The sequence below is a fragment of the Sturnira hondurensis genome, unplaced genomic scaffold (genome assembly GCF_014824575.4).
Source record: "Sturnira hondurensis isolate 20B ecotype Veracruz unplaced genomic scaffold, ASM1482457v3 Scaffold0008480, whole genome shotgun sequence".
Lineage (NCBI taxonomy): Eukaryota > Metazoa > Chordata > Mammalia > Chiroptera > Phyllostomidae > Sturnira > Sturnira hondurensis.
Genome location: NW_028081111.1, coordinates 1,864,573 through 1,986,468, shown reverse-complemented (window position 1 = coordinate 1,986,468; position 121,896 = coordinate 1,864,573). Strand labels below are relative to the sequence as shown.

Sequence of the window (121,896 nt, the reverse complement as noted above, 5' to 3'; positions counted from 1 at the left end):
TTAACTGCTGATGGTGTTTGCCATCCCGAGGACATCTGCATTTAATTCTAGTCCAGGGATGTTGTGTGAGAGTGTGTATGTGTGCAGGGGTGGGTGATGAATCAAATCCCCCGGGGCCACAGAGCCCAGTGAGACTGCCGTCAGGGCCGTCATATGCAGACCCCATGCCTGCCACACCAGGTGAGTCTAGAGCTGCCACAGGCTCCAATTTTCAAAGAGAATTGGAAGTTTGGATGTTTATATCAAACCTCCCAAATTTAAAATGTTTGTACATAAATAATTTTAAGAAAGTAATATGAAGGCCAAAGACATGGTGTTGGGTAGTATTTGGCCCATTTATAACTCTACATGTGCCTCAACAACCTTCCCAGTCCCTCTGCAATGGCCTGGTCCTACCAAGCCCAGCCTCCTGTGAGTTCCTTTTCATGACCACCCCAATTCTCTCATCAGGAAATCTTTCGTCTTCTGGAACACTCTTAGGTCCCGCATGGTAATTACCATTGAAGTCTATTTGTGTTCTCTCCTGGTATCGTTATTATCCTGTTTCAACAACACTCTGGATAAATGTTTCTTTTCTTGCTTTCTTTTTTAAAAGATTGTATTTATTTTTTTGGAGTGAGGGGGAAGGGTAAAAGAGGAGAGAAAAATCTGTCTGTTGCCTCTCATTTGTGCCTCCACCAGGCTGAACTAGTATCCCCAGGCATGTGCCCTGACCAGGAATCAAACCGGTGATCTTTTGATTTGTGGGACGGTGCCCAACCAACTGAGCCAAACCAGTTAGGGCCCTTTATTTTTAATAGGCTATTTGTTAGAGCAGTTTCAGGGTCACAAGAACTTTTTCGATTTTTATTGTGGTTGTTTCTTAGAGGTAAAATTCCCGACTAGCCCATTCAGGGTTGTAGCAGAGGTGGAGGGCGAAGGAACAACGAACGGGGTGCAGACAGCAAGACTGGCGCTGCAGGAGCCGGCCTCCTCCTTGGCCCTCGAACTCCGATGAAAATGCAGGAGGGGGATCCTGGACTCCGCGCTCACCTGCCACCACGATCCGCGCATTTCCGACTCTGCTTCCCGCCTCAGGGGCGCAGGATAATCCACTCCTGGTTTTATCGCTTCCCACACCTCCCTTCCCAGGGTGTTGACCGCTTCCGCATTTTGTTTGAAGCCCTGAGAGAAGGACACGTTGGGCGTTAACGCGCACGCGCCCTGGGAGTCCGTCCCGGCGGAGCGCGCGGCCAGTGCATNTCACCTGCCACCACGATCCGCGCATTTCCGACTCTCGGCTTCCCGCCTCAGGGGCGCAGGATAATCCACTCCTGGTTTTATCGCTTCCCACACCTCCCTTCCCAGGGTGTTGACCGCTTCCGCATTTTGTTTGAAGCCCTGAGAGAAGGACACGTTGGGCGTTAACGCGCACGCGCCCTGGGAGTCCGTCCCGGCGGAGCGCGCGGCCAGTGCATTGTGGGTAAGGGAGGGTAGGCCCACTGGGGTGGCGGGCCGTGGGGGTCGCGGCCTGGGGTCGGGACGGGTTGGGGCGTGCTGGGCCACAGCCTCTGGGCTCACCGGCATTCAGGGACTAGGGGCTGTAGCTCTGGCCGCCCCGGACGTGTTGGGTCGCGGACACCGGGCCAGGCGTGAAGGCGGACCCGCGGGCGGCGGGTGTGAGGCGGCGCCTCTTGGTTGCGAACTCTCGGAGACCTTAGCCAAGTCGCTTCATCCCTTCCCCCTCCTCGAACTGGCGCCTTCCGTAAAGTGCGAACGATAAGCCCCGCCTACTGGATGGGGCCGATTGGAGGTCCGGCGGCGAGACCCCCAGGGGTGGTGGGACTCCCGGGCGGTTTGTGGGGACCGCCCACCCCGGGTAAGGAAGAGGTCTTCCTGGGGTGGTATTTGTTACCGGTTCGAGAAGGAGCCCTCGTTTGTATGTTTGAAAACTGCAGACTTATGAAGTCGGTGCAAAACTTTCAATTAACATCAAACTAGAGACTTAAAGGGCCTCCTAGAGGCCTATGTTGCCCCGCCGCTACTGCGAGCCCTGAAGCTTCAGGGTCGGTAGAGATCCTTACTTAGCTTGAGAAGAATTAAAACTTGTTGTGATAACTGTTGCTCGCCAAAAGCCTTCTGGCCCATGTAGGAAATCGAGGCGCCGGCTAAGCAAATTAGTATTCTGAGGGAGGCCTCAGCGACCAGGGGAGTCATTCAACTCTCCGATGAACGAATTTTTGTAGAGATTGAGTATGAAGGAACTGATGATGCCAGAACCTTTTTGGAGGGTGGTGAGATTTCAGGAACCCTCCCTGCGGTGGGTGAGGGTGTGCAGTGTAATGGAGTTTCAATTGTGGATACTAGAAAGGTCACGAAAGTAAATAAGATGGAAAAAATTTAGAATATTTGAATTGCAAACTTTCCACTGCAGGTGACTAGCATGCAGATACCTGTTCTCTGACTTGCTGCCCCACCAGTGACATGGCCCACCGGAGTGTGGAGAGGGACTTCCAGACTTCAGCACGGCGCATGGGCACCTCACTACTCTTCCAGCTTTCAGTGCATGAACGGGAACTGGATCTGGTTTTTCTGGATCATAGCTATGCCAAGCCATGGAGTGCCCACCCAGATGCCAGTACTGCCCGGCCCACCCGAATGCTCTTTGTTACTCCCCGAAGGCAGCATGAAAGTACCATGTGAGTTTGGGCTCCCCTCCTAAGGGTTTCGGGTTGCCCTAACTGGGCAGTGATTAGATAGTGGGGATTCCAGACCACTTGACTATGGAGGATTGTGTGGGGGTGGGAGGGGAGTGGGTGGCTTGGATGTTTACTTCAGGCATCTCTGGTGAGCAGTGTGAGGATATCAATCAGGTCTATGTTGTGGACATCAACATTTAAGACATCTAACAAGTTAGGAAAGGAAGAATGCTCAAAAGAAACCAAACTATTCCATGTAGGTAATAGGACTTGTATGGAAAGGGGAAGTGGAAGAGGATTATTTAATTGGTGAAGAAAAAAGACTGAAGAGTTGACTTAAAAACTGCCACAAAGGTTTAGACTCATTCCTTTAGTCTAGTGTTCTGGCTTGCCCAAACACTGGCGACAATAACCTTTTACTGGCTTTACCTGCAAAGTTCAGGAGCATATCCACAAGACTTTTCTTTCCTTCTGCTTTAGCTTGTTTCAGAACTCACCCATGGGTGATCTAAACCCTTCTTAGGTCTGATTATATTTTCAGACAGCCTACATTATAGGGTAAGGATTTTTTTCTCATAAATTTAGTATGTAATAGGTAATATAATTACATTGGACTTAAAACTGTTTAGCAATTCTTTCAAGCTTTAAGGTGTTATAATTACTTATATTTCAAGATTTGTTGATATATTCTATTTTGATGACCAAATCAAACCCTGATGTAGTTTTATAAGCTGCTTTGGGGAGGAGGCTTTTTGTATGTTTGTTTTAATATGACCTAATGTTTAATCTTTCCTCTAGCATGGGTTATAGGTTTGTTGGGTAATTGAAATCTTATATTTTGTTCCTTAGATCCCCCCTTAAGCCACAGAACTAGAGGTACTGTGCGTGATACGCATTATTTTAAACACATACAGAATAGTGGTTTTTATTTCATTTCCTAAGGAGGGCAGCATTTTGTTGTCTTTTTTTGGTTGTACAGGGCACAGGATCTCTGACTATAGGGAATTATTCAGCATAATCCTGATGCCTCTGAACCTAGGGCATAACTGATGAGCTCCTTAAATATAGAATTTGAGATCTTTTTCTCTAGTTATGTAGTAGCTTCTTGCTAATATTGAAACTCCTGTGTTTGTATCTCACATTTTTAAAATGTGAGATTCTGTAGACAGTCCTTAGGAAATTATTTTCTCTTATAAACCGTCTCCATTTGTAGGCCTCGAAAGTGGGAGTTTGGCATTTTCTATTAACTTATTGTGTCTGAGCTTATTATGAGTCTGAACTTATTATGAGTCTGTTGTGTCTGGAGTATGGTTGTGTTAGGGATGTGAGAGCTAGGAGAGAAATGGGTGAGGCTACATATAGAAATTGATTCTGAGAGTTATGAGAAATCACTGAAAGATCTTAACCTAGAGATTGGATTTATATTTTTAAAAGATCACTTTGAATTTTTGTTGAATAGATTATAGTACAGGAATGGAATAGAGGAGACCTGCCAGGGGGCCATGTTGTTGTGTGGGCCAGAGATCATGATAACTTGCATAGGGATAGGAATGGCACAAATGGAGAAAAATGCATGGCCTTGAGATATATTTTGTAGGTAGAGTCAACAGGACCTGCTGTAGTGAGTTAGAAAGCCTGGGAGTAAGGGATAGGTGAAACTAAGATGACTCTTAGATTTCTGGCTTGAGCAGCTGGTTGGTGCTGTGAGTTGGGGAAGACTTGGGGAGGATATGTTAGAATGATGAAATCAAGAGTTCTCTTTTAGGTACACAGGTCTAAGTGCCTCACCCAGTGTCTGGTCCAGAGAAGATAATCAGCTCTTTCACCCACCACCCAATCTAGTTACATATGATTTCATTTCATTTCAGAATGATGTCATTATTCTAGACATTGGGAATGGTTGCAATAAAATCACTGAGGTCAGAAAGTTGAAGTGATGTTTGGTAGACAACCAGTAGACCAGTTTGATTAGCATAGTATTTGGGGTGACAGTTGGTGCAGTATCCTTATGGCACTAGGATTTTCTTAACACTTTAGAATATGAAAGATTCTTCAGATGTCCATTTCTGTTTGTTTCTGTTCTAGGCTCTTTTCATAGTGAGTTCAATAGCTAAGGTGTCTACATTCCATGCAATCTGTCTTAGATAATCAGAAGCTTTATAATGAACTACTAGCTGACTTGCTAGTGACAGGGAAAGTTTGTATGAGTAGTTAAAACCCAGGATCAGTACTATCCACAGAACTCTCTGTGCATCTAGTATGGTAGCCACCAGTCATGTATGTCTGTTGTGCACTTGAAATGTGGCTAGTGTAACTGAGGAACTGAATTTTTAATTCTAATTTTTCTTAATTTAAATAATTTCATGTGGCCTATAGCTGTTGTATTGGAAATTACAGATAGGCAGTCAACCATTTGCTTATGGAATATATTTGTCTTTTTAAAAAATAGCCATTTTTCATTTTTTGCATATAGTCATTCCGAAATGACTTTGTGTCCCCTGCATATAAGAGTGTGTCAGAGGGCAAAGGTTGCAATAAATGTTGGAAAGATGACTTTAGATCATGATTTTCTTGTGGATTTAATGTGCTTTTGAATTCTTTAAAGCTGGTTATATTATAAAGGCATTTTTGGCAACTAGTTGATTGTTTAACACCTGTATTGTGTAAAATACATGTGTCCTGGTCGTATCTTCTCACCTTTTTACAGTGAATCAGATGTCCCAATAGATGTGGAGACTGTCACATCAACCCCTGTGCCACTCTACGACAATCAGAAGGCACGCAGTGTGATGAACGAGTGTGAAAGACATGTCATCTTTGCCAGGACTGATGCAGATGCCCCTCCCCCACCAGAAGACTGGGAGGAGCATGTCAACAGGTAGGCCACTCCTCAGGAGGACTGGTCACTACAGCATTAATGTTCACTGCACTGTAAATATTTTGTATCATCTGCATTGAAACACATTTGTTAGGTGCTTATTCATTAGCATCCACACACCTGTTCTAATTCTGCATTATAAGTCTTAGCTTATTCTGCAGTGAGCTCCTTGAGACAAGGGCTTGCATCTTAGTCCCCTTGCATCCCTGACACCCAGGAAACTGCCTGGCATATAATAGGCATATGATAAACATTTACCAAATAGATAAATAAATTAAATTTAATAGGTATGACTAACTCTGTAGTTTATATAGTACAAGATCTGATATAGCAGTTACCCAGACTACAAAAAAAAACCCCAAACTCAAAATCATTAGATATAAATTTGTAAGATAACTGTTTTATATGGTCTATAACTAGGGTCATGAAAATATTTTGGAGTCACATGAAATGCTAGTAGATGTTTGATTTGAGTGGCTTTTGAATATAGATTTGCAGTCCATGGTTTTGAGGGACTACTTCAGCCCATTTTCACGAGTTGGCTGACTTGCTACTGTGCTTCTTACTGACCCAGGGACTCCACTCTTCTCTCCAGGTCATTAGTTTGGAGAACATTTATCTTTTACTTATTGCATAGCAACCTTATGAAGATGAAATTTACATACCATACAACTCACCTATTTCATGTGTACATTTTAATATATTCATCATCATAGTCAGTTTGATGAACATTTTTATCACCCCCAAAAGAAACTTCATGTTCATTAATAGTTGCTTCTCATTACCTCCGAACCCCTCCAACCCCTGGCAACCATCAGTCTCCTTTCCGTCTCTTTAAATTTGCCTATTCTGATTATAGAAATGGAATCATACAGTATGTGGCTTTTGTGTCTGTCTTCTCTCACTTAGTGAATGTTTTCAAGGCTCATGCATATTATAGCATGAATCAGTACTTCATTCCATTTTATTGCCAAAACATGTTGCATTGTATGGATGTACCACATTTTGTTTATCCATTGTGTGTTGATGGATATTGTGGTTGCCACTACTTGCTGGCTGTTAGGAATATGCTGTGAATAGTCATGTTGTTATTATGTGAACATATGATTTCAATTTTCTTGCATATTTATCTAGGATGGCTGGGTCGTATGGTAACTCCCATGTTTAATTTTTAAGGATTTTCTAGGCTGATTTCCAAAGGTACTATACCATTTTATCTTCCTACCAGCAGTGTAAGAGAGTTCCAACTCTACAACTCTACATCTTTGCCAACATTTATTATCTATCTTTTTTTAAAAAGATTTTATTTATTTATCTTTAGAGGGGAAGGGAAGGAGAGAGGGAGAGAAATATCAATGTATTATTGCCTCTCATGTGTCCCCTACTGGGAACTGGCCCGCAACCCAGGCATGTGCCCTGACTGGGAATCTAACCTGGTTAGATCCTCTGGTTCGCAGGCCGGCACTCAATCCACTGAGCTACACCAGCTAGGGCTTATTATTTGTCTTTTTCTTTATTGTCAACATTCTAGAAGTTGAGAAGTGACATCTCAATGTGGTTTTAATTTGTCTTTTCCTGATGGCTCTCTTGTTTATTTACTTGCCATTTGTAAGTGGATGTTAAAATCTTACATAGGAGTTGGTAGCTGGTACACTTGCCATAATGTTAGATCTTATTTTATAATAATGGAAGAGAAAGAAGACATTTGGTATTAAGAAGGGTAGGAAAGTTTGAGGCAATTGTCATGATTTATGAGCCTGGTCAGAAGTTGGAAATGATATTGAGCAGATGTGCTTGTGTGATCAAAGTGGTGGTTGTTAAAAGTGGAACAGCTCTGCACTTTGATTGAATAGCTTGTGAAGAAATTGCTTGGGATCTTGAATTGGAACTAACATTGTGCCCTAAAAAAGGGAAATGCTTTCCAGAGCTTTGGATAAAGAGGAAAAACTGCTGTTAGTGAATATCAACTACTGGTATATTACCAGAGTCAGTGGATTCAGCAAAATGGTGTTACAGTTAATTAAAAATAGTAATCAGTGGTAGTAACAAAAAAGAGCCACCATTTGTCAGATGCCAAGCATTGTGCCAGACTCTTCATGTGCGTGATCTCTTAATCGTCCAAGCAACTCTTTAAGGTGTACCTCTTCATCCCTATTTTACAGGGTGGAGAAACTGAGCTCAGAATGGTTAAGAAGTCTTAGTTAGAAAATGATGGAACAGGGATTTGTCCAAAGCAGGCACTACACCTCCAGAGCCCAGTGTTCTCAACTCCTCTACTCACTTCTTTATTTTTTAAATCTACTTTATTGATTATGCTATCACAGTTGTCCCATTTCCCCCCCTTAACTCCCCTCCACCCTGCATACCCTCTCCCACCCACATTCCTCCCCTTTAGTTCATGTTTGTGGTTTATACATATAAGTTCTTTGGCTTCTGCATTTTCTATACTATTCTTACCCTCCCCCTGTCTATTTTCTACCTACCATCTATGCTACTTATTCTCTGTACCTTTTCCCCCCCTCTCCCCCTCCCACTCCTCTGTTGCTAACCCTCCATGTGATCTCCATTTCTGTGATTCTGTTCCTGTTCCAGTTTTTTGCTTAGTTTGTTTTTATTTTTTTAGGTTCAGTTGTTCATAGTTGTGAGTTAGTTGTCATTTTACCGTTCATAGATTTTTATCTTCTTTTCCTTAGATAAGGCCCTTTAACATTTCACGTAATAAGGGCTTGGTGATGATGAACTCCTTTAATCTGACCTCCTCTGGGAAGCACTTTATCTGCCCTTCCATTCTAAGTGAAAGCTTTGCTGGATAGAGCAATCTTGGATGTAGGTCTTTGGATTTCATGTCTTGGAATGCTTCTTTCCAGCCCCTTCTTGCCTGTTAGGAATATGCTGTAAGGTCTCTTTTGAGAAATCAGCTGATAGTCTGATGGGAACTCCTTTGTAGGTAACTGTCTTCTTTTCTTTTTCTTCTTATTTTTAACCTTGGGTAATATAATTATGATGTGCCTTGGGGGGTGCCTCGTTGGGTCCAACTTCTTTGGGACTCTCTGAGCTTCCTGGACTTCCTGGAAACCTGTTTTCTTTACCAGACTGGGGAAGTTCTCCTTTATTATTTGTTCAACTAAGTTTTCCACTTGTTGCTCTTCCTCTTCTCCTTCTGGTACCCCTATAATTTGGATATTAGAATATTTAAAGATGTCCTGGAGGTTCCTAAGCCTCTCCTCAATTTTTTTGAATTCTTGTTTCTTCCTTCTTTTCTGTTTGGTTGTTTCTTTCTTCCTTCTGGCCCACTCCATTGATTTGAGTCCTAGTTTCCTTCCCATCACTATTGGTTCTCTGTTCATTTTCCTTTATTTCACTTAGTGTAGCCTTCATTTTTTCATCTAATTTGTGACCAAATTCAACCAATTCTGTGTTTTGAACTGTGCATCTGATAGGTTGGTTACCTCTGCATTGCCTAGTTGTATTTTTTCTGGAACTTTGATCTGTTCTTTCATTTGGGCCATTTTTTTTTGTCTTGACATGCCTGTTACATAGTGAGGGTCGGAGCCCTGTGTGTTCACCAGGGTGGGGCAACCCCTGTGGCTGGGTTGTGACACTGTGTGTAGGGGTGGGGTCCCAGAGGGAACAATGGTGCTTGCTCTGCTTTCAGCCGGATTTCCGTCGCTTCCAGTCACTTTCAATCACTTTCTTCAGTCACAAGCAAATTGGGCCCTTCTGGTGCTGATTCTTCTGTGAGTGGGTTTGTGTACGTTGTAAAACCCTGTGGGTTTCTCCAACGAACTTTCCTGTGAGGCTGGGAGCTCCTGCTCCCACTTGGTTTTGCCTGGTTTATCTGTGTGTGGATGTGGGAGTGGAGTGCCTGGCGGTCTGCCAGCTGCAGCCTTGTGTGCCCCACTCCACAATCTGCCACCTCACTGAGTCCACCAGCCACCCCTCCTACCAGTCTGGATGAATGTGTCTTCTTTAACTCCTTGGTTGTCGGACTTCCGTACAGTTTGGTTTTCTGTCATTTCTGGTTGTTTTTTGTTTTTAAATTGTTGTTGTCCTTCTTTTGGTTGTGCGAAGAGGCACAGTGTGTGTCTACCTACGCCTCCATCTTGGCTGGAAGTCCCTCAACTCCTCTACTCACTTCTTAAGGGAAGTAAGAAGGGCCATTGGTGTCTGAACAAGGTGAGCTTTTGTGGCATCCTCAGTGCAGTTGCAGAAACTGCATGGGAGGGCTGCACGAAGTTTTTAAATTAGTTCTCCAATGCTCATAATCAAGAGGTTTTTGGGGATCCTTATACGTAACAAAGTCACCAGAAACTTAATAATACATATGAATACCAGTTTCTTAGGACAGGTATAACTGTAAAGCAGATGAGACACTGGGATGGCCTGGCCAGAGCATGGATTCTCAGTAGGAGGCTGAGAAGCCATTCTATTCCAGAAGTGCAGAGTCTGCCCTAGAGGCTTCCTCCTTCTACTAGGTAGCTAGATGCACCCATCTTTCCTCACAGCAAAAGGGCTCACAGAGTAGGCCTCACCAGGTGCAGTTTCGCCTGCCCAGTCCTGCAGGGAAACACTGACAGAGGCTTATCTTTCTCCATGGGGACCTCCGTCCTTCTGTTATGACGTTGCCATAGATTGATATGATTAATTAGCACTCAGTTTATCTCAGATTATTTGTTTTTTAGTGTCTGATGAGATTTTGGAGGTGTCCTTATTAGCAACAGGCTTACAAACCATCTTTTCAGGTAGGTCACTTTTGTACACAGCTCATTTTATTTGATGATACTTACTGGCTTCACTTTCAGAGGTCACCATATTATGACCTTATCCCCAAACTCTAAATCCATAGTCTGTTTGGATATTGCAGTTAATTCTCTCTGCTGATTGTAATCATCTTGTTGCCATTCTTACCCTTGAGTTGATTTTTAAATTGCTGCTGTTTTTCTTCCTGTATAAAATCATGTAAAATTAGTTTCCCACATCAAAAACTCATGGACTATAGGACTAGAAATTTGTTTTTCCTCAGACATCTTTCAGTGGAATCAGAAACTTAAACTTAATTTTCTTTGTTACTGTTTTGGTTTTCCCTCTTGAATTATTTGAGTAGTAACTGCCTTCAGATAACTTTCTATGTAATAGAAAATGAAGCCCCCTCCTCCCTCAACTGACTCTGACTTTCTGTAGTAATGCCTGATAATTTGTGAAATAGTTTAAATCTTCTTCTCTGATTGATTGAATTGCCTGGATCAGGGATTAGCAATCTGGGGCCCATGCACCAAATTGGGCCCATTGCTTATTTTTGTAAGCCCGGGAACTGGGAATGGCTTTCACATTTTAAAGTGGTTGGAAAAAATATCTGAAGAAGACACATGAAACTCAGATTTCAGTGTCTATGAATGCAGTTTTATTGGACCAAAGTTACACCCACCCTTTTAGGTATTGTCCATGGCTACTTTTGCATTGTGACTGCAGAGTTAAATAGTTGTGACAGAGACCATATGGCCCATAGACTCAAATATTTACTACCCAGTCCACTGTGGGAAACATTTGCTGACCTCCAGTCTAGATCATTTTCCTGTGTTTGCTTGCTGGAGTTGTACGACTTGAAGAACCTTTGAAAATGATTCACACATTGGCCAAGTGGTTCACTTGGTTAGAGTGTCATACTGTTATGCCAAGGTTGCGGGTTTGATCCCTGGTTAGGCCACATAAAAGAGGTAATCAGTGGATGGATAAATAAGTGGAACATCAAATTTATGTTCCTCTCTCCAAGATTAATTTTAAAAAAGAGAAAAACTTTATTTAGAAAAAGAAAATGATTTACATTTTGCTGGAGTAGTAATGTTGTCCTAAAGAAGTTGGATCAGCTTTTTCCCCCTCAGATGTTTCTCAGTTATCAAGTTTAATTAGATGCACAGCTTTTGAAAGACATTCAGTAAAATACTCCTGATACATGATATGTCTCAGCATTGCTCAAGTGGATTTTAGGACATTTCCAATATTTCAGTAAAAGAGTCTAGTGTCCTAAAGCAGGTTGTCTTATCTTAGAAATCAGAACTTCTCTGAATTCAGCCAAAAGAAAGCCAGTCTCCTTTTCTAAATATGCTCTAATGATCTCTCTCAATATTGTATGTGTCTGTGTATTATTAATCTTAGATTGAATGCCTGAAATTTTGAGTCTACAATCTTTGTGTTGTTTATTTTCCCTCTCTCCTAGTCTTGCCCTCCTCCTTCTCTCTCTTCTCTTCATTCTTTCTTTCCTTTCTCTGGTATTTAAGCAAAAAAAAATTATAACCTGAAAAAGTAAGTGTGACCTATTTTATTTCTCTGGATGTACTTTGTCCCTTCTTTTTTGATTTCTGGTTAAAAAAAATTCCCTTAGACATTTTAACATTGAATTAGTCTCTCTTGAAAAACTTGTCTCTATCAGAGAAAGAACAATTACGTTTGAAAACATTAGGCTTTTCTGGGGCCAATGTGACTTTTGGCTGCTTTGGATAAGATGAACCAGAGGTCAGAACATCATTCAGGTTCAGTTAGAGCATGGAAGACATTAGATTATCTGATCTCATCTACAAAATGAAGAAGAGGCGTTTCATGCTCTTGAAAATTGAATATATTTAGGTGGGGGACTGTGCTGACTCACCGCAGTTCCCATCAGCTATTTAACTGTTTAGACTTGTATTTAAAATTCTGTCTCCTGTTTTTAAAATTTTCCTTAATTATATATTTTGCGTGCTCTTAATCTTAGGTTAGATCATTTTTTCCCTGCCCACTTAATTTTCCAGCCTTCTGTGAAGCTGACAAAATACAGAGAATGTATTTCAGTTCTTGGAGTCACTTTGTTGTATATTGAGCAACAATACTAAGAACTTTTTCTGGGACTTTAGCCTTCCACCATTGTGATTTTTGAATTTAATTTTAGCTGTCAGTGATGTATAGGAGTAATTTCTAAGTAGCTTTTTAACCCCCTTCCCATTTTGTTCATTTCATTTTCCTTGCCGCCATCATTTTCACTTTCAGAATAGAGTAAGAAAAACAGATGGATAAAATATCCTGTTATGTAATAAAAACAATAATTTTGGAAATGCTATTGGTGCCTCATACATAAATTATGCCTTATTCACTGTCCTTGGAATTAAAGTTTGAAACACCATCAATATGCTTTGAGAAAGCTTAAGAGATTGTTGAACATGAAGAAATTGTATTTGTTGCCTAACCTATAAATGAGCTTTATTGCTGGAGGTAAGTCTGCAATGTAATACCACTTTCAAGATGTCACAGGTTTCTTATACATTTTTTCACAGAAATGGAAATTCAAAAATTTTAACACAGAATAGCCTTTGATCTTTCATTTCCACCATAAGAAATTTATCCTTTAGAGATACTCGCATAGCTCTATAAAGTCAGAGATAGATGTGTGCATGTGCGTGTTATAGGGAAAGGAGAGATGGTCACTGTTCATAAGAGCAGTAAAAGGGGCATAAGCTAAATGCCTACCTATAGGGCAGAACCAGCCAGGAAAAACAGAGATGTATTCACATGGAAATATATATCTCTTTATCTCCAGAGCGCTTTTCTTTTTTTTATTCATAACTAGATCTCTGTTTTTATTGATTTAGTGATGTTTGCAAACAGAAGTATATACTACTATATCTTTTCAAAATTGCTTATTTGAAGGTAGATTTTTTCTGTCTCTATTTTTTATTGTTGTTCAAGTACAGTTGTCTCCATTTTCCCCCCACCAGTCCCCCCGCCTCAACCACCCTCCACCCTTGATCCTACCCTCCCATTGGCTTTGTTCATGGGCTCTTTATACATGTTCTTGACAACCCTTTCTTCTTTTCCCCCGTTATACCCTCCCACCTCCCCTCTGGTTACTGTCAAATTGTTCTTAATTTCAATGTCTCTGGTTATATTTTGCTTGTTTGTTTTGTTGATTAGGTTTCACTCATAGGTGAGATCATATGGTATTTGTCTTTCACTGCCTGGCTTATTTCACTTAGCACAATGCTCTCCTGTTCCATCCATGCTGTCACAGAGGTTAGGAGCTTCTTTCTTTCTGTTGCATAGTATTCCATTGTGTAAATGTATCACAGTTTTTTGATCCACATTTACTGAAGGGTCCTTAGGCTGTTTTCAGCACTTGGCTATTGTAAGTTGTGCTGCTATGAACATTGGGGTGCATAGGTTCTTTTTGACTTGGTGTTTTGGGATTCTTTGGGTGTAATCCCAGCAGTGGAGCAACTGGGTCAAAAGGCAGTTCCATTTTTAGTTTCCTGAGGAAATTTCATACTGTTTACCACAGTGACTGCACCAGTCTGCATTCCCACCAACAGTGCACTAGGGTTCCTTTTTCTCCACAACCTCTCCAGCACTTGTTGTTTGTTGATTTGTTTTCAATGGCCATTCTGACGGGTGTGAAGTGGTATCTCATTGTGGTTTTAATTTGCATCTCTCTGATGGCTAGTGATGCTAAGCATCCCTTCATATGTCCTCCTTAGAGAAGTGTCTCTTCAGGTCCTTTGCCCATTTTACAATTGGGTTGTTTGTCTTCCTGGAGTGGAGTCCTGTGAGTTCTTTATATATTTTGGAGATCAAACCTTTGTCCGGGTATCACTGGCAGATATATTTTTCCATATTGTTTTTCCTTTTCATTTTACTGCTGTTTTCTTTAGCCATGCAGAAGCTTTTTATTTTGATGAAGTCCCATTTGTTTATTCTTTTCTTTATGTTCCTTGCTCTAAGGGACATATCGGTGAAAATATTGCTGTGTGGAATATCTGAGATTTTCCTGTCTATGTTCTCCTTTAGGACTTTTGTGGTGTGGCAACTTATATTTCAGTCTTTTATCCATCTTGAGTTTATTTTTTTGTATGGTGTAAGTTGGTGGTAGAATGTCATTTTTTGCATGTAGCTGTTTAGATCTCCCAACATGATTTATTGAAGAGGCCGTTTTTACTCCATTTTATGCTTACGTCCCCTTTGTTGAATATTAATTGACCATAGAGACTTGGGTTTATTTCTGGGCTCTCTATTCTGTTCCATTGATCTGTGTATCTGTTTCATGCCAATACCAAACTGTTTCTTTTGAAAAATTTTTAAAAGATTTTATTTATTTATTTTTAGAGAGAGAGGAAGGGAAGGAGAAAGAGAGGGAGAGAAACAGCAACATGTGGTTACCTCTTGCATGCCGCCCCCTCCGCCCAACTGGGGACCCAGCCCGCAACCCAGGCATGTGGCCTGACTTGGAATGGAACCAGCAACCCTTTGGTGTGCAGGCTGGCACTCAATCCACCAAGCCATACCAGCCAGGGCCAGTACCAGACTGTTGATTACTGTAGCCTTGTAATATAGTTTGATGTCAGATATTGTGATCCTTCCTATTTTGTTCTTCTTTCTCAAAATTGCTGCAGCTATTCAGGGTCGTTTATGGTTCCATATAAATTTTTGAAATGTTTGTTCTATATCCAGAGAGCTTTTTAAACTATTTGTGAACATCCTACCTCCTGCCACCACCATCAAATCCCTGAGCTCACTTGGGACTCACTGTACATGAGAGACGCTACTCATGTGAGTGTTTTGTGCATTCAAATAATGTGAACCAGCTGGCTCCCACAAGCCTTCTGATCACACGGTGTCCTGTGTCCCATCACTTGAATTGAAGCTCCCACTGCTCACCTTCTAAGTCCAAAATTTCTGAAACTGAAACTACAACAAAACCTGACAAGATCCAGTGAAGTAGCAGGAATAAGTCCAGAGAACTAGGGGAAAATAAGTAAAAGGACATTTCTCAGAAACCTGAGACTGCTTCTGGTACTCAACAAGAGTGTTAAAAAGGAGGTGTGGAGGTTGAGAAGGGGATTAGTATAGCAAGGAGAGCTTCTGAACAATTCTGTGATTGTGGACTTCTGTTGTTCTCTTACAGCTGTTGCTTCCATCAGTAATTATAGCTAACCTGAGTTTTTATTGGTAGAGTAACCTGAGACCCATGTTTGTTTTAGTCAAAGAGAGTGAAGCCACACATCTGGCTCTTCACTGCAGAGCTGGTTAGAGTGATGGCTCCGAGTTAGTGTTCTCCTGGGTTGTATGACTGGTCGGTTGTAAACATGCCTGTGAGATTTATTTTACAGAAGGAAAAGAAGTTGGACCTCATTTTTCTCCTTTCTAGAGGGTGTTTACTCCTTCCAAGGGCAGTGGGACAGAGGTACCAAGGGAATTACAAAGCATAATTTATTCTCCCTCTTCATAGTGCCTGGGCCATGTTACTGGAATTTTTAGAAAGATAAGCTGTAGAAAATAGGGTACCTTCTTGGTGGGGTGTGATCGGAAGGATGCTGGTGTGCAGTCAGGTAAGAGGTTTTGAAATTGTTTGACCACCCTGGTGTGGTGAAAGGCTCAAATTACTTGCACCTATGTTAGGCTTCCGTGTCTTCTGCTGCTCAGTCTCCAAGTGCTTAGTGTGGTGAGGAGCGTGAAGGTTTGAGTTTGCGCTCAGCTGTTTACAGGACTCAGAATGTTGTATACACACAATTTATCCATTTGCTTCTTCAGCAGATGTCAAGTTCCTACTATGTATCAGATTCTATTTTATGTGCTGGGGATGCAGCACTTAAACAAAACCAACAAAAGTCCCTGCCATCTTGCCCTTTACATTCTAGCAGAGGGAGACAGACTAAAGAAATAAAATGGGTAGAATGTGAGAATGCGATATGGCTGGAAGGGGTATAGGGAAACCAAGGTGGGAGCATGGTGCTGGCAGTTTCATAAATAGGGGTGAGTCAGGGAAGCCTCAGTAGAGGTTCCATCTGAGCAGTGACCTGAAGGAGGTAGAAACAGAGTCATTGTTCGAGGGGGAGGGCCTGGATGACCAGGGCCCTGGCTGTGAAATGGGAGCACGCAGAATGGGGGATGGAGGAGCATTGTCGTGAAGCACAGAAGTCCGGCAGCTGTGGACAGTGATATGCCTTATTCCTGCTACTTCATCAGGGTCTAGTGAGGTTTTCTTTTAGTTTGATATTCAGAGATTTGGGACTTGGGAGGCAGGGAGTGGGGTCCAGATAGCCTAAAGCAATAACTTGGGCTTTTAACAGATGAAATGGGGCCATTGAAGGGCTTTGAGCAGAGTGACATGATCTGACTTACGTTTTCTGGTTGATTTCTGTCCAAAAATGATTTTCCAAATGTTGTGCTAATTTATATTTCCATCATAAAGTAAGGCAGTAGCTATCTTCTTACATCCTCACAGCACAGAGTACTATTAAACTTTTAAATTTTTACTCATTTGATAGGCAGTACATGATATTTTTATTTTAATTTGTGTATCTGATTTTGAACAGCGTTGCCTATACTTTTTGTGTGTGAACTGCCTTTCATGTTCTTTGCCCATTGTTTTTGTTTTGAGTATTTTGTCTTTTTCTTAGTTTTCTAGTGGTCTTTTCTATTTTAATGAAATCACAGGTGTTTTCACTTTATGATACTTCACCTTTTTTATTTATAGAAGTTTGAAATACTAATGTAGTACATTTCTCTTTTTTCCTTTTAAGGTTTCTAGGTTTTAGGTTGCACTTAAAGGCTTTACTTATTCTACAGTAGATAGATAGATAGTTGTCACTGTTTCTTCTAGTGCTTTGCAGATTTTATTAGCAAAGGGAAGCTAGTAAACCAAACCCTGAACCAAAGGGAAGGGAGGGAGAGACACATCAATGTTTAATTGCCTCTCATGTGCCCCTTTCTGAGGACCTGGCCCACAACCCAGGCATGTGCCCTGACTGGGAAATGAACCAGCAACCCTTTGGTTCACAGGCCAGCACTCAGTCCACTGACCACACCAGCCAGGGCATGTTTTTGGTATTTAACATTTTATTCCACTTGAAATTTATTTTGTATGTAGGGTTCCAGGGTTTCTTTTTCCATTTGACTACTAGTTGTCTCAGCCCCACTTCCTTTATCCCTATTGGTTTGAACTACTACCTTGGTCTTATTCCAGGTTCTTTCTTGGTTCTGGCACATGCTTTAAAAAATCTTTTAAGGTAATACTATTATTGGTTTATTTTTATGGCTAGGGGATTTGGTAAACAAATATTAATTGGGCATCTTCTGTTAACATTTCTCTCAGTGTCTTTAGGAAGAATACTGCCCAGAGTTGGGGTATCAGAGTAATTAAGATCGACTGGAGTGGAGGAGGACTTTAAAAAGTGCCACTTCACTGTGCAGGGTATGACTGGTGGGGACAGGGTAGTGGGACAGGTTTTCTAATTACAGGGGTTCACAGCTGAGTTGGAGGAAGACACATCCCACCATCCACAAACAGGGTAGAAGTATATATGCCTGTGTCCTGTGCTGATGACACTGTTAACTCACATGGAACAGACATTCAAAAGTAAATTTGTTAATTATGTGATATACAGAAAAAACAATATGTGGTGGAAAGGAAGAGAGGTTATGTAGGGTAGAAGATCAGGGAGTGGGAGAACAGCCTCTTCATTTGTTATATTTCTGTTCTATTTTTGTTCCTAAAGCTAATTTAAATACACCTCTTATCTTAGTCTGAGGTTCTAATACGCTAAAAGGCTTGCTCATCTTGTTTGCCTTTTTTCGTGAAATATTAATCTTGTGGAATTCAAATATGTCTGTGCGGTGCAGCCATTCTTTTATGTACCAATGGATTATTTTAGCCACTACTAGGTAAATAATTAGCTTGGCTAGCACTAAAAAGACTTTATTTTGACTGATTTTGACTACTAGTGTATATATTAATACGACTATATGCTGAGGTGGCTCACTGGCAGAACTGGGACCAGATCTTAGTCTTGTACTTTAGTTCGGTGGTCTTAGAATAAGTGACTTTGAGTCATGCCATTTTACGGTGGGAACAAAAGACATGACATAATTTTTATATAGCGTTCATGCGTGAGGAGTATTCCTAGGGTTTGACTTTAATTCCTCGGAGTTTCCTTTTCAGAACAGGCTGGACAATGGCCCAGAACAAACTATTCAACAAGATCCTCAAAGCACTGCAGTCTGACCGGCTTGCCCGCTTGGCCAATGAAGGGGTGAGACTCCCAAAGCTGCCCGCAGTGCACATATGTGTGCCCCCCCCACCCACCCAATTGCTGACAAGATGGACCTCGTGTTTTATCGTTCCGTGTATGGCTTTCAGGCTTGCAATGAGCCAGTGCTACGTCGTGTTGCTGTGGACAAGTGTGCGAGGAGAGTGCGGCAGGCCCTGGCAAGTGTGAGCTGGGACACCAAGCTGATCCAGTGGCTGCACACCACCCTGGTGGAGACCTTGAGTCTGCCCATGCTGGCGGCCTACCTGGATGCTTTGCAGACACTGAAAGGGAAGGTAAGGTAAAGCTATGGTTGGCGTCTGCCTCGTGCTGGGGTAGCCAGCCTCTGCTGTGGGTTCAGGAAGTGGAACTTGGCAAGGTCATTGCTTGGTCAGACAGGAGGGCATGACTAAATCTGCCAATTTTGCTATTAAAATAGGAGACATAGTATCATTTCACATTTTCGTCTGATGTAAATGTCTTCAGCCTCTGGCTCCAGGATGGGGTGTGGGCTTGAAAACTAGAGTATACATGTAGCCTCTCCAGCCCTGTAGCTTGTGGTTTGAGTCATTTCTGAGGTGAGCTGAGGAAAGAATTGAATTATCAGGGAGAAGATGAAAGGTTTACCAGGCCACAGTGTTGAGAAGTGGCTAGAAGCAAATCTGTGAGCTCAGAGTTCAGGGGTGGGGGATGAGGAGGTATGCATTTGTGCTTCAGCCTCTCGTCATCATGCAGTGAGCCTTCAATAGCAACACTTTGGCTTTAATAATTTTCTAAAAAAACGTATCTACATTTTTCAGCTTCATCACTGAGACAGTTTTGTACAAAGTTCATCTGCTTTGGGTTTTTTTTTTACATTATATATTACTGTTTTATAGTTGTCCCAGTTTTTCTCTCTTTGTCCCCTTCTACCCAGGACCAGACCAGTCCCTTAGGCAATCCCCACACTGTTGTCCAAGTTCTTGGGTCATGCATATAAGTTCTTTGGCTACTCTATTCCCTATGTTGTACTTTAATCACCATGACTATTCTGTAACTACCAATTTGTGCTTCTTAATCCCTTCACCTTTTTGCACATCTCCCTGACCCCCGTCCAGTCTGGAAACCATCAATATGATTCTGTTTCTGTTCTGCTTGTTTGTTTGTTTTGTTTTTTAGATACAATTTTTGATATATAGGTATTTATTGCCATTTTAGTGTTCATTGTTTTGATCTTCTTCTTAAAGAAGACCCTTTAACATTTCATGTAATACCAGGTTGGTGATGATGAACTCCTTTAGCTTTTTCTTGTCTGAGAAGCTCTTTATCTTCCCTTTAGTTCTAAATGACAGCTTTGCTGAGCAGAGCAATCTTGGCTGTAGGTCCCTGCTTTTTATCACTTTGAATATTTCTTGTCAGTCACTTGTGGCCTGCAAAGTTTCTTTTGAGAAATCACTTCAGGTTCTTATGGGAGCTTCCTTGTAGGTAACTAACTGCTTTTCTTTTGCTGTTTTTAAGATTCTCTCTTTGTCTTTAACCTTTGGCATTTTAATGATAATTTGTCTTGGTGTGGGCCTCTTTAGGTTCATCTTGTTTGGGACTACTTGCTTCCCAGACTTGTATGTCTGTTTCCTTCACTAAGTTAGGGAAGTTTTCTATCATTTTTTCAAACAAGTTTCCACTTTCTTGCTCCATCTCTTCTCCTTCCAGCATGCCCATGATGTGAATGTTGATACTTTAGAAGTTGTCCCAGAGGCTCCTTACATTATCCTTATTTTTTGGGATTCTCTATTCTTTTTGCTATGCTATTCGGATTAGTTATTTTTTTGCTTCCTTATATTCCAAATCACTAATTTGATTCTCAGCTTCATCCACTCTGTTGTTGTTTCCCTATAAATTGTTCTTTATTTCAGTTAGTGTATCTTTCATTATTTATGGGATTTTTAAAAAGATTTTATTTATTTATCTTTAGAGGGGAAGGGAAGGAGAGAGGGAGAGAAACATCAATGTATGGTTGCCTCTGGTGTGTCCCCTGCTGAGAACTGGCCTGCAACCCAGGCATGCGCCCTGACTGGGAATCAGACTGGGAATCGAACCGTGATTGTGTGGCTCTCAGGCCCGCACTCAATCCACTGAGCCACACCAGTCAGGGCTATTTATGGGATTTTTTAAATGCTGTTGAGGTCCTCACTAGGTTCCTTGAGCAACCTTATAACCAGTGTTTTGAATTCTGCATTTAGTAGATTGTTTGTCTCTATTTTGTTTAGTTCTTCTGAAGTTTTGTTCTGGTCTTTCATATGGACCATGTTTTATTGTCTCCTCATTTTGGCAGCCTCCCTGTGTTTGTTTCTAAGTATTAGGTAGAACTGCCACATCTCCTAGGCTTGGTAGCATGGCCTAATGTAGTAGGTGTCCTATGGAGCCTAGTGGCACAGCCTCCCCTATTACCCAAGCTGGATACTCAAATTGTACCTACCATGTGGTTGGTGTATACCCTCCTGTTGTAGTTGAGCCTTGATTGCTATTGGCACAGCCAGGGTCAGCCACCGCCTATGCTCTGGTGTTACAGAGCATAAACTGCAAACCTATCTGCGGATGACTCTTACTTATGCTGGATTTGGAGGTGCCCAGACTAAGCCAACCTGTGAACCAAGGCTGGCTGCTGCTAGTGCTGGGCCTGGGGCAGCTTATCGAGAGGTACAGGGCTCACTGAAGCCAGATGCTGCTTGTTTGAGAGAATTTAGGAAAATCTGAAGGGTGGATCAAGACAGGCCATTCAAATGAAAAAGCTACTGGAAACAGCTTGGGTTAGCCTTGAAGCTGGGTGGCAGGGCCTCAGGGAATCACAGGGGTGGAGCAAACAGTGTGAGCCAAATTGATGTAATCTTAGATATGGCACCTGCCTGCCAGCTCTTTGGTTCTGGTGGGGAGGGCTCAGAAAAGGAACAGTGGCCTCTGTCACCACTTCCACCTGGGGGAAAGCTGTCTCTCACCTCTTGCCCTGATGCTGCACAATTCATTTCCTCCCGGTATGCCTCTGATGCCTTTCAATATGCTGCCCCCACGCTGGACCTCAGAGGGAGTGAGTCTAAGTAAATCTGTGCGTGGGCCCTCCAAGAGGAACTGCTTGAGAGTCCAGCAGTTTCTGTCTTCTCCAGCCTCAATCCCTACTAGTTTTTTAAAGCCAGAAGTTATGGGGACTTTTCTTCCTGGCATTGGAACCCTATGCTGGGGAGCCTAGTGTGCAGCTGGGATCCCTTACTCCTGAGGTCTCCCCCCTGATTTTTATTTGCCATACATGGGTGAGACCAGCCCCTACCATGTCTCCAGTCTCAGTGTGGTTTCTTTTTTAATTTTGTAGTGGTGGGACTTCTGCTCAGCTCGATTTCTGATGTTTTTGAATGATGGTTGTTCTATAGTTTAGTTGTAATTTTGATGTGGTTGTGTGAGGAAGTGAGCTGTGTTTACCTACACCACCATCTTGATCGGAAATCTCTCCCTAAACTGTTTTTCCCCCTATGGTTCCAGTTTGTTTTAATTTATTTGAATTCAGTTACTGCCCTGGGCTGTGTTCAGTGTAGTACAGTAGAGTCCTGAGGGCAGCATTAATGAGCTTTGTCATCTCAGATTAGTATGTCAGTCTCCTCATCTGTAATACATAGCTAGTAATAATACCTATGTAGGATTTTTGTGAAAATTAAATTAGTTAATTCAGATAGACTGCTTGGCACAAAATTTGGCCAAGTGAACCCACAGTGACAATTAACAATTATATAAGTTCATAGGTTCTTGAAATTTTTAGAGTGTTTTGCTCTAATACAAACACCCTTAGACAATTGGGATTAATTCAATTCCTGACTTTATTTTTTCCTTAAGTTTTTCTTTCTTCTTTGTGGGAAGGTAGCCTATTTTTTTGCTGTAATTAGCCAGCCTGGCCAACAGCTTCCCCCAGCCATACCCCCAAATTTTCAGACTCATTGTTTCCTGCTTTTCAGTTGAAGGATGCTGAGTTTGTTTGAAAGCAAAAACAGATTGGTTTAATGCAGAAATAAAATTCAGGACTAGATGCAGTAATGATATTCATGGTAGGAAATTTGATATTAATTTATTTACTCAACAAATAATTTATTTTGTGCCTATAATGTACCAGGCACTGGGGTGAACAAAACAGAATGCCCCCACTACTCAGATAGAACCTATTTTCTAGCGGAGAAAGACACCAATAAAAAGATAGCCCTAGACCACCCCTTTGTTGCTGCTCTGCACCAGAATCCTGAGCCCAGGAGGCGCATGGGGCGAAGATAGACCCAGCAAAGAGTGGCAGCCTGAAAGTATTTTGAATGTTGTCTGCAGCACTCTATCCATAGTAAAAGTATAACTGCTGGTACATCTGTGTGCTGGCAGTACCCAGAGGCCCACTTCCCTAATGACTCTGCCTTATTCTACGTGGCTAGCATGACTGCAGGGTAATTTCTTGAAAGGAAGTTTGCATTGCTTCCTTATTTACCAAGTTACTGTCTAGAAATTCCCAAGTGAATGGAGTGGTGTCCAGGTTTTGTGAGTGTGAGAGACTTTTGGGGCAGACTCCACAGATGTGCACAGTTGCTGCTGCCAGGTCATAGCGCAGGTTAGTGGGAATGGCTGAGGACATGTGAGCGCATCAGCCCTCAAGGGCTCCGTATGAGCTGCTGTCCAATCCAGGTTGTGCTCTCAGCAGTGGTTTCACCAGACTCTTATAATATTTTCCCATAACTGTCAGAATCACAAGAAATACTTTGGCTGTTTCCCAGACTTTCATGTTACCTGCTGAATGAAAATGTAGGTGGTTGATATGCTCTTGGCCCAACTACTTTCACCATTAGATCCCTTATGAAGGCAGCAGAGAAGGTATAGACCCAGCCTCTGAATTGTCTGTTGAGAGTGATGCAATGCTGGAATGACTGGGCAGCTTGGTCATCCTAGCTCCCAGCAGAGAAGTTGGTCATGAATTTCTAAGCATTCTGTTTTGACAGAAAATGAGTTTCAAGGCTTCATTGTTTCAAGGGTGTATTTTACTGCCAAGTTAAAGCTTTTGAAGTCTAATCAGAATAGATCCTCTGCCTCAAGGTGTTAAGTGGCTTAGAGTTCTAAGTTACAAAGAAATGGCCAGTTTGGAGTGAAGATCCTTTTCAGTTTAGCCCTAGCCTTTGTTACTAGCCCTGCATCCTCCTCCTTCCTTACTAGAATCCTCAACTTCAGAACATCTGTGCCTAGAGTAAGCCCTTCACATTCTTTTTTGTTGTTCCTATTAACTGCTTTTTTATTATTTTTAAAAATTACAGTTGACTTACAATATCATATTAATTCCAGGTGTACAATATAGTAATATGTACACCTAATGTAAATATCTAATTACTATACTTAATATAGTAATTAGACATTTATATACTTTTTGAAGTGATCACCCCGAGAAGTCTAGTACTACACATCTTATACCATACATAGTCTTTATGATATTATTGACTGTATTTCCTATGCTGTACTTTACATCCTATTACTATTTTTATAACTGTCAGTGTGTACTTTTTAATCTCTTCCCCTTTTTCACCTATCCCAAATTCTCCCATTGAGAATCATCAGTTTGTTCTCTGTATCTATGAGTTTGTTTCTGGTTTGTTTGTTCATTCTTTGTGTTTTTTAGATTCCACATATAAGTGAAATAATATGGTATTTGTCTTTCTCTGACTGACTTCTTTTACTTACCACAATACCTTCTAGGTCCATTCATATTTTGCAAATGGCAAGATTTCATTCTTTCTATGGCTGAGTAATATTCCATCGTATATACGTACCATGTCTTATTTATCCATTTGTTTATCAGTGTACACTTAGGTTGCTTCCATATTTTTTAAGTAATGCTGCAGTGAACATAGGGTAGGATGCATATATCTTTTTGAGTTTGTGTTTTGGATTTTTTTGGATAAATTCCCAGCAATTCCCAATGTGGAATTGCTGGATCATATGGTAGTTGTGTTTAATTTTTTGAGGAACTTTAAAAAAATATATTTTATTGATTATGCCATTACAGTTGGCCCATTCCCCCCTTCACTCCCCTCCACCCTGCACACCCCTCCCCCACCATTGTCCCTCCCTTAGTTTATAACCACTTGTCTCAAGTTCTTTAGATTCTATATTTCCCCTACTATTCTTGCCCTCCCCCTGTCTATTTTCTACCTACTGTCTATGCCACTTATTCTCTACCTTCTCCCCCCTCTCCTCCTCCCACTCCCCTGTTGCTAACCCTCCATGTGATCTCCATTTCTATGGTTCCACTCCTGATCTAGCTGTCCTCTTAGTTTGCTTTTGTTCTAGGTGTGGTTGTTAATAACTGTGAGTTTGCTATCCTTTCACTGTTCATATTTTTTATCTTCTTTTTCTTAGATAAGTCCCTTTAACATTTAATATAATAGGGGCTTGGTGATGATGAACTCCTTGAACTTGACCTTATCTGAGAAGCACTTTATCTGCCCTTCCATTCTAAATGAAAGCTTTGCTGGATAAAGCAATCTTGGCTTGTAGGTCTTTGGATTTCATGACTTGGAATACTTCTCTCCAGCCCCTTCTTGCCTGGAAGGTCTCTTTTGAGAAATCACCTGACAGTCTGATGGGTACTCCTTTGTAGGTGACTGTCCCCTTATCTCTTGCTGCTTCTAGGATTCTCTCCTTCATTTTAGTCTTGGCTAATGTAATGATGATGTGCCTTGGTGTGTTCCTTCTTGGGTCCAACTTCTTTGGGAGTCTCTGAGCTTCCTGGATTTCCTGGAAGTCTATTTCCTTTGCCAGACCGGGGAAGTTCTCCTTTATTATTTGTTCAAATAAGGTTTCCACTCATGGCTGTTCCTCTTCCCCTTCTGGTACCCCTATAATTTGGATGTTGGAATGTTTAAAGATGTCCTGGAGGTTCCTAAGCCTCTCCTCATTTTTTTGAATTCTTGTTTCTTCCTTCTTTTCTGTTTGGTTGTTTCTTTCTTCCTTCTGGTCCACTCCCCTGATATGAGACCCACTTTCCTTTCTATCACTATTGGTTTCCTGTGCATTTCCCTTCATTTCAATCAGTTTAGCCTTCATATGTTCCTCTAATTTGTGACTAAAATCAACCAATTCTGTGAGCATCCTGATCACCAGTGTTTTGAACTGTGCATCTGAAAGGCTGGCTATTTCTTGGTCACTTAGAATTATAGGCTCTGGGGCTTTGAGCTGTTCTTGAGTCATAATGTTTGGTCTATTCCCACCTGTTATGTTTGAGGGGCAGAGCCTTAGGTGTCCGTCAGGGTGGGGCGAACCATTTGCTGGGTTGTGACACTGTATGTGGGGGCGGGGTCAGAGAGGGGGAAAAATGGTGCTTTGCTCTGCTTCGCTCTCTCAGATTTCTGTCCCATCTGCGGCTTCCCACAAGCAAATTTCTGTCCCCTCTGCTGGTTCCCGGGTATGTGGGCTCGTGTACTCTCCAGGACCCTGTGAGTCTCTCCAACAAACTCTCTGTGAGCCTGGGAGCCTCTCCCGGCCCCTCAACCCTGAGAAAGTCTTTCCAGTTGGTGCTTTCAGGCTCTAATTCCAGTCGCTAGGGCCCTAGCCTGAGCGGTCTGTCTCACTGTTTGTTCCTTTGCTTGGTTTATCTATGTGTGAATGTGTGACCGTAGTCAGCCAGCCACCGTGCACCCTCACTGGGTCCGCCTGTCGCCACCACATGCCTGGGATCCACCAACTGCCTCCACCTCTGCTCCTGGGTCAGTCTGGACCCAACGATCTTTCCAGCCCAACCCCGCTCCATCGCTGACTCTGCCCCTCTTACCGGTCTGGCTGAGTGGTTCGTTGTTGTCAGACTTCCATACAGTTCAGTTTTCACTGTTTTGGCTGCATTTTTGTTTCTAAAACTTTGCTGTCTTTAAATTTAGTTGTGGGAGGGGGCACAGTGTTTCCACCTATGCCTCCATCTTGGCCAGAAGTCCTAATTTTTTGAGGAACTTACATATTCTTTTCCACAGTTGCTGCGCCAGTTTGCAATTCCATCAACAGTGTCCAAGGGTTCCTCTTTTTCCACATCCTCAAGATCACTATTAACATTTTGATATATTAACCTTTTTTCTTGAGTAGAGATAATTTTTACATTTTCTGTTTTATCTTTAACATTTTTAGAAAATTATTTATGTTATTATAAATTTTTAAAAACATTTAAAATTAACCCTTAATATTGAATTATATAGATAATTTGCTTAACTATTGTCTTATATATGTGTCTAAGTTGTTTCTGCTTTTTGATTGTTGTTGAGAGTGAATTGTCATTTGTTTAACCCCAATTCTGTGTGCATATGTAAGTGTGCATGCATGAATGCTGCACACGCATGCGTAACTCTGATGAAATTTTTAGGAAAGGTTCTTAAGTGATAGGAATAAATTTAAGTGTTTTGATACACATTACCAGGTGTCTTTCCAAAGGATTGTACCCATTTACCTTTAATGGTGGGGGGCATACTTTTTAGCCATCTACTTTGTATTTTTGTTCCTGAGTGAAGTTCAAGAGGCATAGTTGAAGTCTGTCTGGCTCATAGTGAGGCTCTGTGGCCCACCTGATTGCTGCTTGTGGGCAGGTCTCCTGCCTCACACTGGAACCACCTTCGTTCTTCCTTCTAGATCCCTACCTTGATAGACCGGATGCTTGTGTCATCCAATACGAAGACTGGGGCTGCAGGAGCTGAGGCCTTGTCCCTCCTGCTGAAGAGGCCGTGGGACCCTGCTGTGGGAGTGCTTTCTCATAACAAACCAGTAAGTTGGGTGGCTCAGGACTTAGCTGTGGCCCATGGAATTTTTAGAATCTGGTCTTAGAACTTTGGGAAGAGGATAGTAAGTAGCTGGTTTACCTTTTTAAATTGATAATTGGTTGTATATAGTGCTTAACATAGTTTCATAGGCAAGTCAGCATTGGTTAGGATGAAAAGGTATGGGGACATTTTGGATTTTGTAGAGAAACACCTCTTACTCTCTGGTTCTCTGGTGGCATTCTTTTTCCACAGAGCAAACTCCCTGGCTCTCCACTCATTCTCATTGCCTCCTCTGGGCCCTCCAACTCTGCATTTCCCACCTCTCGCCGCCACCGCTTCTGGCAGTCTCAGCTATCCTGCTTAGGCAAGGTATGTATGGGGATAAAAGGAATTCTGTCATTGGTAGGAATATAGACAGAATGCAGCAGGGGGGATCAAAGTGAATGAACTTAAATGTGGAGCTTCCTCAGCTCTATTTTCATTTTGAATTCAAATAGTGCTTATCCTGGGTGTTGGAATCTAGGGTAGGTTATGCAGATGTGAGAGAAGACTCAAAACTTACCTCTGCTGGTATGGCTATCACTTCTTCCCTTAGGTCATCCCTGTAGCTACCCATCTGCTGAACAGTGGAAGTGGGGTAGGAGTTCTGCAGTGTCTTGAGCATATGATTGGGGCAGTGAGAAGCAAAGTGCTGGAGGTGAGACTGCCCCTACTCCAGTTCACTGGGGTACACCCAGACTTCCAGGTTTTTACTGTACCCATCTTTAGCCTACTGTCTAACTGACTTCTTTCTCTTTCCACAAAGATTCATAGCCACTTCCCCCACAAACCCATTATTTTGATTGGCTGGAATACAGGAGCTCTTGTGGCTTGTCATGTAAGTAACACCCACCTTACTTGGAGGTTATCCTGGGGTAGGTCGTTACTGCTGCTGCTAATAGCCTCCATGGGGTCCTCTTTTATGTTTCAAACACAGTGTTCGATGCGGGACTTACATAATTATATTTTATACTGTAAAATACAAACTTTGTTTTTAAAATTCATTGTGGAAAATTTTAAATAGAAACTTAAAGGGTCCTCACTCAGCTTTACCAGTGATCAACTCACAGCTAGGCTTTCTTTCGTGTTATCCCTGCCCATTTTCTCTCTCTGCTGATATTTTGAAGAAAATGGCAAATATATCATTTCATTCATGTATATTTCAGCATGTATCTATGAAAAAAATCCTTCCTTTCCCTCCAAACATAAATATTATTCTCCCACCTAAAATAAAACAATTCTTATAGGTAAAATTTTTTAAATTTCTTTTTAAAGATTTTCTTTATTTATTTTTAGAGAGGAGGGAAGGGAGGGAGAAAGAGAGGGAGGAAAAAAAGAAACATCATTGTGTGGTTGCCTCTGGAGCGCTCCCCAGTGAGGAACCTGGCCTGCAACCCAGGCATGTGCCCTAACTGGGACCTGAACCGGTGATCCTTTGGTTTGTAGGCCAGCACTCAGTCTACTGAGCCACACCAGCCAGGGCAACAAAAGTTTTAATAACTCTGGAATTTGCTGTTGTATTCATGTTCTATCCCTTTCCAAGACATCAAGGGACCTTTTTATTATTTTACATACTATTTGTGTGAATATTAGTTTGCGTAAGTGTCCCTGACCTGTCCAGAGCCCTTATTCTCAAGTGGATCAAGTAAGTAAAGTCTGTGCCGCTTCATGTTGTCTAGTCAAATATGACATCTCAGGCCATGAGAGGAAAAGGTTATCTCCTCATTGCCCTGGTTCTAGGACAGCAAATTCTCTAAGAAATTTGGGGTGTCTGGGAGCTACCCAGTAAATTCAATATAGGGAACTTCTCTTCACTTATGGGAGAAGAAGAGCATTTGTGTTATCCTGGTATTTGCTGTGAGTGGGATGGGGTTGGAGACTGAGCAGGAGACTTCTAGTCTAGGGAATTGATAGGATGAAAGTATTAAATCTCCCATCCTGTGGTTCAGCCTCTGCTAGGGACCTCTCAGGGCTCTAGTTTTCCAGGTGGTGGCTGCTTGTGGAATGGCACATCTGTGTTCTACACTCTTATTGCTGCCACCATGGCTAGTATTCCTGGAGGGTAGACGGGGCGGGCTGGTAGATCTGGGCCAGCTCTAGGTTCTGGGTAGGAAGGCAGTTGACCTTGAAGCAAACCATTCCATTTTTTCTCTAGGTGTCGGTGATGGAGTATGTCACTGCAGTTGTCTGCCTTGGATTTCCTCTGTTTACTGTGGATGGCCCCAGAGGGGTAAGTGTGGGGTGCCACTGATTGCTGGGCAGGTGGGAGTAAGGAGTGCGTGCCTCACCCAAGTTGGTGTACAATGACTGTGGGGGCCCAGCCAACCTCCTGAGTGGACTGGCCAGGGCTCGGTCCTCAGTGATTATGAACTAGCTGATTGTAAACCCTGTACCTCTTTTAGGATGTGGATGATCCCCTCTTGGATATGAAGACTCCAGTCCTCTTTGTTATTGGTCAGAATTCCCTGCAATGTCACCCCGAAACCATGGAGGACTTTCGGGAGAAGATTCGGGCTGAAAACAGTTTGGTGGTGGTTGGGGGAGCTGACGATAACCTCAGGTGGGTAGGCCCATTCTTGTGCGGTGGGGAAGGCAGCTAGCTATAGGCTGATCTGGTTCAGATGAAATCAGAAAAAGGGCATTAAAAACATATTTTTTACTTTTAACTAATTCAGATTTATAGAATGTTGCAGAAATAGTACAGAAAATTTCCATATTTCCTTCACCTGGATTTCCCAAATATTAACATGTTAAATAACCAACATATAATTATCAAAGTCAGGAAATCAACATTAATATGATCCTATTATCTAATCTGCAGACTCAGATTTCATCAGTGTCTCTGGTTCAGGATCCAGTCCAGGATCACATGTTGCTATTGGTGCCATGCCTTCTCTATCTTACTTAATTTGATACTGCTCAGTCCATCATTGTCTTTCATCACCTTGACGCTTTTGAAGACTTTTGGCCAGTTATTTTGTCGACTGTCCCTCAATTGAGGTTGTTGGCATTTTTTTATGATTAGGTTGAAGATATGTATTTTGGCAGTGATGAATGCCACAGAGGTGAGGTGCTGTCAGTGCACCCCCCAAGAGGATACACAATGTTGACCTGTCTTATCACTGGTGATGGTGACCTTGATCACAGGTTAGGGTGGCATCTGCCAGGTTTCTCCACCATAAAGTTACTATTTTCCCTTTGTAATTAGTAGTTATCTTGTGGGGAGGAGACATTTTGAGACCCTGTAAATAGAGTCTTTGTCATCTTGGTTTCACTGGGGTAGACATTTTTTTATATTTTCTTCCTTATAAATGGGTGAATATGAATACATTTTATTTGTATTAAACACCCTGCATATATTTTGAAGTATAAATAGCCAGACTTTGAGAGGGTTTTATAAAGGTACCATTAGTTATTGAGACAGCCTCTCCTCTGTTACAAGACTGGTTACCTGTAGGGCCTTAGTTACATTTCTGTGAAATGTACTGAAAAAGAGGTTGTGTTATTTATGGGACCTCCTTTTTTAATATGTTCATTTTTGGAGATTCAGTCATTTGTGTGCTTATTTAACTAGAGAACTTAAAGTGGGTGCTTGCTGACATCTGCCTTATAGTTTTCTTATCCAGAGATGTTTGAGAGAATTCCTTCTAGTCTTGGTTATTCAACAGCTTCTTGGGGTTTGGGCCTTTGTTGGGGCACTTGTGAGATCTTCAGCCTGTGAAGCCATAGGTATAGGACCTTTGGAATGTGCAGTTTCAGCACTTCCCATATGTTCTTCTGTGCGATCATCCAGCTCAACAAGTGAGGCATTATGGTTCCCTATTTTGCAGATGTGGAAACTGAGATTCAGAGAGGTTGCAATACCTGCCTGAGTGCTAACGTAGTCTTCCTTCTCGGGCCTAGCAAGTAACCTGCAGAAGAGAAATTCATTCTTATCTCCATTTGATGCCATGGAATATTTAGAAGGTTTCCTCCTTTTTGTCTTTTAGAATAAGCAAAGCAAAGAAGAAATCAGAAGGGCTGACTCAGAGCATGGTGGACAGGTGCATTCAGGTACACAGTTTTGTGTGTTTTTGCTCAGCTTGGCTTCCTTTCTGCAGCCTTTTAGCCTTAGGCTTATTAGCAGTAGCGTCTGTCTCTAAAGGGTGAGGAGTTATACCCTGGGGCCTCTGGTTGGTAAACCTTTATCATAAGCAAAGAAAGAGAGAGAAGGGGGAAAGGGGGGTAAGGAGCTAAGATGTAGGAAAAGCTTTGGGGTGAATGGGTTCACTGGGGGAAGGGTGGCACACGACCACCCCAGGGTGCCACCTCACAGAGGTTCCTACTGGTTTCTGGTGCCAGATTTTGTGCACATTGGGAGGGCCCGACACTTCTGACGCCAGAGCCAAGGTACTCAGTCTTAGTTGGAACTGTTGGCAAGATCCCTATTTTCCAGCTGAGGACTCAGGCATTGCCCCTCTTTATACCAGGATGAGATTGTGGACTTTCTAACCGGTGTGCTCACTCGTGCTGAGGGGCATGTGGGCGCCGAGCCTCGGGACCAGGATGCTGAGAAGAAGAAGAAGCCTCGGGATGTGGCCCGCAGAGACCTGGCCTTTGAGGTGCCCGAGAGGGGCAGTCGACCCGCCTCACCAGCTGCCAGGCTGCCTGCCTCCCCTTCAGGCTCTGAGGTAATGTGGGCAGGGAAGGGGCATTTTTGCTGGGGAATGAGGACCATAGAGCTAGTGTCTTGGCTTCTTGGGGACTCCTGTATGCTGGGCCAGTGCTGTAGGCCTTTGAGTTCCCACAGGGAGAATTCCTGACCAGGGAATTCTAGGGGACATGCTGATTGGTGGTCAAACCCAGACAACATTGGCTCAGCTCCTGTCCTCCTCACCCTGCTCAGGATCTCTCCAGTGTGTCCAGCAGCCCTACATCCAGTCCTAAGACCAAAGTGACCACTGTGACCTCTGCCCAGAAGTCCAGTCAGACCGGGAGCTCTCAGCTGCTGAAGAGACATGTGCAGCGGACAGAAGCTGTGCTAACCCACAAACAAGCTCAAGGTAGAGGTGCCTGGCTCAGTGGCCTCTCTTGAGATTCGTTCTCTACAGTTGACATCATGTGGCAGTTGGAAAGTACTGGCATTTGAAGCTTTTTTCAGGGGCATATGAGGGGCACCTTTCCTACATTTCTGTCCAGGCAAAATTATAGGTTGAGATATTAATACTAAGGGCTGTTTTCAGGGAGAACATCACATAAGGTGTGTGTGTAGGGGGTGTAGTATCCCACTTGTTATGGCTTTGTCTTGGTATTCTGGGCATTTAGACTCTCTGAGCTGACTATATGTATACTGGCCTCAAATATTTTTCTAAACACAACTGGGGAAGCTACAGCTTCTGTTTCAGGCCTGTTTCAGGCCTGCCCAGGCACTTCTGGGAGCTCTCCAGGTCCCTGGGAGGGTGGGCAGGGTGACTAGCTTATTCATCCGATTCTAGGGCAATTTAACCGGCATCATGCCTCTTCTTTGTTTTGCTCTTAAGAGTTAAAATTTCCACCCTGGGACTTTTGGCGAGATTATGGAGATCTCTGCAGATAGGTTTTAGATCAGGCTGGGAAATATATTGGTATGATTGAAATTAAAGTTTGGAGGTCAGTGACTGCTATGTAAGAAACTCCAGCAAAGGGAGAATTTGATGGGTAGGGAGAGGAGAAACATTTGATTACCTCTCCCCCAACTTTGATTCAGTTGGGTGGCCCTGAGATAAGGTCTGTTGGGCACTGATGTTTGATGATGTGTCCAGGAGCTTGTATCCTGAGGTTCAGGGAAAAGGCAGCAGCCAGAGCTGGCTATCGAGTAGGTAAGGGGAGGTGACAGGAGGCTGACCTGTTTATTTCCTTTGGGTTTCCTCTAGTGGCGCCAAAGGGTAAAAGTGGAGAGGTGAAGGCAAAAAAGAGGCCAGGTCCTCAAGGTCCATGTGGATGCCTTGTGACCTGGGCTTTCTTAAGTGGTGGCCAGAGCCAAGTTCTGGGTGTGTGGTCTCCCCTTAGGCTTTTGATGACGAGAGAGCCAGCTCTGTGCAGTGCCTCTAGAGGAAAAAATTACTTGAGAATCTGAGGAGTCCTAGAAGGCTGATTGGTGAATTGGTTTGAAAAGGGACCCAGTGAATCACAGGGGAGCAGCAGCCAGAGCCCCTGGCTTTGCCTGAGCTCATAGGCAAAGGGGACAACGATAGCTAACATTTATGGAGCCCTTACTACATGCTAGGGTCTATTTCCGGTGCTTGAATTGCTGTGACTAAGTGAATCTTGGTAGTGGCCCCATGAGGTAGGTACATCTACCTATATTTTCAATTTATAGATGGTTCCGTGGGGCTGCTGAAAGCAAAGTCAATTCAGTAATTCCAGAAATAGCCCCTGTTGACCATTTTCTAGAAAATTTTCATATCTTTTTCTTACTCCCTTTGTCTCCTTTCTCTGGCTGGCTATGATTCTATAATTCTTTCTGATTCATTCCAGCACAGTTTGCTGCTTTTCTGAAACAGAATATGCTGGTGAGGAAAGCTCTTCCTCCCGGCACCTCCTCCTGTCTCTTTGGTGAGTATTGCTCTCTGCTGCTTCCCCACCCCAGCCTCTCATTTGTCCTTGTTTGGTTTCCTCCTGTTCTTTTATCTCTGCATTTTTTAATCTTTTGGTTCTTTTTGTTTTTGCTGATTCCTTTTGCTTACTTACTCCATTTTCTCTGCTTTTTCTCTGTTCTTTCTATTTGCCTTTCATGGTGTTTTCTCTTTTTTTGTCTCTTCTGTGTGTGCCTGTGGCCATTGCCTGTATGCCTGAGTTTCCTTGGTCTTTTTCTCCTTGCCTGTGGTTTCCCTCCTTCATCCTGGTCGCTGCAGCCACTTACCAGCATAAAACTGTTAACTCCTTTCTCTTTTATTACCTCTTTCTAATTCTGATTTTAGTCAATGCCTTTATCCCTTAAGCAATTCTTCTAACTAATTATGCCCTCAGTGTGGTCTAGAGTAGCTCCCTGTGGCCCATGCCGGTTGCCCCCTACTCTCATGTGACTGCTGCCTTTCCTCCCACCCTACCCCTGATTGCCTATGCTAACAAGAAGGACTGGGACCTGGAAGCTTCTGGGTGTAAAGAGAAGGGGATTTATGAGGAAGCCTGAGTGATAACAAGGCTTGGCTTGTGCAGGATGAGTCTGTCTAATTCAGCAGAGGGTAGAGCCTGTGTGTGAACAGGCAGGCTTTCTCTGCACTTAGTACAAGGGACCTGGGGACTAGGTTGTGACATGTGCCACTGTTGCCCTGTTACTTTGGGGTAGGAGCTGTAAAGGTACCTTAGCTGAGTCATCCCTTGCCTAGGAGCTCCTAAAGCTAGCCTGAAGCCCTGGTGGCAGTCCTTCTCATTGCCCCTATGTGGCAAGCAGACCCTCAACCCTGGGCTTCCGGGGCAAGGGAGACTCAGAGCCCTGTGAAAATCTCCCATGTAAAGAAGACTGTGCAGCCTGCTTCTCCATTGCTTTTTCCTAGAATGTTTCCTTCCTCCGGCTATGTTGTGTGGGGGAGGGCTTGAATAGGAAAACAATCTCATTGTTTGAGTCTGGGGAGCACTGTTGAGATCCACTATGGTGAGGCCTCTGTTTTGGTTGGCTTTTGCTAGACTGGGTTCGGATGTCTTGGTTCTTTTGTTCCCACAACTCAGAACCCCCTTCTTCCGGACTCCAGCACAGAATGAGAGATGGGTTTGGTGCCATTTTCTGAGAGGGGAGAGGTGGAGTTCCACCACAGGTGGGGCTGAACAAGGTGGCACTGCTGCAGTGACCATCATCTTTGACGTGTGACTCCATGAGTGGCTGGTACTCCTGTGTGTCCCCACACACAGCCATACTTGTACTGGTTCCGAGTCTCACTGTCTGTTGGGACTGTAGAGGACCTTACTCCAGCTCTATCTTGTAGTTCCCATTTCATCAGAACAAGCAGAGGAAGCAGAGAAAGAAGATGTTAGGGTCCAGCTGAAGCGGCACCATCCCTCCAGTCCTCTGTCTTGCAGTAAGACCTCCAAGCGACCCAAGATTAAGGTGTCCCTTATCTCCCAAGGGGACCCAGCCGGAGGGTCTTGTACTGCTTCCCAAGGAGGAGCCTCAGAAGGTGAGTCACCCTTGACTTGTTTTAATAAACACTGACTGAGCTCTCCCAGGGCACATAGCTTTGCCCTCTTGAGGCTGCTTGCTGGGGGCTCTGCCTTTCCTTTAGTGCAAGAGGTGCCTGGAACAGAGGGCTCGAAGTGGCCCTTGGGGAAGGTGGACAGTGACCTGATCTGAATCAGGATCAGCGGGGCAGGACAGAGATCAGAGGAAGCTCTTGGGTCATTCAATGCATCATATATTTGGGGCTTTATTGTTTGTTTCAATTAAAGATAAAATATCCCAGAAAGTTTAGAAAGTGGAAGGAAAACAGTAACTCTAGCTTTTCTTAGTCTTATGTAGTTATTCATCATCTTTCATCTTCTGATCTTTGTCCATACTACTTTGCATTTAGCCTGGCTGTGGAGTCTGAAAGGGGTACCCAGCAGGACTAACTAGCAGCCTTGGGGTTTTGTTTTGCAGCCATGGGAGGGAAGTCCATCACGATGACACTGGGGCAGGCGTCAGCAGGGGCAAAGGAGCTCACAGGGCTTCTCACCACAACCAAGTGAGTCCATTTCTTTGTCTGTTGGGCTGTTTTCCCTTCTCTCTCTTCACCTTTTTACCTGGTTCACTTTAATTCTTTGGGAAGATGATAGAATCTAGATTCTGTCAGTTTGGGGAATGTGACTTCTTTTCGGGTGGAACCTTTATTTTTCTTTTGGGCCAACTCAGAGTTCAGTTCATTTTTACCTAAAGTTTGCAAAGTATCCCATAGCTCTTGCTTCAAGGTTTGAAGTCTTCTAGGCATGTTTTCTAGAAGGGCTTAGAGGCTGGATTCAGAAGGTGGGATAAAGAAACCAAAGGTTCTAGCCTTACGTCCGTTGCTGAAACCTTGCTGGGCCCTGCTCTGGACCCTCCCTGTGTTGCCAGGGTCTGCTGTCCTCCAACCTTCGGATAATGGAGCTGTCTTTGTGTCTAGGTCCAGTGCTTCTGAAGGGGGTGTGTCAGCCAGCCCAGCCTCCACCGTGGTCTCCAGCAGCAATGCACCCAGTCCCTTGCATACACTCCAGAGCCGCCTAGTGGCCACCTCCCCTAGCAGCTCCCTCCCAGGTATCTGGGGGCCCAGCATCCTGGCCACTCAGCAGAGTCTGGGAAGCTGCTGTTGGGTGGTCCTGGGAAAGCAGCCTGGAGTGGAATTTGGAGGATACTCCTTGGGGTGTTGGGCATGTTAGGGAAGCTGCACAAGTAGCTGTAGTTAGCTTCAAGGAGCATGAAGTTCTTGACCTTAAACAACCCAGTCTGTGGGCAGTGTATCATGCACTGTACAGAGGAGAAATCACCAATGGGAGACGTAGGTATTGTGTTTCATTTCGGTGTTTATAAACATATCTTACTGACTAAAACTGGAAATGGTGCTATACTGGACATTAGTGAATGAGACATTTCTGCCTGTGCATGTCTCCTCACCTTCTCCACCCACACCTGACGCTTGAAAGGCTAGTTGCCTGAGCCCAGCAGAGCCAAGGCACATACCCTTCTCCTCCAAGAGGAACTTTCTCTTTGCTTTGAAGCCTCTGGGCTATGTTCAAAGTGAGGTACATCAGGTACTTGGAATTCTCTTGGCTTAAAAAGTTCTTCTTCTTCCCTGGAAAGAAGTGAGAGAATTTAGAGTTCTGAAAAGTGGGATTGAAGCTCTTTTTAGTTTTCCTAAAACTGTCCAAAATGTAGGGCAGGTGGTTTGCAGCAGGTTCGGATGTGCAGAAAGATTGAAGGCCGTGGGTCTGCGTAGACTTGTCCATATGTGGGCAATCAGCAGGTGTGCTGGGAAGAAGCCCTGGCTGGCCTCTGCTAGGAGCACTGGGAATGTCCAAGGGAAAGAGCACAGACTTTTACCTGGTTGTTGAGGTTGGATGGGCATGACTGCTCTTGGATAAGTGGTTGAATTTGTGCTGATGTCTGTCACATCACCTTCTAGGGGCCACGTCAGCCAGTAGCCTCCTCCAAGGCCTCAGCTTCAGCTTGCAGGATATCAGCAGCAAGACCTCTGGTCTCCCAGCAAATCCCTCCCCAGGACCATCCCCACAGGTGCATATCTGCCCTCCTCTGGGCCAGGCAGGTGTGGGGAAGAGACCTCCTCAGCTTGGTTGGTTTTGGTAGGGAGTCTGGAATCTGGGTCAAGGACAGACAGCCTCTGACTTCCCAGTGGGGAGCTACCAAAGGTTAAGTCTCCATCACTTACTGCTGTGTGACACTGAACAAGTTTCTTGAACTCTCTGTATCTTTATTTCCTTGTCTATAAAATGAGGCTAATAGTCCCTCCCTCACAGAGTTGTTTTGAGGACACAGTAAGATAATATATGGAAAGTGCCTGGAAGAGTACCTCTCATGTGGTGGGCACTCAATACATGGCAGCTTTCAATAACATGCTATGGGCCCTCCACACTTGAATGTGGCTGTTGGGCAACACCTCTGATCACCAGGGCTTGTGTGTCCCACAGGCCACCAGTGTGAAGTTGCCCACTCCCATACAGAGCCTGGGTGCCATCACCACGGGCACCAGCACCATTGTCCGTACCATTCCTGTGGCCACCACTCTCTCCTCCTTGGGTGCCACTCCTGGTGGGAAGCCCACGGCCATCCACCAGTTGCTGACCAATGGGGGCCTCGCCAAGCTGGCAAGCAGCCTTCCTGGCCTGGCTCAGATCTCTAACCAAGCATCAGGTGAGTCTCTCTTGAGGGCCATGGGGACTCCCAGATACAGGATCTTCTCCTAGAATTTTCCCATCTCACATGAGCAAGATAAGCTATTGGACCCGACCAGGGTCTTGGCATTGACCTTCAGTAATTCAGCGTGTGGGGGTCCATCCCCTAGAGAGGTTGAAAGAACATGGGCTATTTCCTCTTGGCCTTTCAGAATGACCGATAGGGCGTAGATGACCCAGCTGGGGAGGAGACCAAGGAGGGGGCCAGAGAGAGGTGTGTTAGGTGGGGAAGAAACTCCCAAGGAAGGGAAGTGGAGATGTGACAAAAAAAAAACCTCTCTCCCACGCTCTTTCTCTCTCTCAGGCTTGAAGGTCCCTACCACCATTACTCTGACCCTACGTGGGCAACCAAGCCGAATCACCACACTGAGCCCCATGGGCCCAGGACCAGCTCACTCTGAGGAGTCCACCTCCCAGGTGCTGCCCTCTAGCTCACAGGTGAGTCTGCTGGGGAAGATAAGGACACAGGCTCCAGCATTGGGAAGTTTCAGTGCACTGGGTTTGTAGGCATAACATTCAAGTCCAGACTTCGGTTTGTAGTTTGGGAACTGTTAGTAAGTCAAGGACTTCTTTGAGCTTCCTTCTCTGTCACACTCCCCAAGCTGCTGTGAGGATTAAGTATGTGAAATGATCCTATGTGTCACAGAGCCTGGTGTTTGATGTGTTTGTTTACTTTCCCTCTCCATCCTTTCCCCCCCACAGTGTCACCATGCAGAGGTCGTGGCAGAGGCTCTCCAGCATTGAGCCCTTCCACACCTTGGCACACTTGTTGCCATCTTTTGGGGGCATAACTAGGTTTTTGATAGCTCTTACTCAGGAGTCACCTTCAGTTCCTCTCAGCTGATCTGATTTCCTTTATGATCTTTTGAAGTGAAATGTTTCTAATCTTACATGGTGATCTGAGAGCCACGCAAAGATCAGAGATTAAGGAAAACAGTCGTTTGGGTCCAGTATGGAGTGTGCCTTCCTTCAGTACCCACTGTTTTAGCCAAGGCCTTCCTGCAGGAAAGGTGCTGTGCCGGCCACCGTGGCACAAGGCTGGCCCTGGTGCTGGCATTCCCACCACCAACTCTACCTGGGATCGGGGGGCTGGACATGATTGGCAGAGGACAATTCCTGACTGGGCCAGAAGCTCCTCTGCACAGAGGCTGTTTGCTGGCACTCACTGGGGCCATAGCCATCCCCCTGCCGTTTTGCAGAGAGGTGGAAGTGTTCTAATTTTTTATTCTGTTCATTGTTTTTTCAATTACAAGAGTGATTGTGCTTATTTTCAATAATATAAGTATTACAGAAATAATGTAACTTAGTACAAATTTCCCATGAGATCACTCCCAAAAATGATAAGAACTGATAGTGACTTGACAGTGCATCCTTCTAGATTTTTCTTATTTTTTGACAAAAGTGGGATCACAAAATATGGATTTTTGTAACTAGCCTTTGTTTAGAAGATATGCTATGGTGTGTTTCTCTGTTGGTTACAGAGACGTACCCATGTCTTGTTGGTGTCTGCCTGACAAGGGACAATGTAGGAAAGTGGGTTTTCCTCACCTCCTTATGGATAGTGAGTTAGGTTATGTTTTGTTTTCTGATATATAAATAATGGCACAGTGGACACCCTTGTCAGGATTTTTGTTTACCTCTGGGAGATCCCTATAGGCTGGAGACCGTAGGTAGAGAGTATATGCATCTACCACCTGGAAGCTGCTGACTAATTGTCCTTCGAAATATTTTGCCGATTTATTGTTCAAGCCACAGTGATGAGAATATCTGTTTGTCTACTCCATTGCTGATTGTGAAAATGAGTATTTTTAATTTTATTGATTTGATGGGTGAAAAGTGAACTTGTTTTAATGTGCATTTTTCTGATTATTTATGAGTTTGTATGTCTTTTATGAATGGCCTGTTATATTCTGCACCTGTTTATTTTATAGCAGCTTTATATAGTCAAGTCACAAATACTTCATTCCAGTCAGTTGCTTTTTTCCCCTTTCCATTGAAGTATTAAGTGTATGTCTTTTAATTTTTGTTTCTGTATCTTTTTCATACAGACATTAAAATTTTTTATACAGTGAAATCATCAAATCTTTTTCTGTATGCCCTTCCCACTGCAAGAGTATAATCATTTTTGCATTTTCTTTTTTTATATTTTACTTTTTAAATTGTGGTAAAATATACATATGTACAATTTACTGTTTTTACCCTTTTAGGCTTACAATTCAGTAGAATAAAGCATACTCACATTGTTAGGCAGCCATTACCACCACTCATCTGTAGAACTTTCCCTTCATCCCATGTTGAAACTGCTTTCTTAAAGTGTTTTTGTTTGTTTGTTTACCTTTAGCTTTTCCGTCTACTTAGAATTTATTTTTATATGCTAAGTGAAATGAGGATCTCAAGTCCATTCACTCTTCCTTCATTTGCCATTGCTGCTCTCATATTCTAGATTACTGTGCACATAGTCAAGTGTTTCAGAGGAAAAACACTCTTCTAATTTGCTTTTATTTCATTTAGGATTTTGATTTCTGTGGTAATGAGTGAGATGGGCCTGTGGTTTTCCTTCAGTCACCCCTACTTGTGTGTGTGTGTGTGTATGTGTGTGTGTGTGTGTATGTGTGTGTGTGTGTGTATACTTTCCTTGTCCAGTTTTATAAAGGGGGTAATTCTATTCCTATAGAACAAGATGGGAAGTATTTTTGTTTTCTTCATTTTCTGAAACATTTATATAGCACAGAAATGACCAGTTCCTTGACAGTTTGATGGACATGACCTGTAAGCCATATGGGCCTGTTTTTAGGCTGTTGTGACCTTGCTGATGTGCACTGATGCACAACTAGAACCAGGTCCCCACCACATGGCACCGTGCTCTCAGTTCAGTGGTCCTTTGGGCCTGCCGTGGCCTGGGCAAGCTGGTTAGTGCTGAGAAGAGACAAGAGGACATTGAGAATCCTTCCTAGCTCAGTGGAAGCACAAAATAAAGATAACATCTGACTTCTACCTGAGGGAATTAACTTGAGAGCTTGGTTTTTATCCTAGTAAAATAGGTGTTTAATTACTAGGAGGCTTCTAGTGGTGGTTCTTTTCTTACAGACAGAGGAGGTATTATTAGATTAAGACTTGCTGACTTGAAACCTTCTAACAGTTACCTTACCATGTTCAGACTGCCAGACAGTGTGATACCATGGAAAGCACTGGGCTATGGTCAGGCTGTCTTCAACAAGCTGTGTCATTTCTGCAGATCACCCAACCTCTCTGGGCTTTGCTCTTCTCACCTAGTTCTGTGAGTTTTTATGGTGGTAGAATTAGTAGGAGCTGTCTTAGAACCTCCGGGGGCTTTGGGAGATGAATTTTTTTATTAAAGATTTTATTTATTTATCTTTAGAGGGGAAGAGAATGAAAGAAGGAGAGAAATATCAATTTATGATTGCCTTTCGTGAGTCCCCTTCTAGGAACTGCCCTGCAACCCAGGCATGTGCCCTGACTGGGAATCGAACTGCTATCATGTGGTTCGCAGGCCCGTGCTCGGTCCACTGAGCTACACCAGCCAGGGCGGGAGATGAATTTTTAAAGGTTGAGAAACAAACTTCCCATTTATGACATTTGTAAAACATTTGGAAGTTTGAACACTGACTGGATAATTGTTGATATTAAGGAATTATTAACCATCTTCTTACATGTGATAATGGTGTTTTAAAAGTTTGAAAAAATAATTCCTTTCTATTTTTGGGTTACATATTGCAATATTTATGGACAGAATGAATATAAAAATAAAAACATCTGTGAATACTGACTAGACATCTCTGGAAGTCTGCACAAGCACTTAATTAACCTATTTTCTTTCTGGCATTGATGTGTATTTTCTGTGTGTTTCCTTTGTGGAGCTGAACTATTATGTCCTCCTTACGGAGGAAAAGCTGAGGAAGAAGTGGGGGCAGAGACTGCTTTGCCTATGTCAGGGTCCTGAGAACGGATCCTTGCCTCTGGTCACCTATAGCAGCTCCTGGGGAGTAGGCTCATTATCAGGTGTAATCCTAACCAGGACAGAGTAAGCACCTATATACACAGCCTGCCTTTGGGTGGGGTAAGCACATGGGAGGAGCACCTTTTGAGTTTTGATTGTCAGACCCCCTTCATTCCTCCTCTCCTGGGCCCTCCGTCCTCCCCCCTTTACTGCATTCTCACAGACCCCAGGAATTTTCCAAAGGTGAAATCTAGAAGTAGGAGAACCTTGGTGAGAAAAGGCCAGCTCTCTCAACCTTGCTTTCTTCTTCCTGAGCTTCGGGGCTCAACAATTCATTGCACCCTCCAGAACTCCTAAAAAATGGATAGACCTAAAGAATGACATCATTGCACAAGTATGGAAAACTTCCCTTCAACAATGTCACCCTTAACATTCACCTGGTTCCTTCTGCATTTTCCCCTTTCCTCATGTATAATAAGAGCTCGCCTTTGTAGTTAAACAGATGCTGTGATCTTACAAATGAGGAAAAGGAAGCTCAGAAGCCACTGGCCCTAGAAAATGGTAGAGATGGGTGTCTGAGTGCAGCATCCACGTTCTAGAAACCACTTACCTGCTGGAACACACAGCCTTGTGTGCCCAGCTTTTTCCCTATTGAGAATTACTTTGGTATAAATCTCAGGAGTGGGAGGAGGGGCCAGAGGATCTAGATGTGGTAACCTGGCAAAGTTCTGACCCTTGTTCGCTACCTCTCCCGCCATAGCGCCTGCCTCCAGCTCCCTGAAGATGCAGTGTGATGGTCTTCCTTTACCAGATTGGTGATGGCTGCCACAGTGAGCCCTGGGTACATATGCTGTACCTGAGCTATCCACTTGTCTGAAGACATCTTTAAGACACTCCATTTTTGTCTCCTTGCCAACTGTCTTCGGGGTTGGGCCTCTGGTCTTGCGAAGCTGTTAGGCTAAGTGATATGGTGCCAGCAAGGGGAGCATCGTCCTCCAGCATCTGCAGGTCTGGTTTCCAGAATTCCCAGACTCCTCAGAAGATTTGGCTGTTAACGGGTTACTAGCACTAGCTGTTACTTGCCCAGGTAGCAGTGTTGGACCACTCACTGCATTTCATAAAGGAGCTCCTTTTGGAAGTGTGTGGTGCCCCTATGCCAAGTTTGGAAGAAACATCCATATGATCCAGGCCTGCTGGGGTTCAGATTGCGAGCCCTTTGCTGAGGACTGAGGTCATCCTGGCCTACTAGTTGGCTGGTCAGTATTAAAAGGGCTTGTTTTGGACATTGCTGCTGCCTTCATTGAGTAGCATGAAAGAGAGCTCCTCATGTAGCTTCCTCTTAGGAACCGCATCAGAGTAGCCTGCTGAGACTGAGAATTCCTGATTTCAAATCCATGAGAGAGAAAAGAGAACTTACCGGGCTGTCATCTCTTGGTCCCTTTGGCCATGTACATGTGAAGAGCAGCAGTTGCTAGGAGATGAGTGCTGGAACCCCCCTTTTTTACCCATCATGGTTGGCAGAAAGCTTGCTGGACCAGGAAGGTTGAAGAAAAGCAGTGGAACAACAAATGAAGTAGCTTCAAGGATGTATCAGTAAGTTCTGCAGTGAAAATTGGGTTTGAGGCTTTGCATCTAGTACCTAAGGAATTGCTTTTTCACTGGACATGAGAAGAATTTGCAAGGTCAGAGGGATGCAACCCTCACCTCTAAAATCTCCCTCCAGTGCTTGGAGGTGTCACAGGGAAAACCAGCTAAGTTAACATCTGGGCCGTTCCAGGAAATTTAAGCATCAAGATGATGAAGGTCATGCTTCATTGTTTCTGCTTCTATCCTATATGACTTGTCTGCGTAGAAGTGGGAAAATCATTGGTACTGACAGTACTGCACAGGGCTTTTGGTGCCATCCTGAGCCTGGGAGGTGGAGGTTCCTGAAGAAGTAATCATTGATCCTGGAGCTTGGAGGTCCTCTTTCCCTCCTCACAATACTTCTGTGCAAAGGTAGTTTTAGATTTGGCTTAGAACCCATCATCCACAGCAGCCACCCTTCCCTTGTATACTCGAGAATGTTTCCAACTATGGTGATAAGTCAGGCATCCCAATAGATTCAATTCAGTATCTAGGCCGGGAGGGTCCATAGCATGCCATGGCCAGAACTATGGTCCAGGGTCCTGACCCGTGTGCAGTGTATATCTAAACCAGGCCACTTGCATTCAGTTCAGGAGCCTCACCTTCTGGTCTGAGTGGCAGCTAGGAGGGGTGCCCAGTGTGCAGGAGTCTCAGACAAGACAGATCTGGGGATGTGTATGGTAGGAAGAGGGCATCTTACACATACCCTTCCCCCCTCTCTGCTGCAGAGCTGGTTTCAGTGGTGATGATACACACAGAATTACGCTGTATTCTATTTTTTTCAGATTTACATTTTATTTAATCTTTTTTGAATTTTTTTTCAATTACTATTTAGTCCCTTTACACTCCCCACCCCTCTACACTGTATTCTTGCATTAGCTGGTGGGTAAACTGCTTTCTGAAATTCAGGAGGCAGTAAGTGTGAAGAAGATATGAAATCTGAAAGAGGCATCAGTGGGTCAGGGGATCGATAACTTTACAGGTAGAATAATAACATAACAACAGGACCTGAGGAAGGGAGGACTGTGAGACTATGTGAAGCTTCTCTGAATCATTTGGGACAGGCAGAGGGCCCTAAACAGCCATTCCTAAATCAGAAGTGCAGCCTAGACAGTGCTGGCAGGGCTGCTCCTGAAAGATGCTGGTATGGTGTGTGCTGGAGCCAGAGGAACAACTAACGCATCTTCCTGCTTTCGTGTAAATCCTAGTGTACTTCCCATGGATGACTTCCTGAAGCTTGAGTTGTACATCCTGAAGAATGCCACACCGGAGAAGGAGAGTTGTGAGAACATGGATTCCTCACCTCGGAGGGACAGGCTAAAGGGGAAGTCATTGAAGTCCATAGAATCATGTTGCCCAATTTCACATGTTTCCTCCAACCACACTGTTTGAAATGTAAAAGGAAGCTTTATCTATCACATAGCAGACTTGGAGTCTATAACCTTAGACGGAGATACTACTCGCTAAATGTTGAAGGATAAAGAAGGCTTTAGTTCAATTCTTGGATGACAGATACATGTTGATGCCTTCTGGGAGATGTCATCATGCTTTGAGAAGATGCAGAAAGATCTGCCCATTCTTGGCCCCACCACAAGAACAGTCCTGGGATGGGTGGGTTATAGACTGAGCCACTGTGATGGTTGTGTTTTTACGTTAACAAAAACAGTTGAAAAATAAAAGCAACTTTTCATTACTCCAACTTATTTTTAGCTGACTTCTTGTGTTTATTCTAGTAACCACCCAATGAAGTGGCTCAAAAAATAAAAGCTGAGATACTGTGGTAATTCCTGTGTTCATTTCTGATGCCGGTGCCATGAGGTAGGTACTGTAATTCCCTTTTCACAGGCGAAGGGACTGAGGTGGAGAGATACCACACCATAGGAAGTGGCAGAAACAGGATTAGAACCCAGGCAGCCTGATACCAGCATCTGTTGTTTTACTCTGCTCTTGCTGAGGTTCTGAGGTGGGAGACGAAAGTGGAGATTAACCCAGGAGGAGAGAAGATGGTGGCTTGGCCTTCATGTGACCCTTTTCAGTTTGTGCCCCACCTGGCCTGCCATGATTCCTGCTGCCATGGTGGGACTCTCCTGAGCCAGTACGTGGGGTCCTGAGAAATTGAAATCCCATTACATATCCTATATCTCCACCCCCTCTGATAAATAAAAAGGTGAGTGAATGAATTCCAAGTTCCAGATTTTTTGTGAACTATTCAAGAGGACCTTCCCTCCTGTCCTTAAATTCCAGGCCCCTGTCCTTCATACTGGAACCCTCTGTGGATGGAAGCCATAATTGTGATAGACTGCTTGAGAACAAGTGGGCTCATTTATCACCATCTATAATGGAGACTTGACCTGCTCTTTCTCTCCCTTCCAACTCTCACTGACTTGGGGGCAGTCAGATGAAGTGAGAGATGGGAATTAGATGGTTCAGATGATAGCTGTCTTAAACTTCAGGAGTATCCAGGGCCATGGCAAATTATAATGTAGAAAAATCTTTGGTACCTTATTACTTCTCTTTTTAAAGCATATGTTAGGATTGATGGTTGCAGGAAGCAGAAACCATTCACCACTCAAATTACTGTATTTTGCCATGTATAATGTGTACTTTACCCACATTTTTGAGGGAAAAATAAGGATGCACATTACACATAGGTAGTACCTGAAATACCTTGTATCTGTTCTTGTGTTTTGTAATTATTTGTTACATGAAATTTCTTGTACCATAATATATTCGGAAATAAATGCTAAAATTCCTTTATAATACCAAAAGAGTACCGAAATATAAATAATTGATTAAAAATTAAAAGGTATTTTTCCTGAAAGTTTGGGGCCAAAATGTGGGTGCACATTATACACAGGAACATGTTATACAGGACAAAATATGGTGGTTTATAAAAGGAATCCTCTCACAGATGGAACCTGACAGTTTCTGCTCCTTGTCTCATGACCTCAACTGACTAGGACCCAGCTTTGGTCCTGTTATAGGACTTTTCAGCTTTAGCACCCGCTATGGATGGAGGGTCTCTGTCTTCCGGTTCAGATTTTACACCCAATGACCCTAATTGCCTCAGCCCACTTACCGTTGGTTCTTCTTGCTGATTCTTTTCCATCAAGTTCGTGACACTTATTCTTGGAGAGTAGTGTTGAAATTTCTGACACTAATTGTGGGATCGTCTGTTTCCTTTTAGTTTGTCAACCTTTGTGTCACATATTTTGCAGTTCCGTCATCTGGTGCATAGACATTTAGGATCCCTGTGTCTCTTTGGTGGATTGTCATTATGTAATGTCTCTCTTTACCTGCTAATTTTCTTGACCCCAAAATTGACTTCATCTGACATTCTGATGTCAATCTTTGTCATTTAATTGGTGTGTTTAGACTGTCTCCACTCAATGTAATTACACAGGGTAGAGCAAAGATAGGTTTTCAGTTGTGAGTACATGAGACACTTTGTTCTTGCATTATTACTTAATAATTACTGTATTATTTTTCTATACAAACAACTGAACAACCTACTTTTGCCCCACCCTATAGATATATATTAGGGTTTAAGTCAGCCGTTTTAGTTTTAGTTTTTGTTTTCTGTTTGTCTTTCTGTTTCTTTTTCCTGTCTTCAGTGGGTTGCTTGAACTTGTTTTTTTTGAGTGCCATTTTGATTTATCTGTAGTATTTTTAAGTGTGCCTTTGTACAGATAGCTTTGACTGGTTGCTGTAGATGTTGCATTACAAATACACAAAACTTATCGTAGTCTGCTGGTACCAACGTATACTAGTTTGAAGTATAGAAGCCAAGCCTCTCTTTATATTCCTTTACCTTCCCTGTTTCTAATATGATTGTCTATGTGTTGAGGAACATGTTAGACAGTGTTACCAGTTTTGTTTCAAATGTTAATTTAGAAAGCTCAAGAGAAGGAAAATTTATTGTGTTTACTCATGTTTTTACTCTCTTTTTAATATATTTTATTGATTATGCTATTGCAGTTGTCACATTTTTCCCCCTTTATTCCCCTCTGCCCTTCCCCACCCCCCCTTAGTTCATGGCCATGGGTTGTACGTATAAGTTCTTTGGCTTCTCCATTTCCCATACTATTCTTAACCTCCCCCTATTTTGTAACTACCATTTATGCTTCTGATTCCCTGTACTTTTTTCCCTCTTCTTCCCCCTCCCCCACTCCCTCCCCACTGATAACCCTCCATGTGATTTCCATTTCAGTGAGTCTATTCCTATTCTAGGTGTTTGCTTAGTTTATTTTTATTTTTTTTTACGGTTCTGTTGATAGTAGTGGCTTTGTGACTTTGTTGTCATTTTACTGTTTATAGCTTTTTAAGGTTTTATTTATTTATTTTTAGAGAGAGGGAAAGGGAGAGAGAAAGAGAGGGAGAGAGGCATCAATGTGTGGTTTACTCTCATGTGCCCCATCTTGGGAACCTGGCTGGCAACCCAGGCATGTGCCCTGACTAGGAATCAAACCAGCAGCCTTTTACTTTTCAGGATGATGCCCAACCAACTGAGCCACACTGGTCAGTCAGTCTTGGAGAGAAAAATAAAATAAAAATAAGGAGATGATTTTAAAACAAGAAAATTTCTAGGAATGAGGAGAAAATAGGTTTCAGTTTGAAAGGGTTTACATGGACTGCTGAAAGGGAGCAATAAGGAAAGCCTACATTGGGGCATACAGTCAGAGACAGAATCTTAAAGGAGCCCTGGAGAAAATGCAGATCCCTCACCACAGAGCTTGAAGTAGAATCAGATAGACATCGGACATCTCAAAATGAACCTTGGGTTCAAGAAATTATTCACTAATATTTTTTATGTATTGAAGGAAAAAAGCAACGTAAATGTGAGGGTGTGATAAAAATGTTCTCGGGCGTGCAAAGCTTCAAAAGCCTCACACCCCAGACTCAAAAGTGTTTAGAAGTACTGAGAAATAAATCCGGACCAAGTAGCAAGAACTATAAGAAGTGAGGGTGATTAAATATCTTTCTAAAGTTTATTACTTAAAAATAAGGTCAGGCACAAAATATATCCCCATCTAGAACTAAAATTTTAGATAATATTAATGATCGGGGCTGGGGCAGTTAAGATAAAAGAAAATATAAAGCAGGCTGAAGCTCTTGTGGAAGATACTAAGAAGCTGATAGTGTATGAACCTGAGTGGATTAAGGCAGTGGTAGCCACACTAGGAACAAAAAACCATACTAAGAACAAAAAAAAATCACACAAAGTATGATTACTGTTGAAATTAAATCTGTCAGGATAATGATTTAGGTCAGTTAAACATCAGTTTTTCATAATCTTAAACATTAAGTAGAAGTGACGCTAGCTTATTTGATCAGTAACCCCGTAGAAGTTTAGATAGAGCATACCCAAACAGAATAATGTGTAAGTCTGTACTGCACTTAATGCTGGTAACTCAAGAGAGGACATAGCTGTTGTCCAAACACTGTGTAAGGTGTTCCTCCACACATAGACAATTTGTATATCATATATATTATGAGATATTAAATTCCTAAAACATTTGGGTTAGTTTGTATAAAAATGCCTTTTTTCCATGTCGAAAGAATTAGAGGTTCAATTTCCTTAATTTGCAATGATTTTAGGAATATTCAATTTATATAAATTCGTATCTCTAAATAAATCTCAGGATAGAGGGCCTTTAAGAGCTCTGTAATCTAACCTAATTTGTTAATACCATCTGAAGGCAAGAACATATTATATACTCAGACATGTAAACATACAAATGGGCTTTACAGCTTTGATTCTAAAATTTAAGCCATATGTGAAGATGACACAGAAAAACGAAACTCAGTTTTGAACATTTCATATCAATGAGCTGTTTGTTCTCTTCCCAGTGGGTACTAATTCTTAAATTGATTTGATCCCACAATGTACTAACAGAAAAGAGTGACAAACTAAATTTTCCATTGTTTTTCACCAATAGCAACAAGACCTTTATAAATCAAATCCATTTGGCCACCTCCTCCCATGGCTCCCTTTCTAATCCGTGTCATGGCACCAGGTCACGTACCTGCTTGGGACAGCAAGGGAGCTTGTGAATATGGTCTTTTTCTGCTTGTACCTTGGGAAGATGGTTCATAATGTTAAGAGAGGACCAAAGTGAAGGGGCCCAAATGAGTGTGGGTAGCCATCAGTGACACACTCCCTACAACACTCCCTGAGTGTTTATGATAATCACCTTCCCTCATTCCTCCTGCAGGTCGGTGGAAACCTGCTTTCCTAGGGAGCACAGATCTCTTTCTCTCTCCCCTCTTCCTCCCTCTCACTTAGAGTCCAGATTCCACTGTGTCCAGTTTGACTTCCCCTTGCTTCCTGTACAAGCATAAGCTTGACAAGGCCCCAAGTCGGGTGAAGAAGCCCTCAAGGACTGCCCTGTGAACTCCAGGCATTGTGTGCATACAGATGATGGCTAGGTTTTTCTCAGAGAAGACTGGGCAGGTCTCCTTGGTCCCAGTTCTTGAATGTAGCTGAACTCAAAACTATTTCCTGAAAACGTTGGAGTGATTCAGATTCACTACCTAGCCAGCCTTCCTGCCCTTACTACAAATTAGAGGCCTGACTTCCTGTCCGGATAGAGTCCTTCACCTACCAGTGAGATGGAAGCTCAGGGCACTTTGAGCTCCTTGCACTCACAGCTGTTCCTAGTTCTGAGGCAAAGAAAATCCTCCACTGACCATGGAGGGCTGTTAGGTTGACCTGTTAGGCAGCCCAGCTTGGCTCAAGGCTCAGTGAGTCCTCCCAGTCATTGCTGACTTGGCAGGGCAGCAAGGCTCAGCCCAGCATCACTGATGTGACTCTGCCGCCTGGGACTATGGCTGGGGACCCTGGACATTCACCATGAAGGACACCTGGATGGCTGATGGTGTTCAAGTGGCAAGTAGCAGACATTGTGTCTGGCTGGCTTATACTCAAAGAGGAATTCATGGAGAGGGTTCTGGGAATGCTTCAGACTCCACAGAATATTTGGGGTGCCCCAGGATATGCAGGGCCTCCCTGGAGGATAGCCATGACCCTGATTCAGGTCAAGTCCAGATAGTGCCTGGCCCTGGCAGGAAAATAGGTTGTGCTGGATCTTTCTGGAGATTGCTGTGAGCTTCTGCTGCAACCACACAAATGTCATCTGTCAAAAGTAGCATTTAATCATCACGACCAAGCCTGGAGCATCTGTGTGTGAAGGGGAGCACGTCTAGGAGTCTACAACAAGATAGTTGCAAGTTCACACCAAGCCAGGCAGAAACTGATATTGGTTGAGGACTTTACACTTGGGTCCTACTGCCAACAGCCCCTCCAAGGGAATCAGGCAGGAGATGTGGCAGAGGGCAGCAAGCAGTCTGGGGGCTGGGTTGCAGTGGTGGGCACTTGGCAGTGAGGGTGGACTCGGCTAAAGGCAGACTGGGAGGCCATTCCACAGCCTCATTGTCAACAACAAGTTTGCAAGTTACTTGGAAGTCTGCTGTCATGGCCCTCTTGTCCCCTTAGGGCAAAGGATGTCCCTTATAAGGACGCCAGACATATGGGATTAGGGGTCCACCCTTATGATCTCATTTAACTTGAATCACCTCCCTAAAGACCCTAATTCCAAATATAGTCACATGGGAGGTTAGGGCTTAACATATGAGTTGGGGGAGGGATGACAATTTAGTCCCTACCAGATATCAGTGGCCAAAGCTGGTTGCAGCTCCCAGTGGCCAGGCCAGAAGGCTGGGGAAGTAGGGAACAGAATTCTTAAGTGTGACTTGCACCATTTATGTTCCATACTAATTCTGGAATGATGCTGTGGACCCAGCTGGAATCCTGTTAGCCAGGACGGAGGGGAACTGTTTAATTTATCCTCTACAGATTTCCTCTATACCCAAGGCCACAGGCCCCATCTCTAAAGCATTCCAGTCACTCTACAAGTGAGATTGCAGTTGTTCCACTCCCACTCTGCTCCCGGTGGCAGTCACAGATTATCCCTGTCCACACAGCCCATGAGGACTTTTTTTTGTTGGTGATGGTGGTGGTGGTTGGGAGGGCAGCAGCCTATCTCGATTTCTCCCAAGAAGTTCCCTCCCTGTCCACCACCCAGGCATTCAACTCATGGGTAAGTGATGTTCCACCCAAGCTTCTAGGATTGGACTTCCTGCCCAGGTTCTGCTCCCCCAGAGCCCTTCCTCATGGGAGGGAAACAGGGCAGCTCTGCACAGGATCTGCAGCTGAGATGTGGTGGGGAGCCCAGGACCTGAGTTAGCCCATCATCAGGGGGTCACCAGCTAGTCCTCATGATACAGAGCTGGGGATGGCCATCCTGGCAGGTGAGCATGCTCCCTGCCCAGGGCCTTAGCAGACATTGTCGATCAATTGCACCACTTACACTCAATGCAGAGCTGCAGAAAACGTGATCAGGGCTGTTCCCCGGGTGAAGCTGACTTGCCATTCTTGACCCAGACACAGGACCCAAAGGGCAGGGTTAGTCTGAGTCAGAGCCAGACAGGGCAGCAGCAAGTGTCATACACACTGGACTTTCAGAAGCCCTGAGGGAAAAGGCAGGGGGCAGGCTGGCCATGCAGGACTGCAGACAAAGCTGATGATGTACATTTGCCCAGGGCTCCAGTTTACCAAGCATCCTCACCAATGCCTGTAGCTTTTGAGATGGAAATTAATTCCTTGTCACAGCCAAATACATGGAGACCAGGGAAGCACTTTGCCTGGTGTCACCATGTGGTTCACTTAGTGGATACACTTCCTCTGAGGTACAGGCTGGTGTCTTGGGAACACAGGTAAGACAGGACAGGAGATCAGATTCTCCTGAAAGTGTATCCTGAAGCTGAGGCCTGGGAGGGAAGCAGTGGGAGGAGAGTGGAAGGCAGTGGTGTGATATGCGGGTCTTATTTGTAGCGTTTGCTGATTCTTGGTGTGTGAGTGCTCTTGCTTTGGTCCAGTTCAAGCTACCAGTACAGCACCACTCACTGTGGGGTTGGGAAGGATGAGCCATCAGGATCCAGCTTCAGCTCCCTGCAGCAGTGCCCAGAGAGGGGCACCTGGTTGTCTGCTCCCCCTGCGTCTGTGGTCTGCGCAGGCTCTCTGCCTGGGTGGCCTGCAAACTCCTCCTACCAGGGCGTCCAACCTGCCACCTGCAGGTCACATGCAGCTTAACACAAAATCATAAATTTACTTAAAACCTTTTTTTCGATAATCAGTTTTCATTAGTGTTTGTGTGTTTTATGTGTGGCTCAAGAAAACTCTTCTTCCAGTGTGGCCCAGAGATGCCAAAATGTTGGATACCTCTGGACCTAAACCCATGGGGTAGCTGGGCTTGGGGCCTGTGCTCTGGCTTCCAGCCCCTTGATCTTTCTTCCGCAGCCTGCAGCTCCCTCCAGTGACATGGTGGGCAGATGAGGAATCTTGAGAACTCTAGACAGGAGCCACTGGGGAGGAGTGGAGGTGGGAGGCACCCACCCTTCTAAGACTCTACCCACGAGCCCCTTTCCTCCCTGTGGGTGGTGGCTGCCACTTGCAGTGGGCAGGTGATGTTGGCTTTGCAGGAGTGGCCAGGGACCCACGGGAGCTGGGAATATCCTCTGGAGACCAGGGGTGGGTTCAAGGGGCAGGTCACCCACCCCTTTCCAGACACTAGACCCTATCTGTGCCTCATTCTGGGTCACAGTGCAGAACCTGGAAGTGACCACACTCATTCCACAGATTTGTGGATGTGGCCCAGGGAGGGGCAGAAGCTTCTGGGATACCGCAGGACTCAGGTGGGATGGGAACCCCCACTCCCTCTTACTGTCCAGCCCACCACCTCCTGCCCCTGCTGGCTGGTAAACCAGGGGACACTGCAAGGGTGAGCTGGCAGTTACCCATGCATGTCTGCCCTGCCTTCCTGTCTAGAAGCACATTGATTTTTCCAGCAGTGACACCCTTGGAGTCATTTGCTTAGGGAACTGGCCGTGACCCATCCATGACAACAGAGAACAAGGCTGCACCCTAATGCCTGAGCAGCCTAGGACATGGGCTGAGTCCGTCAGGATTGGGGACAAGTGGGGTTGGGAGGACTGTAAAGGACCGCCAGGTACACCCTGGCCAAGGGGTAGCAGCTACCACTCAGCTCCAAGCAGTAGTTCCCACAAGGCCAGAAATTCTGGTTTTTAAAGAGAAGCCCAGTATCTAATTTTTTTTATGAGATCTTTAGATTTTTAAGTGCTGGCAATGTTACAAAAGCATTTTTTAAAAATCATATGGGTCAAACCAAACACATTTTCAGGCCACTGTCTACAGACTCCAGTCTTGAGCCTAAATCCTTTGTGAGCCATGGAAATCTCTCCCTTACCTGTGAGGGTCCCAGCTACCCCTTCCTCTCCCTCCCACTGCCAGCGGCAGCAGTGCCCACCAAGACGCCTCCCCTGCAGTCCCTCAGGGGGCTGGCAGCCACTCACTGCATCCAGAGCCTGTGGCTTCCACTCTGAAGATCATGGTCTGAGACGAGACCTCTGCCTCTATCATTGCTGCTGTCGACCACAGACCTTCAAGTCCCTTTTTTCCCAGTTCTTGCAAACGACTCTAATTTGTGCTGATCTCAAGGCTTCCCACATCCTGACCCCTTGGTCCTTGACCTCCTCTCCTCCACTGACATTCTGTCCCACCCACCCCCATGCACCCCCTGCCTAGGTCCCTCACTCCCTTTCCTCCTCACAGCCCCTCAGCCAGCTTCAACCCCATGGCCCACTATTGTCACTTTTGTACCACCTCAGTGTCCAGTCCCTCTCTTGCTTCCTGGACTCTCCCGGCACAGCTTCTACTCACATGAATTCAGCTCTCTCCCCACAATTTTGCACCAAGGTGGCAAGGAGACTGCCTCATTCATTGTTCGCCACCAGTCTCACCACAAATTGTGCCACTAAAGTCAAACTGGTGTTTCCCCCAAACCCAGGCCGCTGCCCAGTGCAGCCTGCTTCGTCTCTGCAGATCTTTAGTTCTCTATCACCCCTCCCCGTCAAACCTCCAACCTCTGGTTTTCACCTGCTGGAGGAGTTCACAACTGCCCCGCAGAGCCCACACACACTGCCTCTGTGTCGCTGTAAGTGGGCTCCTTGCCCCCAACCCTAGCATCCAGTCCCACCCAAAAGCTCAGGGCTCTTGTTAACCCAAGACCAGAACCCTTCTCTGCCCCCAGCTCACTCTGAGACCTGGCAGGCTCTATACATGCAGCCTCAGTTCCCTGTCAGCTCTGTTCCCCCTCACTCAGCTCAGCCCAGGTGCCTGAAGTTCCAGATCTCAGAATTGTTTTTCCATTTATAAATGAGGGCTGTCCTTTTCTGGGAACTGTGAGGAGAAAATTGTGCTGCCAGTACCGCAGAGCTGCAGGGCACACTGCACAGGTTTTCAAGGAAGCATGTCACAGTAAACCCTGGGTGTTTGCTGACACCCAAGCAAGGGCCATAGTGCTATGCCCAGGGGACCAGGTAGGAGCAGTTGCCCTAAAACGACAGGGGTAGTCCCAAGAGCAGACTCCAGAGGGCACCACCACCACAGCTCTGAGTGGCCTTTGCCTGAGTCCTGCCACCAGGTACACCTGGCCAGGGGAGGCTGCAGCACTTTTGCAGAGGAAGGGGACTCACACACTTCCAACCGAGGGGATTTGACCCAGCACCCTTCTTTGTCAACCACTGAAACTCTGGAGGCTTGGGGAGGTGGGCAGTACATGGGTGTGTGCAGGAGCTGGAGCACAGGGCTGGAGGCCACACAGCTACTCGGACTGGTGTTGGGCAGCTCCCAGGAGGAGGGGGATGGAGAATTAAACTTCCCCTCTTCAGAGGTTGCAACAGTAGTGACCATTGCCCCCTGACTTCCCCATCGCTGGCCCCAGCTTGGAGGGCAGCTGCCTCACCTGTGCCCATTTCAGCTCCTTGAGTTCAAGGCCGGACAGCATGGCCTTCAATCCCAGCAGCCCACCCCCTGATGCCAAACATCGTGGGTGCCCCCAGGTCTAGGTTCTGTCATACTCAGTGACGGGCTTGTGTTCCTGGCTTGAGCATGCTCACCTGTTAACTAAGGAGTGGTTATGCTAATTGTCTCTCCCATGGCCTGAGGTTGTAAGCACCCTAGAGGGCAGGGTGAGTCCCAGTGATGCTATCAAAGGCCACCCTCTGATAAACCTGAGGCCAGAAGTCAGATGCCTGCCACCGTGGTGCCCGACTGCCCAATAGTGGCCCTGCCTACCCAGGAACATGTATGCAGTTTGCAGATGGCTGCTAGCTCCTGAGGACAGGCAGCATTGAAAGGGGCCCTCCCTTGCTCCTTCCCACTGAGACAGGGGCTCCTGCTGCCCCACAGAGACCACAGGAAGTAGGGCCTTGGGCTGTAGGGCATGAGCGAGTCCCTGGAGCAAGCATTTCTGAAACTGGATATCCAAGCCAAGCTCCTGGCTCCTTTGCTCCCCTTTCCCCACAGATGCCTCTAGTGGGAACCCCCTGGCCCACCTGTGGGTGGCAGGCAAGTGGGGGTGGATGGGTGAGGGCTCAAGGAAAATCCAGCAGCAAGGCCTTGTGAGTCTGTGCCACCCCCAGGGAAGATGGGCTGGATCCTCAGCCCCCAAGACTAACAGCTACAGGGTGCATCACTCTGCCTGAGGCCTGTGGCTTAGATTCATGCTGGTCACCCCTCTGCTCTACCACTTACCTGCTGGGATAACCTGGGAAAGTCACTGCCCTCTCTGAGCCACAGGCCATAGATACAGTGAGGAAGGTAACGAGCAGTTATCCTGAGGACCCAATAGGGAGGCAGATCGAAGGCATGGGGTGAATGTCACAGCCTGCTTAAGTGGGAGCAGAAGTCTGTTTTGCTTTGGGTCCCACTCTCTGAGTGGGTGCTGGGAGGTACCTGTCCTTGGTTCCCCAGGTTGTCCCAATGGCAGCCCCACTCACAAACATGTCCCTGCCTCACCAGCCCTCAGGAAGATCACACCATGCATACCTCAGGGAAAGTGGGTTCACACTCGCATTTTATTGGATTTTCTGTGTGCTCTTTATCCATTTTATCCATTTTCTGTGGATTTTCTGGATACCTCAAGCTGCTGACTGGCTTCTCAGCCCCTCACCCCATTACTGGCCTCCACTCTGGGGGCCCCAGCCATGCACTGTCTCCTCCCAAGGCCTTCCTACAACTGGATCCCCAGCCCCCAGACTCAGGCTGCGACTGCAAGACAAACCCAGTTTTCCCACTGCCTCCCTCTGTGTCAGGCTGCCCTGCCAAGGGCCCATTCCTGTGTTGGGCACAGCCAAGCTCTCCTGCAGAATGGGCTTCCAGCCCAGAGCCCCCTAGCAGTACCCCCCATCTCGGGCTGTGTCAGACCCTCCACAGAATAGCAAACTCCGACCTATAGCTTGGTATTGAGGTGGAAAGAGAAGTGGGGTGCTGCATAGGTTGTGGCAGGCGGCATGTGCCATGCAGACGAGGCTGGGCAAAGTCTATGGCGAAGGGCACTGTTGAAGGATGGTGGGGGAAAGTGCATAAGGCCAGTGGCCATGGGTGGGGGTACTGTAGTGGCCAGGAAGTGAGCTGGGAAGGCTGGGATGACCAGGGGGCTGAAGGGGAGCGTAGCCTGGCCTTTTAAGGGGTCAGGAGTGCTGGTGAAGTTCAGTGGGCAGCGCAGCATGGTGCCCCTGTAGGCATCTGGGAGGGCAGGCCCCAGGGCTGGGCTCAGCAGGCAGGAGACAGCCAAGCCAGGCCCCGTAGACTTGACCCCACACTCCTTGGCATCCACCTCCTTGAGAAAGGGAGACACTGCCCGCAGTTTTTTGCCACCAGGGGCAAAGCCCTCTTCTTCCTGGCCACGCTTGCTGAGGCCTGGGCTGCCGGGGAAAGTGGGAAGGGGCATGGGGCTCTCAGCAGGAACCTTGGCCATGGGGGACACCCAGCAGGCTTTGGGCTTGGGATAGAGGCTGCCTTTTCTGGAGTCACCTTTGTGGAATGCAGAGGGACGGTTGATATCCCCACCCCATACCAGTGAGGGCTCTTTCACTGGCAGCCCCTCCTCTTTGCCAGGGGACCCCAAGAGCACCCCATCTCTGAGATGGGGAAAGAAGTCCCGGGGGTGCTGGCTGATGGGCTTCAGAACCTTGGTGGGATAGGCATGGAAACAGCCAGTGAAGACGGGGGCTGGTGGATGGGGGCCCTCCTGAGCCTCCTCCCTAAGGCTGCCACCAGAGGCCTGTGGTCCCTCCTGAGGGGCCAGCCGGTGCCTGTGGTTCTCAGGTGGCCCTCCTGGGCTCCGGGGACTCTCTGGGGGGTGAGCAGCTGGGGACACTTGGGGCTCCCCGTCAGGGCTGCCTGCCCCATGGCAGCAGCTCTCCTCCCGGCAGCGCAAGGCTTCTGCCCGGCTCACCTGAGCCAGGAGCTTCTTTTTGGCCAGTGGCGACATGATCCCATGGGTCCCTTTGCAGTAAAAGTTGGACAGGAGCCGCTTGTAGGCCTCAGGGCAGCCGCTGACACCCACGAAGGGTAGAGAGGACCCAAGAGCTGGGCCTGGCTGTTCAGTATCATCCTGGGGGTGCTCTTGGCTGAGGGGCCTCGCCAGATCCACCGTATCCATCTTGTTCTTTCTTGGCATCATCTAGAGTAAGGAAGGGCCAGGCCTCAGAGCTGTGCATCAGCCATGCACCCTGACTTGGGAACATAGTGACACAGGGCCCCAGGAGCGCCCAATAGCCTCTGCTAGCCTTCCCGGTGCCTTTGTAGGTTTTCGAAAGGAGTCCTGTCCTCTGAAGGGACACAGCCTGGTGTAAGGGCACAGGGCCTGGAGAACAGAGTCCAGACCGGAGTTCAGGTCCCACATGGGCCCTCAAATAGTGAACAACTGACACCAGCAGATGTGGGTGTTCTGGGTGGGGAGCTCTGTGACCATGCCACAGCGAGGGCAGGTGGGGGCAGGGGACAGGAAGGCCCAGGGTCAGCTGGTGGCCCTGGCTGGGCTTGGAGCTCACCTGGCCCACCAGTTTCTCCTCCTTGGCCTTCTTTGGCCTCTCAGTGGCCCCATCGTCCCCCCGAGGCTCCTTGGCCATTTTATATTGCTTCCTGGGCTTGGAGGGAGGCAGTGGCTTGTCATCCTCTCCCTTCAGGTGCCGCACATATGGAAGGACAAGCCTGAGGAGGGAGTTGCACGTCTACCATGAGGCCAGGACCAGCAGGCACATGCAGCCCTCCCACCTCCACCCCACTCCTCTTGCTCCTCCCCACAACATCCGCACACCTCTAGGCAGTGCCTGCAGCCAGGGCCACACTCTTTCTCATCCTGTCCGGGAGGCTGGCAGCCCCACGGCTCTGCCAGTGCTCTGGCTGCGGTGGGCGGCAGAGCACACGCCCCGCACGCTGCTGCTCATCCCGCCCCACCTCTGTACACAACTGCACCTCGTCCTGTACCCACGCCCCCAGGAGGGAGGGGCCCGGCTGCCCTGCACTGCCCCAGCCGCACCTCTCATAGTGGCGGCGCGTGCACGTGGCCGCACTGGTGCTGCCTGGGCTGCCCCCCAGCTCGTCATACACGTTCTTCCAGAGACGGCGGCCGGTCACCTGCAAGGGCACCACATGAGGCAGGGTGCCCACCAGCAGTGGGGCCAGGTTTGGCAGGGGCAGCTGGCCAGTACCTCACCCCCGACCCTTGGCCATTGGATTGTGGGCCCCAGCAGCTTTCTGAGCTCAGGGAAGGTAGAACAGATGGGAAGACAGGAAGACTTGCTCTGAGCAGCACAGTACCAGTAGGCAGGCGAGCCTGTCTCCCTCCCCTCTGCATGCAAGGAAAGCTGGGGAGGGACAGGGCCTGTCTGGAGGCATAGGCAGCTCTGCTGGGCTCCCACTCTTTCCAGGTCCCCTTTGGTACAGCTGGGATATGTGGGGAGAAGCAGCATGGTGAGGACTCAGAGGTGTCTTCCTTACCATCTCATAGGCCCCCAGCTTCTCCACCGCCTTGTAGATCTTCCACAGGTTAACTGGACAGGAGAGAGGGCAGGGCTACTGTCAGTCTCTGCCAGAGGAAAGGGCAGCCGGCAGCCCATTCCTATGGCCCTGTCAGGCAGCACAGAACCAGGGCCACTGCAAAGGACCACAGGCTGGGTGGGGCCTGTGCACTGGCAGCCCAATGGCCAGTAAGGAGGGAAATCCAGCCCTGCCCCTTGCCAGCCCAGTACCTGGGAGAGAGTGTCCTTTCTACATGCAACCACTGTGGGCTTGCAGTGTGGAGGTCACCCAGAGTGGAGGTGCCTGCCCCAATGCCCAGCTGGGTGAGGTCTCCTACTGGGCCCCCCTTCCCACCTGTACCCCAGACACGCACTCTGCTTGAAGCCAAGATGAGGCAGCCTCTCAATAGGCGTGTGTCGCTCCTTCATGAACTTGTAGAGGCTGACGAGGAAGGCCTGCTCCTCCTCTCGCTCCCCACCTGCCTCAGGGGAGTCCTGGGGAAAGAACAGGGGACACTGAGGTCAGCCCCAGTGGGTGGGTGGCCAGGGATAGGTGGAACCACTGGCTGTTGGGGAGGAATGAGGTGTGTGTCCCCCAACCCCAAGCTCCCACAGAAGGGAGCAGTCCCCGAGCACCCAGTCTATTCCTCTGGGCTGGAGCAATTGTCCTGGTGTCAGAAAGATGCTGTTATTGGCTAGTGGTGCCCAGGACCCTGGGTCAGGGTCCACAGAAGTCAGGCTCCAGAAGAGCAGCCTCCCACTTCCTCCAGGCCTCTCCCCAGGCACAGGTCACTTCTTTATGTTGCTTGAGCTTGGTTACATCTGCGTCTCAGGTCTTCTACCAGACTGTGAGCCTCTGGTGACAGGCTTGGTGTCTCCAGACCTCCAAACGGCCCATGTGGTCAAAGCTGGAGGAATGAAGGTGCTTTGTACTTTCTGGCACTGGGGGGCCACTCAGCTGGGCCTGTGCCCACCCAGCCTTGGCCGTGGTGGCCTTGCTCTCTGACCTGCCAGTCTGTGTGCTGACCTCAGGGAGGTGGAGCCTTGTCCCGAGCTCCTGGCGCACTTCTTTCTTTTAGTTTCTGCTCCCAGGGGTGCAGTTTCTGCTAATGCTGTTCATCTGGCTAGTAGCTCAGGGCAGAGGGGGATGGTTGGGCTGGGGCTGAGGGCTGAGGGAATAGACAGCTCCCAGGTCATGGTGAAAGTCCCTGAACACCTGAAGAACGTGACCATCCAGGCCTAGAACAGTGCGGGGCCATGCGCTCCCCAACATCCTATCAAGCGCCGTTTCAGTGTTTTTGACTTACCCAAGACCTCCAACAGCAAACACACGGGCTCACGTGTCACCCATGAAACTGTGATGTGCTGGAGACCAGGGCGCTGGGCTGGTGCCACACAGAAGGAAGGTACTCACTACTGCTTTTCACGTGAATTCAAGCTCCTGTTCCTCTTCTCTGAACTAGGTAGGCCATTAAGAACTGGGGCCACTTGTGACTACTTTTCTACATAAATTAGGATTTTAACTCCAGACTGTGCCACCAAAGCAAACGGCCAATGTGGGTGGGGACCGAGGCCGACACTGTGCAGTGTCACCCACAGCCGCTCCTCAGACTGAGCTTACTGACCCAAACAGCCTCATTGATCTCGCCAAGTGACTTGCATGCCCGTTATAAGTTTGGATGGATGTAAATGCAGTTTCACTCCATAGAATAGCGCTTGTATCTGTGTCATCTGATCAGCGTTCCAGGTAATCTTTGTTTGACAAGGGCTTCCACTATGGAAAAGAAGTCCGACAGCCCTGCTCTGGCACAGTGAGCCCTCCTGCCTGCCCAGCTCCCACACCCCTGATGCGGGGCCCAGGGCCACAGGCCGGGCCCCTCTCCTGGCTCTGTAGGATTGGGGGAGGGAACAGGTCTCCCTCCTGAGAGCTTGGGGGTCTCCAAGTTCACCTGGAAAGGACCCTGGGGGAATTGCCTAACTCACCTCCAGCTGGATTGGGCTCTGGCTCCTGCTCTGCTCACCATCAGGTTGAGGGGACACAGGTGGGTCTAAGGGGTCACCCCCCTCTGATTGTTTCCTTTTCCCTTTGACAGGAAGAAGAGGGAGAGAAGGAGAGAGAGAGGACACATGAGATGCAGGTAGGGAGAGACAGGTGGTGAGAAGAGGCTCCCTGGGGTGAGGTGCCGGGAACTGAATGGGCCAGGTAGGGGGAGAGTCCTCTCCTTCCCGTGCCCTTGAGGGTGGTCCTGTGAATGTGCATGTGAATGCCCACTGGTAGGCAGACCCTCTGCTCTCCTGTGTTCACACCCCAGCAGGCCTGCCCGTGGCACACCTGCCTCTTGTCCTCCCTCTGTTCCAGCAGGTCCCCACATCTCTGAAGGAAACCCTAAACCACCTGGGGGGCCAGTCAGAGGAGGCTAAGGCTGGGATCATGGCGCACAGGGAAGTCTGTCTCCAAAGTCCGCCCCACACTCAGGCAGGAAGTTTACATGGCAGCTCAGCTGAACTGGAAAAGCCACTAAGTCGGCCATGGCTGTGGGAACCACAGGGGTGTTTGGACTGTACATCCTCCAGAAAGGACCCAGAAAAGAGTAACTTCCTGTTTGGGACACATTGGACCTGTCCATGAACATCTTCAGTCCTCACCACCCCCTCCTCTCTCATCTGCAAGGGCCCTGGTGACCCTTCAGATCCCACCTGACAAGTCGCTTCCTCTGCATGACCCTTCCCAGCCCCGAGCCAGGCACAGCACTCCTGCTTTTGTCTGGTATCATCACTCCTCACCACCATCCTGATTGCCTGTCACTGTCAGCCAGTTAAGGTGAATGCAGGGAAGAGCCCAGGACCCCTCACTGTCAAAAACCCCTCCGTGAACACTGCCTCAGACCACACCAGCAGTAGGTCCAAGAGACCAGAAAGCCATGTCTTTTGACAACCCTTCCTTTCCCTTTTTCCTTTCCTTGTTTCTTTGTGTTAATTTAGTATGAACTGTTCTACAGTCCTGGTTCACTCCAGCTTGGGAAATCCTTACAGTTGGGGGCCTGTGAGGTTACCCCTCCATCCCAGACAGAAGAAGAATGTTCTTGAGAACAATGGGCCCATACCAACATGGCCCACAAGACCAGCAGCACCCAGAAGCACATGCTATTAAGCTTCAGCCACTGGATACTGTCGTCTACGGTAGCTGTTTGCAGATGTGCCGCTACACCTGCCATTATTCACGCTGCATGGGTCCCCAGCTCTGAGTCTCTGGCTCTATCGTTTAGTCCCAGAGGGGATTGCATTTTAAAGAGGGGAAAACTGAAGCCAGGAGGTTAAGTTCCTTTCCCCCTGGGGGCCCAAAACTCAGAACAAGGTCTGTCTGACCCCAGTCCAGTGACCTGGCCTTGCCAACACTGTGGCTGCTGTGGCTTGAGGAAGAGTCTCAATAAGCCTGGAAGAGAAACCAGTCCTGCCACTTGTCAGAGAGACAGCCATCCTCTCATGCTGGGTTCTGACCACCTCAGACAAGGCCGATCTCCAGAAATCACTGGTTGCTAACAGTGGCACCCAGACGATGCTTTTCCTTACAGGAACCTGTGCCTCAGTCTTCCCTTCTGTAAACCAGGAGAGAAAGTTCTGGAGCCCTCTGCTAACTGCCTGTGAGTTCCTGAAGTTTTCTGGGCCATGGAAGCATCTGCTACCACCAACTCTTCTCCTCCCCCTTCCTGCCCTCTCTGCCCTGTGATCACATCCTCTCCCTTCTTTCCTGCTGGCTCAGGTCCTCAGCATCAAAAGACTCTCTCCATCTATCTGTTCCTGTGACTTGTTGCTTCTCACTGGAGCCCTCCTGCAGATTGGCTGTGTGGCCCTGGCAAGCCACTGCGCTTCGGCCTCAGAGAAATAGGTGGTTGGAACAGGGCTCCTTAGAATCACCTGGGCAGAATTCTAAGTTAGTCTCCCCGCCCCAACCTGAGTTTGACTTAAGGTCCTGCTGGGGCCATGCATGTTGAAAGGTCCCCAGGGCATCCCAGAGGGCAGCCAGGTTGAGAGCCACTGGGCCAGAGGATCTCTAGTCCCTTCTGCTGGGGTTCCAGAGTTGGTGACCTCTGCCTGGACTGCACTCAGGAAAGATATCCTGGAGTCAGGCGCTCTGGTTACCTGGAAAAGAGGTCACCAACTGAGCTGTTTAACCCAGGCAGTGAAGGGGTTAGAGTACTTGTGAGAGTTACAAAGGGACAGACTCTCTTTACCTCTGTGTCCAGCTGAGTCCCCACATGAACTCAGCTTCCATTCTCTCCTGACCAGGGCCAGATGTTCTCTCTGTCCTGGCTGAGTCTTCCGGCCCCATTGCCACAGCCTTAGGTGATGGAGAGGAGTCCAGGGTGCCCTCAGACCTGGCCTGGCTGCCCGAATCCCCTCCTTCCCCAATCATTTAGAAATCAGGGTTCTAGAAAATCTGCATTCGAAAAAAGGTTCTGCCATGAAAAATAAGTTTGAACTCCCCTGCGATGGCTGATGGGTGAGCCCTCCCGCCTGCCCAGCTTCCGGTTCTCACCCTTCCCAATGCAGGGCCATCCCAGACTCCCAGCCACATCCAGCTACAAAGGCATGAAAAACTACCTGCCCTGAGTGACCACTGCTGACCACAGAGCCAACGTGTGACCGCCCTGCTCTGAGCAGAAAGCCTCAGATGCCCTATTGTAACAGAGGAGGCAGATTCAATCCCAGCAACTTCTGCTTTCCAAAGGAATGGGATTCAGACCCTGCTTTTCCATCCAGGAAGCAATAATGACAATAATGGTGATGAGCGTTTCATTGTTTACTTTGGATACATCTGGAATCTGTAAGGTATGAGATAAGGACCTAACCATATTCTTCTCCCCCCTGGTTAGGTGGTCCCAATATTGGATGAGTGACCCTCTCCCCCAATAATTTGAAATGCTACTTTCCCCAAGATCTGAAGGCTTCCAAGGAGGACATATGGGACAGATTTGGGCCTTCAGTCTTGTTCCATCCACTGTGGAATGCTGGGACCTGCGCACAGTGTTGTAATTTGTGCCGCTTTGTAAAACAACTTACTCTCCAAAAGGCATGTCCTCGTCATTACACTTCTGTTTAGAAAATGCATCTGAACCTTAGGAAAATGTTGTTACATTCCCTTCAAAAAAGGAAACCACTGGGTTTTTACTGAATTGTATTTAAGTCTAGAAATTACTTTGAGGAGAAGTAACACCTTTCTGTATTTCATCTCCCACTCCAGGACCAAAGATTCAGGTCTCCCTTCATGGTCCTCAAATGGTCCTTCTTAAGGCCCTGTCTCATTCCTTTTAGGCTTATTCCTTGTGAAGCGAGATAATAGTGTGAGAAAAGCCTTGATAATCAAGGGTGGGAGTTGGCTGCACAGGAATTGGCTCCACAGCCTCCTCGTTGCCCCAGTTCATAGTTGGGAAGAAGAAGACAAGGGAGGCTGGTGGCTGGGCCAGGTAAACCCTGGCCCTTGTGGCCCAGTCCCCTGCTGGGCAGTGAGTGTGTGTGGCAGTGGCTGGGCAGGGGACTCCTCAAGACCCTTCCTGTGTTAGGAATCTCTGATTTCTGTTTAACTTATAGCATGTGATGAAGTCAAGCTATGTCCCAGAACCTAAAACCACAGCTGCAAAGAAGTTAGTTTCAGCCCTAACTCCCAAAGAGGGTGCCCCCTGACATCTACTTGTCCTGCAGCCATTCCCTCCTCCCCTTTCCACACTTCCCACTCCACCAGCTCCAGTCAGTGCCCTGGCAGGCCTCGGACTGGGCGTTCTTGCACATGGCCTCACTGGGTATTCTCAGCAGTCCTGTGGATGTTATTACCCCATTGTTACAGACACAATACCTAAGATTAAGGAAGGCTCAGTGACTTGCCTGAGGTCACATAGCCTGAATGGCACAGGTGGAACCCAGAACCAGAGCAGCTGGCCCGACCCTGAGGCCCAGAGGTTTTTTTTTTTTTTAATAGGAGCAAGGAGACCCAAGCTCTGTGCTTGGGCTGCAACCTTGCCTACATTCCCCAAGCAGGTCAGCAGCCTTGTATCACATCGCTACTGTTAATGTGCTAACAAGAGTCTGCTGAAGTCAGATGAGGGGGCAGAGGAGAGATGGGAAGGGGGCTCTGACACCATATAGGTACCTCTTTATCAAGCCGGTCACTGCTTCTGTGCCTTGGTGTCACCACCTATAGTATAAGGTGTGCTAGACCCCATGGGCCCAAGGCGCTGTGCAGAACTAAGTGAGAAATGAAGCTTCCTCCACAAACCACAGTCAGTGTGAGCATTTGAGTGTGCATGTGAGTGTGAGAGTGTGCTGTGTGAGTGGATCAGTGTGTGAATGACTATTAGCGGGTAGTGTGTATATGTATGACCGAAACCGTGAGTATTGAATGAGTGTGCGTGTGTGTTAGTGTGTGCACATGCAGACCCCTCTGTGAGGTTTGAAGTCTGACTGTCCTGCTTGCCTGCCTTGTGTCCCACTGCCCAGAGCAGTGTGGGCAGGAGCAGTGCTCCATGAGCATCAGCCCTGCAGACCAGCGTGAGCCACTTGACCTTAGACACTTCTGATGCCCAGAATGGGGCCTGGGCTGTGACTAGTCAAAGCCACACAGCCAATCAGTAACTCGGTGCTGACCCAGCACCAGGCCACACCACCTCTCCCCTCCCCCTCCTCTCCTCTTGCCCCTCTACTCCAGCCCAGCCCAATTCACCCTTGGTGTGAGGGGAAGTGATATTTCCTTTCATGAAGTCACCTATGAGGAGCACTCTGTCAATTTTGACAATAATGGTAACAGCAGCCTCAACAACAACCAGCAGACGTGGCCCCACCCCCTTGCCCGAGGTGCTTGGCTTAAGTTTCTCTTAGCTTCAGCTGGAGCCCAAACAAAGGCGGCCTTTGAATCAGCCAGTCCACTCTGGCCAGGAGCCGGCTGCCTGGCAGAGTCCTGGTGTGGCACTGCTCCAGTGGGCTGTTTCTGGAGGGCTGCTCTCCAGCCAGACAGCTGGACATGGGACCCCAAGGGCTCGGGTACAGCTTCTGCCACAGCCTTGCCTCAGTGTCTCAGCTGGGCGTGGGGGGACAGGGTCTACCAGCTGCTGGGCTCGGGATGGCAACCTGGAGAGAGTATAGAAAGGTAGGGGCATGAGGCACCAAGTGTGAGACCGCCAACTCACAGGCCTCACTGGGACTCAGGTCCCTCTTAGAAGCTCTGGCTTGTCCTAAGAAACCCTATTCCAGGATGGGGCTGCATCCTCACAACCCAAGTCTGGTGACATTTGATAGTAACAGTAGCAGCTCCACCCTTGACCTGTTTCCCATGCCTCCAAGAACTATGTTACTCCTTCCCATTGCACCTGGAGAAACCAGATGCAGGGGCTTGTCGGAGACGGAGACGTGTCGAGCACTACAGGCACAGCCTGACCCCTTCGGGGGCACTCCTCTGCTTCTACGCCTTCCACTCCCCTTCCGGAGCCCCGAGGGTGGCTCTCCGGAGTACGCTCGCGGTGCAGGAACTAGAAGGGAGCCCTGGGCCATCCCAGCCAGTTTCCCACCGGGAGACAGAAGACTAGGAGAGGGAGGGTAAGGGTTCTCGGAAGCCTGCCCTCCCTCACGGTGGGACAGGGGTGGTCTCTGGACCTGTTTCTCAAACAGTAAAGAAAGGAAGGGCCGACTCTCTGAGGTCTTTCTACCTCTGCCACTCCAAGTTCCCAGAGTAGGCGGTTCCGGCGCTCGGATGGACTCTGGAACTCCACTTCGAGCCCACCCTCTAGCCGCCATCTCCCGTCCCCCACTGCCCTGCAGGCGCGGCAACCCCGACACCCCCAGTGGTGGTGCTCTGGTGGGACAAGAAATGCTGGCTCTTCTCCCTTCGGCCGGGAGACCCTCCTCGCTGGCTAACGACCCCACAAAGGGACGCTGGGGCAGCGGCTCCGGACCCGCAAGCCCTTGGGGGTCTGCAGGCGTGGGGAATATAGGTGGTGCCGGCGGACGCTGCGGAGGAACCCCATCCCTCCCGGCTGCCTTTCCCTCTGGAGACCCGAGGGGCAGGAAAGACAAGAGAGGACAGGAGAGCGGAGTGCGGCGACCCCTTGCTGCCGCCGGGCCAAGGAGGGTGGGCAGAAGACACGAGGGGAGACCCGGGATGAAAAGGGAAAAGGCGAGAGGAAAGAGAAAGGGTAGGCGAGAAGCTGTGAGCGCCGAGGCCCAGCGCGGCCCCGGCGGAAAGAGGAACCAGCGATTCTTCAAAGTGCGCGGAGCAAGTTCTTCAAAACCCGCGCAGCGTCACTTTCAGGAAACGGCGGGTGCGGTGGGGAGCGCGCCCCGAACTCGAGCTTCTTCCCATCCGTGCGGCGGGTTCTGAGAACGGAGGCACAGACTGGAGCAAGAGGGGGGAGGCCGGGGCCGACGGAGGCGGGGGCAGATAGGGATGAGGGGCGGATGGGGTGGGGGACAGAGAGGGAGAAACGGAGGGGGGCAACTGAGGGCGGGGACAAATGGGGGACCAGGAGCAGATAGAGGTGGGAGTAGATGGGGGCGGGGGGCAGGGAGAAGGTCGCGGACAGCTGTCACAACAAATTAGCTGAGGCCAGCTCGAGATTGAAACCACAGCAGGAAGTGGGATGACAGAGCGTGCAGGACTCGGTACATCTCAGTCAGGAGACGGCGAGAAGAGTTTCGAGATAAACGTCCGGGAAGCCCCTGGCCGCCAGAACTTTTTCTCTTTCCTTTTTCGAAGAGCGCGCGCCGACACCTGGCCTCTCTCCCGAGCGGGCGGAGGCGCTGGCACTTCGGGCCGGCTAAGTACCTGGGCCGGTTGGGTCCCCGCGCCTCGCAGTGCGCACCGGTCCCGCTCCGCCCCCCGAAGTGGCGCCCACGGCCGCGAGGACCCGGGAGACCCAGCGCCCCAGTCTCGCGTTTCCCCCGGGCCGCCAGCCCCTTCCCCGCCGGCCTTGAGCGGCTTACCCATAGCCCGCTGACGTTCCGTGGCGAGCCCAGCCCTCCGCAAGCTCCACTTTCTGACCCCGAGCTCCCAGCGCTCTGGCCGCCTAGCGGACCCGCCCTCGCCCCGCCCGCGCTCTTCTCGGGCTCTGCCCCGCCCCGCTGGTACAGCACTGCCCCCGCCCTATTCGGGCTACGATTGGTGAGTCCGAGTCTCTGCGAGGGGTAGGGTCGGCCCCCTGAGCCCGGGGGACTCCGGGAGTTGTAGTGTGCTCTCCCCTCCCTAGGCTCTAGGCTCCTGAAATAGGCTCCCCACCTTGTGGGCTGAAGCAGGACACCCAGGAATCACTGTTGCCTTCTTCTCTATAGAGGCCCGGCTATAGTCTTGGGAAAATCCTCCTTGCTTGCAGCAGGCCACTGGGGGTTGGGTGGCATGAGTAAAGTGCTTCTGACTTTGGCGCGAACTGGATGGTGGACGTTTCCCAACTCCCAGCTTAACATTGAAGTAGAGGTGGTTGGTGTTAGCTAAACAAGGACCCCAGCACAAACTATCAAGTTTTTGGCCAAAGTTCTCTGGGGTCCCAGAAATGCCTAGAATAGGAAGCCTGCCCTTGGTGGCCAATGACCACATATATCATGAAGACAGTGACGGTTACAAAGTAAACAGTGCAAAGAGGGGCACGGACCCTGCTGGGAGAGAGAAGGGTGAGGCTTAGGGTGGAGTGGGGGCTAGAGGAAATGCTGAGCCAGCTGAAGAGGGTTTCCACTGGAGTGAGGAGTAACTTGCCCAGCCATGTGCACATCACAAAAGAGGAAACATAGGCTGAGGTTTGAGAGCCCATGGATTGGCAGCATCACTCACAACAGACAAAAAATGGAAGCAACCCAGTGTCCCCTGATGGATGAATGGATAAAATGGAGTATATGCATGCAATATTATAGCATATTACTCAGTCTTAAAAAGTAAGGAAATTCTGACATATGCTACAACATGGATGAACCTCAAAGACATTATGCTGAATGAAATAAACCAGACACAAAGGACATATACTGTATGATCTAACCTATGTGAAATATTAGAGTCAAAATCACAGAGAAAAATAGTAGAATGGTGGTTGCCAGGGGTTGGGGGGGAGGGAAAAAGTGGAAAAGGGGAGGTGGTATTTAATAAGGATAAAGATTTAGTTTGGCCAGATGAAAAAGTTCTAGAGATGAATGGTGGTGATGGCTGCACCACAATGTGAATGTACTAATGTCACTGACCTGTACATTTAAAAATGGTTAAAATGGGCTCTGACTGGGTAGCTCGGCTGATTAAAGCATGGTCCTAATGCATCAACGTTGTAGGTTTGATCCTGGGCAGGGCACATGTAAGAACAAACCAATGAATGGGTCAATAAGTAGAATAACAAATCAATGCTACTCTTTCAAATTAATTTAAAAATGGTTAAAATGGTAAATTTTATGTTATATACTTTACCAGAATTTGGAAACAGAGCCTAAGGTCTCAGCACGTGTTTAGCTAGGACTTGAACCCTGTTCCTAACACATAGTAGGTACTCACAGTTTTTTTGTTAATTAGCTTTTTAATGTTTTTAAAGATTTTATTTATTTTTAGAGACAGGGGACAGGAAGGAGAAGGAGAAAGGGAGGGAGAGAAACGTTATTGTATGGCTGCCTCTCGCAAGGCCTCTACTGGGGACCAGGCCTGCAACCCAGGCACGTGCCCTGACCAGGAACTGAACCAGTGACTCTTTGGTTCTTGGGCCAGTGCTCAATACACTGAACCACACTAGCCAGGGCTGTTGATTGATTTTGTTACAACAGTCCTATGCAGTTCACATCATCATTGTCTTCATTTTATAGGGTAAAACTGAGGTTCTGAGAGATTAATTAGCTCAAGTAACACAGCTAGTCAAGGGTGGAGCCTGAACTAAACATGAGCTTTGGGGCTCCCAGACAGGTCTTCTTAACCATTCCCCTCAGCCATCTCTTGGCAGTGCTGTAACAGAATCAGGGACTATGGCCTGACGAGGGGAGCCTAAAGGGGAAGACCTGAGCTCTGGTGAAGAAGTAGGGACCACTGAGATGTCCAATTGGCAGCTGGAACTGAGCCCTGGAATCCAGGAGGAAGGCACAGACTGGAAATACAGACAAATGGTTAAGGAGTCCCCGTGCCCAGGCACCCACCAACCCTGTTTGCACCTATTTTTGCCCAGCCATCACCCTAAACAAACGGACCCTTGAAACCCTGCAAATTGGTCATCTTGAAACGTTGGCCTTACCCTCTCTGGCCCTGGGAGGAAGACCTCTCCAAGCTCAGCCCAGAGTGAATGACACTGTGTGTAGCCTCTCTTCTTTATCTCACAATGAGTTGGTTTGTAAGAGCCAGAGCCCGTAGATTTGGTAACAGACACACGGTTGATGGTATTTACTACTTGCCCCAAACAATCCATATAATGGTGATTGTAACAGTGCATCCCACTTCCCAGTTTACAAGCTATCCAGGACAGCTGAGACTGTGATGGCAGACAACATGATGCAATGCCATCAGGAAGTTCAAAAGACTTCTAGTCTCACCTTCATTCATCCTATAAGAATCGAGTGCCTAAATTTGGGAGGGCGACCTAGTTGCTGCCCTCAGGGTCAGAGTTTAGGCTAACCCCTCCCTCCTGAATTAGATATGCCCTGATGAGGAACTCACTGCCTTACAAAGCAGCAGCTTATCCCTCTCGGGACAGAGTTATTTCGCCAACCAGACAGCTGAGCACACTCTTACAGACAGTAGCTGTTGTGCAAAGCCTCAGCGAGTCAACACCTGCCTGTGCCAACCTGGGAACAATATGATGTAAATTTAATTGCCTCCTGAGGAAACTTTGCAATAGAATGTAATTTACAATGGCCAATAAGTCTTGATTAGGAACGACATCATCTTCCTTCGCTTCCCTAAGAGCATAAACACCTCTACTGCTTGAGTCACTATCTAACACACCTCCACCTCCTGCCCGCAGCCTGCCTCCAGCCTCTGGGCCCCAGCTTAAAGCAGCCTGAGAATAGTTGCCTTGCCCTTAAGGTTGGGGTCTCTCCGTGTGTGTCAATTTTTTTTAAAAGCTTTTTAAAAGATGCCACTAATAAACACACTCTTCCTGTCAAAATGTTAAATAAATCAGTGCTCTCTGACACCACTCCAAATACAGTCCCCTCCCCCCGCCCGCCCCAAACACAAGGACTATTATCAGATTGGATGAAATCTTCCAGAACTTTTTCTATGTATTTTTTTATCAACATACATAACCATGGTGTAAAAAATATGTAACTTTGTTTTGTGAGTATTTTAAAATAAATGATGCAATTCTAATTGTTCCATTCTGCAACTTGCTTTTCTGCCCAACAGTACATTTTGGAGATTCCTCCACATCAGAACACAGATCTGCTTCTCATGGGAGACAGGCTGCATTACTTGGCTCGGAGCTACCATAACATCTCTGTTTAATTCCCTGTAGATAGTGCTTAACCTTTTTACAATTACTTGAATCCTTTGAGAACATTCTGGACCTCCTTAGAATACTCTCAGGGCTCAGAGCTCACAAAGTATTCCCAGAGGCTGAGCTAAAAACTGCCTTCTCCTAACTCCTACTTCCAAGTCATAGAACCCCTTGCTGGCTCAGTTCTAAGAAGAAAATCTGGTTCTGGGCATGGTTCTTTTCCTGGAGCTCCCAGAGCTGGAGGAACCATTCAAAGTCTTCTTTCCACCTGGCCTTATTTTAGAGAGGAGGCCATCAGGCCCAGAGATGGTAACCAAGTTGCCTGAGGTCACACAGCGAATCATTCTTGCGCTTTCTTCTGGGACCCAGTACACTCAGGAAACAACACACGTTTTCTATCCTGCCAGTTTTCTGCCCTGGGAAAGTCTGTTCCCAGGCTCAGCTGTTGCAAAGGCCCCCAGGGCTTTGTTTTCAAAGGAAAAATGAAGCGGGAAGTATTTTTAACCGCTGGCCGCCTTGCTCCTGCCTTGCTCCCTCACGATAGCTGTCCAGGAAAGGCTGGCTTCACAGTGGCATTAGCAACTCATGGAAAACAACAAACGCCCAAAATAGAGATTGCCAGCTCAGGAATGGAAAAAATTGGCTCATGGCTTCAAATGCCTCTTTTAGAAAAAGCCAAGAATAGCTTTCGGCCTTTGGGGAACTGCTGGGGGTGAGAGAGTGGGGAGGCGTGGTGTTAGGGTAGGGATCCAGCCCAGATTGTCAAGGGCCCAACTCCCTGCCTAAAGAGCTTTGGCCCTGTTCCCCCATGCAACATGAAAACTCACTTCCCCCGCTTTGTCCACACTGGGCACAAAGCCACACCTGTATGTCTCTTCCCTATGCCCTCCAGCCCCCTCAGCCCTGCCCTTCAGCTGAATCAGTAACAACTTCCTTTCATGAGTTGGATGGAGGCTGGGAGCATCCTCCGCTTCCACAAAGGTCCCAGCAGGCTGAAAACCAAGATTCTGCACTTCCTGAGCCCAAATGGTGACAGTCCAATTCCTTTGTGTGTGTGTGGTTTTTTTTTTGGGGGGGGGGTGGGAAATGAGAGAAAATTTGGGTTTTTATCATCCCCACTCGTACAGACCAGCTGTGCAGTCTTGGGCAGTCACTTGACTTCTTGGAGCCTCAGGTCCCTCATCTGGAAAACCAGGGTTATGCTTTATTTATTCATTCATCCACTATCTGTTGTGGTCCTACTATGTGCCAGGCCTCTGCTAGACTCTGGGGACATAGCCATGATCAGACAAAGATCCAGAAGGTGATCCTTGCCAACCTCACAGGCTGCAGAAAATCAGCCATTCCTTTTTCAGACCGTTACTGCGCCAGGGCCTGGAGCTGGGAAGGGTGCAGATGCCTCGCCCAGTGTTTCCTCTGTCAGGTACTGCACCAATCATCTTACAGGGTTACTCAGGTGACACTGAGGTTAGTGTCCCCTCAGCCCTATGGACACTATGGTATCAACCCCCATGTTCCAGTTGAGGACTCTGAGGAGCCGAGAGTCAGTGTTGGACAGTTTTGCAGGCTCACCCACGAACAGGAGTAAGGAAAGGCTGCCTGCCTGCTGTGCCGATTTAATTCCTGGAGACCCTGGTAACTAAAGTCTGGTCTGTGTGTCACTTTGCGACGCATCATGGTAATTCTGGACTGAAGGTCAGTACAAATGCCCTGGACAAAATCTTTTTAAAAATTTAAGGTTCGTGTAGCACTTTCTCTTAAACTCTTAGCTGACTCTTCAACCCTGTCTTCTATGATTGTCTCCCATTACAGATGAGTACGCATATAGACCTAAGTGGCTTGCAACTTTGGCTGAAAGGTCCGCAATCACATCAGGTTCCCAGGACTCCGTCCCAAACTCGCACCCGTGGAGACGCGCTGGACTGGGTGGGAGTGGAGCTGGGGAGAACTACGTCTCCCAGAACGCCGTGCGCTGCGCGCGGGGCGTGCGGGCGGGGCCGCTGGCGGCACCAGGCTGTCATTTCTTGGTATTCAAAAGAAAAAAGAGAAAGAATCGAAGCCTTGAGCGTCACATCTAGGAATAGTCTCGGAGCCAGGCCAAGTCATTATAGACGATGAGTAATCCGGTTAAGTCATTTCTCTAAACACTATTCCCCGTAAGAAAATTAAAATATCAGCTTACATCAGAGGGGCAGAGGCGGCTCTGGCTAGAGCACAGCCAGGAGGGGCGCAATGCCAGGGCCCTGTCAGCTGGGCGTGGGCTCTGGCAGTGTCCGCAGCCAAGCCCCAGTTCACCTCGTTGTTAAGGGTGGCTTTCTCCGTCCATCATGGGGGCAGTCCTGAAATGAGAATGAGGGGGAGGGTACTATGCCAGAGGGGACCAGAGGCCCCCTTTCTTCAGTCTTCCTTCTTTCTCCGGGACTCCAAAGTTCGTGTCTTGACAGCTGCAGTCCTGCTGTCAGAGTGCTGGGTACCCACCTGGGGTCACTTAAGAGAGGAGGCGGGGGATCCAAACTTCCTGAGAAGTGCCAACTTCCCTCTAGACTTGCAGGAAAGTTCCTGACACGAGATGACCACCAGCACAGCTTTTAAAGTCCTGAGGGCAGGATTATGGCGGACTGGGGAGGTCAAGCCGAACTAGAAGCAGCTCTTAAGCCCGCTCTAGGGCCAACAATGAGTCGGGTGCCAGCTGTGAGCCAGACACGCATATTGTCTCATCCTCAGTGGCCCTAACCTGGATCCTAGTCAGATAAGGCTTCTGGGGCTCAGACACATCTCACTGGCTTCCCATGCTAGTCCCCAAGGCAGCACAGAATAACTCAAGCTTACACTTGCTGGACCCTTGAGGCAGACCAGGCCCAGCTCTAAGCTTCTTATGCACGTTCATTCTTGCAATGACCTAGGCACTTTTTGAATTCCCCTTTCACCAAAGGACAGAGGGAGTCACAGAGAGGCTCGCAACTTCCCAGGAGGCTGTGCTTTCTGTCAGCCGGTCTGCTGGAGCAGGACCCTCCCAGGCTCTGCAGGCAGGCCGACTGCTTTCCAGTCCAGGCACCCTAACTTGCAAGTGACTGTGAATGAGTTACTAACCATCTTTAATGCTCAGTTTCCCTCGTGCAAAATAGGGTTAGCAATAGCTACTTTACAAGATTACTGTAAGGGTTAGAAATAACATAGGCCTTCAAACAGTCATTCTGTTGTGTCCGTGATACTATGTGAAAACAGCCTCTGACTGAGCAGATTCTGCATGCTTCTGAGCCTGTGGAAGAAATAAGAAGTAGATATTAAAAACTCACCATGGACCTAGCCATCTCTTAGCATATTGCATATTTTCTCTAGCAGGGGACTGAACCTTGGCCACACCATTGGCCGCTCTGCAGGACCCTCTCCTGTGTGTATCGCAGGGAGTTGCCCCCAGGGCCTGGCCCTAATGACTTGGGCTGGGCCCTGAGATTCCCTTCCCAGCAGGTTTTCCAGGTTTTCGGGCTGTAGCTTAAAGGTCCCAAAGGCCCTGGTGGGGTCCTAAATTCTGGCCAGGATACCAGGATGCTGGGAGAGTCTGTGGACAAGTGATTCATCTCTAACCCAAGTAGGCTCCATTAGCCCCTGCAATACTGGAAGCCAGGAATTGGGGTGGGGGGCAGTTCTGATCTAGTTCCTGCTTCCTTAATGCACTCATGGGACTTTGCTGATATCAGAACTGAAGCTTCCTGGCTTGGAGTTATTTGGGGCCCATTGGCTCCAAGAACTCACGTTTCCTTAGGAGTTTCAGGCTCTCTCTGAACCTCTACTCACTCTCAATCCCATACCTATAGTACAGGTCTCTGCCCTCACAGTCTTGGCATTATCCACCCTGTGACTGCCATGGGTGCAGGGCCTCCCTCCCTTCCTGACATCCCAACAGGGTTTGTTTAAAACAGCACTTGACAGAGAGAGCCCAAGAAGAACCCAGATCTAAACAGTCCTGTCTACAGCCCAGGCCCTGCTTCCAAGAGCTCATAGCCCCCCCCCGCCCAGCTGCTGGACATCCTCTCTGCCCCTGCCTGCCGGACATTGTGTGCAAACCTATGGACACACACCTGTGTGTTTCACACACATCCTGCATGCACAGGGGCCCACAGCTCAAACAGAGGAACACACACAGGTACACACTCCACTAGAACTCCTTGGAGAGTCTACAACCCTGAGGCTTCCTTCTCCACATCTGGGAAGGCACCACCTTGGGCTCCCTTAGACACCCTGAAGGGGACAGATGTTGTCCAGGCCCCCTCCTTCTCCTCAGCTGCCCACCTGTGCCCTGGTGTCTTCAGGCATAGAGCTAGCCTACTCCATTACAACTACCTTCCCTCCCTACCTTGGCCTGCTCAGGCCCTTCCAGACCTGCCTACCTGGTACTGGCCATAGCTGAAAGCAGAGGGCTGCACTGAGGTGCTTCGCTGGATGCTGGGCCTAGACTAAGAACAGCTTTTGGGCATGGCTGGGGCTTGGCGCCCACCCCTCCCTGACAAATCTGGCAATACAGGCACACCGTGAGGACTGTCCTCGAAATGTCCCAGGCTCAGTTCCTGACACCAAGTGCTTGCATGTGCTGTTCCCTCTGTGCCTGAGTGCCCTTCCTTGGCTAAGTAGATCCTGCCAGGTCCACCTAGTGAACCTTTCTACTCATCCTTCAAGGTTCCACAGGAAGCAGACAGCCACAATTCCTCTATTAAGTTCTTCATGCTCAGTTTCCTCACTTTTCAGATGAGGGGAGCATAATAATAGCCATTGCACCTGCTGATGCAGTATGTGCACTAGCCGAGCTATTTCTTATAGAGGACTTAGAACCTGCCTGGCAGGAGGAAGCCCTCTGTAAGGACCAGCTCTTAGCCACAGCCCAGGACAAAACAGAGGGCGTGGGGAGAGCCAGGGCACGGGGAAAGGAGACGGAACACCTGGGTGCCAGGTCCAGAGGCACCATGGCAGGTTTGTTCCTGGGAGGCTCCTGCCCACCCCTCCTTCTCTCTTTCTCTTCTCATGTGTCATATGTTGTTGGTTTTGGGGGCTTTTTAAAAAAATAAACAAGGGCTGCATAAAACCCTTAATATTCTGGTTAAGTTTTGAAACAGCTCAGAAATCCCCTCCTCTTTTGTGAGTCAGTGGCAGGAGTAATAAGCAGAACTGCTGAAGGTGCGGGGAGAGAAATTCTGCAAAATAACAGCTGGGCTGCCCTGTGGCCCCAGGGACTTGAAAAGGGGTTCAAAAATCTTTGGGTGCGCTGGAGAGGCACTGAAGCCTGAGGGCCCCGGGGAAGGGGTGGGGGGGACACTAAACCCTGAAAAAGATCACGAGGTCCACACCCCAGGGTAATTTGAAATAAAAACAGGCTGAACTGTTAAATTAATGTAAGAAAGTCCCACAAGACTGCCTTTCCCTGTCATGGCGATTACAATGCTCATTTGGAAATGGCAAATTCTTTCCAAGCATTTTTCCTGTTCTATTTTGGTGCCTGAAGCATGTGCTTTGTGGGCCAAGGTGAGCCCTGTCTGCACCTGCCTGGGAGGGAGCCCAGCAGAGGAGCTGCACCCCCACCCCTGGAAAGGAAGAAACCCGCTGCATCCCCCACTATCCAGCATCCCCCCACTATCCAGCGATACGCTGCGCCCCTCCTACCCGTAGGCTCGCTGAACCGGGGAAGTGCTTTCCTTGCCCCACCAGATTTGAGTCAAAAGGGGGAGCTGGTTCAAACCGAAAGAATAATTCGGTTAGCCAAAGCCACCAATATTCCTCTGGGGCCCGAGTGACTGCCAGGCAGGGAGCTCCAGGACAGGAGCATCGCTGGTCCTTGGGGCCTCACTGAAACCCCCTCTGTCCCCACCTAGTTCCTCTTTCCCTCAGAAAAGGGGCAAGGAGGGCTAAGGGCAGAAAGGCTGGGACCATGCGTCCTCCAGCCCACAGGCTCTGCTGAGGGCCCAGGGCGGGCCCTGACCCTCTTCGAGGCCCAGATGATTGAGGCCTCCCTCCACCTGCCCTGCCCCCACCCTTCTCAGCCTTCCACAAACCCCGCAGGACCCTGCCTTTGTACCCTCTGTTCCCTCTCCAACAGCCTGCGAATTTCTGCATGCCCTCTGGGGGCTAGAGGTGTGAAGCTTTTCAGAAAGTTTCTAGAACTCTCACATCAACACTCCTGGTGGTCTCTACCCTTCTTAGAACAGGCCTGACTTCCCATCATAGGTACCAGCTTGGAACAAACTTGAAAAGAACCACTCAGCAATCTCACTTACAGGCCCTGGAGCTTGGCAGAACTTGCCCTCTAGCCAGCATCCTAGTAATCACAGTGAGGCCAAAATTAACAAGGTGTTTTTGAGCTGACATTAATTCACAGAAACATTGATCTATATTTAGTAGCTAATAATTTTTTTCAGGCTGGACTCCCAAGGTAGAGTGGGCCAGGTGGGAGGCTGGGGGCTTCCTCACCAACCTGTCCAGCCCTCCACTGGTGTGGATTCTGGCTCCTCCAGACCCTGACCCAGCTGCCCAGCCTCTGTAGTCACAGAAACTCAGGGACCCTGCTGGACTCAAGTTTGTTCTGAAACTCAGGACAGGTGTAGAAAGGTGTTGATGGCTTGTCTTGCTGGGCCACCCGCAACACCTGGCCGGGGCCTGCTGCACCACTGCCTTACCCAGTTCGCTGACCCAGCACAAAATGTGCCCTGTAAGCAGGACCATCTTGAGCGCACAGGCAGGACCAGGCACACAGCTGCTTTCAGGCGGAAGAGTTCTCTAGACAGCAAGACACTGGGGCATGGAGGGCCTGGCTTTGCAAGGACAAGTGCAAAACAGAGTCAAGGTCAGGGGCATGCAGGGTTAGCTGAGTGTGTGAGGGGGAAAGAGATGACACCCCCCCCACTCCAACACACACACTCTCTTTACAGGGCAGTTCTAGTGGGTGGGGCCTGCAGTGCTGTGTCAGCATGGCTACGTCCCTGACACCAGGCTGCATGTGGTTGCTGTATGTGGGGAAGTCTGGAGAAGGGGAAGACAGCAAGGTGTCCCCTGGTAGGGGCCACCCTGGAACCTGGAGCATCAGCTAACACTGATGGTGAAGGCTATCAATATTATAATAGGTTGTTTAGAGCAGGGGTGGGTGGTTGATGGTGGCTCCTCGGGAGAGAAGGGAGCCCCCTGGTTCCTGGGAGAAAGCTGGCAGCATCTCTGTTTTGAGGAGATGAATGAGAACTTGGAGGTAGGATGGGAGCAGAAGGGTTCTGCTTCTTTCTGCAACATTCTGACCTTGTTCCATTTGTATAGGGTTTTACATTTTTAAAGGGTTGTAAAACACACACACACACATGTTATACACACATACAACCACTGCCTATGTGACTGAGACCTTAACCCCCAAATATTCACTAACAGTTCCTTTACATAAAGTTGGCTGACTCCTGATTTTACAGATGGAAAACTGGGCCCCAGAGAGGGAAGGTGACCTGCTCAAGGCCACACTGCAGATCGGTGGCCGAGCACCGTGGGTCCTCTGCTTTTCCTTCGGCATTCCTGTGGGTACAGGGTGGTCTGTTGACCGTGAGTCAGCTGCTCACAGGAGCAGGAGCTGGAGAGGGGACCCAGATGGTGCTGGTGCTCTGTGGAGGCAGAGGCTTCTGACATCTTCCCTGCCAGTTGCTTAGAAGAAGGTATGTTTTGCTACCTTTTACCTGGGGATCTCTGAGCACACAACTGAATTTAGAGAATACGGTTGCTGGTTCCTGTACATTTTCCCTGTGGTCTGGCCTGTTTATCAAGCCCTCTGTTCCTGAGAACCCTCAGTGCCTGCAGGCACACACGTACATGAGTGTTCAGGGCCTTCTGGGGAAGAGGCTGTTCTGGGTAACCGAGGGTTAACTGGAAACCCATGTTCTTATGCCTTGGTGAAAAGTTTTCTACAAATGATGAGCATTTCCCCAACTTCATAGTTTGAAAAGTTCCACCACTTTCTAAATATGCGACCTTGGTCAGGGTACCTAACCTCAGTAACCTCAGTTTCCTCATCTAAAAGCACAGAGTAATTCCTGTCTGGGGTGTGAACGGCTCTAGAAAGGGGAGCTGTGTGTGTTCTAGAAACACAGCCCCTGTCACTTAGTCATGGAAGGAGCTGCAGGGGTAGGGGTATAGTTTGGAGCATCACGCATTCTGCACACACCAACAAGGAAATGGGTCAGGATTGCCTGTTCCCACCGAGTCCTCCAGAGGAGCTGGTTTCCTTACGATTGGCTGCTGTCTCATACCAGCCAGTGCAGCCGGGGATATCTACACCAAACGGAGGGCTCTTAGTCTACTGGAGCTCGAATGTTATTTTTATTTGTTTTTTGCACCTCCTCTGGGAAGGGGTGGACAGGCAAAGGGGCAGAGCTTGTACACAGGCTTCCCAGCATCGCATCCCACCCCCACCTGCCCCGTACACCCTGCACACAACCCAGGACCTGCCACATGTCAGAGGGCCAGCCTGGAAAGAGACAGGAGAGGAGGATGGCCTGGGATGAAGGGCCCCCTAGTTTGGGGAGAAAGCTGGGCAGGCCCTGGATCCCCAGCGAGTGTAGTGGGCAGGGTTTGGGGCTCATCTTGACCTAGTACTTTCTGGGAGGCTTTTTCTGACTGGCCGCAGATTGAGGAGTGGAGGGGATGCCCATGGAGCGAGAGCTCATGGCACTGGCTCTTGCTGGCTGTGGAGAAGGAGGCAGCCACAGGCGGGGAAGGTGGCACCCAGGCACCCCACCCTACAGGGCCCTGTTCCCTCTGCTTTGGCCTCACTGTTTCAGTCACTCACGTCCTTGGCTGAGGTGGCTGATGGTGCCATGAGCCCAAGGCACAATACCCATCTTCAGTGACTGGGAAGGAGCTCAGAGTCAGATTCTCCCAACCCTGCCCCATACTGTGTGGCCTTAGGCATGCCTTGTAGCCTCTGGGCCTCACTCTCCTTATCTGTAAAATGGTAATGCTTATCTCTTGGTGTTGATGTGAAGACAATGAAATTACAGGTGAAAAATAGGCTCACAGCTTGCATCCTGCACCGTTTTCAGGTGGCTGGTGGAGTTACATGTGGTCCAGGGGTGGGCAGGACCTTATTGACCAACGGTGAGCATTGAGGGCTTTGGTTTCTGGGCTTGGAACAAAGGCTTTCTCTAGTCCTCATCCATATTCAGTTGGTCCTGACTGTCCCAGAGTCCTTGAGGCTCACCGTGCGAGCCTGACCCCTTGCATGCCCAGCAGAAGCAGGAAGGGTGGGGGTGGGTGCAAATGCACACGTGGTGTATTGAGTGCATACTGTGAGCAAAGACTGTGCCCCTGGGGGGGAGGATTGTGCAAAAATAGTCTTGCTATTGTTTAAAACCTCCCACTGTGATTGTGGCTTTGTCAGTTTCCCTTTAATTCTGTAAACATTTGCTGTATACATTTAGAAGTTCTTAGCTGCACTCAGGTTCAAGATTGTTTTCCCCTATTGGTGAATTGTTTCTTTTATCATTATATAGTGACTCCTTTTCCCCTAGTAATGAATTTTGCCTTCCCTAGTAATGAGTTTTGCCTTAAAGTCAATTTGCATAGTATTAATAATGCTACACCACCATTCTTTTTAAAAATATATTTTATTGATTATGCTATTAAGTTGTTTCATTTTCCACCCTTCATTCCCCCTTTCCCTACAATGTTCCCCCCTTTCCCACACTTAGTTCATCTTCATGGGTTGTACGCATAAGTTCTTTGGCTTCTCCATTTCCTATACTACTCTTTTTTTATTTTTCTTTTTTTAAAAGGCTTTATTCATTCATTTTTAGAGAAAGGGGAAGGGAGGAAGAGAGGGAGGGAAACAATGTGTCGTTGCCTCTCACGTGGACTCCACTGGGGACCTGGCCCTCAACCCAGGCATGTGCCTTGACTGAGAATCAAACCAGCAACACTTTGGTTCACAACCCAAGCTCAATCCACTGAGCTACACCAGCCAGAGGCATTTCCTATACTATTTGTAACCTCCCCCCGTCTATTTTGCACCTACCATTTATGCTTTTTATTCCCTGTAACTTTCCCTGCATTCCCCCCCTCCCCCTGCCTGCTGATAACCTTACATGTGATTTCCATTTCTGTGATGCTGTTCTGTTCTAGTTGTTTGCTCAGTTTGTTTTTATTTTTTTAGGTTCAGTTGTTCACAGTTGTGAGTTAGTTGTCATTTTGCCATTCACAGATTTTTATCTTCTTCTTTTCCTTAGATAAGTCCCTTTAACATTTCATATAATAAGGGCTTGGTGATGATGAACTCCTTGAACTTGACCCTATCTGGAAAGCACTTTATCTGTCCTTCCATTCTAAATGAAAGCTTTGCTGGATAGAGCAATCTTGGATGTAGGTCTTTGCCTTTCATGACTTGGAATACTTCTTTCCAGCCCCTTCTTGCCTGCAAGGTCTCTTTTGAGAAATCAGCTGATAATCTCCTGGGAACTCCTTTGTAGGTAACTCTCTCCTTTTCTCTCGTTGCTTTTAAGATTCTCTCCTTATCTTTCATCTTGGGTAATGTAATTATGATGTGCTTTGGCGTGTTCCTCCTTGGGTCCAACTTCTTTGGGACTCTCTGGGCTTCCTGAACTTCCTGGAAGTCAATTTCTTTTGCCAGATTGGGGAAGTTCTCCTTCATTATTTGTTCAAATAAGTTTTTAATTTCAAATAAGACTTTTCAATGTCTTGCTCTTCTGCTTCTTTTTTAAAAGGTAAAAAGGTAATGGTTTAGATGTTGGAATGTTTAAGGTTGTCCTGAAGATTCCTATGCCTCTCCTCATATTTTTGAATTCTTGTTTCTTCATTGTGTTCTGGTTGAATGTCTATTTCTTCCTTCTGCTCCAAAGTGTTGATTTGAGTCCCAGTTTCCTCCATTTCACTGTTGGTTCCCTGTGCATTTTCCTTTAATTCACTTTTCCTAGCCTTCACTCTCCTCTATGTGACCACACTAAACCATTTCTGTGAGCATCTTGATGAAGGTATAGGTTGGCTATAACTTCATCTCTTAGTTGCATTTTTTTCTGGAGTTTTGATCTGTTCTTTCATTGGGGCCACTGTTTTTGTCTTGGTGTGCCACTTACATAGTAAGGGGTGGAGCCTTAGGTGTTCGCCAGGGTGGGGCAACCCAGATCACTGTGCTGTGGTGCTGCCTGTGGAGGAGGGGTCCAAAAGGGAACAATCCTGCTTACTGTGCTCTTGGCCAGCTTTCAGCAACTTCCTCCACTACCCACAAGCAAATTGGGCCCTTCTGGTGCTGATTCCTGGGTGGGTGGGTGGGTTTGTGTATGTTCTAGGACACTGGGTTTCTCCAGCAAACTCTCCTGTGAGGCTTGGAGTTTCTCCTTCCAACTCAACCCTCCATAGGTTTTTTCAGTCAGAAGTTTTGACTGAAAGTTTCCCTGCACTGGAAACTTGGGCTGTGCTCTATGTCTTGCTCTCTGGTTTATCCACACATGAAGGTGGCACCACCCACTCCGCAGGCCATGGCCTTTGAGTGAGTCCTCTACACCCCAGCTGCCTGTTTCTGCCCCTCTTAGTGGTCTGGATGAATGTTTCTGCTTTAACTTCTTGGTTATTGGACTACCCTACAGTTCGATTTTCTGGCAATTCTGGTTACTTTTTGTTTTTAAATTTGTTGTTGTCCTTCTTTTGGTTGTGCGTGGAGGTTGTGCGTGGGTATCTACCTACACCTCCATCTTGGCTGGAAGTCTACGCCATCATTCTTTTGATTAGTATCTGCTTAGTATAGACATACTTCCAATATTTTTGTTATTGTGTTTTAGGTACATTTATTATATACCTAAAACATAATACATATAGTACAGCATATGGCTAGAGCTTTAGAAATGTAATCTGAGAATCTCTGTTATATAGGGTAAATTCAGCCTATGTACATTTACCATTATTATTGATATATTTGGATGTAATTTGCTGTTTTATTTCTCTTATATACCATGTTCTTGCTTTCATCTTTTCTTTTTCTGCCTTCTATTAGACTTATCAAATTTTCTTTCTTTCATCAACTTTCTCTATACTGGGTTGGATATTACACATTATATTTTTACCTTTTAGTTGTTATGTCTAGATTATGTATATTTGACTTAACAAGAGATAAAATCAACACCAAGGACCTTCAAAGCTTCAACTCCAATTATGCACCTCCTCTTTTCCAGGTTTTGTTACCTAATATTTAATCCTGTCTAACTTTTAACATCCCCAATTATGTATTATGGTTGTCAGTGGTATAAATCAATGACTATTCAGATTTATACATAAATACATTTCTTTGTTCACTGTGGTCAATTGTATTTTCCATAGATAGAGGTAACCATATCTACCATCCCACATGTTCTTCTGCAGTATGACCTTGACACTTTCCCAGCAAGAAGTTATGACGAGCCCCGGTTGGGTGGCTCATTTAGTTGGAGTGTTGTCCTGTACACCAAAGGTCGTGGGTTCGATCACCAGTTGGAGCTCATACAGAGGCAACAAACCAATGTTTCTCATATCAATGTTTCCCTCTCTCTCTCCCCCTCTCTCTAAAGTCAACAAACATACCCTTGGGAGAGGATTAAAATTTTTTTTAAAAGTGACAACTAGTTCTTCTCTTCTTGAATCTGGGATGACTTTCATGACTTGTCTCAATCAAGCTCATGCACCTCCCACTTGATCTCTTGGGACATAGACTCTGTGGGCACCCCCACAGAGAGACCAGGTGCAGGTGCCACAGTCCTCACTTACTTGGAAGCCGCCAGGAGCAGCCCCGAGAACAAAGAAGTACAGCTTTAAAACTGTGTACACACTGCCAAGTGCTTATACCACAACTGCACACTTTTCAAATGACTTCAGGGCACTCACCCTGGAGCCCAATTATCTTTGGAATTTATCAAAGGGTGGAGAATTTGGAATCAGTCCTGGTCCAGCCTATACTAGTTATCCAACCTGAGCCTCAGTTTTCCTATTTGCAGTGTCTCCAAGTTCCACAGCCAGCAGGTGGCAGAGATTGACATCTGTGTTGTGGCACTAATAGTATTTAGCACCGGCTGGCACATCATGGCCTCCAAGAAATGTTTGCTGACTGACCGAAAAAATGTTTTAATGATGCCCCCAGTGAAGGCACAACCAAGGACAGATACGTGTGCTCTGACAAGTGGGAAGGAGGAAGGACGCAGAGCAGACTATTTGTATGCACACATGGTGCCCGAAGCACCATATTGAACTACCCAGAGGCCCATGGAAATTCAACCCCCAGGATAACGTAGTCTCATTAAGACAGAATTTGAGGGCCCTGTCTTCCTTCCTTCTGACAGATACTGCCACACATGATGAGGATCAGATAGAAGCACCAAAAGTCAGCTGGCACAGAACCCAGGGGACAGAGACACCCTATTGTTAACCCCTTCATCCCTGGGGGTAGGTTGGGTCTTATCCAGTTTCTTAAAGCTCAGGTGGGGAGGAGAGGCCTCCAAGCAGGCAGAATAGGCTGGAGCACTCTCTGCTGCCCAACATTTGAAGTCCCAGCCTTGCTTCACATAGGGAGGAGTGTCAGGAGACCGTAAGGTGGTAACTTCTGGCATAAGGACAGTGCCCATGGCCCAGGCACTGGATACAATGACAATGGCCAAAATGAGCAAAATGGCCCAAATGGGCAAAAGCTCCAAGGAGTGGAAAGAAGATGTTTCTTAATCTCTGTGCTATTTTGACCTCACTGTGGGGCCAGAAGGACCTCTAGGGAATCCTGAAAAATTCTGCTGGAAAGGTCAGTTGTTTGTCCTCCTGGCCAGCAGAGCTAGTTCTCAGCAATCACAGCTCTCTCCCACCCACCTGCACCCCCTTCACAATGGTGGACACATGTCTGGATGCCCAGCCAGAGCCACAGGGTGTATATGTGCATGCTGGCTGGCTTCTCACACTGACAAACTGCCTTCCTCCACCTCTGCCCTTCTGGCTACCACCCCCTGGGTCTCTCCAGTATCCATTCTCTCCTTTGTCTCATAATAATGGCCTGCTCCAATTTCTAGCTGGACACAGGACTGTCCAAACAAAGATTACATTTCTTGGTCCTGTAGCTAAGCCTTGGTCAGTGGGATGCAAGCTGAAGGAAGGGGCCTGGTGAACCTTCCTGATAATGCCTGATGTGGACACTGGCCTGCAGTGTCCGTGGAGTCATGGATGAGATGAGACAAATTCACACGGACTACAGAAATCCTGTGGAGAAAAAGGGATGACACGGCCACTCTCTAAGTGAAAGAGAGGCCTGGCTCTGTCCCTTGCCTGGACAGGCTGTTACTGCTTTTCTGGGCACGTTACATTGAGGATGGTCCTCATTTACTATGCATAGGTTCACTTTAGGTGGTAACCTTTTACAGAGGATGTTGCTAATTACATCAAAAAAGAAGGGTATTTGCAAATGTAAAGGGAAAAGTGGTTGAACTGGCTACACTCATCCTTGGGAGGTTTAGCATATATTTTAGGAAGTTACTTTAAAGATATGCAGTAAATGTTTTCTGCCTCAATTCAGGGTAACAGAGTTTTAGCAAAAGCAAAACTCAAAGCAGCCTAGGTACAGTGGAGGCCTGATTCCCCACAGGAGAACCTATCCGTGGGTGTGGGCCCTGTGTACCTGACCACACTTTCCACTGACTGGCCTTTCCGAGGGGGAGCTGGGCTACATTCCCACGCCAAGCAGAATGGTCTCCTATACATCCCCTGCCCTGGTCCCCTCCTCGTGCTAGCTGGACATGGCCATGGGGGAAGCACTTTGGGACACGGGAAAGAGGATAGTGCCCAGCGAGGATAAGTAGAAGTTAGAGGGGCCTGGGCCAAGACAGCTTGGTAGAGTGGAGCCTCCCACCCTCAGACTCGTACTTTGAAGGAAATGAACCTCTATTGACAGGCCGAGCCATTTTGTGCTTCTTGTCACTTGCAGCTGCACACACAGCCTATAGGATGCAGTCACTCACATGCACTCACTTCACAAGCAGCTGCCCCTGGCTTTTGCCTCCCCCCACCTGCTGCCTCTGGCCCCGTCCACCATTGACATCCTCCTGGATGAACACAGTGGCCTCTTCCAAGCTGTCACCTCCTCTCCCACTGGGGTGAGCTCTGAGCCTGGCCACCTTCTGCTTCTCCCTCTCGGCCCTCCGGAATGCTATGCTCCTAGGAGCTCCCATGTTTCTGACGTCTCTTATTAGTGTCTTTTGAGGGCCTTGACTCCTGTGCTTGTCTTGCTTCTGCTGTTTCTCCAGAGCATAGTTTGAAATCATCATGGGGGTAAGGGCTAGACTGACCTTGGAGGCAAAGGAGGTGCGGTGGGGTGGGTGTGCTGTCCACCAGCCTCCAAGCTGGCCTTTCTTCCTGGGAACATCACCTACAGCTCACAGCTGGGCTCATGCAGACAAGTCTGAGCCAATGCCCTGCTCATAGCAGCTGGGTGGCCCCTCCTCCTCTGTCCCAACAATAAGTGTCTCTCCCGATTTCCAAAATGGGCTGACTTCCCCTGGAATCATCTCCACAGAGCCCATGGAGGGTGATGGACCATTCTTGGCAAATGCATAATAACTCCCCTGTGAGACTCCTCTGTGGGCCACTGACACCCCTGTCAGGAGATCTGGCACCTGTGTACCTGTGCTGGGTCAGGGTCCTCAGAGCCCCGGAGCTGCACTACGCCTGAGATACACACTGCAGCCAGCCAGCACAGTACTCTAGTGGAAGGCCGTAGGGCATACCCACACCCCCAAGGAAGGCACTGATGGCTGCTCCAGTAACGGGAAGGCAACCCCTTTAATGGGAAGAGCTGGTGCTTACTGATGAGTGCAGTTCCATGGGACCATCACTCACCCATTCAATTTTCCTATTAGCCCTCAGGTTGGCCTCTTCATTCCCATTTTGCAGAGGAGAAAACTAAGGCTCTGAAAAGACAACCAGTTGGTCCAAGGTTTCATGGCTGTTAAGTGGTGAAGTCAGCACTTGAACCCCACTCTGTCTGGCTCCAAAGTTCTTGCACTACCCACTCCACTGTCCTCCTGGACTAGCAACTCTGAAGGGTCCATCAGATCCCTCCAGGCCCACGACTGAACACCCCGCCACCTGACCTCACCCACCTCGGTATGACAGGTGACTCCCACAGCTGTATCCCCAGCCTTGTCCTCTCCTCCAAGATTCCTGTGGATTTTCAGGTGCCCTTGAGCTATCTGACTTGATGGCTTGCAGCTGCCCCAGACTCAAATATCCTGAACCTAGGCTTGCTCTCAGCGGGTCCCTCCCCTGGTACCTTGCATCCCCGCCCACTGTCCCCAGGGGGACAGATGCTTTGCCTCTCTGTCCTGTGGAGGCAGTCCTGCATCCCCTCCTCCTTGGTGCCCCATTTATCGTCTCCTGACAGCTCTTCTCACCAGTACTCACCCTCGGCCTGATATGTGTCCCCGAAGCAGACCGATCCAGACCACTCAACCCCAGACTGCTGCTCAGAATCGTCCAGTGACTTCCTGTTTTCTACAAACTAAACTCCAAAACCTCCTCAGCATGGCCTTTGTGGTTTAGTCCCTCGGTATTGCCTTTCTCTACATACCAGAAGGCCACGATTCTACTCTGCCACAGAGCTAGACACTGTTAGCTGCCCATCCAATATGCATTCCTCCTTCTTCCTCAATAACAGAACCCCAGTTTTTAAAAAAGATTTTATTTATTTAATTTTATAGAGGGGGAAGGGAGGGAGAAAGAGAGGGAGAGAAACATCCATGTGTGGTTGCCTCTCATGTGGACCCCACTGGGGACCTGGCCCACCACAAGGGATTCCCATGTGCCCTGACTGGGGATCGAACTGGCAACCCTTTGGTTCACAGACTGCGCTCAATCCACCGAGCCACACCAGCTAGGGCAGAACTCCAGTTTTTAGCTCCTCCCCAGTAGAGAATACATTTCTCATTTTCCCTTGTAGTAGTTAGCTGTGGCTACCTGACAAAATTTTGGCCAGAGATGCCAACAGAAGTGTCACATAAGCTCTCCAGCAAGTCTATGTAATTGGGAAGGGACTTAACTGAGAGAAATGCCCTTCTGGGTCTTTCTTCTTCATGCTGCCTGGAATGCCGACGTGCAAAGTGGAGCTCCAGCGACGCCTCCGGTCCATAAAGGGGCCTTGAGTATGAGGGCCAGTGCTAGAGTGGTGGGTCAGAAAAGCAGAGGGGAATCTGGGTTCCTGTGGCCATAGAGCTTTCATGGTTACCCTGGACTGCCTCGGTTCAACTCACCTCATGTTAGAAAGAAATGAATATTTCTTATTTAAGCCATTATTCTTGTGGATATTCTGCTATATGCAAATAACCCTAATCTTAACTGATATAGCCAGACAGAACTGTGCGGGATTACATTTCTACGGCTTTGCACGTGTGGTTCCTTCTCCCTGGTGTGCCTCTCTTTCCTTTCCAGATCTTTTTTTAAAATATGTTTTATTGATTATGCTATTACAGTTGTCCCATTCCCCCCCTTCACTCTCCTCCACTCTGCACACTCTCTCCCATCTACATTCTCCCCCTTTAGTTCATGTCCATGTGTCATATTTATAAGTTCTTTAGTTTTTACATTTCCCATACTATTCTTACCCTCCCCCTGTCTATTTTCTCCCTACCATTTACACTACTTATTCTCTGTACCTTCCCCCCGCCCCTCTCTTTTTGCTCTGGTTACCCTGTTGCTAACCCTCCAGGTGATCTCCATTTCTGTGGTTCTGTTTCTGTTCTAGCTGTTTGCTTAGTTAGAAGTTTGCTTAGTTAGAAGTTTGCTTAGTTTTGTTTTTTGTTTTAGGTGTGGTTGTTAATAATTGTGAGTTTGCTGTCATTTTACTGTAAGTCCCTTTAACATTTCCTATAATAAGGGCTTGGTGATGATGAACTCCTTTAACTTGACCTCATCTGGGAAGCACATATCTGCCCTTCCATTCTAAATGAAAGCTTTGCTGGATAGAGCAATCCTGGATGTAGGTTCTTGCCTTTCATGACTTGGAATACTTCTTTCCAGCCCCTTCTTGCCTGTAAGGTTTCTTTTGAGAAATCAGCTGACAGTCTTATGGGAACTCTTTTGTAGGTAACTCTCTCCTTTTCTCTCGCTGCTTTTAAGATTCTCTCCTTATCTTTCATCTTGGGTAATGTAATTATGATGTGCCTTGGTGTGTTCCTCCTTGGGTCCACCTGTTTTGGGACTCTCTGAGCTTCCTGGACTTCCTGGAAGTCTATTTCCTTTTCCAGACTGGGGGAGCTCTCCTTTGTTATTTGTTCAAATAACTTTTCCACTTGTTGCTATTCTTCTTCTCCTTTTGATACCCCTATAATTGAGATGTTGGAATGTTTAAAGATGTCTTGGAGGTTCCTAAGCCTCTCCTCATTTTTTTTTGCATTTTTGTTTCTTCATTCTTTTCTTTTCTTTTTTTAAAATATAGTTTATTGATTATACCATTACAGTTGTTCTATTCCCCGCCTTCATTCCCCTCCACCCGCACACTCCCTCCCCCACCCTTCTCCCCTCTTAGTTTATAACCACATGTCTCAACTTCTTTAGATTCTATATTTCCCCCACTATTCTTGTCCTCCCCCCTATCTATTTTCTACCTACCATCTATGCTATTTTCTGTGCCTTCTCCCCCCTTCTCCCCCTCCCACCCCCCTGTTGCTAACCCTCCATGTGTTCTTCATTTCTATGGTTCCACTCCTGATCTAGCTGTCCTCTTGGTTTGCTTTTGTTTTAGGTGTGGTTCTTAATAACTGTGAGTTTGCTGTCCTTTCACTGTTGATATTTTTCATCATCTCTTTCTTATATAAGTCCCTTTAGCATTTCATATAATAAGGGCTTGGTGATGATGAACTCCTTGAACTTGACCTTGTCTGAGAAGCACTTTATCTGTCCTTCCATTCTAAATGAAAGTTTTGCTGGATAAAGCAATCTTGGCTGTAGGTCTTTGGATTTCATGACTTGGAATACTTCTTTCCAGCCCCTTCTTGCCTGTAAGGTCTCTTTTGAGAAATCCGCTGACAGTCTGATGGGTACTCCTTTGTAGGTGACTGTCCCCTTATCCCTTGCTGCTTCTAGGATTCTCTCCTTCATTTTAGTCTTGGCTAATGTAATTATGATGTGCCTTGGTGTGTTCCTTCTTGGGTCCAACTTCTTTGGGACTCTCTGAGCTTCCTGGATTTCCTGGAAGTCTATTTCCTTTGCCAGACTGGGGAAGTTCTCCTTTATTATTTGTTCAAATAAGTTTTCCACTCGTGGCTGTTTCTTTCCCCCTTCTGGTACCCCTATAATCCGGATGTTGGAACGTTTAAAGATGTCCTGGAGGTTCCTAAGCCTCTCCTCATTTTTTTGAATTCTCATTTCTTCATTCCTTTCTGGTTGGATGTTTTGTTCTTCCTTCTGGTCCATTCCATTGATTTGAGTCCCAGTTTCCTTTCCATCGCTATTGGTTTCCTGGACATCTCCCTTCATTTCAATTAGTTTAGCCTTCATATGTTCCTCTAATTTGTGACTAAGTTCCTCTAATTTGTGACTGTACTCTACCAGTTCTGTGAGCATCCTGATAAATAGTGTTTTAAATTGGGCTTCTGAGAGGCTGGCAATCTGTTGGTCGCTTAGAGTTATTGGCTCTGGGACTTTGAGTTCTTGCACCGTCTTTTGGGCTGTTCGTGCCTGTTAAGTAGCAGGAACGGAGCCCTAGGTTTTCACCAGAGCAGGGCAACTCAGTCGCTGGGTTGTGACATTGTATGTGGGGGCGGGGTCAAAGAGGGACAATGGCTTCCCTCCGGCGCCCACCTCTGCGACCCCCACCAGCACTGCAGCCACCACCGTCACCAGGGCCACGCGCCCCGCTCCACTGCACGTGAGTGTGCCACTGCTGTCAGCCCTCCACCACTGGGTTCGCCCCCTGGGGCCTGCATGGTCCGTCTCACTGCGCACGAATGTGCGACCTTGGTCAGTCTGCCCCGCACCCCGACTAGGTCCAGGCTGCCTGCGCTCCTAGGTCTGTCCTTCCAGACCCAGCTCCGCTGCTGGCTCTGCCTCTCTTACTGTCCCTGTTGAACGGTTCGTAGCTCTCGGATTTCCGTATAATTCGGCTTTCTGGTCTCTGGGTGTGTCTTAGTTCTCCAAAACTTTTGTTGTATCCAAACTTGGTTGTGGGAGAAGGCACAGTGTTTCCACCTATGCCTCCATCTTGGCGGAAGTCCTCTCTTCATTCTTTTCTGGTGGATATTTCTTTCTTCCTTCTAGTCCACACCGTTGATTTGAGTCCTAGTTTCTTCCCATCACTACTGGTTCCCTGTACATTTTCCTTTATTTCATTTAGTGTAGCCTTCATTTTTTCATCTAGTTTGTGACCAAATTCAACCAATTCTGTGAGCATCCTGATTACCAGTGGTTTGAACTGTGCATCTGATAGGTTAGCTATCTCTTTGTTGCTTAGCTGTATTTTTTCTGGAGCTTTGATCTGTTCTTTCTTTTGGGCCATTTTTTTTTTTCTGTTTCAGCGTGCCTGTTACATAGTGAGGCACAGAGCCTTAGGTGTTCACTAGGGTGGGGCTATCCAGTTGCTTTGTTGTGACACTGTATGTGGGGAAGGGGTCTGAGAGGAAACAATGGTGCTTGCTCCGTTCTCTGCAGGATTTCAGTCACTTCCCCTGCCTCCCACAAGCAAATTGGGCTCTTCTGGTGCTGATTCCCTTGTGTGTGGGTTTGTGTACATTCTAGGACCCTGTGGGTCTCTCCAACGAAATCTCCTGCGAGGCTGGAAGTCTCTCCCAGCATCTCAACCCCCACAGGTGTTTTCAATCAGTGTTTTGAGGCTTTATTTCCCTGAGTTGGGACCCTGGGATGTGCAGTCTGTCTCACTCCCCACTTTCACCTGGTTTATCTGAGCGTGAATGTGGAACTGCTCGGTCTGCCAGCCGCCTTGTGCACCAGCACCCCTGCATAATCCGCCGCCTTGCTGGGTCCGCAGGCTGCTGCCTTGCCCACTGAGGGTCCACCAGCCGCCACTTTGCCTCGACCCCTCTGTGCTCGACTCTGACCCTGCTACCGGTCTGGATGAATGTGTCTACTTTAACTCTTTGGTTGTCGGACTTTTGTACAGTTCAATTTTCTGTTGGTACTGGTTGTTTTCTTTTTCTAAATTGTTGTTGTTCTTTTGGTTGTGTGAGGAGGCACAGTGTGTCTACCTATGCCTCCATCTTGGCCAGAGGTCCCCTTTCCCGCTCTTGAAAGCCCAATTATCCTTCTGGATCAGTTTTAAGATCTGCTGCTCCACAAATCCCCCACCTATCCCCCGGGCATAACAAGCCCTCGCTGCACCATGGATCTCCAGTCCACAGTCTGGCCCTCTTGCAGCACTGACCTAAATGCCCGGGCGGGATTGAATTGACTCAGGGACAAGGACTGGATTTTCTTCAATCTCTGCCTACCAAGAAACTGGACAGTTCTTGGCATACAGTAAGTATTCAGGAGAGTTCTGTTGAACACACACACACACACACACACACACACACACAGCACAGATGCCACAGTCTCCCCAGAACAGACCCTCTGACAGATGTGTGTGGGATAAGTAGGGCAGAGGAAGAAGGGAAACAGGAAAGGGAATGGGCATCTCCCCTTCCCCTTCCCTCACCTCCGAGTAACCAGGTAAGCTCCCCTCCTTCAACTCCCCTCTCTGGCAGGCTCCACATTCACAACCTGAGGGAGGTGCTCTGGTTGCTGGCAAGGCAGGAACCAGGGCACCCAGGACAGTGGAGGGGCATAGCAGAACCAGGGCCCAGGAGGATTGAGACAGGCCAGCAGGGTGAAAGTAGCCTCACGGACTTAATTAGTGGCTGGCTACTTTGTTGGCATATCCTGGCCTCCTTCTCCTGCTCTCCGTCCCCCAAGGCCCAGGGTGTGGATCCAGCTGTTGACCCAGAGGATTTGGTGGACCTGCAGAATTGTTAAAGGGCTCATGGGCAGGGAGGGGAATCAGTGATGGGGACACAGGTGGGAGAGCCTGTGCGGCCCTGACCTTTTTCCTCCAGGGTATGCGGAAAATGGTCAGTTCTGTTTTTTTCCTCAAGGTGGCAGTCTTGGCTAAGTGACCTGGCTTCCAGAGCAGGTTTTTCATTGAGCTACTGGGAATCAGAGTTTTAGGGGTGGAAGGGAATTTAGCTAATATATAATTAAGATGCAATTGACATGTGATTTGAAGGTCCAGCTGAATAAATTTTTCTGTATATACATGCCACCTGGTGAAGATGGAGGGCCAGAGGTTCCCCTGTGCCCCTTGGGAAGGTGAGCACTATCCTGACTTCTAACAGCACAGATTAGTTTCCCTGTTTCTTAACTTCACATGAATGGAAGCCTGCGGTGGGTGCTGCTTGAATCTCCCCCGGCTCCCACGGCGGGGTCTGACCAGTTGTTGTGGATAGCAGTGGTTTGTTTTTAGTGCCAGTCTGTGAGTGCATGGTGAGTCCCTTTTCCACGCCCTGTCGGTGGGAGTGGGAGGTGCGTGCCGCGGGAGCAGCCCTGAGACAGGTTACTGCTGGAGCTCATTCCGAGGACCCACACCTGTGTGCACAGGGCAGAGTGGGGAGCCTGCACTGCAGTGCAATTGCAACAAAACTACGTGAGGGCAGCAGCCCAGCCTCTGAGGGACCGAGGCCTTCATTCCTGAAATCGACCTGAGCAGAGCATCGCTGCAGCACCCAGCACAACCAGCGCTGGGGGTGTTTCTCTCTGGAGCTGACACAAACAGCGCTGCTCCTGACAGCCCTGTAGCAGTCTCTGTAGACATTGGCCCCTGAGCCTGCTGGGTATTCACTTAAGGAGTGGAATCATTGAGTCATTCACGAGGCAGGCGGGTGGGCAATTGTCAATCTGCCACACTGCACTGTTCGGCACTGATGCATCCTTGCCACCCACCTACCGTGAGCATGGCCCCGACTGTTCTGGGGCCCAGTTTCCCGGCATGGCAACCCCCTGCCCTCTGAGATTTCAGGAATAGTTGAGCTCAGGCAAATAAGATAAGGTGGGTCCCAGAGCCCTGATGGCAGGCAACACAGGGGCTGGGATCTCAGTGTCCCAGGTTGGGCTGGGTGCCCATGGCTTGCCACTTCTGCTCAGCCACAGGCTGGCAGAAACCGTGGACAAGCCCTCAGCTTCTTCAGCTGTATGTTGGGGACTGGAACAGCCATCCAGCAACCTCTCACAGCACTAAAGGCATCTTAGGGGCTGACCTCTGTGAAACCCTTTGAACTGGTGGGGTCCTGGGCAACCTGCCTGTCAGTGAAGGGACACTCAGAGGGAGGGAGGCATGTGGGGAGCTGCAGGGTCAGGGAGGAGGTGCAGAGGCCTCAGAAGCCTCAGCTCCCAGGACCTCCACTCCTGGGAGCGCCCCTGCTAGTTTTGAGGGCCTCAGAGCACCCTGCAATACTGAGGACAGCCACCAGGGGCCATGCCAATCACAGAGGCTGCCTCCTGCAGAGGGCTAGTCACTGTCTTTCTTGGGACAAACATTTAGGACAGCCTTGTGCTACTGGTGGCCTGGAGGAGAGGGAAGGGTGCAGGCTGTATCATGAGGCAGTCTCAATTCACACTCAGGCTACCAGTTGGCAACTGCCCATAAAGCTCCCACTGTGTGTCAGCATAGTTGAATGGGGAAGACGTTGATAACGAGTAAATGCTCAGAAGTGTAGGAGAAGAGAGAGAAGACAGGATCTCTGGGCCCCACAGCACCCAGAGAGAAGGGGATGCCCTGAGCCTGGATACCCCAGGCTGGGCCAGGAGGTCCATGAACCACAGGTCCTCGCTTCAGTCTGGACCAGCTGGACCCATCAGCCTTGAACTCACGGTGAATGCCGCTGGCCTCTCACCAGTTTGCCTCTGGCCTTTGCTTCTAGAGGAGAAACTGAGGGAGCCTGGCAGGGTGCATGGTGTGGAAGAGAAGGCCCAAGGTGGCAGTGACATCTTTTGAAGTCACCTGGGGCCAGGCTGCTGTCACCTCTCCGTCATCAAGACCAAAGTTATAGCACACTAGGGCCAAAAGGGTCCCACGTATCATCTCATCCTGGCTTTCTGCTTTACACATGGGGACACCAGGGCACAGAGAGGACAAGGGAAGGCAAGGAACACAAGAGGTAGAGCCTGGGGCTCCTAGGCCTCCTCCTTCCCTACCCACCACCTCCTCTGCCCTGGCACAGCGCCGCTACGCCCTGCTGTGCCAGAGACTTGCTTGGGAGTATCTGTCCCTTTAGCCACTTTCAGAGAAGTCATGATCACAGCCTTGAACCGAGGCCTGGGAGGGGCTTAGCCTGGAAATGGAGACCAGGGCACTCACAAGCCTCCAAACTAAGCTAGGGCCTTTCTCTGAAGTAGGGTCTGCAGAACCACCCTGCTAGGAAAGCATGGTGCTGCCAGGCACGCCCAGACCTTCTGCATCAATCTACATTTAGTAAGCTCTCCAGGAGAGTGATGTGTGTATCAAAATGTGAGAAGTGCTGGGTTAGAGCCAGCCACTGGCCGCCCCCAGGCTCCGTGTCCCTGTGGGAGTGGAAGGGCAGAGGCTCTCTGGCCTCTTTGTCACAGCTGATGCACTGGGGGCCAGGCCTTTGGCCACACCCTCTGGAATCGACTTGCACTTTGGAGTGTGCTCTAGAAAGTAGAACTCCAGCTCCAGCAAGGGTGGGGAGCAACCATACCCTCCTGTTCCATCTATCTCACCTCCTCTCTGTGAAGACCTGGGCAGGGCCACTCCACAAGTCCTGGGATGCTGCTTACTTCAGCAACACTGACTAAGTGTCTTCTGTGTGTGTGTGAATCTCCACCCTGACTGTATGTTAGAATCAACCAAGGTGCTTTTAAAAATTACCAATGCAGGCCCCACCCCAGGCCACTAGAATCAGGGCCTCTGGGTCAGGCATGGACACAGGCACTTATGCACATGCCTCAGGGGTGTGGATGCCTGGAAGTGGGTGAAAAGTCTACCCTGAGCCCCACCCGGGCCATTCCAGACCCTGCTTCCCTCAGGCTGGCCAGCTGGGCTGACCTGCTGCTCTAGGAAACACTGGGAAATTCCCTAGATGTTATATCTCATGACAGCAACGTCTAATTAGTCATCAACCCTGTAACAAGATCCCAGACTATAAAACAAGGGGACCAGGGGAGCTCACTCAGGAAACCTAGCTACTGGCCTCTTCAGATAATCCCTTCCAGACCAGGGACCCCGGGCCTGAGAAGCCCAGGCCAATGGGCTCCCAGCTCTGCTCCCAGGCTGGTAAGTAGGAGCCTTGTGCTTGGTCCCTAGACAGGGGGATGCAAGAAGCAGGAGAGGCTCTGGGTCACTGCTGGGGGACAGGTCCAGAGGCAGTGGTGTAGTCCATGTAAACCTCATTCAGGAAGAGCTTCCAATACAGTCTGGGCTCACCAGCTGCTGTAGTGGGACGGTGAGGTTGTAAGTGTCTTGTCCCTGCGAGTTTCCGACAGACACCAGTGACTAAGTCTGGCATCCATGCAGTGACCAGCTGACACACATGGCCTAGCTGCCTCCAGATCCTGCTGCACAAGGAGAAGACTGGCCGGGTGGGAAACCACTGAGTTTGGGGGCCTGGTGGAAGACAAGGGGTTCCAGCTGTGAAAGCTGAGCTATGGGACCTGGGCCAGGTCACTTTTCCCTGGGGCCCCGGTTTCCTCACTCAAACTAGGGCCCTCTGCAGCCCACCTGCTGGCTTACAGCACTGCAGGCAGCAGAAACCAAAAGGTGCACATCACCAGAGGCCAGTGTTCCTTGGTGTGAGGGGCAAAGATGGAGAACATGGGTTTTCACCTCTGGAGATATGACAGCACATCTATGGACACTGTTCCCTGCCAGGCAAGGAGACCCCTCCCCACCAGCACCCACCCACCCCACAGCAGCACTTGGCTCTCACACCAAGAGCAGGTGACACCAAGAGCCTGGGGGTGGGGAGGGGCCCAGCCACCATTGCTGCTGTTTTGGCAACTGTGTTTGGACCCCAGGCACCAGTGGTACCATGAGGAGGCAGCACAGGAGAGCATGGATGGGGTGGGCTCCCACACCTTTTATGCCACGTTGGGCCAGCTCCAGACATAGAATCCTATGCAGAGGTGGGCCATGCAGTCCCTCAGGCTCTCTGGAGCCCTTGGCTTCCCTCCCAGAAGCACCTTGCAGGGGCCACACTCAGGCCGTCATGAGGGCCTGTGAGATTGTTTGGAGAGCCTGGGCATGCAGCTGACCCAAGGGTGCTCCAGGCCCCTGGCTGCCTGTGACCTGTGCGGCTGGGTGTCCTCTCAGCCTACCTCCTCTGATGTGGAGAGCACATAGTCCCCACGGGCTGCTGAGAAGCTCTGAAGCTGGGATGGACAAGCTTTGAAGACTGTCAAGTTCCTGTCCAGGATGAAGCCTGCTTTCCCAGGGTCCCCAGGCCCGCCCCACCCCTCCCATCCTGCCAGGAACTCATGCAACCACCGAGGCCACTCCTGGGAGTTCCTCCTCCTCCCTGCTCTGCCTTCCAGTCAGCCAACTCCTTGGCTCCTCTCCTTCTCCCTCCTTCTCCCCCAACTTACCTCCTGCCCCCACAGTCAGTTCTGCCTGAGCCAGCCTCTGTCTGGGCAGCTGAACAGGGAATGGGGTGGGAACTCCATCCACTGACCCTCCCCGAGGGAGGGGGCCAGCTTCCAGCCAGGACAGGCTCATCTCTGCAGGTCACCCTCTCCGCCCAAGGAGCTGAGCGTGAGGGGTCCTCTGTTCTACCAACCCAGGGTGGGGGCCCTTTTCTTGTAGGGGCTGAGGCGATCCCTCTTTGCCTCTGCCCTGTGGAGCTGGAGGCTGTGTGCCCACTATCTGCAGGGTGGTGGCAGCAATGGACATGGTGATATGTGTGGATGGCTTGAATGCCTCTCACCACCCTAACCCAGCCCAATCCAGGTCCTCTCTCCAGCCCCCACTTCAGAGATGGATGGTGAGCCAGCCTAGGTAGGGGTGGGGAAGGTTGCCTCCACATGCCCAGGTGGGTTTGGGCTGGTTACATCAGGAACTCCTAGTTGCCTCCACCCAGCCCAGCCCAGTGCCTGCCCAGGTGGGCACTTAACTCTTCACATTCAGGTACCCGGGGAATCCTCTGGGCTGGAGTCTCACTCAGGTTCAGATTGAATTTACCTCTTTTTATTTTCAGGCTCCTTCATCCAACCCAGAAAGAGTGGGGCCAGGAGGGGAGGAGGGAGGAGAGGAGAGAAGTGGTAAATGTGGGGGAGCTGGCTAAGAACAGTCCTGTGCAGGAAGCTTCTCCAGCTTCCTCCAGGCGACCCCCCCCCACCCCCGCAGGCCACTGGAGTTGAGTTGGAGGGCTGCCCAGTAAGCTACTCCCCCTTCCTAGCTGCCAAGTAGAGTCAGGTCAGGAAGTCCTTTGATTTCAAAGCTCACCCCAGGCCTTGAGGGCATGATCCAAGACCCTATTTCCAGCCCGTGCCCCCATCTGAGGGGATCTACCAGGACCACGTCTCTCCTAGGGCAAGGAAGTCACCCTCACTGGGGGACTGGCCTTCACAAGTGACACAGGTTCTTTGTGGGAAGATCAGAAAGTCAAAGAGAAAATACAGCACCAACACAGGACCCATCAGCCAGAGCCAAGCAGAATTGAAGGGCCTATCTCTTTCAGGTTGTTTCTAGGTTCAGACGTGTACATCGAACAAATACACCTGTAGGACAAAGCCAGGGCCACGTGATCCCTACTGCTCTCAAACCTGCTCTTTCTGTGCCCTGGCGATAGAACCGTACTGGGTACCGAAAGCCTGTACTCATAGCATCAGGGCTTTTAACTTTTACAGCCACCCTGTGGGGAGGGCAGCTGAGGCTTGAGGGGTTTCACAGAACTCTGACCCCGGACACAGTGAGCTCCTTGCCAGCTCTAAGCGGGTCTCCAGGGGTCCCAGGGTGAGGGTGGGGTCGTAGCCCTGGGGAAGCTGGGGATGATGGCAATGCCCTCCCCATATGAGTCAAGGTTGCCCCAGGATGCTGAGGCATTTGGTTGGGGGTAATTGTGGGGGAGAAGGAAAGGTCGAGGTGGCCAGATGAGCCTCCGGGTCCCGGCCGTCCCTCACTGACATCCCTCTGCCAGCTGCAGACACCGAGGAACCCCTGGAGACCCTTCGCTTCCACCCGCAGGCCAAGGGTGCGCAGGTGATCCTGGACTCAAAGCAGATCACTGCGTACCGACTTGCCACTTTCCATGACGGCATCGTGTTCAGCCAGCGGCCCGTGCGGCCCGGGGAGCGTGTGGCACTGCGCGTGCTGGGGCACGAGGGTGGCTGGCACGGTGGCCTTCGCGTGGGCTTCACACGCCTGAACCCTGCGTGCGTGCCGGCGCCCAGCCTGCCTCCCTTCTTGTGCCCCGACCTGGAGCAGCAGAGCCCGACGTGGGCGGCGTTGCTGCCGGACAGCTGCACTCTGGCCGGGGACATTGTTAGCTTCTGGGTGAACCGCCATGGATGGCTGTGCGCCCAGGTCAACAGGGGCCGGAGGCTCCTGCTGCGCAAGCGAGTGCCCACTGGCGCCCCGCTCTGGGCTGTGATGGACGTGTACGGGACCACCAAGGCCATCGAGCTGCTGAGTGAGGCCATTCGTCCGGACCGGGCACCGCCCCTGGGGGGAGGCGGACGATCAAGAGGTACTCCACCAGAATCCAGAGCCTAGGGGAGAGCCATGCACTCGTATTCAGTCAGCTTTGCTTCTGCCAGTGCTGGGTGTGAAGATGGGAGCTGGGGACAAAACCCAAGCATTGGAAGGGCAACCATTCCTAAAGAATGATGAGAACAGGTGACCAGCACCCCAAACATCAGTGAAAGGGCTTATCACCTTTCACAAAGGAAGAAATTGGGGGGTGGGGATTTGTGATTCAAGTGGGAGTTAGTTCACTGGGGACAAGGTGACAAGCTGAGGGAACACAGGGTGAGGGGTAGTAGACATGAGCAGGAAGACAGCCTGTGGGGCAAGGGTGACATGTGCAAGTCAGTGGGGGAAACAAGACTATCCCTCTATCTGCCTGCAAGGAGAGTGGCTTTCAGGGGAGTGAGTAGATACAGAAACACCCATAAGAAGAAACTTTGTCATTCCTGGGCTGGTCCCCCGACACGGCTTGTCACAGCTGCAGGAGCCTTGCCCCTGGAGAGCCTGATTCGGTAGGAGTAGCACGGGGCCCAACGCCTGTACCTCCACTTTCTGCTGCATCTCCACGCTGAGTGACGCTGAGGGGCTCCACTCAGACAGTGGCCGCAGGGTGAGGAGGAGGTGTCTAGAGGAAGGCTGGTTTAAGAAAAAGGATCCACAGCCCCACACACTCTCTGCTGGGTCAAACAGAGACAGGAGCAGCTAGGATGGGGCTCTTAGAGCTGCCAGGAGCTCATGCCACTCAGAAAAGCCCGGCAATGGGCACTGCCTTGGGATGTGGGGGTGGGTGGGGCGGGAGCACCCTGGCTCTGATCTTCACAGGCCTGAGTCCCTGGTCTCTGTCCCAGATCCAGTGGCCAGTGCCCTCCCCACAGCCTCGCCCTGGGCCCTCCGTGAGGAGACTCCCTCTGACTCTGAAGGTGAGTGGCTTCCTGCAACACCTGGGACTCCCCAGGCCTCCGGCCCCAGGGGCGCCAGGGAGGCCCCAGCCCTGGGGGCTCAGGAAAGTCAAGTCCCATCAAGTCTATCACAGGCTTCAGGTCGAACAATTTGGCTCTGTCTACTGGAACCTAAAAGCAATGGTGGCTGTGCAGTTTAAAAAACAAAAAAAGTAGCTTAATAGCTCTGCCTTCTATAACATCAGCTATCGTCCAGGTTACAAGAGCACATTCATGAACAGATGATGTTATTTTGTGCTTGTCTTACAAAAGCAATTCTCGTTCACTGTAGCAGCTTTGCCAACCAGGACTTTAAAAAAAATATTAAGGGATAAAGAGAGAAGTAAAAAGAAAAAAATCTCCCATTGCTTTCTAGGTGGATTTCCCCCCCCCCAGTCATATGCATATATATATATATATATATATATATATATATATATATATANTATATATATATATATATATATATAAAGGGGACTATTTGTGCTTTGTGTTCTTTTTTCTATGCAGGAGTTTTATGACATAGATGTAATGTACATTATGGCTTTCTTACCATTTTTTTTCACTTGATTACATTATGAGCATTTTCTCCCAAGGTACTATTTTTCCCAGTACAACTGCCTGGTTCTCTGTTCTGTGACTATATCATAAGTAAGCTGCCCCCTCTTTGACCACATATGCCCCTGACCTACGTTGTCCCCATTTCCAGCCACAGCAGGAGAAGAGTGTGCCATCTGCCTCCACTGTACTGCCAACACCTGCCTTGTCCCCTGTGGCCACACACACTTCTGCAGCTGCTGTGCCTGGCGGGTCTTCAGGGACACAGCCAAGTGCCCTTTGTGTCGCTCTGAGGTTGAGGGGGTAGTCTCAGCATGGGGCCCTCCTGCTCTGAGGACTGGGGAAGGCCTTCCTGTGTGAGTGGCAAAGTAGGCCTAGCTCCAAGCCAGTCCCTACATGGGAAGAAGGGGCAGCCCACCCACTTTCTGCAGAAAAATCAGGAAGCCTAGTTGGTAATGAGCAGAGCATAGAGAAGGAGTAGGGGGTGATGGCTCTTCCCCTTACCCAACAGGTTGGGGCCAGTGCTACAAGGAGGAGCCCTTCTTCCTGCCCACACCAGAATTATCTATCTGATGGTGGCCCAGCTGTAGACAGTGGCTCAGCAATGGCCAGCAGGCTTGAGTTTCCTCTGCTGAGCTCCAGCTTTTTCATGCCCAGGGCTTGTAAAGGCTTTTGCTGGCCACTTGGCACAGCCATTACTAACCTAGCAATCCTTGGCACCCATAAGTGCCAAAGTTCATGGGACTCCAAGAACCCACATGTGTTGATGAGGAGGATCTGAGATGGGTGACTTGACCCCTGGTTTTATAACTGAGGAAGTTAAGGTACATACATTTGCCTGTGGTAGCCCTGCCCATTTGAGGACTGAGGAGCTGAACCAGACTCAGGGAGGCATCTGTGTGGAGTGTTTACAGTCCCATGGGAGAGCTGGCTCACTGCCAACAAGTCCTCTGTAAAGTGAGTCAGGAGTTACCCACCTTGCAATGTGGTTGTGAGGATCCAGTAAAATCACGCATCTGAAGATGATTTAGCGTGTGAGAGGGCACTGTTGTCATTGTGCTTATTCCCTTACCAATTTCTGATCTATCAAAATAAAGCTTCTCTTTTTTTATGAATGACATTACAATGAGTATGGCCCTTTATTGCAGTCAGAGAGAGCAGGTGGAGTCGGGGCTGGTCAGGATGCTGGGGTATCTGGGGATCTGCCCTCCTCTCTTGCACAGATACACACTGGGATTGCAGTGGACTGGCCGGGGCTCCGGGCCCTCGGGCCTGTGTGCCCTATTCTGCCGAGCACCGGAGGGGGACCATCTTGCACTACCAGCCTTGAAGTCACAACCAAGCTTTGCTCTCACCACCCTTGATTTGGGGAGACCTGATGGGAGCTCTGGCTCCTGAATAAATGGAGAAATTGACCTGGGAGCCCCCTTAGCAGGTGTTTGTGGTGGGGGACAAGGTGTGCCCGTGGCTTTGGTGCTGTTCCCAGCTTGTGCATGGTGGACAGCGTCTCCTCGGGGAGAGACCCTTGGATGTGTGACTTGACTTCTGTGAGCATCAGTTTCTTCACCTATAAAGACCATTTTCATCTACAAATGGTCTTCATCTACAAGGACCATTTTCTTTGATAGTAAGTTGTGAGGATAATGAATACGAAACTTTCAGCTTAGAGGAAACACTCAAAACATGGCAGCTCCCTTTCCTGTATGAGGCAGCTGCCAGGGGAAGCAACCAAGAGGTCACTGGGCTGGGCATTCCAGCCTGTGTGTGTGTCCTGGGAGCCCACATCACCCCAATATTTTGTTGATTCGTATGGGTCCTAAAACAAGTTTTTTCTTCCTTTAAGTGTGTCTTTCTTTCTTTTTTTTTTTTTTAACTCAGATACTTCCAGGGAGAGGGTGTTACTTGAATCCTATTTCCAGTAAATAGATGACAACTTAGGGAAGCCTGATCTTAGAAATGGCCCCTAACCAGAGGTGGTTAGAAAGGACTTTTCTAACCTCCAGTCCTTTATAAGAAAGGACTTTTCTAAATCTATTCTTCCATAAAAAGCAAGAAAAACACCGGCAAGATCATATACATATTATATCTGGATATTAATCAAAGACTAAACGACCATCTGAAGGTGGATTATCAAAGAGAAACTACTGAACTTTGGTAAGAACAGTGGAATTTGTGGTATTTGAACTTGGCCTACTCCCATCCCTCTAACCCCAGCTTCATGGTAGCCTTGAAAACCAGCATCCTGGTAGCCAGCCATTAAAGGGAACACACCAGGCAGGGAGCGCCTCAGAAAGCTCCATCCAGAGCATTGTTGCTCTCTGACCTGTACTGCACTCCCCTGGAAAAGCTTCGTTCATGGGATGTCACCATTATTTAATCTAATTTGAAGCTCTCTCCGTGGGAAAATCCCCTACCCCCAAGGTATTAAATCCCTGCTTAGGGCTCTCTCCATGGGAAAAACCCTCTTCCCGAGGTGTTTGCCAAACATAATCAGCTTTGGTTATTCAGCAACTGCCCAAGACTGTGATACCAGTTGGGACAACCAAAAGCCCAGCCAAAAATTTAAAAGAAAGATCTGAGAAATGAGATGTTCAAAGGGGAGTTGAAAGGCTCTGACATATTCCTTGGGATATAAAAGACTGTACATGATCAGGAAAGACCTGAAGGGGCCCCAGTCTCTCAGTTCTAGCAGTCCTCAAGGGCCTGTGCAAACAGAAAGTGAAGCTGAGACAGAGAAGTAAACTGCCTGACATTGAAGATACGCCTCGACGCACACACCGAGCTCCTTGGCAAAGGGTAGATTTCCTGACTCAAAGGCTTTAAGGAAATTTCTGTTCAATCATTAGCTGACCATTAAGCTAACTGAAGAGGTGCAGGTAAACACGGCTCACCTCCTCACACAAACACATCAAAATTACAACAAAACTATAGAAAAATCATCACTCAGAACCATTAGAAATTGAGTTGAATGGAAGTGCAACAACTACAGATTAAAAGAAACTACATCTATTGAGACTGGTAGGAGGGGTGGAGACATGGAATGCAGAATGAGCTGCTCCCACAGCCAAATGTGGTGGCTAAAAATTGTGAAGGGTATCTCAGGAGTGAGGGGTTGCAGCCCCACACCAGGCCCCCAGCCAAGGGTTCTAGTGCTAGGAAAATAAGTCCCCACAACTTCTGGCTGTAAAAGCCAGCAGGGATTTAGTTGGTGGAATAAACTGTTAGATTCCCAAGTAGCTTCTCTTAAAGGGCCAGAACATGGACTTACTCAGACTCACTCTCTCTGAGCCCCAGCACTGGGATAGCAGCTTAAAGGCACCAGAGGTATATGGGGAAGTACTGAAGTGTCTGGCATCAGGGTGAGCGCTTGGGGACAGCTTTCTCCCAGATGGAAGTGCAGGCAGAGACCATTGTTCTAACCCCTCTCCCCACAGAGCCACAGAAACAGCAGACAGGTTTCGCTCGTATCTGAGATTCCATCAACCTGAGATTCTATCACACTGTTTTTCCGACTCTAGTGATTCCATGAGGTCCTGCCCCACCCACATTATAGGCTCTCCCAAGCTGTTAACACGGCTTTTCCATGTGAATGGCTTATCTTGGCTCATGCTTCACATCTTCCTAAATCCTCTCAAGCAAGCAACAGCTGGCCTCAGTGAGCCTCCACCCCCTGTACCTTTTACTAAGTGGCCCCAAACCTGGCATTAGCAGAAGCTGGTCTTGGTTCATAGCCTAGCTTCACTTGGGCATCTCCCAGTCCAGTAAAGTAGTAGCCATCTGAAAGATCACTTTATAGCTCATGGCAAGTGGTCCCAGACAGAACACTGGCAATCACTGACCTTTGTTTGTACCACCTGGGAAATCCAGAGTGTGCACACCCAGTGGACAGCTACAGACCACGTCTGAGTACTACCAGCCAACCACCTACACAGTGATACACTCAAGCCATGGACTGAATGGGCTCCAGAGCCCTGCTGAAGTAAGTCTTGCTCTATGGAGTTGACCCCTGCACAGCTGATCCTCCACACAGGGCAAAGATTTGTTGTGAGTGGTCACAGACAGTCTTTGCTGCTGACAGGCCTGGGTAGATCTCTCCCATTGACATGCCAACAGCAATCAAGGCTCCACTACAAGAGGAGGATGTACTCAGCCCACACAGAGGGTACACCTTGACTATACAGTTGGGTGATATGGGAAGCTGTACCACTGGACCCCACAGGACACCTACTACATTAGAACATGCTACCAAGACAGAGAGTCATAGCAGCTCTGCCTCATAAATAACAAACACAGGGAGGCTGCCAAAATGAGGAGACAAAGAAACATGACCCAAATGAAAGAACAGATCAAAGCTTCAGGAAAAAAAAAAAACTAAACAAAATGGAGACAACCATCTATGAGATGCAGAGTTCAAAACACTTGTTATAGGGATGCTGAAGGAACTTAGTGAGGACCTCAGTGGCATAAAATAGATCCAGTGAGAAATGAAGGATACATTAATTGAAATAAAGAACAATCTATGTGGAATCAACAGTAGAGCTGATGAATCAAATCAATGATTTGGAACATAAGGAAGCAAAAAACAACCAATCAGAACAACAAGAAGAAAAAAGAATAAAAAACAACAACAACTGAGGATAGTATAAACAACCTCTGGGAAAACTTCAGGTGTACCAACATTTGCATTATAGGGGTGCTAGAAAAAGAAGAGAAAGAGCAAATAAATTGGAAATATATTTGAAAAAGTAATGAAAGAAAACCTCCCTAATTGGGTGAAGGAAATAGAGATGCAAGTCTAGGAATCACAGAGAATCCCAAACAAATCAGTGGGAAGAGGCCAAGACACATCATAATTAAAATGATAAAGAGAGAATGATAAAGAGAGAATTCGAAAAACAGCAAGAGAAAAATAGTTAGTTACCTACAGGGGAGTTCCCATAAGACTGTCAGCTGATTTCTTAAAAGAAACTTTGCAGGCTAAAATGGATTGGCAAGAAATATTCAAAGTCATGAAAAGCTGAGACCTACATCCAAGACTGCTTTACCCCAAAAAGCTATCATTTAGAATTGAAGGGCAGATAAAAAGCTTCCCAGACAAGAAAAAGCTAAAAAAGTTCATCATCACCAAACTATTATTATATGAAATGTTAAAGGGACTAATTTAAGAAAATGGAGATCAAAATTATGAACAGTAAAATGGCAATAAATACATATCTATCAAAAATTAATTATAAAAACTAAACTAACAAGAACAGAGACAGAATCATAGATACAGAGAATGTTTTGATGACTGTCAGTTGGAAGTGTGTGTGGGGGAATGGGTGAAGAGGTGAGAGGTTTAAAAAGTACAAATAGGTAGGTACAGAATAGCCATGGGGATGTAAAGTACAGCCTAGGAAATGAAGTAGCCAAAGAACTTATACACATGACCCACAGACATGAACAATAGTGTGGGGATTACCTAAGGGAGTAGGGTTTGCTGGGTGAAGGGGGTTTAAGGGCCCAAAATGGGGACAACTGTAATAGCATAGTCAATACAATATAAGGATAAAAAAGTTCACTGAGCAGAGACATCAGTGGTTTCACACTATAAGAAATGTATACTTCAGGGACTTCCGCCAAGATGGAGGCATAGGTGGAAACACTGTGCCTTCTCCCACAACCAAGTTTGAATACAACAAAGATTTGGAGAACGAGGACACACCCAAAGACCAGAAAACGGAATTATACGAAAGTCCGACAACTACGAACCATTCAACGGGGACAGTAAGAGAGGCGGAGCCAGCAGCGGAGCTGGGTCGGGCAGGACAGATCCCCCCGACCTAGGTGCGCAGGCAGCCCGGAACCGGTTGGGGTGTGGGGCAGACTGACCGCGGTCGCACATTCACGCACAGTGAGACGGACCACGCAGGCCCCAGGGGGCGAACCCAGTGGTGGAGGGCTGACGGCGGTGGCACACTTGTGTGCAGTGGAACGAAACGCGTGGGCCTGGTGACAGTGGTGGCTGCGGTGCCGGTGGGGGCCGTGGCAGCAGGCAGCAGAGGGAAGCCATTGTCCCTCTTTGACCCTGCCCCCACATACAACGTCACAACCCAGCGACTTAGTTGCCCTGCTCTAGTGAACACTTTAGGGCTCCGATCCTGCTACGGAACAGGCACAAACAGCCCAAAAGATGGCGCAAGAAGAACTCAAAGTCCCGGAGCCAATAACTTTAAGCAACCGAGAAATTGCCAGCCTCTCAGAAGCACAATTCAAGACACTATTTATCAAGATGCTCACAGAACTGGTAGATTATAGTCACAAATTAGAGGAACATATGAAGGCTAAACTAATTGAAATGAAGGGAGATGTCCAGGAAACCAATAGCGATGGAAAGGAAACTGGGACTCAAATCAATGGAATAGACCAGAAGGAAGAACAAAACATCCCACCAGAAAGGAATGAAGAAATGAGAATTCAAAAAAATGAGGAGAGGCTTAGGAACCTCCAGGACATCTTTAAACGTTCCAACATCCGGATTATAGGGGTACCAGAAGGGGGAAAGAAACAGCCACGAGTGGAAAACTTATTTGAACAAATAATAAAGGAGAACTTCCCCAGTCTGGCAAAGGAAATAGACTTCCAGGAAATCCAGGAAGCTCAGAGAGTGCCAAAGAAGTTGGACCCAAGAAGGAACACACCAAGGCACATCATAATTACATTAGCCAAGACCAAAATGAAGGAGAGAATCCTAGAAGCAGCAAGGGATAAGGGGACAGTCACCTACAAAGGAGTACCCATCAGACTGTCAGCGGATTTCTCAAAAGAGACCTTACAGGCAAGAAGGGGCTGGAAAGAAGTATTCCAAGTCATGAAATCCAAAGACCTACAGCCAAGATTGCTTTATCCAGCAAAACTTTCATTTAGAATGGAAGGACAGATAAAGTGCTTCTCAGATAAGGTCAAGTTCAAGGAGTTCATCATCACCAAGCCCTTATTATATGAAATGCTAAAGGGACTTATATAAGAAAAAGAAGATGAAAAATATCAACAGTGAAAGGACAGCAAACACACAGTTATTAACAACCACACCTAAAACAAAAGCAAACCTAGAGGACAGCTAGATCAGGAGTGGAACCATAGAAATGAAGAACACATGGAGGGTTAGCAACAGGGGGGTGGGAGGGGGAGAAGGGGGGAGAAGGCACAGAAAATAGCATAGATGGTAGGTAGAAAATAGATAGGGGGGAGGGCGAGAATAGTGGGGGAAATATAGAATCCAAAGAACTTGAGACACGTGGTTATAAACTAAGTGGGGGAGAATGGTGGGGGAGGGAGTGTGCGGGTAGAGGGGAATGAAGGCGGGGAATAGAACAACTGTAATGGTATAATCAATAAAATATATTTAAAAAAAGAAATGTATACTTCACAAAATCAGTTCAGGGAAGTGACAAAATAAACAAGCAGCAGAAACAACAAACCCTGAGCTGTGTGTGTATGTCTGATATTCAGACTTGCCACATTATATTTTCTAAGAGAAAACTCCTTCTAAAAATATGAGGTCTGCCAAGAAAAGGGAAATTATGGCCTATGCACAAGAAAAAAAAATTGTTCACTAGAAACTGTCCCTGAGGGAGGCTGAATGTTGGAATTAGGCAAGATTTCACATAAGCTATTACAAATATGATCAAAGTACTAAAGAAATCATGTCTCTAGAATTAAAAGAAACTATGTCTTGGTGGCTCACCAAATAGAGATTATCAATAGAGAGGTAGAAATTATAAAATTAAGCAAACACAAAGTATGGAGTTGATAACACAATACCTGAAATGAAGAATTTGCTACTGGACTTCAACAGCAGATTTGAGCTATAGGATAGAGGATTAATGAACATGGAGATAAAATTAGTAGAGATTAATTGGTCTGATTAATAGTGGCAAAAAGAACAAAGCCTTAGATACCTGTGGGACTCCATTAGATGCTCCAATATATATATTATGGGAAAACCAGGAGGTGAAAAAGAAGAAAAATACATTGGAGATACAAAGTTTCAAAAATTTCCAAATTTTATTAACATTTTCCAAAAATATTAATCTTCACATCCAAGAAAATCAACAAACGCCAAGAGTATAAATTCAAAGAAATGCACACTAAGACCATAGTTGAATTGTCAAAAACCCAAAACAAAAAGAATCTCAATGACAAATAAAACAACAAACTTATCACATACAAGAGATCCTCAAGGATGGCAGAGGCCAGAGAGTAGTGGGATGATACACTCAAAGTGCTGAAAAGTAAAAGGCTGTCAAGAATTCTGTATCCATCAAAAACTACCTTGCAAAAATAAAGAAGGAATGATGACATTCTCAGGTCAATAAAAACAGAGCATTCTTTGCTAGCCAACCTGTCCTATGAGAAATACTAAAGAAATTTCTTCAGATTGAAATGAAAAAATTAATCTCCAAAATTCCTCCAGTTGTATAGATACAAAAACTATCCCTGGATGGTGTGGTCCAGCGGATTGAGTGCTGGTCTGTGAACCAAAGTGTTGCAAATTCAATTCCTGTCAGTGTACATGCCTGGAGTGTGGGCCAGGTCCCCAGTAGGGGACACGTGAGAGGCAACCACACACTGATGTTTTTCTCCCTCCTTTCCCCCTCTCTAAAAATAAATAAATAAAATCTTGAAAAAAAGAAAAAAAATTGTAGCCCAGGGAGGGGCAATCATCTTACAGTGACAGGACAACCAAACCACCTTGTTATACCACACACAAGAATAAATTCAAAATGGATTAAAGATTTAAATGTTAGACTGAAACCATAAAAATCCTAGAAGAAAACATAGGCAGCAAAATCTCAGATAGCTTGTAGCAATATTTTTTCTTGTATTATTATTTTAAGTATATTTTGTTTCTTACACTATTACACTTGTCAAATTTTTTCTCCCCTTTCCCCCACTTTGCTTGGTGCCCCCATTACCTCCAGCAATCTCCCACATTAGTTCATGTCCACATGCCGTACGTATAACTTCTTTGGCTTCTCCATTTCCTATACTGTTCTTAACACCCCCTTGTCTATTTTGTACCTGCAAATTATGCATCTTAATCCCTGCACCTTTTCCCCCTTTCTCCACCTTCCCCTCCCTGCTGATAACCCTCCATGTGATCTCCACATCTTTGATTCAGTTCCTGTTCTGGTTGTTTGCTTAATTTGTTTCATGTGTGTGTGTTTTTTAGATTCCGTTCTTGATAGTTGTGAGTTTGTTGTCATTTTACTGTTCATAGTTTTGCTCTTCTTCTCTTTCTTAGATAACTTCCTTTAACATTTCAAGTACTAATGGCTTGGTGAAGATGAACTCCTTTAGTTTTACCTTGTCTGGGAAGGACTTTACCTGCCTTTCCATTCTAAGTGAAAGCTTTGCTGGATAGAGTCATCTAGGTTGTAGGTCCTTGCATGACTTTGAATACTTCTTGCCAGTCCCTTCTTGCCTGCAAGGTTTCTTTTGAGAAATCAGCTGATAGTTTTATGGGAACTCTTGTAGGTAACTCTCTCCTTTCCTCCTGCTGCTTTTAAGATTCTCTCCTTATCTTTAGCCTTTGGCATTTTAATTATCATGTGTCTTGGCGTGGCCCTCTTTGGGTATGATTTGTTCAGGACTCTCTGAGCTTCCTGAACTTGTATGTCTATTTCCATCACCAAAATGGGGACATTTTCTTTCATTGTTTTTTTCAAATATTTTTTTCAATTTCTTGCTCTTCCTCTTCTGTTTCTGACGCCTCTGTGATTTGGATGTTAGAATGTTCAAAGTTGTCCCAGAGCTCCCTAAGCCTCTCCTCATTTTTAAAAAATTCTTATTTCTTCATTTTGTTCTGGTTTGTTCTTCCTTTTTCCCCCAACTCATTGGTTTAAGTCCTGGTTTTCTTCTCTTCACTGCTGGCTACCTGTTATTTTCCTTTATTTCACTTTATATTGCCTTCACTTCTTCCTTTATTCTGTGGCCATACTCAATCATTTCTGTGAGCATACTGATTATCAGTGTTTTGAACTCTGCATCTGACAGGTTGTCTATCTCCTCATTGCTTAGTTCTTTTTCTGGAGTTTTGATCTACTCTTTCTCTTGGGCCATGTTTCTTTGTCTTCTCTTCTATTTGTTAGCACACCTGTTACATTGTTAGTGGTGAAGCCTTAGGTATTTGCCAGGTCAGAGCAACTCACTTTGCCATGTTGTGACACTGTATGTGGGGGAGGAGTCAGAGAGGAAACAATACCACTTGCTCAACATTCACTCAACTTTCAGTCACATCCCCTGCTTCCCACAAGTGGCTGGCACTCTTCCAGTTGCTGCCCTGGTGCTGATTCCATGAGCAGGTGGGCTTATGTATATTCTAGGACCCCATGGGCCCCTCATATGAATTCTCTTGAGAGACTGGCAGTTTCTTCTTCTGCTGCAACCACCACAGACTTTTCCAGCCAGAAGTTATGAGACTTTATCTTCCTGTTGCTGGACCCCTGGGTTGCATGATCTGTCCCCGGCTGGGATTGCTCACTCTCAATTGTTCTTTCTGGCTTTTATCTGTACACAAATGTGGGTTGGCCAACCCTGGCTGGCCAACTCCTCCCCTCCTACCAGTCTGGATGAATGTTTCTTCTTTAACTCCTTGGTTGTCAGACTTTTGTACAGTTAAATATTTGGCAGTTCTGATTGTTCTTTGTTTTTAGATTGGTTGTTATTCTTCTTTTGGTTGTGTGAGGAGGTGAAGCATATCTCCATTTTGGCAAGAAATCTGCAAATAGAAGGTTCTTAAAAATTTTGTACGTAATCCAACTTGTTAGTCTCCCCTTCATGGAATTTGTTTGTTGTATCTTGTTATAAAAGACCATCACATGAGACTTCCAGTCAAGATGGAGATGTAGGTAGACATGCTTGTCCTCCTTGCACAACCACGAGAAGAATTACAACTAACCTCAAAACACATGATGCTGGGAACTGCCAAAAGGTTAAATGTATGGAAGTCTGGTAACCAAGCATTTAAAGAAGCCACATTCACCTAGATGGGTAGGAGGGGCAGAGGTGCAGAGATGGGACAGATAGGTGAGGAGATGCAGTATGGCAGGGAGAGGTGGCAGTGGCAGCAGAACAGGCAGTCCCGCATCCATGTGTGGTGGGTAAAAATCAGGAGGGATACCTTGGGAGTGAGCAATCCAAGCCTCATGCCAGACTGCACGGCTCAGAGTTCCAGCATGCAGAAGATAAAATCCTGTAACTTCTGGCTCTAAAAGCCAGATGAGGTTGGGGCAGAAGAAGAAACTGCTGGTTTCTAAGGAGTGTCTGTTTAAAGGGCCCACAAAGATTTAGAACACATGCAAACTCATGCACTCTGGATTTCACCACCAGGACAACAGCTGGAAGGGCACCAGTCACATATGAGAAGTGGGTGAAGTGACAAGAAATGGAGCAAGTGCCGGGCAAACCTTCAGAGCCTGACAGCAGCATTGTCACTTCTCTGACACTTCCCCTTACACATAGGCACAAATTTGTGAAGTGGGTTGCCCTTCCCTGGCAAATACCCGAGGCTCTGCCCCATACAACATAACAGGTAAGTTATGACAGTCAAAGCAGCTCTACCTAATACAGAAACAAGCACAATGAAGCTGCCAAATTGAGGAGACAAAATAAATATGGCCCAAATGAAACAACAGAACAAGACACCAGAAAAAGAACTAAATAAAGTGGAGATAGCCAACCTATTAGATGCAGGTTCAAAACACTGGTGATCAGAATGCTCAGAGAACTCATTGAGTACAGCAACAACATAAAGGAAGAAATGAAGTTTAAACTAAGTGAAATAAAGAAAAATAAAAAGGGAACCAATAGTGAAGGGAAGGAAGTGGGTATTCAAATCAATAGTTTGGAACATAAAAAAAGAAACAAACATTCAACCAGAACAGAAAGAAGAAACAAGAATTAAAAAAAAATGAGGATAGTATAAGCAGCCTCTGAGACAACTCCAAAAGTGCCAATTTCCAAATCATAGGCATGCCAGAAGGAGAAGAGGAAGAGCAAGAAATTGAAAAAAATATTTGAAAAAACAATGAAAGAAAATGTCCCCATTTTGGTGATGGAAATAGACATACAAGTTCAGGAAGCTCAGAGAGTCCTGAACAAATCATACCCAAAGAGGGCCACGCCAAGACACATGATAATTAAAATGCCAAAGGCTAAAGATAAGGAGAGAATCTTAAAAGCAGCGGGAGGAAAGGAGAGAGTTACCTACAAGAGTTCCCATAAAACTATCAGCTGATTTCTCAAAAGAAACCTTGCAGGCAAGAAGGGACTGGCAAGAAGTATTCAAAGTCATGCAAGGACCTACAACCTAGATGACTCTATCCAGCAAAGCTTTCACTTAGAATGGAAAGGCAGGTAAAGTCCTTCCCAGACAAGGTAAAACTAAAGGAGTTCATCTTCACCAAGCCATTAGTACTTGAAATGTTAAAGGAAGTTATCTAAGAAAGAGAAGAAGAGCAAAACTATGAACAGTAAAATGACAACAAACTCACAACTATCAAGAACGGAATCTAAAAAACACACACACATGAAACAAATTAAGCAAACAACCAGAACAGGAACTGAATCAAAGATGTGGAGATCACATGGAGGGTTATCAGCAGGGAGGGGAAGGTGGAGAAAGGGGGAAAAGGTGCAGGGATTAAGATGCATAATTTGCAGGTACAAAATAGACAAGGGGGTGTTAAGAACAGTATAGGAAATGGAGAAGCCAAAGAAGTTATATGTACGGCATGTGGACATGAACTAATGTGGGATATTGCTGGAGGTAATGGGGGCACCAGGCAAAGTGGGGAAAAGGGGAGAAAAAATTTGACAAGTGTAATAGTGTAAGAAACAAAATATGCTTTATAAAAGCCTCTATTTCTTAAATAATATCATAAATAAAACTAATAGGCAATTTAACAGACAGGAAGTATTGTTTTTCAACATATATGTGTATGACAGAGAATGGGTTAGTGTCCAAATGCATAAAGCATTCACTAATACAATCAATAAGAAAGCACAAATACCAGTAGCTCCTAATGAAAGAAACTAAAGTAATTTTGGAGACATTAATTCATGTGACCAATAATCTCATTTACCAGGTCCTGGGCACCACAAATCAAAGGAGCAAGGAGATACTAACAGAACAGAAATTAATCGAGCAAAAAAATTTTTAGACATTCTCTACTAAATGTACAGTAATCATACTATATTGCCCCAGATTATCTACTGTAGAAACTCACTCACATGGGTGGGATGGTAAGTCATCAATGAAAAGAAATGGGTGGAGGGAGGCAGCACACAAGCAAGGGTGTTCCTGGCCATGGTACTCATCACAGAAGAAACCTTGGAACACACCTACCTGTTCACCAATAGGTAAATGATTATTTTAAGTAGGGTTTATCCATGTGAGGAACATTGTGCCTGGGTAATGAAGAATAAGTTATCATTATATTTCTGACACACAGATGTAGTATGTAGAAAGTCTTATGTACATAAAAATAAAACTGTGTGTGTATGTGTGTGTAAGTGCATAGAAATGGGTCTGGGAGGGTAAGAGGTTACCTTGAGGAAAGGACTGGGATTGGAGAGATACTGGTTTGGCCAAAAAGTTAGTTCAGTTAAAGTAAAAATAGAGAACATTTTTTATTTTCACCAGTAACTTTACTGAACAATGTATTCACCATTTTGTTCTATTACCTTCTGTCATCTTTCAGGCAACTTCATAGTTCCATCTTCCCAAAACTTTTAATTTTTTTGAACAAAGAACTATTCCAAGTGTCAGGGAATTGAAACTTTTTCCATTAATAGAATTTTGTAAAGACTGAAATAAATGGAAATCTGAAGGTGCATTGTGTGGTGAATGTGGTGGATGAATTAGAACTTCCCAGCCAAGCCGTAACAGTTTTTGCCTGGTCATCAAAGAAACATGCAGTCCTGAGTTATCCTGATGGAAGATTATGCATTTCCTGTGGACTAATTCTGGACACTTTTTATCAAGTGCTTCTTTCATTTGGTTTAACTGGGAGCAGTAATTGTTGAAATTTATCATTTGGTTTCCTGGAAAGAACTCATATTAGAGGACTCCCTTCCAATCTCACTGTACGCACAACATCACCTTCTCTGGATGAAGATCAGCCTTTGGGGTGGTTGGGTGTGGTTCATTTCGCTTGTCCCATGATCTCTTCCATTCCACATTGTTGTAAAGTATCCACTTTTCATTGCCATCACGATTTTTTTAAAGGAATGTTTTTGTCACACTTAGGAGAGAATTGCCTAAGGAAACATGGTCAAGAAGTTTTTTTTCACTTAATTTATGTGGAACTGAAACATCAAAGTGATTAATATAACCAAGCTGGTGCAAATGATTTTCAATGCTTGATTTGGATATTTTGAGTATGTCGGCTATGTCCTATGTGGTATAACACTGATTGTTCTCAGTTAATGTCTCTATTTGACCACTGTCAATTTCAGCTGGTCTACCCAACTGTGGAGCATCATCCAGCAAAAAATCTCCAGCACACAACTTCACAAACCATGTTTGACACCTTCAATCAGTCACAGCACCTTCTCCATACACTGCACAAACCTTTCTTTGTGTTTCAGTTGCATTTTTTACCTTTTTGAAATAATAAAGCATAAGGCACTGAAATTGTTGCTTATTTTCTCAAAAAGTTAAACTAGAGTTACCACGTGACCCAGCAATTCGACTCTTAGGTATATATATATCCAAGAGGATTGAAAACATCCCTTCATATAAATATTTGTAACCCTGGTCGGTGTAGCTCAGTAGATTGAGTGCAGGCTGCGAATCAAAGGGTTGCCAGTTCGATTCCCAGTGAGGGCACATGCCTGGGTTGCAGGCCAGGTCCCCAGGGTGGGGCATGAGAGAGGCAACCACACATTATATTTCTCTCCCTCTCTTTCTCCTTTTCTTCCATTTGCTCTATCTCTCTAAAGATAAATAAATAAAATCTTTTAAAAATATTTGTACACAAGTGTTCATAGCAGAATTATTTATAGTAGCTCCGTAGTTGAAAACAATCCAAATGCCCATCAACTGATGAATAAACTACAAAAAAAAGAATGAAGTACTGACTCATGGTACAATGTGGATGAACCTTGAAAACATGCTAAGAGAAGGAAGCCAGTCACAAAAGGCCAGGTACTGTATGATTCCATTCATATGAAATACCCAGAACAGGCAAATCCACAGAGAGAAGGTAGATGTGTGGGTGCAAGGAGCTAGGGAGAGGGAGTCATGGGGAGTGGCAACTGAGAGTTGTGGGGCTGCCTTTGGGGGTGGGGAAAGCACTCTGAAGTTGGTTGTGCTGAACACACTAAAAGTCACTCAACTGCGCATGTTAAAGGGGTGGATACTGTGATAAGTAAATTATATCTTAATTTTTAAAAAGATTTTATTTATTTACCTTTAGAAGGGAAGGGAAGGAGAGAGGGAGAGAAATATCAATGTATGGTTGCCTATCGTGCGTCCTCTGCTGGGAACTGGCCTGCAACCCAGGCATGTGTCCTGACTGGGAATCAAACTGCGATCCTCTGGTTCGCAGGTCTGCACTCAGTCCACTGAGCTACACCATCAGGGCTCTATCTTAATTTTTAAATTACTGTATTTTTGGACCATAAGATGCACCTAGGTTTTAGAGGAGGAAAATAGGAAAAAAATGAAGCAGAAAGTGTGGTTAAATATTTAATAACAGAAATAACATAATATTTCACCAATGTAAATATAAACAAAACTCAACAGCAGCATTAACAACCATTATTCCTTCCAAATTTTTTTGGGGGGAAAGTGCATCTGATAGTCTGAAAAATACGGTATATCTTAATATTTTTAATTACATAAAAAGAAAGAACCCCAAATAGACAAATATATAAAGTACTACTGGGAGACAAAGAGGAAGGAAATCTTAGTCCTGGGAGCAGGAAGAGCAAAGAGGAAGTGATATTTGGACTGGTCTTACAGGTCACATAGCTATTTTTGGAGAGGGGGAAAATCAGGTACTCCAAATAGTGGGCACAGCACATGCTAAGATGGACAAGGCAGGACATGTCAGGGAATGATGAAGAGGTCACACTGGCTGAAGCAGAAAGACCAGGATGCTGCAGAGGAGCCCATGGGGAAGATGGCTGGGGCTGGCTGTAGGGGGCAGTGGGTGGTGAGGAGTCCTTGCCACCCAGCTGGCTGCAGGAGGACTAATCTGTCAGGAGGCCGTTGTTTGGCCGTTCAGGAGCGAATAGGCCACTGCTAGGTTTCACTTTCCTAGAAACGCAAGATTTATACGTTGTGATGAGATCACTGGGTCAAAGCAAATGAAGGAATTGTGCATTGAATAACTATCAGGAGGAAGATAAGCAGAGTGAAAGGAAAGTAAAAGTATAACAGAGGACTATTAGTGTGTGTTTCAGTAAGAGGCCTGCCTGGGTTGGGCCCGGGACAGCTTCGGGGCTTTCCTGGAGACTGGAGAAAAATCCCCTTGCCCAGGTGACTTGCAGATACAGCTTCCTGTTAGCCAGCTGGGTGTGGGGAATAACAAGTCTGCCCCATGGGACCAGTTCACTGTGCCCTTTGTCCACCCAGTCCTCACCACGTATGTGTGCGCACCCACACACAGCCCCATGCTATCTTCAGAGGGGCCTCCACCAGTATTGTTATTCCATAATACCCTCTCCCTCCCCCTGCACTGCTGATAAGCTGGTCAAAAAATTTCCACTCAAAGTTCACAGCCAAGGCAGGGGAAGGTGGGGGAGGATTTGTTTCCTGAGCCCAGTAGCAAGGTGAAGAGGAGGCACTGTTCCATCCTCCATGGGCCTGCACAGCAAATCCAGTCCTCCCTGCCAGCTGTCCTGCTCCCCCATCCCTTCCTTTGAAAGAGGAGGGGGTGGTGCCTCTGATTCTCTGGTACGGCCAGCCTGTCACTCTGGCTTAGATCTTCAGAAAGTGGGTGGGTCTCAGCAGATGGTAATAGTTCCACTTTACAGCTGGGAAAGCTGAGGCCCAGAGACTGTGTCTGACTTGCTCAAGGCCATTCAGCCATCTGTGATGTCATCTTGACTGGATCCTGACTCTGCTGCCTTAGGTTGTGCCATTTATGGTCTGACATGTATGCAGGTCACCCAGTAGGTACCACCTCATCTCATCCTCCAAAGTCTCAACAAAAATGGGCCAATTTGGATACAAAGAGTGATTTCAGTGGGAGAGCTGACAGCGAGAGCCCATCCCAGTCTCCCTCCTGGACTCCGGCCATCTTTCTTGCTTCCTGGACTCTCCTGACTCCCTTACTCCTTTTGGGTCCTGCTGACTGAAGAGAGGATCAGCTACAGTTTACTCCTCACCTGTCCTGTCAAAGTGTGGTCCTGGGGTTGACTCCTAAAAGAGCCCTGAGCTCCTTGAAAGGAAGAACTCAAGTATAATAATACTGGAGAGAACACACTGTCCCTTCTTCCCCACAATGGAGTCTGAAGAGGACACAAATGACCCTTGCTAAAGGGGAGAGCAGACCCTTGGATTCCTCTTGAGTAGAATCCCTTTTTTTAAATATTTGTGAGGACGGGGACCCTTGTGGTCAAAGGTCCAATACCTGTGTAGCACAAATGCTCTCTCAGCCACAAGGATATGTGAGGACTGTGTGTGTCCTCTTAGGGAAGGAGCTGAGGGCCGACTCCTGAGAGGCCTGAGACTGGCCTTCTCGCCTCAGTGGGTTTGAGGCCCAGATATCGGGCCTCATGGATGCAGCACAGAAGGGTGGGGTAAATGTGAAACAACTATGTGCCTGTGGCTGCTCCAGAAATGCCCCGCTGAGGCCTTCGCTGTGAAGAGTGTAGGTGACTGACATGGTGGGCAGAAGGGCAGGACACTCCTGAGGGAGAGAGGATGTCTGTACAGGGGCCTCTGACTTGAGGATGCCTCAGCAGCCAGCCAGACCTTTCTGTGAGCTATCCTGCAGTCCTAGACCCTTCTGTCCAGCCTTCCCTTCTTCCCTGTGCCTTTCATAGGCTTCAGGCCTGCATCACAGATGAAGATTCTTCTCTCCTTCTCCAGCTCACTCCCCTTTACCCTTCACAGGCATTTCCCCAATAAATGCCGTGACATCTAACTGTGTCTGGGCATCCGGTCCTGGGAGGACCCAAATACTGCAACATCCACCAATGGAAGCATGGCTGCAAGGCGCTGTAGTCGCACAATGAGCAGGCCAGAGTAATGAGTGTCACCTGGAAAAATCTCCAAAACACAATGCTTCTGGGAACCCGCATATTGCGGAAGGATGCTTCAAATCATCCCAGCACCAGCCCACTGATGTCCCAGTGTTACAGAACAGACCCAGGGGCGAGGTGAATGACATACTGTTGCTGAATGGACCACCCTTGTGTTCCAGGTGTCCCCCACCCCGTACTAGGTTCGCCTTGCCTGCCACCAGGGAAAGACGTCTCTCAATGCCAGAGATTGATGAAAAGGAAAGGGATTATTTATTTAAAGAGTTATACAAAATTAAGAGTAATGATTTAATGTCTTCATTGAGATCCCAAAGTCCTTTAGAATACCCACAAAGGCACAGTCCTTCCTTCCTTCCCTCTCTGCCCAGTCCAGGGCACCGTATCTCAGAAAAAGAAAGAGAAGTCTGTGGTTCTTCTCTGCTCCTGCTGAGTGGTCCCAAAAAGATGCCGCATGGCTGCTGCACCTGGGTGTAAATCCCAGTGCCAATCTTCCTCTGCAGCATCATTTCCGACTCCTCCCACAATTGTCCATAGCTGCTAGCATTTCTGTATTTTTCCAGCTTTCCTGGGCTGCCATAGTAAGTCCAGGCAGGTGTGGCCCTGTGGTGTGGAGCCAATCATCTCCAAGCTCTTACGAAGTCTCTGTAACCAGGGGGAGTTGCCTCCCAATTACGTCATGGGTAAAAGTCACTTCCATCCCCCTGGCTCAAAACATGGCCACAGCTATTTAACATATCCATAAAACCAGGCAAAAGTTATAGATATGTTAAATGACCATTCCAGAGGTTATCTGCAAAACTGTTCCCATTCAAAACAACTCTCAATGACCCTACTCCATGCATCCTATCCCCCAGCTCAGACTTGTGGGGGTGAGGACATCATATATATTTTTTCTAATATTTCCTGGACGTCAAGTTCTGGACCCCATTACAAATCCCTATCTGCCCCCCATCCCACCGGCTGCACCGTTACATAGCACTTTTACCTGCATTTATGTGTGTGACACTTATACCAGCCATCTGAAAGAGGGCCTAGCAACATCCCCGTGTTGGAACCTGTGGAAGGAGAGCCAAATTTCCTTCCTCTTTAAAGCCCATTAATATTCCATTGTATGTTTCTACCACATTTTGTTTCTCCATTTGGCTGTGGGTGATGCCTGGGTTGTTTCCATCTTTGGGCTGCTGTGA

At 47.3% G+C, this 121,896-nt stretch overlaps 3 protein-coding genes across 18 annotated transcripts; 2 read left to right on the top strand and 1 right to left on the bottom strand.

The window, feature by feature from the left end:
• The first annotated feature begins 1,401 nt into the window (after positions 1-1,401).
• KANSL3 (KAT8 regulatory NSL complex subunit 3) lies at positions 1,402-45,580 on the top strand. 12 transcript variants are annotated; one of them, XR_005067745.1, is made up of 23 exons: positions 1,528-1,858; positions 2,414-2,678; positions 5,386-5,556; positions 18,518-18,608; positions 18,716-18,901; positions 27,255-27,386; positions 27,635-27,751; positions 27,978-28,079; positions 28,188-28,259; positions 29,577-29,651; positions 29,824-29,981; positions 31,411-31,474; positions 31,891-32,091; positions 32,307-32,463; positions 33,917-33,994; positions 35,362-35,553; positions 36,012-36,096; positions 36,511-36,641; positions 37,507-37,616; positions 38,030-38,252; positions 38,598-38,731; positions 43,012-43,844; positions 45,086-45,580. XR_005067745.1 is itself a non-coding variant. In XM_037055016.1 (22 exons), the coding sequence occupies exons 2-22, from the start codon at positions 2,464-2,466 to the stop codon at positions 43,030-43,032; spliced, it is 2,715 nt and encodes a 904-aa protein (XP_036910911.1). In that variant the 5' UTR covers positions 1,402-1,462; positions 2,414-2,463; the 3' UTR covers positions 43,033-45,580. The 12 variants fall into 12 exon arrangements, 10 of the variants coding, with proteins under 10 accessions (XP_036910911.1, XP_036910910.1, XP_036910908.1 ...); XR_005067744.1 differs by having other exon boundaries at positions 43,012-44,249; XM_037055016.1 differs by lacking the exon at positions 1,528-1,858 and adding an exon at positions 1,402-1,462 and having other exon boundaries at positions 43,012-45,580.
• A 1,871-nt stretch (positions 45,581-47,451) lies between these two features.
• Positions 47,452-76,537, bottom strand: ARID5A (AT-rich interaction domain 5A). Of its 5 annotated transcripts, XR_005067743.1 has the most exons (9): positions 68,790-68,871; positions 61,806-61,906; positions 60,197-60,317; positions 59,803-59,855; positions 59,342-59,439; positions 58,854-59,013; positions 56,936-58,483; positions 50,740-50,749; positions 47,452-47,464 (listed from the first exon to the last, which is right to left on the bottom strand). XR_005067743.1 is itself a non-coding variant. In XM_037055008.1 (7 exons), the coding sequence occupies exons 1-7, from the start codon at positions 68,791-68,793 to the stop codon at positions 57,248-57,250; spliced, it is 1,773 nt and encodes a 590-aa protein (XP_036910903.1). In that variant the 5' UTR covers positions 68,794-68,871; the 3' UTR covers positions 54,550-57,247. The 5 variants fall into 5 exon arrangements, 4 of the variants coding, with proteins under 4 accessions (XP_036910903.1, XP_036910905.1, XP_036910904.1 ...); XM_037055008.1 differs by lacking the exons at positions 47,452-47,464; positions 50,740-50,749 and having other exon boundaries at positions 54,550-58,483; XM_037055010.1 differs by lacking the exons at positions 47,452-47,464; positions 50,740-50,749; positions 61,806-61,906; positions 68,790-68,871 and adding an exon at positions 76,516-76,537 and having other exon boundaries at positions 54,550-58,483; positions 60,197-60,293.
• Positions 76,538-97,462: 20,925 nt separating this feature from the next.
• NEURL3 (neuralized E3 ubiquitin protein ligase 3) lies at positions 97,463-103,568 on the top strand. The gene is made up of 4 exons (XM_037055007.1): positions 97,463-97,547; positions 100,405-100,953; positions 101,801-101,872; positions 102,600-103,568. Exons 1-4 carry the CDS (start codon positions 97,520-97,522, stop codon positions 102,806-102,808), a joined length of 858 nt encoding a protein of 285 aa, XP_036910902.1. The 5' UTR covers positions 97,463-97,519; the 3' UTR covers positions 102,809-103,568.
• The last annotated feature ends 18,328 nt before the right edge of the window (positions 103,569-121,896 follow it).

Coding starts and splice junctions, on each gene's coding strand:
- KANSL3 (XM_037055016.1), top strand. CDS start 2,464: ATGGCCCACCGGAGTGTGGAGAGGGACTTCCAGACTTCAGCACGGCGC. Junction 18,902..27,254: donor TGCAGACACTGAAAGGGAAG/GTAAGGTAAAGC, acceptor TCTTCCTTCTAG/ATCCCTACCTTGATAGACCG. Junction 37,617..38,029: donor CCCCAGGACCATCCCCACAG/GTGCATATCTGC, acceptor TGTGTCCCACAG/GCCACCAGTGTGAAGTTGCC.
- ARID5A (XM_037055008.1), bottom strand. Junction 60,318..61,805: donor AGAGCCCAATCCAGCTGGAG/GTGAGTTAGGCA, acceptor TTCTTTCCCCAG/GACTCCCCTGAGGCAGGTGG. Junction 59,440..59,802: donor AGCTGGGGGCCTATGAGATG/GTAAGGAAGACA, acceptor GTGCCCTTGCAG/GTGACCGGCCGCCGTCTCTG.
- NEURL3 (XM_037055007.1), top strand. CDS start 97,520: ATGGGCTCCCAGCTCTGCTCCCAGGCTG. Junction 97,548..100,404: donor CCAGCTCTGCTCCCAGGCTG/GTAAGTAGGAGC, acceptor TCCCTCTGCCAG/CTGCAGACACCGAGGAACCC. Junction 101,873..102,599: donor GACTCCCTCTGACTCTGAAG/GTGAGTGGCTTC, acceptor CCCCATTTCCAG/CCACAGCAGGAGAAGAGTGT.